Source organism: Apodemus sylvaticus, chromosome 3, assembly GCF_947179515.1.
Source record: "Apodemus sylvaticus chromosome 3, mApoSyl1.1, whole genome shotgun sequence".
Classification (NCBI taxonomy): domain Eukaryota; kingdom Metazoa; phylum Chordata; class Mammalia; order Rodentia; family Muridae; genus Apodemus; species Apodemus sylvaticus.
In genome coordinates this window covers 11,215,744-11,359,616 of record NC_067474.1, presented here as the reverse complement: position 1 = coordinate 11,359,616, position 143,873 = coordinate 11,215,744, and the positions used below count along the sequence as shown (strand labels likewise).

Genomic DNA, 143,873 nt, shown 5'->3' with positions numbered 1-143,873 from the left:
GAGAAGGATGAATGGTTAAAGTGCTTGCTGTTTAAACAAGATGACCAGAGTTAGGGTTCCCAGACGCCACACAAATGCAAATACCTGGTGATCATTCTGCAGTTTCCCAGTAATTCCAGTACTGGAGGGTAGAGACAGAAGATGGTTAAAGTAAGCCCACAGGTAAGACGAGTCATATCGATGAGCTCTGGGTTTGATTGAGAGATCCTGCCTGGGTGAATAAAATGGGAAAAGATCAAGGATGATTACCAACAACAAGCTCAGGCCTTGCAAGCATGTTCGCACATATACATGCACCCACCCATGCACATATCCACACTTATATTCATATACATGCACATATACATGCAAAATGGAAGAAAAACCATTAGTAGTAGCATATAAACTGTAGCTAAGCTCAGGGCCACTCAACTCTAGGCTATTGCTGAACTTCTTTGGTGAGTGATGGAGGATTTTCTGGAGGTTTGTTTTGGTTTGCAATCTCCTAATGTCTCATGGGAGAAAACTTCAAAGGCTTGGTGATGAAGCCCCCAAAGCTTCATCCAGAATTGGTGGCTAGAGCCTAGGACTGATCATTTCATCAAAGGCAGACCAGGATCCCAGCAGGGTAGAGGTGTTGGTGTGCGTGTTTGAGATGGTCTCAGGTCAGGGCTTCTCGGTGTAAATGGTGACCTCAGTGTTGGCCTTAGGTAACACTCCATTTGCAGAGAAATAAGAGATACTGCACAAGTTAGAGAACACTGACCCATCAGTATGATGCTGGTTAATAACTGAGTCAAGACTATGGCTAAGTCCCTGTCCTCGTGAGCTGTCTCTGCAGTAGGGTTAGAAGCCAGTGAATCACTAAGGTCACCAAGGCCTGGGGATATCTGTTGGGTATGACTGCTACTTTGGTACTCAGAATACTCCCTGCTGATCCTCATGCCTGAAGCATTTCACATTCCTTCGTCCTCTCCTTGGGTGACACTAGCCTGTCAGGCTTGTTTTAAGCCATGTGAACTTAGTGGTGACTGAGCTCTGCCGTCGTTAACACCTAGGTTTAGTGGGAGATACGCTTATGAGGCAATTACAGCAACCAGCCAGTTTCACTTGTGTTGTGTGATGCTATGTGAATTTAACACACCTTTACCTGAGTCCACGATCAAAAAACAAAGCAAAACCGCTTCTCTCAGAACTATGAGCCATTTGTGGGCCAGAAGGAGAGGCCACGGGAGAAGCCAGATGTTAGACTGTAGCCTCTAGAGTTGTAAGAAAGTGTCTTCAGCTCTTTAAGCCACCCAATGGGGGGGGGGGGGGGTTCCACATTGCAGCCTCAGCAAACTGACATTGTCAATCAAAAACTTAAAATATGAGTGTTAGAGAGAGAGAGGAGGAAAATATATATGAAGTTAGTGGTTCATACCTGTAATCTCGGTACCCACTAGTCTGAGAGATGAGGGTGAGAAATTATAAATCAGCCTTGGCTACATACATGGTGAGAGTCTTTGTAAAGAAGAAGGAGAAGGAGGAAAGAAAAGAAGGGAGGGCTAGAAAGAAATGTGGCTCAATCAGTGACGTTCTTGATACCCAAGCAGCATTTGGGCCTGAATTTGACACACCCAGGCATGGTAATACACACCTATAGCCCTAGTGCTGAGGAAGCAAAGATGGAGGGGGGAGGAGGGCAGGGTCATCCGAATTCACTGGCTAGCCAGTTTAGTCAGTCAGTGAGCTGGAGGTTAAGTGAGAGACTACATCTCAAAACACGAGGTTGAAAACAATTAGAGAAGAAACTAGATGTCAATCTATAGTTTGTACAGGTGCTCTCTCTCTCTCTCTCTCTCTCTCACACACACACACACACACACACACACACTATATGAAGACTCAGAGGAGAGTTGTAATTGGCTATTAGTATTGTTATAAAGACATAATTTACTTGGAGCACAAGGAATGAAGAGAAGAGTCTAGTGTCCAAAGCTATTCTAAATGACAGATTTCCAAAAGACACACAAAAGACACATGTGGTTTTGATGGCTTGGTTGTTCCTAATGTTTGCATGTGCATGGCTGCTTCTAGGTTTTATATCCTCATGAGAGGATCTTTTCATGTCTTTCCATCCTTGAAAAAGAAATGCATACTTCAGAAGAGCAGAGATTTTAGCCATGTGTTCTTTTATTTTTTCTTTCTTTTTCTTTTTTCTTTTTTCTTGAGCCATGTCTGTGTAGTAGGGTACTGAGGCCTTGAGGTATACAAAGGATCGTGGTTTTAATTTAAACAATGTGCAAGAGTTTGTTCTTCTGTTCTACCATGTGAGTCTCCGGGATGGAACTCAGGTCATAAGGTTTGGTGGCAAGCATCTTTCCTGACCGGTCATTGTTAAAAACAGGATAAGTCCTTTGAGTCTGTGAGAACCACAGATGTGTATAATCAGTAAAAGAAGACATGGCTCATCTGCGCTCAAATGGGTCATGAAATCGTGCATGCACACAATGGAATGTAATTCAGCTGTTAAGAAAAATGAATTATGCCGGGCAGTGGTGGCACACGCCTGTAATCCCAGCATTCTGGGAGGCAGAGGTAGGTGGGTTTCTGAGTTCGAGGCCAGCCTGGTCAACAGAGTGAGTTCCAGGACAGCCAGGGCTATACAGAGAAACCCTTCTTGAAAAAAAACAAATCCAAAAAACCAAAAAAAAAAAAAAAAAAAAAAAGAATTATGAAATTTGTAGGCAAATAGATGGAGCTAGAAATAATCCTCCTACATGAGGTTACACAGACTAATAAAGACAAACCTTGCAGGCTTGTGTGGATGTTAGCAGTTAAACTTTAGACACAGGTGTGTGTCTCTCTGAGAATAGCCACAAAGATTAGCCAGCAAGAGGCTGGAGTGGGGTGGGCAGTCTTTCCAGGAAGGGGAAATAAAATAAAGTTACAGAGAGGGAAGGGGAACTAAGAACTATAAATAGGGAGGGCAGGGGTGGGCGGACTGGTTAGCTAACAGAACATGGGAGGGACAATTTACCTAACGGCCTTTGATAAACATTTTTATGTCTTACTGGTCTTTTGCTTCTTTCTTTTGATTTTCAATTTTTCTGGTGTGTGTGTGTGTGTTGTGTATGTGTTGTTATGTGTTTTCTTTGTTTTAAAGAGAGAATAAAAGAACATAAAATTGGGCGGGTAAGGAGAATCTGGGAGTCATTGAGAGAAAACATGATTAAAATATATTGTCTGCATTTTTGGGATATAAGAAATCTACAAAAAGGAAAACAATGGTTCATAGCTTATTAATATAAACTATATTTTTTTGAAAAATAACTGTGTTACAAAGCTAAAAGAAATTAGTGGGTGCCATTAACATTTACAAATCCCTTAATGTGTGTTTTTAGTTACTACTGAATTCTTCTTGCTTTTGTATTTACAGTACTGCAATATGTTGTTTTGACTGGAGAGTATAAATGCCTCAAGATGTAGAGTTGGTAAAGCAGGACTATTTTTAAAGTCTTTAATAAAATTGTAGGTATTTTCCCAAGACTTTAGTAAATGGTAGGCTTTTGATGTTGTTTTAATTTAGTTTTTTTAAAGATTTATTTTATTTATGTGTAAGTGTCAGTGTTGGAGGAGACCAGAAGAGGAAGTTAGATCCCTGGATATGTGTCCCAGCTGGGGACCACACTCGGGTCCTTTGGAAGAATAGCTAGTGCCTTTAACCACTGCGCTACCTCTTCAGAGCCTCGTTTCTAGATTTTTTTGAAACAGAGTTTGCATGTGGGCAGCTGACTATGTGCCTAAGTTTGTTTTCAGCTTCCTCCCTCTGTCCCCACATGCTAGGGCTACAGGCAGGCACCACCATGCCTAACAAGTAGTAGTTGCTTAAAATTAGAAGCAACATAACCTATCAATCTATGTAAATACTCTCGTACTCATCCACATTAAACCTGACTGCTGTGGTATTTTTGTAGTATTACCATTAACAGATCAGACCAAACTGGGTGACATAAAACAACTGATATTCACTCTCTCACACTGAGTTTATTATATTTTTGCCTTAGTCATTGTTCTGTTGTTGTGAAAAGACACCACGACCAAGGCAGCTTATAAAAGAAAGCATTCATTGGGAGCCTACTTACAGTTTCAGAGTGTTAGTCCATGAATATCCTGTGGGAAGTGTGGTGGCCGGCAGGCAAGCTGGTGGAGCAGTAACAGGAAAGCTAGACATCCTGCTGCACAGGCGGGAGGTAGGGAGAGAGGGGCCTGGCCCAGCTTAGGAAACCTCAGAGCCTACACCCAGGGATACACCTCCTCCAACAGTGCCACACCCCTAATGCTTCCCAAACAGGTCCTCTCATTTCAAACCACCAGCACATGTGTGCACAGAGCTGTTGGATCATGAGGTCCTTTGGGGAGTTCAGAGGGTGCCTGCCTCTGTCTTCACAGGCCTTTTCCTCTGTTTCTCTGTCTTCTCCTTTCCTGTCCCTTGTAAGGACACCTGTCACTAGATTTAGAACTCATTTAGAGAATCTGGGACAGTCTCATGAGTTGATCCTTTGAAGGCCGCTCTCCAACCTATTAAGCCATTGTAGTTTGAGTGGATTTTGATGCCTGTGTGGTCTTACAATTCCATGCATTAGTCATTCAGAAAGTATTGGTTCATTGATTTCTGCAGATCTTTCTAATGTTGATACGTTTCATGAGTGTATCAATCAGCTTCTCTTCATGGGGCGTGAGGTGCAGATAGACAGGTTCACGTGGCAGAGACAGGTTTTCCAAGACACTAAGTTTTACTTGAGAGCTCATTTATTATCTGCCATTGCCAACAAACACATTACATTATTTTCCCTGACATGACAGACTTCATTGGTTCATTTTCAAGAAAATATTTGCCAGATTCTCAAGTTGGCCAATGCTGTCGTCTGCGGTCCTCCTTTCCAGTGACTGTGGGGTTGCGTGCTGGGGTCGCCAGTGCAGCTAGCCCTCGATCACACGAGCGCTTTTCCACAGTTATTAGACTTCGGTGTTTAGCAGAAGTGTTTCATGTATATGCCCTGTCTCTTCACCCAGAAAATTAAGATCCAGATTAAAAATTAATATTTTAACACTTCTCTATGAGCTACATTCTGTTTTTCTTTTTAAGATAGTTCTGCTAAGGATTGAAATCAGGGCCTCATACACATCAGGCAAGTGCTAAGTCACTGAGCTTTAGGCCCACAGTCTACTTTTTAAAAAGACTAATTTTTTCTGTAAGCACACCATAGCATCAGTAATAGTGTCGAGCCTTGGAGCCTCCCCTTGAGCTGGATCCCAAGCTAGGCCAGTCACCGCACAGCCTTTCTCTCAGTCTCTTCTCCATTTTTGTCCCCGTAGTTCTTTTCGATAGGAACAATTATTCTGGGTCAAGAGTTTGGCTTTGAGATGGCAACCCCATCCTTCCACTTGATGTCCTTCTGCTGGAGGTGGATTCTACCAATTCCCTCTTTCCACTGTTGGACGTTTCATCTAAGGTTCCTCCCTTTGAGTTCTGAGAGTCTCTTACCTCCTGCGTACTTTCTAGAGGGTCCCCCCCCCCCGACACCTGACACCTCCCACCCCTCAAAGTTGCATATTTCCACTCATTCTGCTGGTCTTTCAGGCTTCTCTCCTGTCCTCCCTCCCCCCACCACACCTGACCACGTTCCCCCTTTCCCTTCCCCCTCCCTCTGGCTCCTGTGACTGCTTCCTTCTCTCCCCCAAGAGGCACTGAGGCGTCCTTCCTTTGGGCCCTTCGCTGGGTCACCTTCTTCAGTTCTGTGGACTGTATCCTGGGTAGTCTGTACGGGTTTTTCTTTTTTTTCTTTTTTTTTTTTTTAATTTTAGGCTAGTATCCAATTTTTATACCTTGTATGTACATGTGTCACTTGAGTGCATGTGTGCTTGCCTGTGAGTATGTGCACATGAGTTCAGGAGTTCTAGGTGGCTGGAAGAAGAAGGTATGGAACCCTTGGAGATGAAGTCTGTGGCAAGCCACCTAATCCGAGTGCTGGGACCACACATGGACGGCCCCACAAGAGCAGTGTATGCTCTGAACTGCTGAGCAGCTGTCTCCCTGGTCCCACATCTGCCCGTTTCACTGTAGGTGTGCAGCCACAGGAGTGCAGGGACTACTCACACAGTGCTCCTACTGCCTGACTCTTGCCAGAATTCTTTTTTTAAAGATTTATTTATTATTATATGTAGCTGCCTTCAGACAGCCCAGAAGAGGGCATCAGATCGCGTTACGGATGGTTGTGAGCCACCATGTGGGTGCTGGGATTTGAACTCAGGACCTTTTGGAAGAGCAGTCAGTGCTTTTAACCACTGAGCCATCTCGCCAGCCTGGAGCTGGAATTCTATTGTTTTACTGTCAGTGCAAATGTAACACCTTGAAAAAGGCAAATAACATCTTAGAATTACTAAAAAATGGCTTGACGTTACAGATTCTCTGAGAGGTCTTTGGGCCTTCCAAATTATGTGACTATATTCTGAATAATCCAGGTATTACTTGTTTCTCATCTGCATTTATACATCATTTCTACATTCTAGACTCTATTCTAGAAATAGTGCCATGTTCAGAAAATCACTTCTTCCTTAGAAATTCATGACTGATAGATACCCAGTCATGTTCACGGTTCTCCAACTGCCTCGTATTTTTTCCCCATTTTTTTTTTCAGTCTGATCAATATCCAAGTAAAACCAGGCAATACAAGCAGTAGCTCTTTCTAATGATACAAGCAATGGCCTTTTAAAGTCTTTTACCCAATTCACTGCCTTTCTTCATACTTACCATTTACATAATGAAGAGACAAGGTCATTTCACCCAGAGGATTTTCTACCAACTTCTGCTCATGACCCTATGTCTTCTAGCTTTCACTTGTGACCCTGTAAAATGGAAGATAAATCTAGAGACTCAATGAGATTTAGACTCAAATTTTTTGAAGGAGTATTTATAACTGATGTTTTATCTGATTAGGAAGCAAAGATGTTTCCGGTTAGCTGTCCTTTTATGGTATAAGTAGCTGTTGGTGATCACGCTATAACAGTAGCTCACAAATTAATTTATTAGAAAAGGATTTTGTTTGTTTGTTTTGTTGGTGTTTTTGTTTTTGTTTTGTGTTTGGTTTTTTTTGTTTTGTTTTGTTGTTTCCTTTCTGGGTGTCTGTGGGTGGGCCCAGGGCCTCAGGTTTGCTAAGCAAGCGGTGCACACCACTGACTTCCACCCAGCCTGCCTCTCTCTCTTTTATTCGTTCCCTTCATTTCCTTTAGGAAGACAAACTTTCTGATGTTGACACTTCTTCATGTGGCTACTGTGGGGTGAAGACAGGGTAGAGTCTGGATTGTACTCTTTATACCCAATTTTCAAGATATCTGGTTCCTTAGTACCGTCTAAAATTAATTTCTAAGTTATTTCTGAATTTCTTAGCATCTTTATAAGCTTCTGCGTATACCCCTTTGCTTGTCAGAGACAGGCTCTCGTGAGGCCTTGCAGCTGTCCTTGTCCTTAGCTGTTTTCATTGGCTAGAGCTTTGGGGCTCCAGGTCCCCAGCTAAATGCCTGGTTGTAAGACATCAAGGGACCTTTATGTATTTTCTTATCCTGTAGGACGAACAGTTCTCCGTGTGCTAACACATCGCTAATGTTGTGATTACTTAAATAGAACTTAATAAATACACATTATTTTATTTTATTTTTGACAGTCGTACTTTCTTGCCCTGGCTGCAGCTCACTACATAGACCAGTCTGGTCTTTACCTCATGACAATCCTCCTGCCTCTGCCTTCTGAGTTGTAGAGATTGCTGGTATATATTACCACGCACAGCCTATTTTTAAGCCACTTAAAATAATCCCTATATCAAGTATGTCAAAACATGTTCTAAGAATGGATTCCTGTAAGAATTCTGAGTGATTATGAGAAAACTCCAAGAAAACAAGCCAAGAGTCTCATGACCTCAGTTTCTTCAAAAACACAGAATTATTCTTCTGATGTCCTTTTGTGCCTCTCTCAGGTGTAGCTGACGTCATTCATTACAACTCACTATAGCAGTGACTCTCAACCGTCCCACCGTGGCAACCCCTTAATACAGTTAGTTCCTCATGTTGTTAGTGAACCCGATGATCAAAAACTGTTTTCGTTACTACTTCATAACTGTAATTTTGCTACTATTATGAATGGTATTGCAAATATCTGTGACTTCTAATGGTCTTAGGTGACTCCTGTAAAAAGACTGTCGGACTGCAAAGGGGTCACAACCCATGAGAACCACTGTTACTGTAAATGCCTCCATGGAAAAACATGTTTTTGCCACATGCTGCTGTCTGCCACATGCGACTTGTCCTTGAGATTGTACCCTTTATTCACGTGACTCCTCTTAACCCTCAGAATGTAAACTGTCGCATGCTCTGGACTTTCTCATTCACGGGTCCTATTCTCCCAGGTCCCAACAATGAACAATGAACAAAGACCATCTTTAAGATTTTTGAAATGGAATCGTCCTTAACCCTTTCTTCTTTTAGCTCACAGTATATTTTCTGTGTATTGAAACAGTAAATTTATGCATTCATTTCAGTTTTGTACCTTTCTTATTTTTTTTTTATTTATATTTGTCACGTGTGTGCTGGCGCCCTCAGAAGAGGACGTGAGATCTCCTAGAACTGGAGGGCCTGGAGGTTGTGAGCCAGCAATGAGGGTGCTGGGACTGAACTCACATCCTCTGGAGGAGCAGCAAGTGCTCTTTAGCTGCTGAGCCGTCTCTCCAGCTCCTGTAAAAGCTTTAAGCGTAAAATCATAGGCTGGTGAAATGGCTTAGGTTACGGCATTTGCTGCCAAGCCAGATGACCTGAGTCTGATCCCTAGGGCACACACAGTGGAAGGAGAGAACGGATTCCCTAAAGTTGTCCTCTTTGGCCCACATACATGAGTACACACACACACACACACACACACACACATGAAATAAATATAATTTGCTTTAAAAAATATACAGTTATAATCCATGTGGCTTGAGCTTAACTTAAGTGTACCCTTCTCCTTCAATGTCAAAAGGATAACATTTTGATAACTCTGTCATTTTATGTGTCATTTATTTAAAAACACTTATTTCTTATTCTAGATACAATAGATGGTGGGCCTGAATTATTTTTTAATTTCATATACCTACTGTCCCATGCATGGAGTATTACACACATAGTAGGTAATTAATACTTGTTTAGTTAAATTGAAGTGAACCCTATTTGTTTTGCATATCTGAAGGATTGTGTACCTTTATTGTCTGATTTTAGTATCTTTGAAACTGTTACTCCCTGTATATCATCTGGCCTTTTCCCTTTTGGTTCAGGTGGGAGGGGCACCTTGCTCCTTGCTACCTTATGTTAGCTTGAGTCAGAAGCCCCCAAGCTCTGCTCTTAATGGCCGCCTTGCATTTTTGACAAGAGGAAGTTCTAAGAATCCATATCTGATGACCTCTGATATACTCACTTTAAACTGAAGGTGACTGTTGTTAGGTTTGTCTGATTAATACTTCTTAAATCTACGGAACAATGTAACAGTTTGTTGTTCGTAGTGATTTATAAATTATTTGGGCCAGGCTTCTGAGCTCAGGGGACTCCTTGAAAGTGCCAGTGGCATTTTCAAAGCATAAGGGGCGTTGACGGGTTGCAGAAGTTTCCTCTCCTGCTTCGTAGTGTTTCCTGTCTTGTTATCATCTGGGTAAGACTGCAGTTAAATGTACTAACAATCATAATCGCGTCTAGTGCTCTCTTATGCGGGTACTGTGAACTGAATGTCATCTTTGCAATGCGAAAACCTTCCTGGTCAGACTGAGACATGTTATGTGTTTTTTATTTTAGCTTTGAGAATTTATTGGAAATTGGAAGGGGGAGCCGTCACTATCTAACTTAAATGAGGAAATAAAAAAGATCAGAAGTTACATCCAGGGGCAGCAAGGGCTTAAAGAATGTTGAAAATGAACATCGATTGATCAGTGCTTTTTAAGCAATTGTAATTAAAGTAGATAAAGTATTTACCTTTTTTGTTGTGTGTGGTGGCTTGTGCTTTTAATCTTAGAATCTGGGAGGCAGAGTCAAGTGGATCTCTATGAGTTCTAGGCCAGCCTGGTCTACATAGTGAGTTCCAGGACAGCCAGGGCTATTAAAACAAGTTGGATTTAATAACTACTTATTTTCTCAATTTTATATGAATCAGCACATACTTCTGCCACTCTAAGCTTTTAATTAGTGTGGTATTTATAGTTTCAGTCATAATACTTCAGTAATGGAAAATAGGGAATCTTGTTGCCGGTAACTTGAGAAACCAAACTGTAGTTGCGTATGGAATTTTAGCTAGATGTTGAAATATTGAAATAGTGAATCAGATTTTTTACCTGCAATTTCTGGGTTCTGGGGACATTTACTAAGCAGCTACATTTTAGTTTTGGAGATAAATGTTTTGACTAATAGAAACAGTATAAGGTAGCCCAGCTAAGTGCCATGTTGAACACTGCAGTTTATTTCTGTCAGCTAAGCCAGTTGTATCAGGACAAAAGGATACTCTGAGCCCAGGCAGTGGTGGGCCTGTGAGGTTGTCAAGGGTCCAGTCTGTCAGTCCCCATTTGTATGTAAGAGAGAAGCAAGGGATTTGCACGTAAGTAGACTAGAGTCAAAGTGGTGAACCTGAGTTCTAGGAATGTGTGCTTTCTACAAAGATGGCAGTGAAAGTGGAGAAGGTTATGGAAGAGACTGGGAGGGGGCCCCTGAGGATCTAGGGACCCCAGGGTAGATGGGACAAAGGCTTGACCACACACCAGAGTAACCCCCTTATCACCACACACAGGCAGTTTGGGAAACAGCCTGAATGGGGTGACACCACGCCATCATAGATCCCCAGAAGCTGCTTGGTCCTGCTTGTTCTGTTTAAAACCTCACTTATTTTATGAACTCTGATGGGCCAGCCCTTCTAGTCTTCCAGGGTAGACAAACTCTGAAAAGGAATTTAAAGATTATAAGGCCTGTTGTGATCACAAAAAGAGAAATGGGTAAAAGATATGTCCTGTGGGGGGTGTGGTGTGGTGAGGTGTGGGAGAAGGGCTGCCTCAGTGGGCCCACGCCCAGGCATCCCTTCCCCCTAAAGGACCAGCCGAATAATGGTATAGCATAATAGCATAGAATAGAGTTGATTCTGGGCATGGGGAGGGACGTTAGGAGGGTAGTAGAGGCAGAGAAAGGCAAAGAGAAGGAGAGAGTAGAGAAGTAGAGGCCGGCCATGACCATGGGGGGCGGGGGGGAGGAAGGGAATGGGAAAGGGAGGAGAGCCCAAGAGGGCAAGAGAGAGGAGAGTGAGGAGAGAGGGGGAACAAGGGGGCAAGTCAAAGAGTAAGAGGGGCCTAGCATCCCCTTTTATAGTGGGCAGGCCTACCTGGCTATTGCCAGGAAACTGTTGACGCGTGTGCAAATTGAGGACTTTATATTACATGTTGTGACTTCCCTGTGGGACTAGGCGAGAGGCCTAACCTCTCAGCATTGCTTTCTCAAGTTCTTGCAGAAGAGGTCCTTGTGAGTCTGGTTCTGTTTTGGTAAAGCGAGCCCTGAGGTTCCCTGCCTTCATCACTCGCTGTCCATCAAATGGAGATAGATGTTTTCGTAGTTAAGACAACTCAAGAACTCTTGCGTTCTTTTATCCACACACCTCATCACAAACAGCGAAGTAACACTGTGGACATTCATGACGCCGTAAAAAGAAAATCACGTTGTGAGGGAGCGCCCGGGCTGTGGTTTGAGGATGGAGAGCTCAGCTCATGTTGCTTGTGCAAGGTTCAGTCCCCAGTGCTGAAAAGTAAACGCGACTTAGAGATCGGAATGGGCTGTGCTAGAATTAAGCCACTTGCTCCATACATGAAAGGGGGTGTGTTCATCCCAGTGAGCCCAGCAGAAGACACTGGCTTCATAGACAGGGCAGAGTGGAAGAAAGGGAGTCACAGAAAAGGGGGATTCCTTATTTGTGAATTTGCTTTCCTCATGTGGTGGAAAGAGAGAAACCAGACAATAGAAAAGTAACCACTAGCAGATTACTTAAAGTTGTTTTTAAAACAACAGCTAAAGGTTTAAATGATTCAAGGATTATTGGGCTATTCAGGATAGTTCTGTATTTTTTATTCTCCTGTCCAAAAAGTGATATAATTTTAGCCCCACGAGACTTCAGTGAGTACAATTTGATTTTTACTCCAGACTGCTGTTGCCTGGTACAGGACTTTAGTTCCAGAAAGGACTCCGATAGGGTTTTTGTTTGTTTGTTTTTGTTTTTGTTTTTTTAACTGCCAGTTCAAAAAAAAACTGGGTGTGACAGTCCTGCTCTCCTAAAATGTGGCAGAGAGTGGGGAAATGGATATAATTTAAGGTGGGGGTGAGAATTCTTGCCCATAATTCCTTCCCCCCCTCCCTTCCTCCTTCCCCTCCCTTCCTCATTCCCGCCTTTACTTTATCTCCCAAACCCTCTGGCTCTCCTCGGTCTCAAGAAGCCCAGGGTGGCCTTGAACTGGCAATGCTGCAGAGGATGACTTGAATCCAATCCCTTTGCCTGCCCCTCTCGTGCCTACTTTATCCATGCACCAGCATCCATCTATCCATCTGTCTGTCTGCTATTGGCAGGGTCACAGGTCGTCCAGTTTGGCCTTACTGTGTCCCTTGGCCTCTCCAGTGCTGATTGCCAACTAAGTGCGGACATCACGTCCTTCTTATACTTTTTAAAAGGAATCAAGAGGGCCTGAGATGGAGGTTAGTACTGGGATTGTTTTCTTTGCCCATCTGAATATTATTCCCAGAGATCCTTTGCACGTGGAACACTGAATTCCTGTATGACTCCTACCCTGCTAAGGTAGCTAAAGTTCGCCTTAGTTGGACCTGGGACAGAGTGCTTGTCTTTGGCATCCAAAGCCTTTTTCTTCACTTTATTCTTTTCCTTCTTCCTGTGTCCTCCCCCACATTCCTAGGTTCAACCCCCACTCAGGCTTAAATTTATTTAGGACCTCCCGGGATGCGGTCTGCGGAAACCTTTGTCAGGCGCCAGGTGACTGGCAGGGGGCCGGGCATGGATGTGGGCGGGACACCAGTGTGGGTGGGGCGCCCGCCGGCAGGCGCCCTGGGGACAGGTGGGGAGGCCCGCTGGGATCGGGTGGCGCCGCAGAGTGGCGCTTCCAGCTTGCCACGCGCGAGGGCAGGGTCCTCGAAGGTAAGCGAGCACGCCTCGGAGCGCGCGGGGAACCGGGTGGGCCCTCGCGGGACTGGACGCAGATCACTCACGGGTCCCGCTGGAGCTGCGGCGCTGGCCACCGCACTGGCTCCGGAGGGAGGAGCCTTGACCCGCGCACCCTTCACAAGCCTTTGGAAACCTCAGGTAGTGTGTGCAGTCTTTTAATGTTCCTTAAAATACTTGGATGCTGCCGGAACGGAAAGGTGCAACTAATACGGACTGTTAAGAGGGCGCCGGGGTTCCGGGAGGGACTTGGAGATTAGCGGCAGGCTTCTAAATTGGAATGCTTGAGCTCTTGGTGTACTTATTAACCGAAAAACTCAAGCAGTTTGCTCAGCCTGTATGCGCCATGGTTTTCGCGTTTAATGATGGTACTGGTACTTGTAATCTTATGGGATTGTTGTAAAGATTGGGTTAATACCTAGTGCCTGGCAACGAACGTTGGTTATTTTCACTCTGCATTCTGATGAGCATGAATCTCTAAGTTTGTCATTTCTGGGAATCCTAGAGCTGTTGTCTGAAATGCTTGGGAGATTCCTTTCAGACAGTTTGTGAACTGAGTCCTAAAGGCTCTTTTCTCTAGTACTAAGGGTGCTTTGAGCTGACCATCACTTTATTCCAAACCAATTCCTCCCTAAACGTCACAGACATGTCTCTTTTTCTTCTGTTGGTGCTTGGGCTAGAAACACCCACCCACCCCCAGCACATACTCTGCCCATGAATTACACCCCCAAACTCATAAATCTTATTTTTGAAGACTATTCCAAAGGAAGGATGAAAGAAAACACTTTTAGGGTGAGTGTAACCTCATTTTGAGAGTCAGGGTAGATTTCTTTAAAAACATTTCTTTTGATGGAAAGCTTTTGCTGTTTGGGGTGAGTGCTTATTTTGTACTATATACTATTGCAAAAGTGCACCAACCAGCCTTCAAAATAGGTAAGCAGATGTCATCTGAGCAATAGCTTGACACATAGAAACAGATTCGAAAGAGACATGGAAGATGGATGTGGTTATAAGCCCATGCTTTTAACTTTTGCACTCAGGAGCCAGAGGCAGGAGGATTGCAGAAAGTCCAAAGCCAGACTGGGCTTCATAGTTACTTGAAGGCTAGACCTTGTCCCAAAAGTTGGTAAATAATTAAATAAATAAATAAAATCTGAAAAGCCAGTCCTTCTGGTCTTTACAGATGAGGATGTATCTAAAGATCCAGAACCAAAAAATAGGAGAGCTTATAACTCAGCTCCGCTGATCAACAGATTTTAAAAGCAAAGGAATATGGGAGTTACTGTTTTTATTTCTGATGGTTTTATGACGCCGAGAGTGTCTTCACTCAGCAACATACTGCTCGGTAGTTTAATTGCATGATTCATAATCATTCTTCAGCACCTTTGATTTAAATCACAAGTCTGGAAGTTTCTGCATCAATTATTGCTTTGAGAACAAGATGATTGTCTTAAGCTTTGTACAAACATGTTCCAACCGCGCTTTGCTTTTGTTTTTCAAAATGCAGCCCCTTTCTCTGTGTGCAGAAGGTATGAACAACATAAATAAATTGACCTTGTGCAGTTTGTTATCGCTGTGTTGTGGTGAAGTTTTCTTGATTGGGTAGGGTACGGTCAGGAAGCGATGCCCGGAACGCTAGCCCTGAACCGTGAATGGATGGGCTATGTGGCAATGCCGCTGGTGACTTCAAAAGCCCTTTAGAGTAAATGATTGTGAGATACTGGTGTGTCCCTTGCTGACTTCCTGGCGCTGTGTGTTGCACACTCCCTCACCTCTGGGTGTTTGTTCAGATGTTTCCTTCTTATTTAAACTTGCATGCAACCCCATACTTCCTATAATATATACTTAGTTGGTATAATTAGTCATCTGCTTTCTGCCTCTAGAGGTTCCATGTGGCTGAGGGTGCGTCTCTTGTGTTCCCTGCGGAATCCCTAGTGCCTGGAAACAGTGCGTGGCCCAGGAAGATACTGCTGTGTAGCTTCGCACAGCTGTCTGCAGTACAACTAATAATTAATTAAGTTCACCAATACTTTGCCTTACTTGCCTGCTTCCTCTATTTTCAGTTCTTTCTCCTTGTTGCCCAGGAATGAAACCTTGAGACGGAGTTTAATACCCCCCATACTTTGCACTCCACAGGCAAATAGCCAAGTTTTTCCACCAGTTTTTTTCTCCAAACAAGCCACTTCGTCCTTGTTAAGCCCTCTTCGTTGGTCCTTCTAATGCACCTGCAGCCCTTCGGTTCCGCATTGAAGGCTCTCACGTCTTCAGAGAAGCGAGCGTTTATCTTCCTCAAACACCTTTGCAGCCTGTATCTCCTACGGGTAAAAGCAGTGATCCAACTTAGGCTTTCAAATATAAAATAAAGTAGGGTTCCAGTGACTGTGTAAAACCCTTAGACTGGTATTGATCGCTTTGTGACAGTTCTGTTCTTACTAATGACTTGGCTGCTTTCTCCAGTGTGAGCAGGCATCTTTGACCTACCAGCTATTGGCTATTCGGTTTGTGCTGAAGATCTCTGCTTCAGAACAAGAGTGCTTATCCTGCACCTGCACCCCATCCCTCCATGCCCTGCACCCCAGGTGCTGGATGGGTTTAGTTGGGGTTGGCTTGTCCTTTCTCAGAAATTGGTCAGTTCTCCTTGTCTTGTGATTCTACTAATCTGTTGCTGTATCTAAACAGAAGGACATGGACTACACATTCAGAAGGCCCATATTTTACATCTTTGCATTTTTCCAGCTTCCTTTAAGAGAAACACGAGGCCCGTGTATCTGCTTCTTAAGTAAATGTGAACTCAAGTTCTAATAGACCTTCAGATCTTTAAAGATGGAGCTTCACAGCTTCTTTTGAGAGCAGAGACTTAGAAAGACGGTAGGAACATTGAGTAGAAGGTAAACAGATAGAGATGAAAACACTGAGTCTAGGTTTTTAAGGGACTAGGTGTAGATAGAGCAGTATACTTGATGCGTAACAGACAGGCAGTTTATAAAGATATGCGATAGCCTTGCGGGAAGGTGTCAGGACAAGAACTTGCATAGAGCAACATCTGCAGCTCTGGATTTTCTTGTGGAATATTATTCCTAAACTGTTTTGTTTTTTTATCTCCAGGCACACGTAGTCCTGCTTCTCCGCTTTGTTTTCTGGGCTGGAGAGAACTGAACATTCTCTTCTTCTGTTTTGCTCTGACTTCACACAGTGTAATTTTTCTCTGTGTCTGTCTGTCTCCTCCCCACCCTCTGATACAGTCTCTCTGTGTAGTCTGGGCTGGCCTTGACGTTACAGCCCTACTTCAGCCTCAGAGGGCTGAGACTGCTGGCAGGCCCGGCCTGGCCTCATTGGTTTTAATTTTAAAATACGTTCATACCTCTTTTCTTCCTTTGTTTTCTTGTATGTGTGGAAAATACACCTCAGAGTTTTTCATGGGAGGTATTGATGAAGCTCATGCCTTTTGTTTAATACAGCATTTAGTTTAACAAAGTTTTTTACAATTACATTAAAAATGTCTCTGTACATATTCAATTGAGGCATGGTTTTTATTTTACTTGTGATGATTTCAGATATAAATTTGATTGAAGACTTATTCAAGAATCTGAGAAAAGAAAATCTGAAGTTTGAGGCCAGTCTGAGTAAGACCCTATCTCTTTTTTTCTCTTTTTTACAGAACATCAAACATTTCTGCTATTCAGTGTTTATTTTTCTGTTGCATCCCAAACTGAGCTGTTTTGTTTTGTTTTCTGTGTTGGGGTATACATTATCCTAATTTTGTTCTTACGTTCAAATATGTAGCCAGACAGAGCTCTGAATTTCTTCTGTCGTTCCTAGAATGAAGCTTGCACTTACTAATACAGAAAAGAGTTACCAATGAAAACTATATAAAAAGGCCTTGATTTTAGACATTTTACAACTTTTAAGTTAAATTTTTTTTAATTTTCTATATTCTTTGTTTACATTCCTAATGCTTTTTCCCCTTTCCCTGTCCCCCCACCCCCACCCCATCAGTCTCATAAGCCCTCTTCCCTCTGCCCATTTCCCATTAAGTTAAAATTTTATGTGTTGCTTTTGCTAGTGGTATAGTTAGTAGGACTTGAATCATGTACTATAATTTCATTATAATTTAGATATAACTATTATAATTTAGATATGTAATTGATTAGTGTGCTTTAGGGAATATCTTCAAATGCGATAACCAATAAAGCTTACTTTCAGGAGAAATTTTATAAGCAAATACTTGATTTGGGAGTAAAATTTCCTTTATCGTAAACACATAAGCACCTGTGTTTATCCAAATATCCAAATGCTCCTTGTTTTTGAGATGCCTTTGTTAAGAGTGTTGCAAGTAACAGCAGAGGCACAGACCAATGAGACATCCCCAGCACACAGGAAACACCATGCGAGTAAATGTTTCGAGGGAGGGCTTGTTAAGATACCATAGCCTAGTGGTGTGTGTAAGTGGGTTATGGAGTGAGAGGGGGAAGTGATGGTCGGGGAGACTGAGGAAGCAGTTAGGAGGCTTGGTTATGAGATTGGCTGGACCGTCTGAGTGTCTCAGATTTAGCCACTAGTTACGTGGGAGGAGAGCAAGCAGGAGAGGCGGGATTAGTATGGAAGCAGAGGTAGCAGGTTGAAGACTTCGCTGGTAATTGTTGAATTTGTGTGGTTCCTGTAGAGGTGTGTGCGTGCATGCGCGCGTGTGTATGTGTGTGTGTGTGTGTGTGTGTGTGTGTGTGTGTGTTTCAGATAGACTGATCTGAAATCTCCCAGTCTGTACAGTCACAGACCAGCTTTACCTTAAGCCTCCCAGTCTAACAAAGTCGGTGGCTGTCACCCTGGTATGCCCTTGAAGTCCTTCTGTGTGTGTTCACATCAGCCTGCAAGATGTGCCCGGAGTGAGCATCTGAACGGAAAGGCTTAGAAGAACAGTGCAGCCCCAGTGAAATTGGGACCCCAAGACACAGGGACCTTGGGAGGCTGAGAGGGACACCTTGCCACCACTGTGACAGTTATCCTGTGGGTTCTGAATCAAGTGGGGCATGTGTACCATGGAGAACTTTAGACCCTTCCTCCTATCCTTACTCTAGTGAGGAATACAAAGGCCCTGGTGGCTGCTGTGCCCCCTCCCTACCTGTCCTTAGTAAATGGTCAGGGGAGGAGGCGGGCTCCCATGGCTTCCGCTGAGGTTCTTGGACCATTCTCAAATTGATAGGTGCAGACTTCTCATTGCTAGTTCCAACTATTATCACTTTTCTTTATCAAAAACCTGGGTGAATAAAGGTGCTGCTAAGAAAATGGTAACAAGTTTAGGAAAAATTGAGACAGCTCTGTGATTACAGGACAGGGGAAAAAAATCAGAGGGTGGAACGGACATTGGAGGAAGGATTCTGTCAGCAGGGAAAACAGGAAAGGTTGTAACTGATTCATCCTGTGAACTCCGGGAAAAGGGAGAAGGTTACCATGTATCTTTCATCAGGATCCTCTTAGGTTTTAAAATCTGTTTTGCGCCAGCATAATTTTCAGATGAGACAAAGGCTTGCTTTGTTTTTGTAGAAACAATTCAGACTGTTTGGAGGCGGCATCTTGGGGGTGGAGGGAAGTATTATATCTAAGTACACTGTAGCTGTCTTCAGACACACCAGAAGAGGGCATCAGAGCCCATTACAGATGGTTGTGAGCCACCATGTGGTTACTGGGATTTGACTCAGGACCTCTGGAAGAGCAGTCAGTGCTCTTAACCGCTGAACCATCTCTTGTATTTTTTTTAAGTCTCTCACTCTCTCTTGTTAAATAGTCTTCCTAGTAGGTACAGCGATTTCCCATTTGCTCCTATAACCCTTCCATGCACCCTGCATTATTACCATCATAGCGGTCAGTCACTTACCAGTTGATGAACGCGTCCGAATCACCCAAAGTGGATAGTTTACATTCCGGTTTCTCTCTCAGTGTACACTGTATGACTATGGACAGGTTTTAATTCTGCTTCCCCTGTTTGGATCATACGGATTGTACTTTGCCATCTGTACTCCACCGACCTCTTTGCACCTGGCTGCCCTTGCAGCCTCTGACCTTTTACTGTCCGGCAGCTCTGCCTTGACTAATTTCAGTGAGATGAGCTCTCACAGAATAGATGCCTTCAGGCTTGCTTCTCTCTCTCTCTCTCTCTCTCTCTCTCTCTCTCTCTCTCTCTCTCTCTCTCTCTCTCTCTTGTTTTTTGTTGTTGTTGTTGTTTGTTTTGTTTGTTTTGTTTTGTTTTTTTCACAGGGTTTTTCTGTATAGCCCTGGCTGTCCTGGATCTTACTCTGTAGACCAGGCTAACCTCGAACTCAGAAATCTGCCTGCCTCTGCCTCCCAGAGTGCTGGGATTACAGGCGTGCGCCACCACCGCCGGGCTTCTTGTTCTCATCTTGCAGGCAGCTGCTGCCTGCCTGGCGACTCTTTCCCAATCCCTCTGTCCTAAGGGATTAGCTTGTGGCCTCCATCTTGCTCCTGGTCTGCCATTTTCAGCTCCTAGGTGGACCGCACTCCAGGAGCCTCTGCCGGTGTCCTTTCTCTTGGGTGTGGAGCCAGCTCTAGCCTACCCTGCAGGTGTATGTGCTGTGCTGTGGAGGCAGAAGCTCGTGCGCGGAACCAGCGTTCATCATGGGGAGAAAGAAAGCTCTTCATGCTTAGCCAGCTCGACTGCCGCGCATTTGGGGATGTTCAGCTTCCTGGACTTCTGAGAACGGCTGCCAGAGCTGACCAGTGACTGCAGGCTTGTGTCTTTCACAGTACTGTCAGGCATCGTGCAGCCTCTATGCAGCCAGCTAGGGAAAGGGTTTGTCATTCTCATTATTAAGGATTTCTTTCTCTGTGTGCGATGTCTGTGCACATGTGTGTGCAGTGTCTACGGAGGCCAGAAGTGGATTTCAGATCTCCTAGAACTGGAGTTATGGGCAGTTATTAGTAGCCCAGCTTAAGTGCTAGAAACTGAGCTCAGGTCCTCCACAAGAGCAAGTGTTCTAACCTACCGTGTTTTAGAGTATCTTCCAAAGTGACTTCACTGTTTTCCTGTCCCACCCGCAGAGAATGGGAGTTCCTGGTGCTCCTTCCTCAGAGCGGTTGATGGTCTGAGTTTTCTGGATCTTGACAGTTCTAATACACATGTATCTCATACCTCTTCTCTCTCCTCCTTCCCTTCCTCCCCTCCTCTGTAGTAGGGATCGAGTGCAGGGCCTTGAGTGTGGTGGGCAGCATCGTATCTCAGCGCTATCCCTAGAATCTCTTGTTTTAATTTATTTAACTTATTTATTTAATTTAATTTATTTATTTAATTGTTTCTGATGACACATTATGAAGGATGTCCTTTCATGTGCTTATTTGCCACCTGTATGTTTTCTTTAAAATTATCTTTGTCTGTCTCTGTGTTTGGTGGGGAAGCAGTTGTATGCCACACTGTACGTGTGAAGCTCAGACACAGTTTGTATGTGTCCCACCATATGGGTCCCAGAAATGGAATTCAGGTTGTACAGTCATGAGACTCGGTGGCAAGTCTGGTTGGCTGATGTAACTCTTAGGTGATGAGATTGTATGTTAAGGTCTTTGGCCAGTTTTAAAATTGTGTGTGTGTGTGTATGTGTGTGTGTGTGTGTTGTAAAAAAAACTCCTTTATCATCCTGGGTCCTTTAGCTCCTACCTTTGGGTATTATTGTACTCAAATACCAGTTCCCAGTTCTGCCATGCTGCAAACAACTCTTCCAGGCTTAATCTCTAGCCTTACTAGGACTCTCTGTCTCTGTCTCTGCTTTATTAATAATATAGACTGACAGTTCTTGAGTATGTCTGCTTCCAAATATGGTGTGGTTCGCTAGGCAGTACTGAACCTGTCTTAAGATTCGTGACGAGATAGGCTTTAAAGAGCAGTGAGGGTGGGGTGGGGTTGGTTTCCTCTAGCCTCAGTGACCTTGAACTTCTGATCTTCCTACCTCCGCCACTTGAGGGGCTAGAATTACAGGGATGAACCACCAGTTTAGTGGTGGCAGGAACTGAACCCAGGGTTCCACACAGGACTCTTCCAAACACATCCCCCTCCTAACTTCATGCATTTGTTTTGTTTAATAATGCACTAAGTACAATCAGGGCTACCTAATATACACACGAACGTGTGGCTGTCCAGCTCCTCCCACGGCCATGCGGAAGTGTTGATTGGCTCGGTCTTGTTCACAACTCCTCCCATCCATGTGAAGTGTTCCTGTTCTTACCCTCTTAGAGGTAAAAGTAGAACAACCTTTTGATCTTACCTCAAACAAAACAGGGCCAGGACAGTCCTAAGTGTATAGGAGACAAGAAAATGGAGACAGTGCTAAAAAGTGCTCATTGAACCCGACTGTCTAACTAGCCTGGGATCAGATCTCTGTCTCTGGAACACTGGGAATAGTCAGGTCACCACGCCCTCCTTCATTTGAATAGTGCTGGGGACTCACCTCAGGTCCTCACACTTAGGGGCATTATCCACAGATTGTTCCGCCCTAGTTTCGTGACCTCGGCACTGACACTGGATCAGATAATTTTTTGCTGTGGGGCACCCCACCCGCACCCCTGAGTATAGATCACTAGAAACGTCTTCAGCGGTTGCCTAATTGCTCCCAGGTGAGAGCTGCTATGTACTGTTAACTAGCTGCCGTGTTCCGCTGCTGTATCCGCTGTCCCTCTTCAGACCTGGCTGGTCTCTGACAGTTCTCCTTTCCTGACCCATTTCTTTGTGTCTTGTTGGACGCGCCTGTAGTGAAGATGAGTGGATAGTAAGCTTACTTTTTCTGCTGTGAATTAGCATCTAATGACTTAGTCTCAATGGAGCCATGTCTCACATGCCAGGGCAGGTCATCTGTCCCCAAGAACAACTAAGTGCAAGATGCTCTTCAGTCCTGCTTGTAGAGTAAAGACAAATCCCTTTCCTGTTGTTGTTATTATTGTTACTACTATTGTTACTATTATTTGAAAAGCTAATACAATTGAACTTCCCCAAAACGTCCCATTTAGTCCCATTTAGTCCCACGTGACCAGAACAGCTGTTCCTGTTCTCCCTCCAGCCCCCCACCCTCTTTTTTGGACAGTCCTCATTCTACTCTATTTAGTGTGTGATCAGAGAACACTTCTGTTGAATTTTGATTGCTTGACTTTTATGGAATAAATAAAAATTTAATTTCTAATAAAATTAATGTCACTTCCTCCTAATTCTATTTTTGACTACTTAAATGTAAGTCCACGAAAGACAGGCATGGTGGCATGCTCCTGGGGGCCCGACTACTTAGGAGGTCGAAGTAGGTAGGACCATTCGAGCCCAGGAGTTCAATCAGCATAGCAAACCGAAACAGAAAACCAAAACGTCACAAGTCTTCTCCATTATTCCTGAAGACTCTGTAGACTGTATATATGTGTTGACAAGACAGAGTAATACCTGGATAAAAATCTCCAAGTCTGACCATCTTGGTTTAAATCCTGCAACCTAACACTCATCTCTGCACATAAACTTGGGCCATCCAGACCCACCACAAATCAGTTTTTCCTTTGCTATACCAAGTGGAATGCGGTTGTACGTACATAGTGGTTTGGTTTGGTGACTCAAATAGTGCCCTGTTCATTTCCTGTTCCTGTTTTCAGCCTCTTGGATGTACACTGAGAACTGTCCCGTCTCTTCCCAGGCGGAGTACGGAACCGAGAACCAGGGGGCAGTAGCTGTTGGTAACCGCTAAGGGGCTGCGGCTTTCAGTCTTCTCCTGACCTCTAGTCAGAGACAGCTCGAACATCTTATCTCCTGCGTCACTTCTATCTCGGTTGAGTGTGACAAGGCAGAGGCTCGGGGCTAGGGCGGCTTTCATCTTTACAGCACCTTTTTATAGCATAGGTGTCAATAAAACTGGCAGTCCTTCCGGGTTTCTCAGAAAGTGGGTCAGAGCAGCACCTCCAGACTTGAAGTCTGGGTTGTTTTGTTCATGTCTCAGTGGTGGCATCCTGTCTCAGAGCAGCGAAACCCTAGGCTGCATAGCACTTACACAGGCGTCCAGAGTGTTTGCTGTTTCTTGTTCACTGGGGACAGTTAAGCCAGTGTCATCAGTGTGGGGGATCAGTGTGGTAGCCTGTGGAGCCGACATGATCATGGTCCCTCTAGAGCAGTGGTTCTCAACCTTCCTAATGCTGCGACCCTCTTATACAGTTCTTCACGTTGTGGTGACCCTCAACCATAAAATTATTTCCGTTGCTACTTCATAACTGTAAATTTGCTATTATTATGAATTTAGTGTAAATATATAATATGCAGGCTATCTGATACATGACCTCTGTGATGGGGTTGGTCAGTCCCACAGGGGTTGAGACTCACTGGTGAGGCCCTCTGCTCTGGAGTCTAGACCATACTATGACAGCAGTGCACACCTTAGCCCTCTGGTATAACAGTGAACTGTAGGTACTGCTATTTCTGTCACATGATAGCATCTCCTTGTCTTCCAGTGCTGATAGAAGAGACTTTTATCAGGTCACCAGCCTTATACTTGTTATCAGGGATTATCCTAACAGTCACCAACCCAACATACCTCATCTTGAGTTGCATTTGGAATTAGTAACACCACCTGGTTAAAGTTTGGAAATTCATAGTAATGTCCCAAGATGGTTTTGGCTCTCACCCATTTCAGCAGGCAGTTTAAGTGGAGATATGATAGGATTCAACAGTCCTGATTCATCAGCTTTTTTTTTATAGTGATACTGATTTCTGAACTCACAAGCAAGATTGGGCAGAGTATTTTCTGTTAGTGAGAGTAGAGTGGTTGGTTCTAAGGGTTGTACACCAGGAACCAGATGGACAATAGCTATTGACAGACTGACAGACTGAATCAGCAGCCCTCACTCCTCTCTTGATACCTGTCAGAAGTTTCTACAAGGCTCTTTTCTCCTGTAACTTTTTTGACAGGGCGAGGATCCATTGTGGAGATTTGGCAAGTTACTCATGTATAGGTTTCTAGTAAAAGTCTAGGGAAACAGACACAAGATAAATCTGTTTTCACCAAGATTCTAGGGTCAACATTATCTCTTACGCCATCTTTAGGAGCCCCACTGTGACTAGTAGATACATTTTGTATCCCTATAAATTGGTGTCGGTTCACAATTTGTTGTCCAATAACCTTTCGAAGGGTTCCGAAGGGAATATCTACTCTGAGGTGACTGCAGATCACTCTTGGGAAAGACGTTGAAGAACAATCAGCAGTATGTGCTAGTGGCCTTTTAATGGGTCACGGTAATTCTAGGTTGAACTCAGTGTCTTGAACTTCTTCATAAGTCCAGTTGGCTTATGTGATAATAAAGAAAAGCGAGACTGACTTTGGGGAGTTGGTGTCTCCTTGGGAAACAACTTGAAAAGGTCACATGGAGCATGAGGACGGGATGGGAGGCATTGGAAGTCTGGATGTCCCCGATGAGCTGGTCAGTTCAGTAGAGTGGAAGTGGAGGCCATCATTCCAAGCCTCACTCATGCTGCCCCAGTGCTTGCAGCCATCATCCAGGAAGAACAACCTGTGGTCTTGGCAGCAGCCTGAGTTGTTTGGGGATTTCCACGGGACCTATTGGCCAACAACTGAATTGGATGTAACCCTGTACTGGTACAGGAAGCTTTGTTTGGTGACAACGAATGGCCAGTTAGACTGTGTTTCCCTCATTATTTGGAGACTTTTATTAGAATTGCCTTCATATATTTTACGATGTTTCCACTGCATTAGATTTTTATTTCATTCCTCAAATTCCACTCAATGCTAGCTGTCTCTTCCTGTATTCCCTTCCTCAATACCTCTCCCCTCCCCCTCCCAACCTAATCCTCCGGTTCCCATCTGCCCCACTCCCACTCCACTCATAAAATCTATTCCATTTCCCCTAGCCCATTCTTCTACCCTCTCTGAGACTATAGATTGCAGCTTATCAGTTATTTAAAGGCTAATATCTACATATAAGCGAATACATACCAAATTTATCTTTCTGGATCTGGGTTACCTCACTCAGGATGATTTTTTTTTTTTTAGTTCCATCCATTTACCTCCACGTTTCATGTTGGTTTTTTTTTTTTGTTGTTGTTGTTGTTTTTTTTGTTGTTGTTGTTGTTTTTTAAGAGCTTACTAATATTCCACTGTGTAAATATACCACATTTTCTTCATTGGGGCACATCTAAGTTGTTTCCAGTTTCTGGCTGTTATAAAGAGCAGCAATGAACACAGGCGTGTAAGTGCTCTTGTGGCACTTTGGACCGTCCTTTGGGTATATGCCCAAGAGTGGTAGAGCTGGGTCTTGAGGTAGATTGGTTTCTTCTTTCTAAGGAGCTGCCATTTTGATTCTCATCTGGCTGTACAAGTTCACAGTCCCACCAGTGATGGATGAGTGTTCGTTCCTCTTGCTCCACATCCTTGCCAGCATGAGCTGTCAATTGCATTACTGATTCTAGTCATCCTTCCAGGTGTAAGATGGAATCTTAAGGTACCTTTGAGTTGTGTTTCCCTGATAGCTAAGGATGCTGAACACTTTTTAAAAAGTGTCAGTCATTTGAGTTCCTTTTATTGAGAATTTTGTTTAGATCTCTACCCCATTTTTCAAATTAGATTTTGTTTTTATTGGTATCTATTTTCTTAAGTTCTTTATATATTTTGGATATTAGTCCTCTATCAGATGCAGAGTTGATAAGATCTTTTTCCCATTCTGTGGATTGCTGCTTTGTCCAAATGGTGGTATCCTTTGCCTTACAGAAGCTTTTCAGTTTCATGAGGTTTTATTTGTTAATTTTTTATCTTTTAGCCTTTGCTAAAGACAACTCAGGAAGTAGTCTCTGTGCTAATGAGTTCAGAGCTATTCCCCACTTTCTATTCTATCAGGTTCAAGGTATCTGGTTTTAGATTGTGGTCTTCTTGATCCATTTGGTGTTGAGTTCTGTGCATGGTGGGAAACATGGATCTATTTGCATTCCTCTATGTTCAGACATCCTGTTTGACCAGGTCCATTTGTTGAGGATGCTGTTCTCTCCCCCTCCCCCCACAGTGTGTTTCTGGGTTCTTTATCAAAAATTATGTGCTTGGATTTATGTTTGGGTCTTGAGTTTGATTCTAATGATCAACATGCCTTTCATGTCAACACATGCTATTTTTATTACTATAGCTTTGTAGTACAACTTGAAATCTGGAATGGTGAGACTTCCAGCAGTTGTTTTATTGTCTAGGATTGTTTTAGTTATCCAGGGCTTTTTGTGTCCGTATGAAGCTGAGATTGGTTCTTTCAAGATCTGTAGAGAATTGTGTTGGAATTTCAATGGGGATTGCCTCGGATCCGTAGATTGTTTTTGGTAGGATGGCCATTTTTACTATGTTAATTCTATCTGTTCATGAGCACAGGAGATTTTTCCATCTTCTGATATCTTCTTCAATTTCTTTCTTCGAAGATTTGAAGTTTTTATTATACAAGTCTTTGACTTGCTTGGTTAGAGTTACCCTGAGATGTTTTATATTATTCAAGGCTATGATAAAACATGTAGTTGCTCTGATTCCTATTTCAGTCTGTTTATCATTTGTATATAGGAGGACTACTGATTTTAGCAACTGTTTTTGTATCCAGCTATTTTGCTGAAAGTGTTATATGCTGTAGAATTTCCTTGGTACGAATTTTTAGGGTCACATATGTATACTATCATATCAGAGCAAATAAGAAGACAGATCAGACAAGGCATCAGGTACTCTGAAATTGGTTTTCTAATCATGTTTTCTTCCTGTTGTTTAAGGTTCCATGATGGAGTTTGAACATTACCTCAAGAGGTTTCATATTTTGGATTAGTTAATCATATTTACCCTCTGCCGAAAACTTTTTTAAAACTTCAGATTCAATTTCTGTGTCCTTCAAGACATTAAATGCAGAGAGATTGAACCATGGACTCCAAGGAGAGCTGCCCCAGTGTAAGCATTCCGAGCTCTGATGAACACAGAGAGAAAAAGAAGAGGTTCACGGTAAGTGTGTGGCAGGAAGAGAGTAAGGACAGCGGCGCCCCCTTCCCAGCCCCTCTCCTCCCTGCCCCTGTGTTCTTTCATAACCAGGAATCCTGCCCTCCTCCTCACAGGTCCAGGTTTTACTTCTTTTGAAAGAACTCTCCTCACAAAACCTTTAGCCAGGTGGTGGCAGTGCACACCTCTGATCCCAGCACTGTAGAGGAAGGTGGACTTCTTGAGTTCAAGGCCAGCCCGGTCTGCAGAGCGAGCTCCAACAGAGCCAGGGCTACAACAGAGAAACCCTCCCTCAAAAACAAAACAAAACAAAAAAGAAGGAGGGAGGAGGGGAAAGGGGAAAAGAAAAAACAAACAAACAAACAAACCAAAGCTTCCTTTGGCTACTTTAACAGTAATTGTTCTTTTTAGTACATATGTTTTGCCTGTTTGCCTATCTCTTTGGAGAACTGTAGGAAACTCCTAAGGCCTCTTTGAGATTTGTCTATAGACAGTGTGCCTCTGCACAGTGAGGTTTGTACAATCGTCAAATCCCTGAGTTAAAAACTACTGTCCCGAAATTCCCACAGTGCCTTGTAGCATTTATTACTTCCTGCCTCATTTTTAAAAGTGTTTCCTTGTTTTCCCACTTTTTCTACCTTAAAGGCAAAGGCATATCTGATTTTAGTGCCACAGTATTTGCTGGAGGGCTTTATAAGGCACAATGAGTATATGCTAGTAATGACTGTTACTGGAAAAGAAGCACTTTAAGAATATTCGTCTATTTATTTGCATGTGTATGCGCTCTTATAGTCCAAGCTTGAGTGTGGACCCAGAGAGGACAAATGTAGTCAGGTAGGGCTGGAGTGATGGCTCAGTGGTTAAGAGCGCCAACTGCTCTTCCGAAGGTCCTGAGTTCAAATCCCAGCACCTACATGGTGGCTCACAATCATCTGTAGTGAGATCTGCGCCCTCTTCCAGAGTGTCTGAAGACAGCTACAGTGTACTTACATATAATAAATAAACAAATATAAAAAAAAGAAAAAGTAATCAGATATTCCTGGGTGTCCTTGGTCACCTTATGCCATTTCTTTTGAGGCAGGGTCTCTCCTTGAACCTTGGGCTCATGTTGTCTTCGTTACTAAAAACCAAAAGTCAAAGGCCAAAAGCCTTCCCTCAGAGTTTGGATTAGAGATGTGTGCAGAACACACAGCCTGTTCCGTAGTTCTAGGACTCAGACTGTCCTCATGATTGCGCAGGCAGTGTTTCAGCCGGCCTTGCCCTTGCTGGGCTGACCTGAGAATATCTTGTTGGTGTGAGTAGGTTCTAATAGGGCCTACACAGTGCCTTTGTTCTCAGCATTGCACATTAGCCCCCCTTCGGACGGCCACTGATCTGTTATGAGTCGGCCACTGAATCCTTGCCACTTAAGCCTGCGATGCGTGACTCTCAGCTGGAACCCATGCTCACGTGGGAGCTGAGAGGAGCTGAAATGTTATGCTATCCAGCCCAAGCTCTGTATTCTGCCTTACTAACTTGCAAGGTAACAATTGTCCATGGTAGCTGTCTCTCAGGACCTAGATGTGGATCCAGGAAGCAGTTCACTGGCCTATTCTCTGTTCCTAAACAAACGCCTCCCTGCGTTGGTACAGGCAGGCTGGAGTGTGGGTCTGGGGGCTCATCTCTCCCTAGCCTCTTAGGTTGCAGAATTGTGTATGTGTGTACTGTGTGGGCGAATGTGTGTTGTGACAATTTCTTAAATGGTACGTACTTGTTAATACATTTGTATAACCGTATTTTCTAGCAACATTGCCTTGGAGGTTAGCAAGAGCTGTTATAGCTTGGATAAAATAGCGGAGTGTACGCAGCTTTTCTTTTCTCCTTGTTTATACCTTTGGGCTGTTCTGTCTTTGAGGAACTTCACCTCCCACCAAGTTGGGCAGGCATTCCTACAGTGTGGAGAGTGGATTACTGAGGTGTCCTTTGCTCTTTGCAAGAGGAGATACTTTTAGACATTCTGTGAAAGAATAGGGGAGGCCTGACAGGACCCTCACCCTGACATTCCCATGCTATGCCCTGGTGTTTCAGAGACCTGCACAGGCATCTTGTCCATATACTTCCTTCAAGTGCACAAATGTTTTCTGATTCGAAGTGTGTGTGTGTGTGTGTGTGTGTGTGTCTGTCTGTCTGTGTCTGTGTCTGTGTATGCGCACGCACACACTTAAAATAGCACCTTCACACCTCACCTTACCCCTTATATGCTCTGCTCCACTTACCTTACTTGATTTTTTTTTTAATAGCCATTAGCACTACCTAATATATTTTGTCTTTTCATGTGTACCTTGCCTACTAAAATGCAAGGTCGTTTGAGGAAGGGCTTTTCAATATTGTTTCACCGTATCCTTAAATAGAGATACTGTAGGTTTAGTAAGAATCACCTGATTAGAGAGATGGCTCAAAGGTCTCTTAACTTCCTGGTTGCTCTTCCATAGGACCTGGGTTCACTTTCCACCACCAACATGGGTAGCTCACAACCGCCTTCAACTCTAGTTCCAGAAGATCCTGTGCCCTTTCATGGCCTCCAGGGGACTCCACATGGTGCACAGATATTCATATAGATGATCTTACACATAAAATGAAAAATTTAAGAATCTTAGAAAATATTTTTTAATTTAAAAGGCTTTCAGTTTTGCCCATTGATGTTTGTTGCTGTTGTAGTAACTGTGTGTGTGTGTGTGTGTGTGTCTGTGTGTGTGTGTGTGTGTGTGTGTGCCTGCCTGTGTCTATGCGTGTATGTGTGTGTGTGTGTTTGTGTGTGTCTATGTGTCTGTTTGTGTGTATGTATGTCTGTGTGTGTGTGTCTGTATGTGTGTGTCTCTGTGTGTGTGTGTGTGTGTGTGTGTGTGTCTGTGTCTGTGTCTGTGTGTCTGTGTTTGCTCCAGAGGCTCTTATGTCCTGGAGCCTAGACTTGGCTGTTGTCTTGGCTGTAGCTCAGTAGCCCAGAGAGCCAGTCTCTCTGTTCTGTATTCTCAGCAGGCAATTGGTACAAGGGATTCAAGACACCCACAGTCCCACAGACCCGGTTCTGTCCTTCTGTGCCCAGGCTGCTTCCACGGCTCCTGATCAGGAGACTCTAATGTGCAGTCTTAGTCACTTTGATTGCCTGTGACTCAATCTCTTCATTTCTGACACAAATTCAATAGTTTTACACAGTAAGGAATGACTGTGATTATTCTCTGAAATTAAGTTTCATGAACTAACAGTTGACTTAGAACCTGCCCTCTGCCTGTCCAACATCTGCAGCTCAAGGGGCCTTGAGCACTGTTGTGCATCATCTGAGTAACACATCCTTTGCCCGGTGGCTGATACCAGTGGCTTTGCCTCGCCTCCAGTGAGATTTCCTCACTTCTCTCAAAGGATATAGCTTTAACGTAGCTGTATATGCAAGGGCCCTGTCCATTTATACCGTATATCACAAAATATCAGAGCCTTGTCTTCCTCATAGTGTTAACTAGAATGAACTTGTAGATTTGACTTCCCTTCCTTTTGTGAGAAAGGTTGATTTGTACACATGCATGTTCCTATCTGGATGAACTTACTTTTCTTTGACACTAAGAATGTGAACACACATCCCCTAAAGCAATTCTTACCTAGTTATTGTTATTAAAGTTAGATTTATAGCTCAAGCTATAAACCCCTTCTCATCAACCACCCCATCTTCATATACTTCGGTTATTGTTGTTTTCTAGTTAGAAATAATAGCATCTTTGGGTTCTCAAACTTTTTCCTCATATTTCATTATAAAATATTGAGTAGTTGTATTCTAAGGCTGTCTTTGGCTGAATTATGAAAGCTAGTTTAGTACCTGCTGATGATTTAATGCCAGCTGTGATATATAGAGGAAGAGATTTATACAGATCTTTAGCTGAAGCTTAATGGTTTTTTTTTTTTTGATCAAGTAAATCAGCTTTTTGACTGACATAGTAGGAGCTTTAATTCTGCTCATGTCATAGGATCATTGATTATAATTAAATGAAGACATGAGACACAATTGCAAAATGGCATCAGGAAAGTGAAGGGGTGCGATTGCTGGGTGCTGTGTAAAGGAGGGTCTGGGGGAGAAGCGGCCGTAGCCCTGGGGGCCGGGCGTCACTTTGGAAAGCACTCTATTTTATAACTTCAAGGTCACAGCTAGCGGATGAGTAAGAAATGCCGGATGAGTAAGAAATGCCGTCACTCAGTTCTGCCATCCTTTACTCTAGGGAAAGAAAACACGCAGCCAGAATGGCAAAGTGTTACAAGTCAGTAGTCCTGACAGCAAGCACGCGCACGCACACACACCCACATACCCACAAACACACCCGCCATTCTCTGAAAATAACGAAAACTTCAACAACTTAGTGTTGTGTTTTACTGGAGTTACATATTCAATACTTATATTGATTTACTTGTGATGAGCTAATCAGGATAAAAAAAAAACCTTCCATCTTATAGTTGTGTGTGTGTGCGTGTGTGTGTATGTGTTTAAAAAAAAGTTTGTTACAAAGAAGTTGATTATGTAAAACTTAAAATGTAAGTGTTATAATTATCCCAAAGTAAAGAATGGTAAACATTGCTAGAACAAAAAGTTTGTTTCACTTCATATGCATTTTTATCTCGGAGAATTACATAGTTATCAGTTTTTGTGTATGGTTTCTTTGCAGTTGAAGTTCATTAAATTATGTCTTCTTTTTTTCCCCCCCACAGGTTTATAAAGTTCTGGTCTCTGTGGGCAGAAGCGAGTGGTTTGTCTTCAGGAGATATGCAGAGTTCGACAAACTTTACAATTCTGTAAGAGACTAAATTGTTTCCTTCTAAAGTAAAACAGTTGAGAAAAATCCATGAGCTAAGAAGTTTATTTGAATGAGTAAATCAATACATGTTGCCAAGCAGAAAAGGGGTTGACTCTCCAGAGGCATCTTAACTTAGCCTTGTGTGAGGTGTGGAAAGATGGCCAGCTTCAAGTGAACCAGGAGGGTGACAGGCAAGACCCAGAGCTCAAGGGCCCAGTGCCGGAGGACGTTAGACACCAGTCCTTTGTGAAGTGATAATGGTGTTCATGGGGCAGTTCTGGGTGAGCTCCACCTCAGCTGCGACCTGAAGGGTCAGCTGCGGCTCCTCTTCCGGGTCATTCTTACAAGTGCTTAGTTCCAGGTTTCAGATACTGACAGCATCCAAGAGACCATTGGCTGTCTAAATGGCCGAAGCCATTTTATTCCTAGTCCAGCTATTAAGTAGTTCACAGTCTAGTGCCTGTGGTCGCACTTAGTTTTTAGCGTATGCAGTGGGTACCACGATCCTTGAGAGGCATCGGGCCAGGTTCTGCCAGGGGCTGAGATGGGTGGAAGATGCTGTCAATCCAACAGTGCACTGCAGAAGCCTGGATTAGAACAGCTGAGTCCCAAGCTTTGTTTCGGTTATGGAAAACAAAAAAGTAAGCAAAAACAAACAAAAAACCAATTGGGGCCCCAACCCCCGGTGCATTTAATGAGTAGATTACCAAACATCTCTAGAAAATTGTGTTGATATTCAGAAAGGGAGATTTTCATTTCTTAACCCTGTCTCCTGATTTTAAAATTACGTAAATCTTGGGGCTGGGAAGACAGCCCTTGCTGCTCTTGTAAGACATCTTCATAGGGCTGCTCAAAATCATCTCAAGTCCCATTCAGAATCCTCGTGCCTTCAGGGGCACCCGCACACACAGTGCGAATACAGACACGTATCCACATTAACACAATTTAAAGAAATACGTAAATCTGCAAGCTATCAGTCGCAAGAGTTTTCAAAACCATATTAAGGAGCGGTTATCTCAGCTGAGAGATAAACTGTTTCCCAAGTGGAGCGAGTGAGTCATAAGAGCGCATGGGGTTTTAGGTCATAAAGTCAGGCTTCTGTCGTACCTTTGTCACCATTTCTCTGTGTCTGCCCTGAAGAGCACTCAGATGGCACACTGACTGACTGGAAGGGAACTTTTTTTTTTTTTTTGGATTTGGTTTTTTTGAGACTGGGTTTCTCTGTGTAGCCCTGGCTGTCCTGGAACTCAGTTTGTAGACCAGGCTGGCCTCGAACTCAAGAAATCCGCCTGCTTCTGCCTCCTGAGTGCTGGGATTACAGGTGTGCGCCACCACGCCCGGCTGACTGAAAGGGAACTTACAAATAGCAGTGTTCTAGGTTTGAATGGCGATTACTTGTCCCGATGTAAATTATTAACTATTCTAGAAAATCTGGATAGTAGGGGAACCTAAAGTAGATGATGAGATGTAAGCTGCAGTCTGCAGTGTTGCCACTCGAGGGGATGTTTACTGCTTCCCTCTGTTCTTTATGGTTCATCAAAGCCTATGAACTAATTTTCCTATACATTGTTTTTATATACTGCATAACAAAGGATGTCAAGGTAGTGACTGTAAGTGAAATTAGAGGAAAATAGTAACTAGTAATGGTGGGGTTAGCGTTTGTAATCTTTTTAGTAGCTTTGTTGTTGTTGTTGTTGTTGTTGTTGTATTAATTATTTCTTTTGGGAGCTGGTGCAAGTTGACCAGCTGCCCCTCCTGTATTCCTGGGCGCCATCTCTCCCCTCTCACAGCTCTGGATGTCATCTTTCCTTGTTTCTCTTACTTTTTTTATCTTTTTATTTGCTAATTTTGTCTTATAAATGTCTTATATATAAATGTTTCAGATTCTTGTCACCACAAAAACAGTATCAATTGCATTATTTAAAACTATAAAAATCAGTCTGAACCTGGCCTCCATCTCTCTAAGTATGAAAACTCAAATTCCTTTCCTTTGTTTAGAATAAAAATAAGACAAAAACTAAAAATTTCAATTTGTGAATATTTTTATTGTCAGCTTAACTGTGTTGTTAAAGAATATGGTTGGTATATTTTTAACATTTTTTAATATAAATTGTCTAACAGATGTAACTATATTAGTACAAACAAGAAAACAAAAAAATATTGCTGACGCAAATAAAAAAATATTGCTGAAGTGGTGGCGCACACCTTTTATCCCAGCACTCAGAGGCAGAGGCAGGAGGATCTCTTTGAGTTCAAGACCAGCCTGGTCTACAAAACAGATTCCAGGACAGCCAGAACACCCTGCCTGGGGGAAGGGGGGAAGCAAGAAAACAATACAATACCATCACTGTCTTCAGTTACTGCTTACAATGCTGTTTCATGTTATATATGAGCCTGTCCATTGTAATTTTGGCACAAGTTCTGGCATGCCATTTCATCTAAATATTTTAATACAGTTTTATATAAAAGATAACAATTGCCTGGCAGTGGTGGTGCACGCCTTTAATCTGGCACTTGGGAGGCAGAGGCAAGCGGATTTCTGAGCTTGGTCTACAGAGTGAGTTCCTGGACAGCCGGGGCTACACAGGGAAACCCTGTCTGGAAAAACAAAAGTAAAAGCTAGCAATTGTTAAAACACCGTATGCCTTAATACTGAGTCCAGCACTTGTTTATGTGGCAGCTGACAAGTCTCTAAGTGTCCCAGAGTCTGTGTGCTTGTTGAGGTATTATTTGTTTATCCCTCTTTAAGTTTAGGATTTGCTCACTGCTTGCCCACAGTGATTCTTCTTTTATTCTTGTATTTTCTGTTAGTTGCCAGTCAGATCTGTAGTTTCTTTATGCATAGATTTTCTTCTGCCAGCTAGCTTACAACTTGACTGTCCCTTGTTTAACTTCTTTCTACAATATGTGCTCAGGTAGCAAATGGTTCCTCGTTAAAAGTCAGTTTTTCCTCAAACAAATCTAATAGACAAATGCATTAGATGTTAATGAAGAGGAAGCTGGAGGTGAGGGGATTGAGGGCAAAACAAACCAAAAACACTGAGGCACAGAGATGTGAAGTAACTCTCCAAGGTCACGTGCATACCAACAGGGTCCTGGGACAAAGGATGATGAGCAATGAGTCTGTAGCCGTTTATTCATGTGTATTAGTATTGTATGTTGTACCTTCATACTATAGTAAAGCTTTCTTAAGATCATATTGTGTTGTGCAGGCATAAATAGATATAGAAATTAGCTCACAGTATGCTGTTTTTAAAATTCAGTTAAAGAAACAGTTTCCTGCTATGGCTCTGAAGATTCCTGCCAAGAGAATATTTGGTGATAATTTTGATCCAGGTAAGCAAAAGCTTTATAGTATAATTGTTGAGTTCTAGTTGAAGTTTGAAGAAGTAGGTCATGTACTCACTGAAGAATATAATTGTTCAGAACTTTTTTTTTTTTTAGATAGAATCTTGCTGTCTAGCCTAGGCTAGCCTCAAACTTATGATCCTCCTGCCTCAGCATTAGGCATGCACTGCTACTATACCTATTTTGTCCCCAAGTCTATGATACTCAATCTACTTCACTGTTGAGAAGATGCATAAGCTATGCACCATGGAGAGATAGCAAATGGTTCTTCAGTAAGAGGCAGTGTTTAGTGTCAAGATACTTAATTCCTCAAAATGTAAGCACCCTGGGCATTGACTCTATCTTGCTTTTAACAGTGAAGCTGTAGTTTTCTTCTGGAGCGTCTACAAAGCTCTCCCTCCTTCAGTACCAAATACCAGCTAGGGAATCACTTCTGAACCACAGCCTGCTGCCCTGTGCTTGTCCGTTCTCCCATGAATGTCTCATGATAATTGTGTAAGATGACAGAAATATGACTACTGGTGTACACCTGTCTGTCTTTCAGATTTTATTAAACAAAGAAGAGCAGGACTGAATGAGTTCATTCAGAACTTAGTCAGATATCCAGAGCTTTACAACCAGTAAGTACTTTCCTTTTATTCTAAAGGGACAGTGAAACAAAACCCAAGAGTACTGATTAAACCTCAGGAGGAGTTTTGCGAAACTGTGTGAAATCTTCCTGGAACACATTCTCCTAATGTTCTGTATCACTTTCCCTTCAGCTCAGACGTTTCCTTCCCTTTGTGCTTGTGTGATGCCTTTGCTAGGTTTCTGGTGACCAAAGTCCACTTGAAAATGAAAGGGGTTGTTTCATCTGGCAGCTCTCAGATTGTACCTCACTGAGGGAAGCCAGGGCAGAACTGAACCAGAAGCCTTGGTGGAATGCTGCTGCTTGCTGGCCTGCTCCTCACGGCTTACTCAAGCAGCTTGCTTGTGTGCCTTGCAGCACCTCCGGGTGATGGCACCACCCAGTGAGCTGGGCCCTGCCCCATTAGTCATTAGTCAAGAAAATACACTACAGCCTTTCCTATAGGCAAATACAATGGTTGCATTTTTTTTTCCAATTAAGAATCCCTCTTTATAGATCACTGAGGCTTGTTTTAAATTCTCAAACATGCCAACCATGCCGAGGGGTGGTGGTGCACACCTTTAATCCCAGCACTTGGGAGGCAGAGGCAGGCGGATTTCTGAGTCCGAGGCCAGCTTGGTCTACAGAGTGAGTTCTAGGACAGCCAGGGCTACACAGAGAAACCCTGTTTCGAAAAAACATAAACAAAAACCAAAAAAATACGAAAAATACCAACCAAGACATAGAAATGTTATGGATTACTGTTTAAATCAGTTTGCATTATAGTTAAAACATCTTGTTAACCAGCTGGTACTATATTTATCCATCACTTGGAAGGTACCTCGGTATCTGTGACACCATTAGGATCAGACTGCACATCATCCCTATGTTCCAGAAGCTTGGGTAGCTGCACTGGGATCCTCCCCAACCTCAACTCTTAGCCCTTTCTCCTCCCTCTTCTGAGCCTTGCGGGAGTCAGGGTGACACTGTGCTATCCCATTTGTGACTGAGTGCCCCTGGCATGGTCTGCACTTTAGTCACTTGTGGTAACAGATATCTTTACATACATGTGCACTTTACAAGTAAATGTCTTCTGCTCTGGGTAGAAGAAATCCAGGACCCCATGAACAAATAACCAAGAGGTTTTAAGCCGACATTTTCTCTGTAATAAGACAAGATACTTCGTATTGTGTAGATCTTGTCGTTTGTTAACAGAACTTAGTTTTCATTTTAATATAAAATTCTCTTAAAATGCTGCATATAAAAGAGTGAGAAGCCAAACAACACGTGTACCATGAGTGTGTACCGCATGCTTATTGCTGCTGTCAGGGAAACATGCTTTTAAATGGCTTTAGTAACCTTGGTGGAGCATGCTTATAATTCCATACCTGGAGGGGCCGGAGGAGAAGACGGTCTAGGCCAGCCTGGGCTATATTACACCTCGTCACAGCTTCTTGACCCATTTGTTTTAAAGGAAAAGGTATTTTTAAAAATAGGAAAATATGATTTTAAAATTATGTTTTTTAACTGGAATAAAGTCTGTTTCTCTGACCTTTGGATTAAAAGGGGGGATATTTGAATATATTGGCAGTAAATATTGGGTCCCAAAGCTGAACACTGGTACTTTTGACTAAAACCCTAAAATACTAATACCGGGCTGGCCTTGAACTCAGAAATCCGCCTGCCTCTGCTTCCCAAGTGCTGGGATTAAATGCGTGCGCCACCACCGCCCGGCTGTGTCCTTCTTTTCTTCCTTTGTTTATTCAGTGCAATATTTTGAGGTTCATCCCTGTCCTAACAGGCATAAGTACCTTGTTCCATGGTTTACTACATTGTGTTTGTCCATTTATTAGTTGGTAGACATTTGTGGCATTTCTCCTTTTGTGCTGTCACAAATAATGCTACTATAAATACTCGTGTATGAAATTCAGGATAAATATATTCTTATGATTTGTGCATGTAAACCTAGAGTGAATCATTAAGTAATGTTTAACAGTTGTAAATAGCCTTCTTTTTTAAAACAATTTTTTATCTTTCTAATTTTCTACAAGTTTTATTTGTATTAGGTTGTTAAGACCATTCATGGACGGTGTATGTGTGCATCAGGATAGCAATTTGGTCATTAATTGGGATTTTCATTAGTACATGAATAGTCTGCTTTAATTTTACTCCACCCCTCCCATCAGCTTCTGTTTTGTACTCATGTGGAAATCTACTCTAATAAACATTAATAGGATACATATATATCTCTGTATTCAAGGAAAGACTTGCCTCGCATCCGTGGGCATACACGGAGGAGAGGGCACCTGTCTATGTTCATCACAGAGTGCTTCACGCTATAGGTTCATGTCATTGCGGGATGCCAGCTGGTGTTCTCTATAGGCAATTACTATAGCTGGGTTACTCCTCCTGGTGACAGGAGCCCCTTTGCCTTCAGTTTATTATGAGAAAGAGAAGACTGACCTGCAAATGGTCCCCACCCCACCCTCACCCATTGCTTACATTATAATGGAAGTGTCTACATCTGGGAAAATGTGTTCCTGGTTTCTCCAAGCCAGTCTGCTTTTCAGGAGAGGCTCACTCTCCGTCCCACCAGCAGCACGTGAGTGAGGCCCTCCCTGCTCTGGATATCCTTTTAGCGATCTGACTTTTGCTGGTCAAGTGGATGTGAAGTGAATCTCAGTTTCAGTTTCCATTTTGGATTTCCTCTAGTGTGAACTGTCTGTTTATAACTTTGCCTGTTGGGTTCCCTCTTTTTAAAAGCAGAACTTCTTTGTTCCTATTACAACAATGAATAATACAGTTTGTAATTCTCTTGCTGCAAATGCTAATACTGTGGTTTCTGTGTTTCTTTTTAAAGGGACACTAGCTGTTCACATGCTGTGAGAGTAATACGTTAATCTTTGTTTTCAGTCCAGATGTCCGAGCATTCCTTCAAATGGACAGCCCGAGACATCAGTCAGACCCATCTGAAGATGAGGATGAAAGAAGTACTCCGAAGGTAGCAGGGGCACTGTGCTTGACAGAGTAGCCACCACAGATATGTGCTTAACAACCGCAGACTTGTGGGTCTCACCTCAGAGCAGCATTAGGGCAGAACCAAGGGATTGTGTCTGCGCTAGGTTCTAGTGTCTGCACTGTAGAATACCTACAAACAGTCACACCATTTATACACTGTTACCCACCGTTCTGTTTTCTTTTCATGTGTATTATATGTGCTGTTGTGTGGTTCATATGTGTGGACATGCGTGTGGAGGTTGATATTGGGAGTCTTCTAGAGAGCCCTTACATTTTACTCAATGAAGCAGGACCTGGCAGCTTACTCTGGGGAGTCCTGTCTCCTGTAACTCCTTGAGGCTGGAGTTATAGGTAAGCTGCCAGTGTCTACCTGGCATCTGCGTAGCTTCTGTGGCTCCAAACTCTAGTCCTCTTGCTTGTGTGGCTTATCTGCTTTAACCACTGAGCCATCTCCCAGCCCTGAGCACTGTCTCTCACAAAAGACGCACATTGTGCTTTGTAGTAAAAAGCATAATGCAGGTTGTTCATAATATTGAAACTCAGTAGAATAAGCTTATTTTTTGAAATTACTTTTGATATTCACCTTTGCATGCTGTGAAGAAAGAGAAAAATGTAAACCAGGGTTATTAAATGTAATAATTAGAAGTACAAATATGTAATCTTGGAATGTAGTTGATTAGTGTATGCCGTATTTAAAAATTACTTAGGAATTTTTATAGATGAGATAACCTTTCACACACAAATCTCACGGTTTGTGTCTGTACAGTCTGTACGGTCATGCTTGTGCTGATATGCATTTTTAAAGTAAGCTTTGGCATACTACTATGTGAAATCAATGTATAAATTTTTTGTGTATATTCACATTGGAATATAGTTTCTTTAAAAGATACACAAAAGTGAAATGAAGTGTGTGTGTGTGTGTGTGTACATGCATGCTGATGTATGGGCACGGGCGTGGAGGTCAGAGGACTTGAGGTTTCCAGGGGAATCGAACTCAGCTCTTCAGACTTGGTGGCAAGTGCCTTTACCCGCTGCGCTTACCTGCCTTGCCAGCAGTTACTGAGAACTTTTAAATAGCCACACAAAGTTCGTGGCTAGAAGAGCTCTCATAGGGTATCTAGGACAAACCTCCTTATTTTATTTTTAGGAAAGGAGGCTTTAAGGAAATTTTGGGGTGGGACACATGCCGTGGCATGTATAACTTTGAGGACTGGGTTTGCTCCTCTGCCATTTGGGATCGAACTCAGATTCTCAGGCTTGGCAGCAAGGATCTTGACTCCGTGAGTCACCTCAGCAGCCCTAAAAATCTGTATTTTATGTTATTATTCATTTAAAAAGATTTATTTAATTCCATTTCCCCCCTGCATGTATGTCTGCACCACCACATGTATGCAGTGCCTGCAGAGTCTAAAAGAGTGTGTCAGATCCCCTGGAACTGAAGTTAGAGTTGTGAGCCGCCTTGTCAGTGCTGGGAAATAAACCTAGGTCCTCTGGAAGAGCAGCCAGTTCTCCTGATCAGTTCTCTCCAGTGCCCTCTGCCTCCTGATTTTAAAGAGAAAAATATGAGTCAGGGGAAATCAAGAAACTTAGAATCTCAATTAGTCGTCAATAATTTTGACTTTACCATCAATACAGTGATTGAATATCATCTTTTAGCATAGTACATACAGGGAAATACTGTCTAACTTACCTTTGACTAAATTTCACCATTTCAGAGAAATGCTCCACTAAGAAAACCATTACCAAGTAGTAAATATTAGCTATGTATTGATGTAAATTGGAATAAATTGTTCATGTGGTCTAATCCACACTTGTTACATCTATGCAAGAAAAATCCATTTAAAGGAAACTTGCCAGTGAAAAGGTCATAGGCTAAAAGAATCAGTGTATGGTGCTTGCAGACAGGAGCCGGACATGGCTGTCCTCTGAGAGGCTCTGCCAGTACCTGAGTAAGACAGTACTCACTTTGGACTGAATCTGGGGACCCCAAAGGAAGAATTAGGGGAAGAACCGAGGGAGCTGAAGGGAATTGCAACCCCATGGAAAGAACAATATTGGTTAACCAGAGCTCCCAGGGACCAACCAAAGAGTACACATGCTTGACCCATGGCTCCAGCTGCGTATGTAGCAGAAGATGGCATCAGTGGTCCAGTAGAGGCTGGATGCCCCAGAGAAGGGGGGGGGTGCTAGAGAGGTGAGGCAGGAGTGAGTGAGTGGGTGGGTGGGGGAGCAACCTCTTAGAGGCAAAGGGGAAAAGGGTAGGAGGCGGGGGGGGGGGGAGTCATGGAGGGGAGGACTCGGAAATATAAATAAATAAAATAATTATTAAAAAAGTATCAGTGTAGAATTTATAACTTAGAGTTATATTATCAGATTCTGTAAAACACTACATTATTTAATGCTAAAAGCTAATCTGAAGTTAAACCACAGCATAGTATATAGTCTTAACTTATAATACTATGATTCGTGTATCTCTCTCCTCTGGGAAGTGAAATTTATTGCATAAAAGTTTTTATATCAAGATAGAATAAATTAGGGTAATGACTTTAAAGTTGGCTGTAAGATTTTAAAATAACAAACGTTCTTCAGAATATTTGAAGGAGGAGAGTGCTTGTCATTTATTTTTTTATAAAGTTCTTTGTCCCTGGAGATTATAAATCTGAAGTAGATTTCAATAAAAATATGATAATCTTAAATGGAATATTACTATATTCTTGTAAAGGTGTATGTACTAGATATACATAAACGTCATTTAATTTCCTGAATGTATAAATATCTTCAAAGTGGATTTATGGGAAGCTAATTTCACTTGTACTTGGCTTTTGTAAAAGTGTCCACTGCGGGGTGGGACAGAATACCTGCCCAGAGCCCCTGGTTTAAGGCCTTGCACCTCTGGGAACACATGCTGCCTAGGACAGGACCACTGGATTCAACCTAGGGGGGTTTCAGTTGAGTTTTGAAGTGAACTAAAATCTTTTAAAGTTAAATTGCTTTGTGCTGTAACAGGTAAGTAAGGCTTCACTGCTGAATTGATCCTGTGTCTAAAATTTTTAAACCACTAAACTGCTGGAGGCGAGAGATAAATGCTGTTGTGTTTACTTTGGAGATGATTCTGCCAGAGGCTGAGAGAGCAGCCAAACTTCCCATGGGTGAACCTGAGTTTGGTTGGATCCATCCCCTGTGCCAGAGGAAAGCTCAGTGTGGCAGCTTAGCCTGGGACCGCGGGCGGGTCCTGAGGGGGCGGGTCCTGGGGGCGGGTCCAGGCTCAGTGAGATTGTCTGTTAGAGTTGAGGAAGATCCAGGCCACCAGGGCTCCACTCTTCTCAGGGCACATCTGCTGTACAGACTCCTCATGGCTGTCAACCTGGGGTTAAACTTGTTTTTTTTCTTTTTTTAATATTTGAAAACCAGAAAGCATGGTAACTAGCTTCTGAATGTAAAGTGTGTGTTCCTGTTAAGGTGTTAAAGTTAAAGCTTCCTGTTAAGGTGTGTTTTCTGTGCTCATCTCTCCTGCGCAGCTTTGCCTGTTCCTTGTTCACTTAACGCTCAGTGTCATTTCTGACCCGTCTTTCTCCTTGCAACAGCTCTTGAAAGTTATCATAATAAAAGTGACTGCTTATACCGATTATATTTAAGAATTAGGACTTCAGGCTTCTTTAACATATATTGTTATCTGTGGTACAGTTAAATAATTTTATATCAAGGCATCCATTGATTTGTAATCTTTGACACTAATGAGAATACTATTTTCCCCCCTCACTAAATAGCCACATTCTACCTCACGGAACATCAACCTGGGACCAACTGGAAATCCTCAGTAGGTTTAATTTATTTCAACTTTTTTTTTTATTTTGAGAATGGGCATTTTTGTGAAGTTATACCATTTGACCTGGAAGCCCGTGAAGTATGGCAGTAGATGCAGTAGGTGCCTCATGCGTTTCACTGCTCTAGCAGAGTTAGACGTGTGTGTGTGTGTGTGTGTGTGTGTGTGTCTGTGTGTGTGTGTGTGCGCGCGCGCGCGTGTCTGTGTGTGTGTGTCTGTGTGTGTGTGTCTGTGTGTGTGTGTCTGTGTGTGTGTGTCTGTGTGTGTGTGTCTGTGTGTGTCTGTGTGTGTGTCTGTGTGTGTGTCTGTGTGTGTGTCTGTGTGTGTGTCTGTGTGTGTGTTTACATGGTCACATTTGCTTCCTGCTGTTCAAAAAATTATTTCATTAAAGAACAAAATAGCCCAAAGAACAGGTTCTTGTAGAAAAAAATACCTATATTTACATTAATATTTTTAATATATCCTCTTTATTTTTAGTTATTTTTTAGTTAACATATAAAATACTGGCTTCTCATGACATTTTCATGTATGTATTGGTATGCTCTGGTCATACTTGTCCCCTAACACACACATTGACCCCTTCCTCTCTGCCAAATAGTCCCTTTCCAATTTCCTGTTATTCCTGTGTGCACCTGTTGTTAAACCTTGACTCAACGTATGAGAGAAAACGTTTTGTCACTTCCTGTCGTGCTTTGTTCTCCCTTCCTCTTGAGGTCCCCGTCTCCTCCCATCTAGTGTTGCTGCTTTTGCATTCTCTGTGTGTGAGAGAAGATGTGTGCACTTAAACCTAGATTATGCATATGAGAGAAAATGTGTGCCATTTGTCATTCTTGAGTCTGGCTAATTTGCTTAATGCATGCCTGTTAATTTTTACCTTTTTTAATATTTAACCTGGGCCGAATGGTAGGTTAAGTGTGTGAGAGCAGACTTTAGACCTTCTTAGAGTTCATGTAAATTACTGTGTGTGTGGACGTGTGCGCGGAGATCACAGGGCAGCTTTTAGGGGTCAGTTCTTTGCTCGCACCGTGCGGTTCCCAAGCATCAAACTCAAGTCGTCAGGCTTGGGGGGGGGCGAGCTCTTCCGCGGCGAGCTCCTCCGCCTGCCGCTGATCAGATCACCTGGTTTTGGTGGGTTGGTGGGCTGGTTTTGCTAACTACTTGACATTTCAAACCTAAATAAAGATGCTCCTCCTCTGGTACAACCTAGGCATTCTAGGCTTTTTGTAGCAAACACTTGTAGATCCTTAAAGGTCACTGTCCTCCCTGCAGGCACGTGCCTTTGCCCACAGACAGCCAGTGCTGTTTCTCACTGCTAGGCTTGAATAACAAGAAGGCAGTGTTGTTCTCTCTGGAGTTCTCTTCCTGGCTTCTCTTCATCGAATGCATGCATGAGAACAGTCTACTGAAGTGTTTGATTTCAGTGCGCACTGAGGAACTTAGATGTTAAACATTGGAGATTTCTCTCCCTCAGAAAGAGTCCCTGGGGGCCTGGAGAGGTGGTTCAGCAGTTATGAGCACTGACTGCTCTTCCAGAGGTCCAGAGTTCAATTCCCAACAACCACATGGTAGCTCATAACCATTGGTAATGGGATCCGATACCCTCTTCTGGGGTGTCTGAGGAGAGCAACAGTGTACTCACATAGATATAAATAAATCTTTTTTTAAAAAGGAAAGAAGAAAGTACCCTTGGCATTTTTATTGGGTTCTAGCACCTGGTACCTTGTTTTGAAGAACAGGGTTTATATAATTTAATTGGGGAAAAAATGATATTGCTCTTAACAAAGGAAATGTACTAGTATAAAAGCTTGGAAAATCATGCTCAGGGATCCAAAGATTTTGTTCCCCCACATTAATTTATTAAATTAATGAGGTACAAGAAAATGTTTAAAAGTTAATATCTTAATTTCTAGAAGACTCATTTTTTTGCCGTTGTTAATTTCTTTCAGTGCTAAGCCAACTGACTTCGATTTTTTAAAAGTTATTGGAAAAGGCAGCTTTGGCAAGGTAAGTTCTTAGTGTTGCTTTCCATGATCAAGCACTCAGGGAACGTCTGCTTTACATGTGTGAGTCATTGGGCTTTTCTGTTGGCAAGATACGGACTTAATATTCTTTCTTTGCTGAGTCTTAAGGAGACAAGGCATGTGCTGAAATTTTTAGGTGAAGCGCTTAGACTCAACATGTATTTATTGAGAATTTAGTGTGTACCAAGTGCTTGTCAGGGTTCTATTGAAAAACTGACTTAATCCAAAAAAACAAAAAGAAACAAACAAACAAAAAAAAAAAAAAAAACAAGCTGGGAAGTAGTGGCGCACACCTTTAATCCCAGCACCTGGGAGGCAGAGGCAGGTGGATTTCTGAGTTCGAGGCCAGCCTGGTCTATAGAGTGAGTTCCAGGACAGCCAGGGCTACACAGAGAAACCCTGTCTTGAAAAACAAAACAAAACAAACAAACAAACAAGCATGCATTTACAGATGAGCCAGTCTGTATCAGAGAAAGAAGGGTCGGGTGGGTGGGAGTTATCAAAAAGAGGAAACAATTGGGAAGGCAGGGTGTTGCTCAGTCCAGTGCTGTAGAGAGTAAAGGATGCGGAACCTGTCTGTGTTTGGACAGAGGACGTTTATACTAAAGGGGGTTAGACTCCATCTTAATGAATTCCAAATGTTAGTATTACTCGGATTTTATAGCTTTTACGGTCTCCTCATTTCCTACCTAGCTACCACTTTACACGGAGGTTTCGTGTCTGCTTGGGTTCGTCTTGGCTGTCAGTTACCCAGACTTCCCTTGCTTTTGCTGTCCTTGACAGTTTGAAGCCTAGTGAGCATGTGTAATGTAGGAAGCCCCTCTGTTGGCTGCTCTGATATTTTTTTCATGTTTACACTGAGGTTGTGTATTTGGACTAGAGAGACAGAGGCAGTTCTAGAAGTAAGCATGCCGGTGTCAGGAGTTGATGTGCTGGGTTTTGGAATGCCTTGGGACGTGCCCATTAGTTTACACAGCTTAATTTATGGTAGCCTCAAATACCTTGTAGTTCTGCTCATGTATCAGGTAATGGAAATGTATATGAATTGTATTCATAAGCAGTGTCATCACTGAGAACATCACAAAGTGTGCTTACAGACGCTTAAATATTATAGCCTACTACATGTCTAGGCCATGAACTATATGCCATTGTATACATGTCAATCGTTGACCAAAACATTGTTGTGTGTAGCACGACCCTCCTTTTCTAGTACAATATCCTCTGTTTTTTTTAATGTATACATTACATTATACATTATAGCCAGACCATTATAAAAAATACAACAGTCTGTGTTGGCTCTTCCTCTAAGCTCTTGTGAATTCAGAGCCTGTAAGAGAAGCCTGCATAAAATACCGCATGGGCTGGAGAGATGGCTCAGCAGGGTTAAGAGCACTGACTGCTCTTCCGAAGGTCCTGAGTTCAAATCCCAGCAACCACATGGTGACTCACAACCATCCGTAATGAGATCTGATGTCCTTTTCTGGGGTGTCTGAAGACAGTGTACTTACATATAATAATTAAAGAAATCTTTGGTCTGGAGCAAGCGGGGCTGTAGTGAGCAGGCTGGATAGAGAAGAAAAATGTCTGAAGACAGCTACAGTGTGCTTACATATAATAAATGAATAAATCTTTAAAAAAAACAATGCATATCCACTGAAGATAATCAACCCCTTTATGTACCTACCAAGGTTATAGCTTTGGAATTTTATTTACTTATGAGTATCTGTGTGTATCTAAGTCAGAAAGAACCTGTGGGAATCAGGTCTCCGTTACTGTGGGTCCCAGGAATCAAACTTCTCATCAGGCTGAGGAGGAGTCACGTTTATCCACTGAGCCATCTCCACAGCCCCATTTCAGTATTTTCTAAGCAAACTCCTTGAAATGTGACACATACAGAAAGTTCTTGAATAGTGTGCATTTTGGTGGTGAATTTAGTAAAAATCTCATTACCAATATATTAAATAACAAATAAAGGATCTCTAGCTATTCAAATAACTAGAACCCTTTTTGTTCTAGTTGATCTTAAAATATCTACTTGATATTAAAATATCTAAGAGGAAGAATTGCAGAAGTAAATTCTGTAGTGTTTAATCTTCAACAGAAAACACAGGTCCCTTGTGGATGTGCTCTTTAGAAACTTTAATAAGATTGAACTCTCCACTCATTTGCAAATCTTTCCAACAGGTTCTTCTTGCAAAACGGAAACTGGATGGAAAATTTTATGCTGTCAAAGTGTTACAGAAAAAAATAGTTCTCAACAGAAAAGAGGTAAAATAAAATGGCTCCTGTTTCTCTTGAGTCTATTTCTTTATGAGCAGCTGTTTTCTGGTATATAATAACAAATTGATGTTTTGCATTCTTTTTCCAGCAAAAACATATCATGGCCGAGCGCAATGTGCTCTTGAAAAATGTGAAGCACCCGTTTCTGGTTGGACTGCACTATTCTTTCCAAACAGCTGAAAAACTTTATTTTGTTCTGGATTTTGTTAATGGAGGGGAGGTGAGTTTTGAAATTATTGATAGAGACAATGGCTAGGAAAAAAAGTAGCGTGAAGTCCGAAAAGTTCTTACGTAAGGTTGAGCTGATCATGTTTCGTCAACAGCTACCATAGAATGAAAACAGTATTAGATGGGCCATGCAGGACATAGAGGAGTTACAGGCATCGTGTGTGGTTTTGAAAATGCTGTATTGCAAAATTGAAATGTTAGTGTAAAATATGATATGTAATTTAGGTAATTGTTGTTCCAACCATTGCCTAGGTATGATAGCCAGATATGTTATTTTCTTAAATGATCAAACTATCCATCAGTGAGTGACCCCTCCCCAGAGTTAAGCCAGCGCAGGAGTGTTTGATGTTGCATCACCTTCCTGATGGTACATATGCTTTTCAGCATGTTAGAGTCTAGCAAGATCTGCCTCAGAAAAAGGATTTTTTTTCAAAGAAAAAGATAATTGTAATCACAGAGTCCCCTCTTTTGTTTGTACCAGTAAACCATGATCCCCAAAACTTACTCAGAAGACTATTGAAACCCATTCTTAAAACCGCTACTGTTACAGCAGCTGATACTGTGACAGTGTGTGTAGAGTATTACTTACATGCCCAGGACTCTGGCTCCTTGTGTATTACTTTATTGTCACATAGCTACATTGTATAAGACAAAGCCAAGTCATGGAGTTGTAGCTACAGAGTGATGGGGGCAGCCTGGTGACAGGTTTCAGGCAGTGGCCATCCCTGTTCCTTTACTTCCCAAACCCCTTAGATTTCTAATTCAGTTAATCTCTGATCCACAAGTGTCTCTAAAGTTCATTTAAGTAGTACATCTTGTAACATCTTTACAAAGGAGTCCCCCATCCCTCCATATCAGCAGAGGAAAGACTCAATGTTACTGTACTTCAGTTAATATAGAACAAAGGTGACAGAAAAAGAGAATGAAGCTGGGCGTGGTGGTGCACACCTTTGATCCAGCACTTGAAAGGCAGAGACAGGGAGATCTCTGTGAGTTCAAGGCCATCCTGGACTACAAAGTGAGTTCTAGGACAGCCAGGGCTACACAGTGAAACCTTGTGTAATAAAAATGGGGAGGGGGGAGAGGGAGAGGGAAGGAGGAAGGGAGGGAGAGAGAGAGAGAGAATGCAAATATGAAATATAAAATGAGTTGCAAGCAATAAAGAAATTGAGTTCAGAGACAAGTTTGTCAGCATTACTCTGTTCCACTTAAGTTCGAAGGTAGACATCTCAGTCTACCTTATTCAGCCTCCCTTCTCTGCTTCTCAGTCTTTGAAGTGTTCATGGGAGACATCTCAGTGGATGAGGGGCCACTGCAAGTTTCCTCTTTTATCAGTGATTTCATGTTTTGGGGCTGTGCGTTTGGACCCTGTTTACACAGTGGTTGTTCAGACCTCAGCAGCAAAGGCAGAAAGATGCATGGCTGCCCTCCACAGGATGAGCTGTGCTAAGATACTGGGCAGTCAGTCAGTCAGCCGTAGGGGATGGAGTACTGTGGCGTGCACTGGGGGTGTGGGGGTGTTCAGTGTGGCTGGCTGCAGGTAGACTGGAGATAAAGACCAGGAAGAAGGGTTGAGGTGGAGTGTGGTTTCATCCTGTGCTCTGTTATGATTAACTTTTTCTTTTAGGTGTGTTGTCTTGTTTCTGTTGTTTATAGTTCTTTCTGACTCGTCACTCTCTATGTAGACACAGCTGTCTTTAAGCTTGTGACAATCCTTCTGCCTCAGCCTCCTAAGTGCTGGGCTTACAGGCATGTGCCAACATACATGGCTTTTGTTTGGTTGGTTGGTTTTTATGTAGAGTCTCATTAGGTAACCTAGGCTGTAGGCCTCAGTCTCAGCCCTTCCCGTCTCCGAGTGCTGGGTGACACTCCTGTACCAAGGTACCCAGCTCCTCCTGTTCTCCCGTTGTTTTCAAACCTTGATCTGGGACATGGAATTTTTGTGAACTACTTAATCTCTTCATTAGAACCAAGTGGAGTGTCAAAGAACGAGCTCTAGGATGCTGGGCAGATCAGCTTCTCTGAGCTAGGTTCCTCGTCAGTTTCCTACCTCAGGTCTGTTGATTGGGAAGATTAAAGAACATAAGTGTATACAGACCTCTTACAGAGCTCTCGGTTTACCAAGCCAGCCACGAGGCCAGTAGTTCCATAGTATTTACATGGCAACATCAGGGTCGTAGATTCTCTTTCGTCTCTTCTGAAGTGGCTAGCTGCAGTGGTATGGAGACTGTCACACTGAGGACTGAGTGTGGTGCATGGGAGATGGGAGAAGTCAGTAAGAACAACCCAGACTCATGTTTGAAGACAGTGGTACAGTAACTGGATAAGAGACAGAGATACGGACAGCTTTCCTGAGCTTCCCGATCAGTGTATCAGACACGATACTGTTGCGCGATGCTGCACTAGCGATGCTGCACTAGCGATGCTGCACTAGTGACTACACTAGGGAGTGTCCACACTAACAGCTCCCTCCACCCTGCAGCTCTTCTTTCACCTACAAAGAGAGAGGTCTTTCCCGGAACCCAGAGCGAGGTTTTACGCCGCCGAGATCGCCAGTGCCTTGGGTTACCTGCACTCCATCAAAATAGTGTACAGGTGAATCATTGGTTTAAATTACATGGAAAATAAATACCCTGAAATGGTTAAGATTCCTTGAAATGTTTCAGATGATAATCATATTTTTCTTTTAATTTGGTATAGAGACTTGAAGCCAGAAAATATTCTTTTGGATTCAATGGTAAGTATTATTTTATTAAAAATCTTGTAGTCTTCATTTCTTTGTTGTTAGGTGTGGTAGGAGATTGTCTTAAAGGTTCCATACTGTATGATTACATTTCTGTAATATTCTTGATTATGCTTTGATTAGCCTGTTAGTGTTTATAAAGGGACAAGGTTGAAAAAGGAGAGCCCACAAAGATAAAGAATGCGCATGAGGCCTCTAGTGAGGAAGTAGTTCTGTCTTGACTGTGGTGAGAGCTACAACGGTTCACATACAGTGCATAGGACTGCACATGTGCACACAGGATCACACTTGCAAAGTATGACACCAAATAAAGCCAATATTGTAATTAACAGTTTTGTACTACTGTGAATTTCTTGCTTGACATTTGAACAAAATGTTGTCTCTGGGGTAAGCTTGATGAGGTTACAATCTCTACTGTTTTTGAAATTTTATTGGTTATTGGCCGGGCGGTGGTGGTGCACGCCTGTAATCCCAGCACTTGGGAGGCAGAGGCAGTCGGATTTCTGAGTTCAAGGCCAGTCTGGTCTACAGAGTGAGTTCTAGGACAGCCACGGCTACATAGAGAAACCCTGTCTCGAAAACAAACAAAAAACAAAAAAACAAAAAAAAATTATGTTATTATAGTTATTTTAAAATAAAAAAGGGTTTCGGAGTTGTCAGTTCAGCTCCAAGTATATAACTCAGTGGGTAGAGTGATTGCCTAGCATGCAAGAAGCCCTGGATTCACCTTCCTTTATAAAAAGGGTGCAATTGTACATACCTGTAATCCCAGCACTTGGCAGTGGAGTCGGGAGGCTCAAGCTATCCTAGAGCTTAAGGCCAGCCTAGGGCTATATGAGACTCTGTTTCAAAAAAAGCTAAGAATAATGAGCTAGCAAGATTACACAGTACGTTAAGGACACTTGCCACAGAGTCTGATAGCCACCGTTCCATTTCAAGGACCAATGTTGGATGGAGAGAACCGACCTGCACACATGCGTGCACATGCATGTGCAAGCATGTACACACACACACACACACACACACAGTAAATAAATTTTAAAAAGTATAAGGGAGTAGAGGGGTGGATCTGTGGTTAAGAGCTACTGCTAGTCTTACCGAGGACCCAGGTTTGGATCTCAGTGTCCACATCTGGTGGTTCACAACTACCTGTGTCTCTAGTTACAGAGGGTCTGGTGCCTTCTGGTATTCTCAGGCCCCTGCCTTCATGGGGTAGGCATGGACTCACACAGGCACACATACACAGAAAATAAAAAGTTGTTACAATGAAAAGCTAGTTAATTCATGTCTATACATTGTTAGTTCATGTCTACACATTGCTTTATCTTACTGACTTCTATTTGTCAGGGACATGTTGTCTTAACGGATTTCGGGCTTTGCAAAGAAGGAATTGCTATTTCTGATACCACCACAACTTTTTGTGGTACACCAGAGGTAAGAAATATGTCTGATCATTGATACAATTTATAAAATATAAATACAAGTCACACCCTTCATCTACAGAAGAGATGAAATAAAGCCTGTTAGAGTGTATAGTGGGTATTTTTTACTGTGGTTGTGACATGCCACAAGACCCTTTTGAAGGTCAAAATGAGAATGTACAACTCCTTGGAAATCTAGACAGTACATCTTTAGTATGAGTAATAGCACCTAAAAATTGTTCCCTTTTCAGTTCCTAAATTCTGTCTGGTATTCACTGTGTTACTGTCATGTTTCTGTTTTCTCTGTAGTACCTTGCACCTGAAGTGATCAGAAAGCAGCCCTATGACAACACTGTGGACTGGTGGTGCCTGGGAGCTGTTCTGTATGAGATGCTGTATGGGCTGGTACGTGTTTCCATCCTAATTGTTCCACTGCACCATTGATAACACAGTAATTAGTAATCCTGAAGAAGCTTAGGTAGGGCCAGCGATGCAGTACTGGCCTTGTTAAGGGAGTCTGACACCGTGTTAGGAATACTCACATGAAGAAAAGTTTTATTATTTTCAAACACCAATATATATTTTCTGTATTCCTTGAGGCGTCTCTCTTCTTTGGGCAGTTTGAGAAATAGACACCCAATCATAGCATTGAACTTCCTTGTTTCCTTTCATTTTGTTTGCACCAGACGTCACCTGCCTAATTTCAGAAAGATGGAAATAGAGTTTTCATTTATTAACATATTACTGTTATGTCTTAAAAGTGATGCCTTTGGGGTTTGCCTTTCATTCTGTTTTTATGGGGTTGAGTTAATACAGGCATTTTCAGGTTTCCTACCACTGGATACCACCTGTTTCCCTTCTCTGAAAACATCATGGCTTAATTCACTGCAGAAAAACAATGTTTACTGTGCAATTGAATTCTACAGTTTTCAGTTAAGATGCCTAAGGCCAGCCAGAGCTACTGGTTAAAATGGAAATTGTTTTACTATACTAAGATATCACTCCAACCCAGGGCAACCTATTTAGTTAGGCTTTTTAGTTTATATATCTTCTTAACAGTATATTTTTCTTTTGTGCGTGCGTGTGTGTGTGTGTGTGTGTGTGTGTGTGTGTGTGTGTAAGCCAGAAGCCAGTGGTAGGTGTCTTCTTCAATAGCTGTCCACCTTATTTTTGAGGCAGTCTCTCACTGAACTTGTAGCTTACCAATGTGGTTAAATCGGCAGGTTAGCAAGCCCTAAGTAGCTTCGTGGCCCAGCACTAGATTATAGGCATGGCTGGCATTTTGTGTGGGGTACCGAAGATCTGGGTACAGGTCCTCATAGTGGCACAGCAAGTTCTTCAGTCACTGAGCCATCTCCTAGGACAGCACCTAAGTTTTGCTTTTCTCTAGCCCATTTGAAATATTTGGATTGCTTTTTAGATACTTTTTGTGGTCCCTAAGTATTCAGCAGCCCCCATGCACTGACCTCTGAGGTAGCACACAGTGCTGGTGCTGAATGCTCATCAGTGGAGGGGAGAGGCGTGCGTGTGTGTGTGTGTGTGTGTGTGTGTGTGTGTGTGTCCTACATGCTGAAGCTCAATAAAGATCAGCATATTTTAGATTCCATAGAATAACAGACAGATAACACTGTCCTTCCCTCAACTGTGGATGGCTTGTTAAAAGCTACCTTTTAAGTAATGCTAATGACAATGGATGTCAGCTACTTAATACCTTAACTTTATTTAGCCACTGATTGTCATCTAGATATTTCAGAATCCTTTATATTTCTTTGAAGGACTTTGAAAGTATAAAGTAATATTTTAAAAGGCAAAGGGTTTTTTTTTTTTTACTTTCTTACAAAAAAAATCTGAAAATGACAGAGCTATAAAACTCCATTAACTTTAAATATTATTTTTATTTCAAAACTTTTAGCTAGATCATTAACTCTAAGGATTCTCCCCAAACTGTAATTGTCACATGTACTTATGAAGGAACACTGTCTTCAGGTTGCTGTCTACTTTTTTGATGATTTTATTCTCAAATCGTTTGATATTTGTTAGATCTCGAATGCCTATTATCTGTAACTGTCATCCTACCTCTGTGTCTCAGTCATTGTTTGCTGACTGTGAAGAGATTATGAAGAGACACCATGACCAAGGCAGCTCTTACATAAACCATTTAGTGTGGGGTTTGTTGACGGTTTCAGAGGCTTAGCTCAGTATCATCATGGTGAGGACCATGGTCTGGAGCTGAGAGCTCTGTCCTGATTCACAGGTCAATATACACAAAGAGACACTTGACCTGGCATGGGCTTTTAAAACCTCAGAGTCCCACCCCCCACCCCCAGTGATAGATACACTTCCTCCAACAAGTCACATTTCTTCCAACAACTAATCCTTCTTAGTACTATACCCTGGTGACTAAGCTTTCAAGTACAGGAGCCTGTGGGGCAAGGCTGGGAGGTGGAGATTCTTATTCAAACCACACTACAATATGGCTGGCCCATCCTTATTACAAGTGTGTGATTTAAAAGCACTCTACAAAGATCTAGTGAAAATGCTCTTCCACCCAGCAGACACAAATTAAGCTTCAGAGTGCGTTAGGCTTTAAAATCTCTTTGCCATACAGTGTTGACATCTGTACTGGGCCATGAGTCTCTGTGACCCTCAAGACCAGGTCCTCTCTGAAGACCACGGTCAAGTCCAACATCTTTTCTTTTGGAACACAGTGTTTCACTGTATGGTCCTCCTTGGCCTGAAATTCACCATGTAGACCTTTGTGGAACTCACAGAGATCCACCTGCCTCTACCTTCCAAGTTCTGGGATTGATGGTGTGGGCCACCTCACTCAACAGTCCAACATCTTTTAAACCAGTTTCACATATCTCACTAACCTCTTATGTTGTTTTGCTCTTTTAAAAATTTTCCCAGCCTCCTTTTTACTGCCGAGATGTTGCTGAAATGTATGATAATATCCTTCACAAGCCCCTAAACTTGAGACCGGGAGTGAGCCTCACCGCTTGGTCCATTCTGGAAGAACTCCTAGAAAAAAACAGACAGAATCGACTTGGTGCCAAAGAAGACTTTGTACGTATCATGCTTCTGAGTATCGGTTGTTAAACTTACACAAAGTTTGGAGATAAATCCTTATTTTATTTGTTGTCTAGTGAAATATTACAGAATCGGGGCAGATGGGGAGATTCTTGTCCCTGGTTTCCAGTAGTGCTCATATACTTTAATTTAGTTCTGTTTCCCGCTTTTGTGCCTGCTCCTTACTGGCTTTCACTTGCGACAATTGCTCCTTCCCTCTTTTTATAAGGTGTTGTATAGTGCATTTACTACGTTGACTTTTTTTTTGTCTAACTTTATTTTAGAAGAAAGTTTTACTACATAGCTAAAAATTTAATGTTCCTACCTCAGCCTCCTGAGTACTAGGTTTAGAAATGTGTACCATGCCCAGAAATTTTATTTTTTGTATTTTGTTGTTGCTGTTTGTTTTGTTTTGAGAAAAAAGCCTGTGATGTGCAAACTAACATCAAACTAGCTGCCATCCACCTGTCTCTACCTCCTAAATGCTGGGATTACTGGAATGTGCTACCACACCCAACCTAGAAATTCAAATTTTTACTGCTAAATAATACAAACTTACAATACCAATCATCCAACTCATAGGCTTTTGTTGGGGTTTAAGACTATGTAAGTGTTTAAATTATTTTTTTTTTGTTGTTAAGAAAAATTTAAGGGGCCAGAGCAGTAGCTCGGGGTTAAGAGCACTGCTTGCTTTTCCAGAGGACCGTGTTAGATCCACAGCTCCTGAGCAGGTCGCACCATCTGTAACTCCGGTTCCAGGCGGTCCATGCCCTTCCTGCCTTCCAAGCGTACTACATGCATGTGGAGAATAGGCATACATGCAGGCAGAACATCCATACACACAAAATAATAGTGGATTGTTAAGAATGGCTTTTGAGACAGGGTCTTACTATGTGAAGAATTTCCTGGCACCTCCTTAAGATAATTATAGAATCTACCCATTGTTTCAGATCAGCGAACTTAACTTCAAATATTATCAATATCATGCTAATGTTAGCAGATTCACAGACTAATGAGAAACATAAACTTTTCGATCCCTTTGCCAGAAAATTTTGTAGACTGTTTTCAGCCTTCAGCTTGAACTGAGTGGCTGCTTCTGCCGCTGTCTTCCTGCCTGCCCCTCACTGTTCAGTCTTTCTCTTTCTGTCTTTGTCTTTATCAGTCTTGTTAGTGTTCATACCTCCTTCATCCTTCTGTAGTGCCAGTCAGAAATCGCAACCCTAAGCCTGGCAGTGGTGACACACGCCTGTAATCCCAGCACTTGGGAGGCAGAAGCAGGTGGATTTCTGAGTTCCAGGCCAGCCTGGTCTACAGAGTTCCAGGACAGCCAGGGCTATACAGAGAAACCCTGTCTCGGAAAAAAACAAATCCAAAAACCAAAAAAAGAAAGAAAAAAAGAAAAGGAAGGGAGGGAGGGAGGGAGGAGAGAGAGAGAGAGAGAGAGAGAGAGAGAGAGAGAGAGAGAGAGAGAGAGAGAGAGAGAGAGAGAGAGAGAGAGAGAGAGAGAGAAAGAAAGAAAGAAAGAAAGAAAGAAAGAAAGAAAGAAAGAAAGAAAGAAAGAAAGAAAGAAAGAAAGAAAGAAAGAAAAATCGCAACCCTAAATTCAGCTGCTGTGCCCTGGGCTGCTGAGCAGTGCTGAGGAAAACATCAGGTTGGGGCGGGTGCAGCTCAGTCACACGCTTGCACGGTAGTCACAAGTCTGCGCGCACCTCACTGCTGCAGGGCGCCAGACCTTTCGGCCGATGTCCACACTGCCCCTCATTATCCCAAACCCTCTCTCTCGGCTTCGAGCCCTTTGGCCTGTATCTTCTATTATGCGTCTCTGGGATTTAATTAATGCACCAGTGTCCAGTTTTGCCATCACTGGAGCCTGCCTTCTAACCCATCTAAACGACACTTGATGGAAAAAGTTGTTTACTGTACACTTGATCTCAGCTTTACTAAGAACACATACAGGCAGCCAGACCCTCTTGTTAACCAGGGAATGTTGTGTAGAGTGTTGCATGGACTAAATACAGCTCCAACAGAAACAACCTGAGGATGTTGGGTAGTTTACTCTCTCTATAACAGTAAGCTAAGGGTATACATACCTCAGTGAAATAATGTGCTTTGTGTGTAATGGCTTTGATCCCCAACACTATAAAAACAAAAAAGTAACACGCCAAAAAAGTAAATGTTTGTATTTCTTCAAGCTTTGGGGAGTGCTTGTGTTGGGCTGCCCAGCTCTGACAGCAGATGATCTTGCCTTCCGTTTCACCGGGATATAACCGCTATGGGAGTGAGTGGGTCTGGGGCTGACCCAGCTACCTACCTCTCTATGTGATCGTAGCCCGAATGGCATCTGCATCCTCTTCCTGCTGCTGTAGAAAAGGTCTATCTCCCCCTCTGTCCTCGTCTTTGCCTGGACTTGTTCGCACCTTTGCGCAAATACCTACAGCCTTGTGTTTTGCTTACTTCGTTTGGTAATTAAACATTAAGTTTAACATGTGTATCTCTGAGCTTCTCTTATAACCGTTTAGTTTCTAGGCCTTTACTGAAACTCTCAAACTCTGGTACTTGCCCTTTATATTTCTGGGCTCTCCTCTTTCCTCTGCAGTGTAAACTGTCAAGATCTTCTTCCGTCCCATGCTGTATATGTACTACCTTGTGGGTGGCCTCAGACCCTCTTCTTGGTGCAGTGGCTTTAGCTACCTTCATGTCTTCACATCACAGACTCTATCTTCCATCCAGAGCCCACTTGCAAACTCCTCAGACTCACACACTGTCTGCTTTCTTCATACTGCAGCCTGAGTTTCTTGAGCACCTTGGCCAAAGCATGTTATGAAATGAAGTCCTGGCTTGGGAGATGACTCAGCTGGAGAAGTCCTTGCCGAGCGAGCTTGAGGCCTGCTCAGACCCCCAGGAACCCCGTGAGAAGCTGTGCAGAGCACATGCTGCTATAACGCCAGCTGGAGAGGGAGAAGACAAAGGGTGTCCAGGGTCGAGCAACCCATCTAGTTGAGTCAACATTGACAAAGTGTCTTTAAGCATCAACTGGAGGGTGATGGAAAAACCAGGCATTCCCACTGGCTTGTGTTACCACACACATACATCACATACACAAAAATCCTCTAAGACTGGAATTTCACATTAAATCTCATTTAAAAAAAAAAAAAGAAATCTTAGTTGGACAGTGGTGCTGCATACCTTTAATCCCAGCACTTGGGAGGCAGAGACAGGCGGATTTCTGAGTTCAAGGCCAGCCTGGTCTACAGAGTGAGTTCCAGGACAGCCAGGGCTACACAGAGAAACCCTGTCTTGGAAATAACAAATTGAATTTTGCTGATACTCTGTCCTTTTCACACGAAGTGCCTTCATTTCCCATTTGGTTATTCTGGCCACAAGTCTGAGAAACAGGCCTCACTGCTCTTTCTTACCAACTTCTATATTTAACCAACTGTGTGTGTGTGTGAGAGGGAGAAGAGACAAGAGAATATGAACGCGAGTGAGAATGTTCCTCATTCCTGCAGGACTCCTTTCTCAACCAAACTAACCTTTCACAAGTTTCTTGTCTGAGACAATCTCTATTCATCCATTTACTTACTTACTTACTGTCCAGTTAATTCCATTTATTTATTTACTTATTTACTTATTTATTTATTTAGGATTTTTTTCTCTGTGTATCCCTGGCTGTCCTGGAACTCACTCTGTAGACCAGGCTGGCCTCGAACTCAAAAATCCTCCTGTTTCTGCCTCCCAAGTTCTGGGATTAAAGGTGTGCGCCACCACTGCCTGGCGTCTAGTTAATTCTTAATGTAGCTTTCAGAAGTCAATAGTCATGACTATTTTCTTTGTTTTATTTATTTATTTATTTATTTATTTATTTATTTGGTTTTCTTTTTAAGAAATAAAAGGAGCAGAGTTTAGTTTCCAGCACACATACTGAGTGGCTCATAAACGCCTATAACACCAGCTTCAAGGAATCCAATTTCTCTTCTGAACTCTGTGGACACCTGCATGCACACACACACATGCATGCACACACCATATACATACACACATATATGTGCACACATGCAGATACACACAAATAAAATAAATTAAGTCTCTTTTTTACAAAGTGCCCTCATTCAGAAGTTTTTTGTTTTGTTTTGTTTTATTTGTTTTTAACCCACAAGCTTTGTGGGTTGAAAGCTACTTTATAACTGCTGTGGAACCGGACTGTGGCATGCCTTGGGCGTAAGCAGGCACTTCCATGGCTTTTACATCTATCTCCTGTGTAAGACTCTGCTGACCTTTTATAATACTTTCATTTCCACATTTTTATGCTCATCTTTTAAGACTCCATGAAATAGTTAGGACAGAATGTTGAACCTGTGGGAAACTGTGTGAAAGTGACATTACTTATGTACAAGGAGCTGACTCTAAGTACCCGCCTTGCCAAGGCCCTATGACTGACATCAATATCCCATTAAAAACATTGAGTGACAAAAGGAAGTAGTGTCACCTTGTAACATTCTTCAGTGAATACTTAAATTTTTGTCATTACTAAAAAAAATATATTTTTAATATTCTAGCTTGAAATCCAGAATCATCCTTTTTTTGAGTCACTCAGCTGGACTGACCTCGTACAAAAGAAGATCCCACCTCCATTTAACCCTAATGTGGTAAGTATGCATCGTATCTAAAATAGTGAAGGCTAGACCTGCATTCATTATGGTTTTGGAAATGGATTCCCAGTCACGAAAGGAGCCAGTACCTAAGTGTGTGTGCACTCTGTCGCTGAGAGTTGTCCAGCCCAGTGGTGAGGACTTTCCTCGCATTCCACAAAAAAGGAAAAGAAGAAAGCAACAGAAACTTGAAGGTGACCAGTAAGACCACAGTTATAGCCGGGCGGTGGTGGTGCACGCCTGTAATCCCAGCACTTGGGAGGCAGAGGCAGGCAGATTTCTGAGTTCGAGGCCAGCCTGGTCTACAGAGTGAGTTCCAGGTCAGCCAGGGCTACACAGAGAAACCCTGTCTCGAAAAAAACAAATTCAAAAAAAAAAAAAAGACTACAGTTATTAGGTATCCTCCTACATAGTAATTATGAATTTGCAAAGGTCAAAAGGATGGTCTTAGTAGATGGAAGCTAAGGTAGCCATTTAGTAGCCATTATCATTTCTGTGTGTAGTAGACCAACATCCAAGTGCAATTATTTCCAAACAACTGAGTGTGTAGATAGGTGTGGTATTGTATATACATATTTGTGTGTGTGTGTGTGTGTGTGTGTGTGTGTGTGTGTGTGTGTGTGTGTGTACGTGTGTGGACCAGAGGTTAACGTATCCTCCCCAGTCTTACCCACTTTAGTTTCTGAGGCAGGCCCTCTCACTGAACCTGAGCTGACTCATTTCAGCTAGGCTGCTTGCCGGTTAGCTACAGGGATCCACCTGTCTCTGCCTCTCTAGTGCTGGGAGGACACGTGTAAACCATGCTCAGATCATGGCGTAGGCCCTGGAGATCTGAATTCGGGTCCTCATGATTGCTTGCTAAGTACTTTTATCAGTCCAGCTGTATCCTTACCCCTAGGCAAAGTCTTTTCCTGGGAATATAAATTGTCCTATTGCCAAATGGGTTTTCAGCCCCATAAGTGGAACAACAATATGAACCAACCAGTGCCCCCAGGGACTAAACCACCACCAACCAAAGAGTACACACGGAGGGACCCATGGCTCCAGCTACGTATGTAGCAGAGCCTTTTCAGACATCAGTGAGAGGAGAGGCCGTTGGTCCTATGAAGGCTTGATGGCCCAGTGTAAGGGAATGCTAGGTCAGGGAAGCGGGAGTGGGTGGGTTGGTGAACAGGAAGAGGTTGGGTGGGATTGGGGATTTTCAGAGGGAAAATGAGGAAAACATTAACATTTGAAATGTAAATAAAGCAAATATCTAATAAAAAATAGACATTATCTCTTCTAGAAAATAATAAAAGTATTATTAAAATGTTCATATTAACTAGCCTTGTTAGATCCACTGATGGAGGGAGGCAGTGTACTTAAAGGTACATTTTTAAGCAAAAAGCCAATCAGAGATGCATTTGACAGAATTAGCAATGTGTAAAGTTTTAGAAATCAATATATGGTAATAAATAGATTGTTAATAGTCATCAAGAGGTTGGTAATAGTGATAGTGACCACTGATAGCTTCCTTCCTAGACATATATATTTTGTGTTTCACTGTTATATATGACCTGCCCCTCAGATGAGCTACAAACTCACTACTGTTGTGCCCTCATTAGTATATCTGTTTATAAATTAGCAGGTGAACAGTCACAGACAGACAAAAAGTGACAACACCAATATGCAATCTGGGTGTGATTCCAGAGTTGTCGTATGTTGGCATGGGTGTGCATGAAGGGCAGAGCAAATCCTTGGCATCATTCCTTAGGAGTCACTGTGTTTTTTTTGTTTTTGTTTTTTAAAGATTTATTTATTTATTATATGTAAGTACACTGTAGCTGTCTTCAGACACCCCAGAAGAGGGCATCACATCTCATTATGGATGGTTGTGAGCCACCATGTGGTTGCTGGGAATTGAACTCAGGACCTCCAGAAGAGCAGTCAGTGCTCTTAACTGCTGAGCCATCTCTCCAGCCTGTGTTGTTTTGTTTTATGTTGTGAGACAAAGACTCTTACTGGCCTGAGACTGGGCTGGCTGAGCAGTGAGCCCAGGAACCTGAGTGTTTCACCTCCCTGTGTTGGAATGACACAAGTGTGACCAGGCCAGTGTTGTTAAACCTAAACTCCAACTCACACTCTCCTGGCTAGAAAACCAATACTTCAGCAAGTGGCCATCCTCCCAGCCCCAAATCTCTTCATTTGTGGTTGCTGTAAAACTTAGGGGGGATAAGGAAGTTACTTCAGGAAGTAATGTTATTCTGTATACTCTGGCTTGGTTAAAGGTTAGACTCTGCATAATGGCTGTGATATTTTATACCCTCCAACATAGCGATAGTTGTACCCTGACTTATTTTATGTAGTTCAGAATCGAAAGCTGCAGAAATGACTACTCTGTTAAGGTCAGTTTGGGTCCTGATTTTCACGTTCGGGATTAGGGAGTCTCAATACTCATTCTTTACTGAAGAGAAAACAAGAGCATAGAGAAAAGCAATGATATAAAATTGAATTCATTTTGTCTTGGGCATCCACTCCAGGACATGGTGCCTGCCTGGGGGTGGTTAATATTCCCAGAGAGACCACTGGAGGTAACTGATATTTTTCCCTTTGCCAGTAGGTATCACATACGGATAGCTTCCTGGTTAGGGGTGGAAGCCCATGTCCGTTTCCCCCTCGCTGAGCTGGGACCCTGTCTGGCTTGAATTTGTGCTAGCTTTTTGCATGCTGCCATAGTCTGAGTTTATATACGCATCAGTCCTGTTGTGTCTGGAAGACACTGTTTCTGTAGAGTAATCCATGACCTCTGACCCTTAAGATCTGTCTGCCTCCTCTCCCACATACCATCGTCCCTGTGCCTGCACAGGGAGGCTTTGTTGAAGATACCTCATTTAGGACTGACTGTTACAGAGTCCCCCACTCTGTACATTATCCAGTTGTGGGTTTCTTTACTAGTTCCAGTCTACTGCAAGATGAAGCTCCTCTAGTGATGGATAAAATATGGTACTGATCTATGGATGTAGTAGTATGACATTAGGAGTCATTTTATTGCTGTATTCCGTTAGCAGAATAATAGTATTAGATTTTCCCCTATATAGTCTCAAGTTCTTAGATACTATGTAGTCCCAAGTTCTTGGGTACTATATAATCTTGAGTTCTAGACACCTACTTCTTTAACTGGAATCATTTGGTTGCTTGATTGGTTAGTTTAGTTAGTTTGTCAAGACAGAGTTTCTCTGTGTAGCCCTGGCAGTCCTGGAACGCGCTCTGTAGACCAGGTTGTCCTCACACTCAGAGATTTGCCGTCCTGAGTGCTGGGATAAAGGAATGCTCCACCACCTCTCAGCTTGCCACCTCCTTCTTTACGTTGAGGAAATCATCGTCTGTGATTTTGTTAAAAATATTTTCTGTATTTGACCTGGGTCTATTCTGCTCCTCTGGCCATATTATTTGTAGGTTTGGTCTTTTCATAGTGTCCCAGATTTCCTGCATGTTTTCTGGCTGGATTCTTTTAGCTTTCTTTGAGCTAACCCATTTTTGTACTTTATCTTCAACCCCTGAGATTCTTCCATGTTTTGCACTATGTTAATGTGTGGCAGGGCTGTTTGAGGGGAAGGCCAACTCACCCCACATAGGAAGCCCGTGACAGACCAAAGAAGAAATGCCACCAAAGTCCAACTTGGTGAACCAGTGGTGAACTTATTTTATGTAGTTCAGAATTGAAAGCTGCAGAAATGACTACTCTGTTAAGGTCAGTTTGGGCAAGAGATAGTTACAGGAGCAGAAATTACCCACCTAGCTACATCCCCAAAGCCCACCCCAGCACAGGTGAAATCTCACAAAATCTGGAAACCTGGAACATAGTACACTGTACAGCCTGCAGTCACGTCACAGGCTGGAGAGTGTCCCTTCCGGTGACTCAGTTGGTCTAAACCTCTTCCGAGCAGGAGGCTGGTTTCTCCTCCTTCCAGGCAGCTTCTCTGGCCTCACAATCTTTTGCAGCTTGCTTCTTTACTCGGGGTTGGGGATGGGAGCTAGCTAATTTGATTGGTTTCAGGTACTACCTGAAGCTATTTGTTTACCTTTCTGCTCAAGGTTTTCCTGTAGGGTGTTTCAATCTTGGCGTAAACCATTACACAACAGTTGGGGTAGGACTTACCTCTGAGGTAAGTTTTGTTTAAATTCCTGATTTTTTTTTTTTAGCTTTATTTCAGTTTAATCACTTTAGTGATTAAAACTTTCATGTCTTGAGTTGTTTTTATTATTTCATTCAACTGTGTTTTTACAGACTTTATTAAGGGATTTATTGATAATCTCACATACCACTCATGATAATTCATCTTTTTTAAAAATGTTCCTTTTTTTATTACTTTTATTTTTTTAGAGTCCAGTTGTTCCCCCCCTCCCCATCCCAGTCTGCCCTCCAGCAGTTCCTCATCCTGTTCCTCCTTCCCTCTGTCTCCAAGAGGACGTCCCTGACTCCCGCCCCGCCAGGCCTTCCCACTCTCAAGGGTTAAGCTCATCTTTTCCCCCTGTGGCCAGACTAAGCAGTCCTCTGCTGTGTATGTATCAGGGCCTCAGACCAGCTACTGTATGCTGCCTGGTTGGTGGCTCAGTGTCTGAGAGATCTCAGGGGTCTGAGTTAGTGGAGACTGCTCGTCTTCCTATGGGGAAGCCCTCCTCCTCAGCTTCTTCCAGCCTTTCTCTAATTCAACCACAGGGGTCCCGGACTTCAGTCCATTGGTTGAGCGTAAGTATCTGCATCTGTCTCAGTCAGCTGCTTGTTGGGCCTGTCCTCTGAGAGGCATGCTAGTCCCCTGTCCACAAGCACACCATAGTATCAGTAATAGTGTCAGGCCTTGGAGCCTCCCCTTGAGCTGGATCCCAAGTTGGGCCTGTCACTGGACCTCTGTTTCCTCGGTCTCTTTTCCGTCTTTGTCCTTGCAGTTCTTTTAGACAGGATCAATTCTGGGTCAGAATTTTTAACTGTGAGATGGCAACCCCATCCCTCCGCTTGATGCCCTGTCTTTCTCTTGGAGGTGGACTCTACAAGTTCCCTCTCCCCACTGTTAGGTATTTCATCTAAGGTCCCTACCTTTGAATTCTGAGAGTCTGTCACCTTCCAGGTCTCTGGTACATTCTAGAGAGTCCCCCCAGCCTTCCATCCCTCGAAGTTGATAGTTTCCATTCATTCTACAGGTCCTCGGGCTCCCCCCCGCCCCCCGCCCCGCCCCGTCCTCTCAATACCTGGTCATCTTCCTACTTTCCTCTCCCCCTCCCCTCTCACCCAGGTCCCTCCCTCCTCCTGACCCCATGATTGCTTTCTTCTCCCTCTCACTTGGACCCTTTGGCTTGTTAGCCTTCTTGAGTTCTGTGGAAGAGAGTACGTGCCATGCATGTCCTTTTGGGTCTGAGTTTACCTCACTCAAGATGATATTTTCTAGTTCCATCCATTTGCCTGCAAAACTCATGACACCCTTGTTCTTAATAGCTAAATTGTGTATTCCATTGTGAAAATGAACCACATTTTCTGTGTCCATTCTTCTGTTGTACGACTTTTGGGTTATTTCCGGCTTCTGGCTATCATAAATAAGGCTGCTATGAACATAGTGGAGCATGTGCCCCTGTGGCATGGTGGGGCATCTTTTGGGTATATGCCTAAGAGTGGTATAGCTGGGCCTTCAGGTAGCTCTAGTTCCAATTTTCTGAGGAACCTCCAGATTGATTTCCACAGTGGTTGCCTCTGCCTCCCAGTTTGCAATCCCACCAGCAATGGAAGAGGGTTCCTCTTTCTCCACATCCTCACCAACATCTGCTGTCACCTGAGGTTTTGATCTTAGTCATTCTGACTGGTATAAGGAGGAATCTCAGGGTCATTTTGTTTTGCATTTCCCTGATGACTAAGGACTTTGAACATTTCTTTAACTACTTCTCAGTCATTCTTTACAGGCATGGAAAGAACAATTCTTAATTTCATATGGAAGAACAAAAACCAGGATAGCGAAAACAATTCCTTTTTTTTTAAGATTTTATTATTTATTATATAAGTACACTGTAGCTGTCTTCAGACACACCAGAAGAGGGCGTCAGATCTCATTACAAATGGTTGTTCTCATTACATGTGGTTGCTGGGACTTGAACTCAGGACCTCTGGAAGAGCAGTCAGTGCTTTTAACCACTGAGCCATCTCTCCAGCACGAAAACAATTATTTTTGTTTGTTTGGTTGGTTTTGGTTTTTTGGATTTTAGTTTTTTTTGAGACAGGGTTTCTCTGTATAGCCATGGCTGTCCTGGAACTTACTCTGTAGACCAGGCCGGCCTCAAACTCAGAAATCCGCTTGCCTCTGCCTCCCAGAGTGCTGGGATTACAGGCGTGCGCCACTATCGCCCGGCTACAAAAACAATTCTTAACAATAAAAGAACTGAGGGAATCACTATCTCTGACCTCTAGCTGTACTACAGAGTAATAGTGATAAAAACTGCATGGTGTTGGTACATGTTAATCATGGGATGGAGTTGAAGACCCAGAAATAAAACCACACATTTATGGACACTTGATCTTTGACAGAGAAGCCAAAAATATACAATAGAAAAAAGAAAGCATCTTCAATAAATGGTGCTGGTCTAACTGGAAGTCCATATGTTTAAAAAAAAAAAAAAGAAAATAGATCCAAATTCATATCCTCTTTAAGGTCCTTGGACATATCAGTATTTGCTATTTTGGAGTCTGTGTCTGTGCTTCAGCTGCCTTGCATTTCTCGGGCCTGCTGTGATGGGGTCCTGGATCCTGGTAGGCACCTTGTCTTAGCTGTTCATGCTTGTATTTTTGTGTGAGGTGTAGGCATCTGGAGTTCAGTATTTGACGTGTTTCTTGGTGTCATTATCTGTTCTTGTCTTTGTTGGGTAAGAGTTCTGTTCTGTGGTTGCAGTTGCTTCCTCTGGATCCTGAGCAAGTGTGGTTGCCGTGGGGTAGCGTGGCTGCCGTGGGGTAGCATGGCTGCCGTGGGGTAGCGTGGCTGCCGTGGGGTAGTGTGGCTGTCGTGGGGTAGTGTGGCTGCCGTGGAATAGCGTGGCTGCCGTGGGAGTGTGGCTGCCGTGGGGTAGTGTGGTTGCCGTGGGGTAGTGTGGTTGCCGTGGGGTAGTGTGGTTGCCGTGGGGTAGTGTGGTTGCCGTGGGGTAGTGTGGTTGCCGTGGGGTAGTGTGGTTGCTGTGGGATAGTGTGGTTGCTGTGGGATAGTGTGGTTGCCGTGGGGTAGTGTGGTTGTCGTGGGGTAGTGTGGTTGCTGTGGGGTAGTGTGGTTGCCGTGGGGTAGTGTGGTTGCCGTGGGGTAGTGTGGCTGCTGTGGGGTGGTGTGGTTGTCGTGGGGTAGTGTGGCTGCTGTGGGGTGGTGTGGTTGTCGTGGGGTAGTGTGGCTGCCGTGGGGTAGTGTGGCTGTCGTGGGGTAGCGTGGCTGCCGTGGGGTAGTGTGGTTGCTGTGGGGTAGTATGGTTGCTGTGGGGTAGTGTGGCTGCCGTGGGGTAGTGTGGCTGCCGTGGGGTAGTGTGGTTGCTGTGGGGTAGTGTGGTTGCCGTGGGGTAGCGTGGCTGCCATGGGGTAGTGTGGCTGCTGTGGGGTAGTGTGGCTGTCGTGGGGTAGTGTGGCTGCCGTGGAATAGCGTGGCTGCCGTGGGAGTGTGGCTGCCGTGGGGTAGTGTGGTTGCCGTGGGGTAGTGTGGCTGCTGTGGGGTGGTGTGGTTGTCGTGGGGTAGTGTGGCTGCCGTGGGGTGGTGTGGCTGCCGTGGGGTAGTGTGGCTGCTGTGGGGTGGTGTGGCTGCCGTGGGGTAGTGTGGCTGCCGTGGGGTGGTGTGGTTGTCGTGGGGTAGTGTGGCTGCCGTGGGGTAGTGTGGCTGTCGTGGGGTAGCGTGGCTGCCGTGGAGTAGTGTGGTTGCTGTGGGGTAGTATGGTTGCTGTGGGGTAGTGTGGCTGCCGTGGGGTAGTGTGGCTGCCGTGGGGTAGTGTGGTTGCCGTGGGGTAGTGTGGTTGCCGTGGGGTAGCGTGGCTGCCGTGGGGTAGTGTGGCTGCTGTGGGGTAGTGTGGTTGCCGTGGGGTAGTGTGGTTGCCGTGGGGTAGTGTGGCTGCCGTGGGGTAGTGTGGTTGCCGTGGGGTAGTGTGGCTGCCGTGGGGTAGTGTGGCTGCCGTGGGGTAGCGTGGCTGCTGTGGGTTCCGGCAGATGGTGCCTTTGCTAGGCAGAGGGTGGCAGACAGGAATGGAAGAGGGCTTAGAGGAACAGCAGAGAGGGTTACAGGACAGAGCGAAGCGGGGTCTGCACCAAAAGTACAGTCCTCAGGGAATGGGTGTGGCATAGGCGAAGGAATTCGTGCAGGCTGGTACAGAACCAAGAGTAAATATGGAAAGAGCACAGTAGAAGTGAGGAAAGAGTGAAAATCACCCCTGTGACTCCCAGCCCAGTGTGGCCACTGGGATCCTTGTGTTTTTGCTGACCCAGAGGAATGGCCATGGGCTAGAAGGGAAGGCTGAAAGAACTGATGGGAAAGGGCTGGGCTGGGTCCTCCAGCAGCTCTTGACCTCTGAACCATCTCTTCAGCACTTGTAAAATTCATCTTAAATTCCTTTTTATTCTAGAATCTTTATTGTGATGATTCCCAAAGTACTTTGTACTCTGAGGGAGATTTTCTTATATGGAAGAATTAAGCATTTCATGTCCATCCCCTGTTGTCTGATTAATTTGTAGATTTGCAGTGCTCACTGATATCCTGGGGTTATTTTCTCTGCCCTGAGTCTGTGTAATTCAGTTACGCTTCTTGTCCTGGAGTGTAAAGGATTTCGCTTCCCAGGAGAGCCTGGAGGTTTAGCGTGGTGGTGTTTACAGTCAGATCTAGGGCATTTGTTTATCAGTTCCTATCTGTAGGAAAAAAATTTCCTTTCTCACTGGAAGAAAAGGTTCAGTGTCACATTGACTGAGACATTGCCTTGAAGGTAAGCATTTGCTTTACTCCAGCTCTCCCCGGCTGCCCTCAGGCCTTTCAGCCAAGGACGTCCTCAGCCAGTGCTTCATGACCTCCTCTTAGAGCAAAGACCCACCTTTCATGGCTGTACCTAAAACAGCCCTATTGCTCCGTAACAAAGCTTTTCTCATCCAAACTTGAGAAACTGGACAGTCAGGCTCAAAGTAAAATACTATCCTGGAGCGCTCCCTAAGCCTCGTTTCTGTACATAGGGATAGAGGAAAAGGTATGTATGTATGTATGTATGTATGTATGTATGTATGTATGTATGCATGTGTATGTTTGTATGTATGTTTGTATGTATGTGTGTGTTTGTATGTATGTATGTATGCGTATGCATATACAGCTCTGCTAGGTGGTCTTCCTTTCGCTTACCATCACTACTCTTCCTACTTAACAGTAAAAAGACAAATGTCACTGTAATAATAAAGGTGAGACAGGAGGAACAGAATAATAGTGTAGGGAAATCTAAACTTGCCAGGGGAACTATGCAAAGTCATAAAAGACACTTGGATGAACTAGAGTCATGAAAAAAAGTTAATTAATGAAGTGAGTTAATGAAAGAAAAGCTAAGGTGAGTGATTCTATGCTTTTGATGTTTCAGGCTGGACCAGATGATATCAGAAACTTTGACGCCGTCTTCACTGAAGAAACGGTTCCCTATTCTGTGTGCGTGTCTTCTGACTATTCTATAGTAAATGCTAGTGTCCTGGAGGCAGACGATGCATTTGTTGGTTTCTCTTACGCCCCTCCTTCAGAAGACTTATTTTTGTAAACACTTGGACATTCAGAAACCAATGAACAACCTCTAGCCTGCAGAAGAGATGGAAACACCTATTTGTGTGAATATATTCAGCTATGTATAACAGTGCCTCATTTTTATATGTAATAGTGAAAACTATGAAATATGTATTTTCTGCTGTATGCAAGACTTAGGGCATTTCAAAGAGCTAAGTTTTGAACTGAAATTTGTATTCTTGTTAAGCTTATTTTTAAACAAAAAATTGAAGCTATTATTCTTAGCATTAACCTATTTTTAAAGATAACTTTTTGCTATTGACTGTTTTTTTCCTGTTAAGTTTACACTAACACATCCAAGATAGACTGTTTTAATAGTCTGTTACAGTTAAGATAAGATGTATTAATATCTTTATAATTCTATGACTTTTTTTTATCATAGCAGAACTATGCAAATGGTACAGGATGGTTTATGCTGAAACCCTATCTCCCCATGGTAATTCACTATTTGTTTCTTAGTAGGCTTCAAATGCAAAGGCAGAGGGCACACACTGGCTGCCAGTGGGCGTTAGCAGGTACTCACTTGCAGCCCCATAAGAAAAAGCAAAAAGCAGTCATTTGCCTTTGAAGTGTTCAGTTCCCATCCATCCACCATTTTTCCTCTAGAGGAAAAGAAAATATTTAATGGCCAGAAGTTTTTAGAATTCCCAACGAACTGAGAAGTAACAAAATGCTACCAGATGTTTACCATAAATGTCCCTGTCACATATTTATATTACAAATGTTTTCTATTTATGTTCCTTTTGACCCTTTGAAGGTTTAGTGTACTGTTGAGTAGGTCTAAACCTTGGTATATGTTTTTTGCAAAGAATTATTTCAAAACTACCTTCCTAATTGACCGTGTTTTTAAAATGACAGAAAAAAAGTAGCCTTCTATAATGTTTACCTAGTTGTGAATTAAATAATAAAATAGCAAGCCTGGGTCAGTGTGAATGTGTGTCACCTACACATCCTAACCTGGGTCAGTGTGAATGTGTGTCACCTACACATTCTAACCAAAGGTAACAATAATCTAGCAGTAATATATTCAGTATTACTCATTTTGTAGTGCCAGGGATCAGACATGCACTCGTGAATGCTACTAAGAGTATTCCCTATCTCTGAAGTGCACACATGCCCCTTGGTATCTTAGAAATAGTTCAGAAAACTGACTGTAAAATGACAGCATGTCAGCTAACATCTGCATTCATAGTGGTACAGAGAAACTGTTTTAAAAGGGTGCTTCTTGGGACTCCATCCCTGGAAGACAGTTTCCCGGGTCCTTTAGAGGACACCATCGTGAGCTCAGCTGCACTAAGAACAAACTTCCCTTGCGTGTGTTACCTTGACTAATGAGAAATATTTCTCATCCACACCCTTTGGCTTAAGTACGTTCAGCAGAATGGGGATAGACGGTGCTTCAGTTTGACAGGTAGTCTTTGTATGCGTGCAGTACACTGGACCTCCCTCACTGGCGAGATGTTACGTCTACACTGTACATAACTTGATCCTGGGTACTTCTGTCAGCTCTACTTTAATACAGATTTATTTGTTGATTATAAATCTAAGACAAAAATTGTACATACATGATTTTTTACTCTAATATCCCTTAATTAAATTGCCAAAAAATTAAAGTGCAATATTGTATTTTTAAGAACAAATTTTAGATTTTTGATGTTTCTTGGGTCACAAGAAATACAAATCTATGTAGTATAATAAAATTAGCAAAAAATCGACATCTAATTTCTGTTGTTATTTTTAAATTAAAATTAGTAATGTTTATAATAATAGTAACTACTAAAATGAGTTATTTTTTGTGTGAAAAAAAAGTATACGACTTTGTTAGAATATGTTACAGACCGTGGGTCTGCTGTGGGATAACCAGGGTCCTCTGGTCCAGGAACGCACAGGTCCGGCTGAGATGACAGACAGAACAAACCACACACCCACAGAGGCAGGTTTGAACTGAATGTATTTTGGAGCTCTAAGGCAAGGATTTTTATACAGGAAGAGTTGGTATTACCATTTCAAAAGATGTAGCCAGTGAGGCAGGTATAATTTTATCATAGCCATTTGGTACAAGGAAATGCAACATCAATCAGGAACAAAGTTTCTCAAGTAACAGATACAGAAGATCAATTTACAGATGCCATCAAACTTCCTGATTAGAATACAGAGTCACTCATAGTTTACAGCAAACCTTCAAAGAGTTTGAAGTTTCTTATACCACCTAGGTCTTAACAAGTTCTTGTGAGAAATCCTTATCTAACATTTAGCCTTTTACCTTGTAAAACAAAACTTCCTGACTAAATTAATGCTTTCAGTACCAAAGTGCCAGTGCCATCCTCATATACATACGCACAGCCATAAAAACCTGCATGTAGTTGGAAGGTAGTAATTATGTAAACAACTATGAGGCAAGGAGACCCGATTATCAGCCAGGCCTTAGGAATCCTGGTGAAGAGAGAAAAGGAGGCAGTCAGGGCAAACTGCTGCTTGAGAACTAAGGGCCCATCTTAAATAGCCAGAAAGTAAGAGAGTACAGTAAATTGCCAGGTGAGATTATCAGCTTCCACAGCTTCCAGAGAGTTCCGTTATTCTCAGGAGGCATTTTTTTCCACCTCTGTCTGTAAAATATCATTTTTACAGACATCACTGGGCCACCACAGCAAGAATATTTGGGTAGAATGAATTACCAAGTTATTTTATACTGACATATATATGGGTCAGGGAAAAAAATCTAATTTTCAAGTTTAACTTTTCTCCCATACTGTAAGTCATTTATTAAATATATGCCTTTTGAACAGTCAGACTATTTCATGCTAACTACCAAAATAATCTCAAAGGTTATTTAGGAAGTTAGCACTTTGCCTGTTTGTTTCGGTTTTAGAGATGTCTCTCAGTGTAGCCCAGCCTGGCTTCAAACTCCTGATCCTCTTACCTTAGCCTCCTTAACCTAGGATTATGGCTTGTTAATTACAACTTGTTGAAATAATTTTTTTTTAGCCATTGACCTCTAAAGGTAGTTGTTGCTTGCTTGCTTTGTTGCAGACCATTCTCTTCAGGGGAGTGAAGGTTTGTTGTTCAGGGAAGGTTTCGTCTTTGTAGTTGGAGTTTCCCTGCTGGAGCCTGGTGAGGTAGAAGAGGCTTTAGTTTCCTCAGGGGCCATCTCCTTTGCTTTCCCAAAGTCCCTTTGACCAAGCCCGCTCAGTCAGACAACAGTTTCTCTGTTGTATTCCTTAGCTGCCTGCAGCTATTATGAACTGGATTGCTGGAACAGAAGCTGAGGGATGGATGGGGAAGGGGCGAAAAGAAGGAGGGCCAAGACAATATTTCGCTGATCAAGGCCGGAAACTTTAATGGTGGTCGGACATTTTAACAGTTTGGGCAAACCCTTCCCCCCCCCCCCAGACTCCGGGCTGAGTTCCGGTGGAAGTTGTCTAGCTTCTCTTGGAGGTCCTAGTCTTGACTGCTCCAGCAGCTGGGTGGGTCACCTGCTTAATTCAGGAATTCCTAGACCTGGAGGAACAATGAACTTAACCTTCACTGAGCTTCTCCACCCTAGGATAAAAATTCCTGCTTTAACCTACTTCCCTATTACGTCCTAATCCCGAAGCCAGGGATTTGTCCTTGACCAATGTCAAACTCAAGCCATGAGCATGACTGCCCCAATATGGCTCGGTACAGTTCTCCAGTGCAGGAGTGAGGATTGAAAAGAAAGAGACAGACAGAACTGCAGCATGACTCCAGTCAATTCTAAGACTGTAGGCAGGTTTAATAATTTCCAATCCACTTTTATACCAATTTAATTACATGCAGGAATTAAGGTTGTTAGTAATACAATGAGGAACAAGTAAAACAGTAAACACAAAATTGTCAAGGCAATAAGCAAAATCCCAAGTCTCTTCAGTGACCTTGTTTCCCCAGGGTGTGTAAGGATGGCCAAAATACCTGAGCCTACTTCCTTGTCCAAGCCCAGAATCTTGCCTGAAGCCTGCTTCCCTCATTCCACCCTAAGATAAAAATTTCTGCTGTAACCTACTTCCCTATTATGCCTAATGTCAGATTCCTGCTTGAAGCCCTTCTCCTTGACCAATGTCATGTTCCTGCCAGGCAGCTTGGTACGCCAATAAGGCTCTACTTCTGTCTCAAGTATTCTCACCTAAGGCTTAGATGGCACACATGAATTTTGTAGGAACACAAACATTGAAAGCACAGTAATATGAAACCATATTGGGTTTCATATTCAGACCATTTTGATGGTCTGAGTACCTTGATAAAATAAGTCATGTTTGTGTATTAGAGAAATTAACGGCAAAATGAGCAGTAACACCTGGCATATGTGGGATATTAGGAATATTGGGACGGGGCCTAGAGCACTTGCTGTTCACACAGAGGACCTGAGTTTGGTTTCTAGTAGCCACCTGGTGGCACACAGAGCCTGTGGTTCCGGTTCTAGGGATTCCAGCCACCATCTGGTCTCCTCAGGTACCTGGCATGCAGAGGGTGCACATACATGCAGACACCCAGATACACACAAAAGGAAAAGAAGCGAATTTTTTCAAGTATTTGGATTCTTTGCTACTTCATATATATTCAATTGATAGTAGGAAAAATTTTTCTCTTTGTTCAGTTGGATTCTTAATGTACTTTCTGCTGAGCTGGTGTAGTGGACATAGTTCCTTTAGCCTATTTTTACTATAGAAAGTCCTTTTTTGTTTGTTTGTTTTTTGAATTTGTTTTTTTTTTTTTTTCAAGACAGGGTTTCTCTGTGTAGTCCTGGCTGTCCTGGAACTCAGTCTGTAAACCAGACTGGCCTCAAACTCCGAAATCCGCCTGCCTCTGCCTCCCAGAATGCTGGGAGTACAGGCGTGTGCCACCACTGCCTGGCTAAAAATCCTTTTTTTTTTTTTTCCAATTGTGAGAGATAACTTTGCTGAACCAGTTACTTTTCTGCTTCTCTAATAGAATACCGTGACCAAAGGCACCTTATAGAAGAATTTATTTTGTCTTACCATTCCAGAGGGAGTCCATAACAGTGGGGGGGGGGGGGATGTAGAAATGGGAAGATGGCTGGTCGCATTTTCAGCTGCACACAGCGGGGAAGTACCTGCCAGGCGAACAAGGCTGTAGACCTCAGAGCTCACACCCAGAGATGCATTTCCTCCAGCTGGGTGGGGCTATGCTCCCTAAACATTCCAGATCTCACCAGACAGACACTACCAAACGAGTGTCCCAACACCTTGGGCTGCCTAAGTGTGCTGGTCTGTCCAGGCCCTTCTGGTTCCTAAAGTTCCCTTGAGAAATCTGCTGTTCTTCTGATAGGCCCACCTTTATATGTTACAGGCTTGACATTTCTCTTGGTACATTGTATATGCTTATTCTTATTACTTGGAGTTTCAACTTTAAAATAGTGAGGGGAAGCTATTGTTTAATATCATTGTTGAGGAGTCCTAAATGCCTCCTATATTTGGATTGGCATTTTTTTTCTAATGATGAGCTATTTTGTTTCAGTTCTTTTTAAAATGTGTGTGTGTGTGTGCCTTTAGATTGAGGTGATTCTTTTCTATGCTTATAACTACAGATTTGGTGTTTCAGGGTGTCACATATGTCTTGAGATTCTCACTGGAACCTTTTTGTTACTTTACCTCTGTCCTTGTTGGATTGTTACTCCTCCATCTTGTCTTGAAGCTCAGATATACTGTCCTCTCCTTGATCTTTTCTTTTGCGGAGACTTCTTTATGTGTTTTAGTTCCAGTATTTCAGGTAAGTTTCTCTTTGTTTAATTCCCCTTTCTATTATCCATTGCCTCCCTTATTTCATTCAGTGTCTTCGAACATACCTAGAATTGTATTTTGAGGTCTCTGGAATTTCATCTAATTCCTCTCACTAGACGGCATAGGATTTATTGATGTAAATACGCGAGCCTAAGTGAGTGAGTGTCCCACCACATATGTGCAGTAGCTGGCAGAAGGCATCAGCTCTATGGAACTGGAGTTACAGTTAGTTGTGATTCATCATAGATGTGCTACACACCAACCCTGCATTCTCTGCAAGAGCAGGAAGCACTCAACTGCAGCACCATCTTTCTAGCCCCCAGGCTGAGTATTTTGATGACCAGGTAGGAATTAAATATGGTATAATTGAGTTCAGAAAATAATTCCTTGGTCTAGGTGCCCAAAGTACCTGGTATAAGCTCTGTATTATTCCCTGAGTGGGATATTAACTGGGAGAGCAGTCATGGGTGTCTATAGAACATTTCATCCTAAAACAAAAGAATATACCTTTTTCTCAGCACCTTATGGTACCTTCTCCAAAACTGACCACGTAATCAGTCACAAAACAGGCTTTAGCAGATACAAGAAGATTGAAATAATCCCATGCATCCTGTCAGATTACCGTGGACTAAGGCTGGTCTTCAATAACAACGAAAACAATAGAAATCCCACATACACATGGAGGCCAAATACCAGATTGTAACCTCTGTACACTGCAGTGCACCAGATGCTTCACAGCTCCTCCTTCCAACAGCAAGACAGTGACACACCAGGCATTGCTACCCCAGATTAAGTTAAAATGTGAAATACTTGGAATGGTTTCTACTGAATGTTAGTTACATTCTCCCATCATAAAATATGCTGAGGATTCTCAAACTCATAAATCATGAGCAGCCTGTATTGGCTTTTTTTTTTTGTAGATCAGTCTATGTATGTATCTGTTTGGATAGCTGAATGTATATATTGAAATACTTTATGATTTAAAATGTCCATGTATCCTTTTATCCTGAAATATCTTGTAATTTCTTGAAGACATTTGGAAATCACTGAGTTAGCAATTTTTGATATAATATGCACAATGACAATGTTATAACATGTGAACACCATGAATCTGCACACTGGTGATATGACAGAAAAAAAAACAAAATAAATACATAAATAAATTGAAAACAAAAAAGAAAAAGAAAAAAGGTTGAGTATTTTGACTATTAAACTATTTGGGAAAATAATTCAGACAAAATTGCCTGGCAAGGGAAGGTTGGGGTACTGATATGGTCCTCAGATTTTAGATATTTTTAAATTTATGGAAAGTTACAATTAAGGGAATGGGTAACAATGAGAGAAAGAAAACAAGGGACGTATATATGGCTGAAGACTAAAGACTGCCTTAAACTGGGTAGGGAAATGGTAATCTGAAACTGCTACATAAGCACACAGCCACTGTGATCCTCACGTGGAAAAGAGGAAATCAAAATAAAGTAAAAAAAAAAAAAAAAAAACTTACAAAATGAATTGGCCGCTCTGTTATACCCAGTTGAAATGTGACATTTCCAGACCCCTCTGTCTCCAGCAGGTTCCACATGATGCTGGGGTGGGGGTGCAGGTAGAAGCCATTGGCCTCTGCAGCCTTAGTGTCCCTGAGGTTCTGGTGTGTGGGGAAGGAGGGTTAGAAGTCCATTCCTGTAGTCTCCTCAGACCTCCACCGTGGCTCCTTTTGGTCCTTGATGTCCACTGCCTAGATTCTTACCTCACGTCTTACCTTCTTCATCCTCTGATTAACTCTTGTGAATTGAGATGCCTGTGTTGTTCTGAGAAGTTACGTTCAGGTGTGAGAATATCTAACCGAGGTGGGGAAGAGCCTCCAGAGCTGACTTCATTCCCTGAGGTCTGTCTCACAGACCAGAATCACAGCACACATGCATTCCCGGTCAACACTGGTGATGAGAGTTTTCAGTGTATGTTGGATGGGTGATTGGGAAAACCCCAGGCTGCCCTCGACTCTTGTCCATCGTGGGACACATAGCAAACAGAAGCAACTTAAGAGTGACTTTGGATTTGCTCAGTTTGAGGGAACAGTTTGTCCTGGTGGCCTAGGCATGCTATGACTGTACTGGCAGGAGAAGCGCCAAGCCGTTGATTACCTTTGGTCTTCAGTCAGGAATCAAAAGATTAATGCTGATATTTCATGAGCTCCCTCTTGTGGGTCCAAGATATCCATCCACAGGGTCTGCACCACATTTAGGGTGGATCTTCTTCTCTTAATCCTCTCTGGAAAAGTTCTCGAAGATCCACACAGATTCATGTTTCCCTGGTGACGCCAAATCCCATCCACTTAACAGCCAAGATGGATCACTACCCAGGCCCTTCCACAGGGGCCATCAGAATACAAAATAGTGTAAAGACAATGTTTGCCCCTTCGTACTGTGCTGTCGCTCAGTGGCGTGGAAGCAGCAGTGGATGCAAGCCCTGCGTTGCCAGTGTGAGCCTGCTGTAACTGACTGCTGGAGTCATGGCTCTCCTTGCTTTGCTTTTCAGAGTGTCAAAAGACATGTCTGTGTTGTCATGTTGACCAAGTCAGCAAGACAACCAGAAAGTTGACACAGAAATACAAAAAAGAAGATGGGCTAGCACGTGTGACATAAATAAATTACAAAGTGATTTCCTAGCTGAAACCTTTTCCCCTGGAGAGGAAGGAGGTCTACTGTACCAAGAAGTACGCTTGAGCCAGCCCAATTTTTAGTGGTTTTGTTGTTTGGTAAACCTATTGATCTTTAATTCCTTTTTTTAAAGAAGATATTTTCTTCCTTTCTTTTATTTATTTATTTATTTATTTATTTATTTATTTATTTATTATATCTAAGTACACTGTAGCTGTCTTTAGACACACCACAAGAGGGCGTCAGATCTCATTATGGATGGTTGTGAGCCACCATATTGTTGCTGGGATTTGAACTCAGGACCTTCGGAAGAGCAGTCAGTGCTCTTACCAACTGAGTCAACTCACCAGCCTGATCTTTAATTCTTATACTAAAGAATTCATCCATTTAAAAATATGCCATTAGCCTGATATACTGAAGTAAGTGTACCTATAGGCCTTGCACTTAGAAACTGAGGCAAAATTGTGAATTCAAGACTTGCCTATGCTACAAACTGAGTTCAGAGCCAGCCTGGGCTACAAGGTAAATGTAAGGCTATTCGGGGTTATGGTAGAAAGACCCTATCTCAAAATCAACAATTGGCACTTTTCAGAACTTCATTCAACTTTAGGGTATCTCCATTACCTCACGAGCAACCAGTGTGGTCTGGGGCTTCAGTGTCAGTCCCCAGCACCAAGAAAAGAAACAGTGAACAGTGTGCTGTCCATGTAACGGAGTACTACAACTGAAGACCATCCTACAGCATGGATGAACTGTAAGGACATCTTATTAAGTAGAATAAAAGGCACAAGACAACAAATGCTGTGTTTGTTCCATTTGAGTTCTGGAGTAGCTAATTTTAAGAAGGCAGAATGGTTATCACCAGGAACTTGGGAAATCACTAAATGGTACAGAGTTAGGGAAAGATGATTAAGTACTGAAAACAGTGTCTTAGTTCCATGATATTTAGCATCCGCTCTGTATTTTGACACAATTTTAGGGGGGAAACTTCACTGTCTTACCAAGCCCTAAGTAATCACAGATTTGTATTCATGTTTGCCTATCCTGACTACTTCATACATGAATGGCAACATACAACATGCGACTTTTGTGCCTTTCATCATGCACAGTGCACACAAGAACCATCCGTATTGTGCTATCTCTTAATTCTCTTTTTAATTCAAGGGAAATATTGTGTTGTCTTGTGTTGCTATACTACAGCCGTCTGATGCTAGTTGGAAGCCAAGACGTTCACTTCAGGGCAATTTTGAGTATGAGTTTATTATACAAGATTTTCTGTGGATGCATATTTTCAATTCTCTCGGAATTAGTCCTTTGAGAATCTACCTCAGTTTCCGAAGTTTACGACGCTACTTCGCAGCTCCACCAGCAGAATCTGGGATTTTTTCACACAGGTATTGTCTTGGATTAGATAACCGCAGAAGCCTTGCGGAGCGCACTGCGCCGTAGCGCGGAGACTGGTTGCCCTGGTGACGGAGGGCCGCGGTCCCGGCAGACCCCGCGTGCCGCCACGGGTGGGAGAGTGCGCGTGCGCAGGACGCCCTCCGTGGCCACGCGGGGCCTGCGGTGCAGGTGGGTATTCCTCGGAGGTGGCAACACGGCCGGGCCGAGGGCACTGGGGTCTGCAGGGCCCGCGAGCCAGGCGCGTTCGCTCTGGAGGCTGAGTTCCGAGGTGTTTGAGCCGTGGTCTCCACATTTCCTCAGGGTTCCCTCAGCGCCTCAGCGACAGGAGGCGAGACTTGGGTTTATTCCCGGGGCCTGTTCTGTGTCCTTTCCCCTCACAATCCCCTCCTTGCAAATGCGTTCATTCCCACGACTTCCGTCCGTCTGTCTGTCCGTCCGTCCGTCCGCCCTGGAACGCGCTCTGTCGACCAGGCCGACCTCAACCCCAGAGATCCTCCTGCCTCTGCCTCCCGGGTGGCGCGCGCCATCGCGGCCCAGCAAGACTGCAGCAGTCATTTGGGCTCTCGGTCCATCTTTTGAAGGCCCTGACCCCTCGTCTCCTCTCCTACCTGGCTGACGAGAGTCTGCAGCACAGGCCTTTAATCCCAGCACTTGGGAGGCAGAGGCAGGTGGATTTCTGAGTTCAAAGCCAGCCTGGTCTACAGAGTGAGTTCCAGGACAGCCAGGGCTACACAGAGAAAAAAACCTGTCTCAGAAAAAAAAAAAAAAAAAAAAAAAAAAAAAACCACCAAAACAAAAACAAAAAACAAAACAAAAAAATAAACTTTGTAAACTTTTCTTGCACTTCAAAAAAACAGTCTGAATTTATACAACCATTTCACTCACTGTCCTCCAACTTCAGAAACCTGTTTTTGTTCTTAGTGGTGGTGATAGTGGTGGTTTGGTTTGGTTTTGAGACACAGATTCTCTTTGTAGCCCTGGCTGTCCTCGAACTGCAGACCAGTCTAACCTAGACCTGAGGTCCCTGTGTGCCGCTGCTTTCTGATCATTGGGATTAAATGTATCCATGAGCTCACCTGGCCAAAAAACCCTGATATTCTAACCCCGATATAATAACAAAAAGGATAGCCACTTACTTTTCTGTGCAAAGTATCCTGAACTATAGGTACTAGGTGGGTAAAATCAGTGATATAGAACTCATAATGGGGGTGTTAGCCAGTATCTTTGGAAAACTCTCCCATTATAGGGATATTCACCTACTGAAAACAAAATTCATTCATTTGTTTATTTATTATTTATTATTTATTTGGGTGGTGCTGGGCTTGAGCACAGCCTTGAGCATGCTGGGCTAGCAAGCAGGAGCAGTGTTAATGTACGTAGGGCCACACAGAAATAAACTCACTGTCTCCCTTTGAAGTGGAATGCATGGCTTCCTTGTTACCTCCTGTCATCAACCAAGAGTCCAAAGCAGAAGGAGAATCCATGAGGATGAGCCTAACTTTGTGAAGCATTCCACTCGCCATGTTCCGTGGCCACTACCTGTTCATATTCTGATTACGGGTTATCGAACAGTTGTTCCCATGGCTGACTTACTTGTGTGCTCTTTAAAGGATAGACACTGTTTTTCTCATCTTTGTATTACTGGTACCTAGGGAGAGTGAGCTAGCCAATAAATAATAGATAACAAATAGCTGATAATGCTTCAATAATATGTTAGTCATCATTTCTGACTTCTCTAAATTGGATTCCTTAAAGGCAGGTTCCAATCATAATCATATCATTCCTAATAATACCACAGTGACTGCATGACATTTTGTTTCTAATATTTTCTGCTTAAGTGAGCATGTTATATTCCCCTCTCCACCTCTATAGTTTAATGTTCTATGTTTGTCACAAACAAAGATTTAAAATGGAAAGAGGCCTTAATTGTTTAGTACCTTTGTATCTGTCAGCTAAATATACTAAGCCAAGAGAGGCCAGCCAATATCCCCAACAAATGCTGCATCAAGAATCATTTCTCAGGCTTTTCAAGTTAGTGCCACATTTACTATTTAAGTTATTTTTTTATGTGTGTGTGATCAAAGGACAACTTGGTGAAGTTGATTTCTCCTTCCACCATGTGGGTCCCAGGGGTCAAAACTACTCATAAGACTTGACTTCTTTACCTGGTGAGTCATCTTGCTACCCCAGACTGGTTTGATGAAACAGTTTATGTGACCTTCCTTCAGCCTGTGCTTACATTGGGATTATCATCATTTAATCATTTCGGAGAGCCTGCCCTGGAAAGACATTGGATCATCCTGTTAAGTTTGTGGTCTTTTGAAAGATCTCATAACTGAGTGTTGATTAAAGTGTTATATGGGGATGTTGGTGTGAGCCAGTAGCACATGCTTGCATGGGTGCAGTCCTGGGTTCAATCAATGGCTAGGTTTCCTTTCTCTTTCAATTAGAAGGCTTACCTGGTTGCATTCTCAATTTTATGTTTTAGTAATTTGTAAGTTTTCTTAGTGGTCTTCAAAAGTAAGCTTTATTCTGTTCCTCACTCTTCACCTGAGTCTCATCCCTTTGATCTTTACCACCAGCTGTGGTTAACTTGCTAAAAGAGATTACCAACAAGGAGAAGATGGAGAATCTTCAGATGAAAGAGGCAGCCCTTGTCTACCTTGACAGAAGTGGAGGCCTCCAAAAGTTTATGGACGACTGCAAGTACTACAATGGTATGTCAGCGGAGGTGGTCAGCAGTGGTGTGTCGGCCAAGAGTCTGCACATAATCACCTTGATGTTCACATTTATATCTTCACAGATTCAAAACAAAGCTATGCTGTCTATCGGTTCAATATTTTAATAAACCCTTGTGACATTGTTGAATTAGATGCTGAACTTGGAAATCACATTTTACACCATCCCTTAAAAGCTGCTCAAGTTTTTCAATCAGTAAGTGAAAGAAGAAATGATTTCCAAGTCACATGGAAATCTTGGTAACATGTTTGCTTGCTTCAAATCACAGGTCTGCTTTGTTGCTGTTAAGACTCTCTCATTGATTGGACAGTTACAGACTGAAACGCAAGTAAGTTTTAATCAACTCTTAAGTGTTTAAAACTGAAGTACAAATTTTCAAAATAACATACAATACTGTCTTCACAGTAATAAGTTAATAATTAAAGAGTAAAATACATTTTACAAAGTCCAATGTACAATTTTTTATGTCAGATTTTTACTTTTTACACTGCCTTACCACTTGTATCTCAGGGGTGGTCATGTTTACTCCACCAGAGTCTGCAGAGGACGCTGGTGGCCTCTGTGCTCTCCTCGCTCATCATGTGGGCTCAGGGGATGGAGCTCAGGTTAGGTCGTGGTCGTGGTCGTGGTCGAGTCTGACAGAAACTGCTTACAGGAGGAAGGATATGCCTCAGTGCTGTGCACGCTCAGGGCAGGTCTGTGTCCCTCAGCTGCCAGAGTTCAGGGCAGGTGAGCCTCCAGAGGCTGATCACCCCTGAGCATGCCCCCCACAACACATCCAACACATCCACCAGGCCACGCTACAAACTCCAAAGAGCTACTGAATCCAAGTTCACAGCCAGCATTAACACAAATACCTGAATTCCTTTCATTTTTGCCCATATTATCATTCTTAAGAATAAATGCTTTTATAATAACCATTTCAAAACTATCCAAAAATAGATTATGCAATTGACTTCCATATATCTATCATTCAAGCTCAGTGATACAGTGTATATGTGTCATCTGTATTTATCTGAACTATTGTAAAGCAAATGCCAGATCCTCTGTTATCTCACCCCATATATACGTCAGGACCAACTTCAAAAAACTGTTGTGTTATGTCCTTATATAATCACAATGTCATCATTTACAAACCAGTGGCATTTTCTTGATATAATTTAATATCCAGTCCATATTTTAATTTTTCCCAATATTTTTTTTTTTTTTACTTTTTGGGTTTTTTTTCCCTTCAAGCCAGGATCAAGACCTAGATGAGGTAGTGCATGCCCTATAATTCCATCACTTAGGAGTCAGAAACAGGAAGGTTTAAGGTCATCTTCAGCCACACAGGAATTGGAAGCAAGCCTGCGCTACAGTAGAGCATAGCTTTAAGAGAGGGGGCGGGAGAAGGAGGGAGGAAGAGAGGGAGAGAGGGAGAAACCCCACCCCCAAAAGAAAAAAGCCATCATTGAAACAAGGCTCATGCAGTGCATAGTTCTGTGTCACTCTCTGGGGCTTCTTCAGTCGTGCTAGCCCACGCCTTCCTTTTTTATACCATTTACTTTAAAAAAAAACAACTGGTTAATTATCCTGTGAGATAGTGTACATCTGGATCCATCTAATTACTTTCTTATGATAACATAGGATATTTTTCTATATCCTATATGTCTAAAATAAGACTTGACACTGGAGACTTAGGTCTAGATTCAACTCATTTAACAACACATTATATAATGCTACATATTGTACATTCCATACCATAAGGATATAATAGTGCTGTTATGATGTCAGTTGACCAGTGGTTCAGATGCTATTGTTTTTTATATTTTTCTCATTTTGCCACCCTTTCTGATTTATCTGAAATTATTCTTAAAATAAATGGTCACTCCAGGGGATATAGCTGAGTAGAAGAGCATTTGCCTAGCATGGGCAGGGCTCTGATTTTAATCTCTAAATCATTTTATCATTTAATCATTGAAAATAAAAATAAAATTATTGTTTATCATTATTTGGTTACTCTAAAATACAATTTGTTTGGGAAATGCAGGATAAATATTTGATTATTTTCCTTTTAAGATTTTGAAGGATAATGACTTGAAAACAGGTAGTAACCTGTAACAATGCCCAATATTTCTTTTTTTTTTTCTTTTCAACAAGAGAATTGCATGAGCTCTTCCCTTTATCTGCAGGAAAAGGCTTACTTCCATGTCTGACTGCTTCAATTCAATCCCTCGTACCCACATGGTAGAACTGGCCCTCAGAGTTTGTCTTCTGACCTGAAGAAGATATGTTGCATGCTGGCCCAGACTTGGAATCATTACTTTCCCTCTAAAGAGCTCTGATTCCTTTTAATGTCAATTGATAGTTTGAGATCACAATTTGGGCACTGAAGTGTCCAATGCTATTGGGGTTCACATTGTTTTGTAGTGTGATCCAGAAAATGTGTATTTTTTAAGGAGAACTAATCAGTTCATTATGGTGTTTAATTAAGATGTTACAGGATTTATATTTAAATTTTATATGTTTTTCTCTGGCTTAATATTTGGATCATAGCAACAATATCACATTATATGGTATTCTTACTATATAATAAGGCAAGTCAAATTATATCACAACTTTTACTAATGTGCTTTTTGTGTTCTTCTCAGATCAATATTGTGCTGAAGTTAACACATTTACCACCCCTACCAAGCTATAGTCTTGATCTTTGTGAGTTTCCACTTAATTATGCATCTCAGAGATTTTATATGATGCAAGGGATTGTGATTGCAATGACAACTATAACCAAGTACACGCAAGGCGCAAGATTTTTGTGTTCAGATGAAGTATGTCCTTTTTCAAAAGGTCAGTGTTCTAATGGAAAATGAAAAAAATCAAGCCGGTTCATCTCAAACCACATTTACAATTGGTGGCTAATCAAAGTTTGATAAACCAGACATTCTGGTGTCTCCTAATGTTTATTACTGTGCGTATCTTGAAATGGTCCTCCCTGCATTCCACAGCTGAATAAGTGTTGCTATTGTCCTGGAAAAGGACATATCAAATGAGACAGAACAAAATGAGAACAGACAGAACAACTGTCTGCTCACGCCCTTTGCTCTGTGCTTAGATATAAGTAACCTAGTCAGCCCTCTTTCCCACTGGTTCTCAAGACCACTTGAGCTGCTTCCTCTCTCCATTCTGAGCTCTCTGTAAGTGATGCCACAGACACAAATTGTGTATTTAAGTATCCATGTGACCAGTGCCTTAGCACAGTGCCTGGGTGGAAACAGCCATGAGGCGAGCACTTGGGAAGCTGAAGCAGGAGGATGGGGAGGAGGGTTCAAGGCTAGCCTGGGCTGCACAGTGCTAGCCTGGGCTGCACAGTGATACCTTGTCTATACAAACAAGGGGAGCAATGCACACTGATAATATTAAATTATTGAAAATAGCCAAGTCTGAGCTCAACACTGCTTTCTTTCAGGATTTCAGTATATAAGGGTCCATATGCCTGGTGCTACAGAATCTGCAACAGTAAGAAATGACTTTTTATGCAGTCTCTGTTCATCTTCACTTCAAGAAGACAGAAAATTTAGAGTACTTGGTGGTAAAAAATGCACTTACATTTTGTGATAACTTTTAAATAGTTGCTTGTATTTTAATAGGAGACTTAAACTGAATATGGACTCTATTAACAATTTTTTTGTTCTTTACCTTAAGATAAACAGATAGTTGAAATAATCACTACAAAAATGTTTCATGCTTTTCAAGGAGGCTCTAAAAACCAGCCATTTAGGTTTCAATCACTGGGTATTTTCCTAAGAGGTATGTAAAGTTCTGTTTGAATTTGAAACAGATTGCTAACATATTGTAAAGCATGCTTAAGCATGGAAAGCTATTGTTATCTGGAAATGCCAAGTCCCAGGATTATGGCCGCTTTATAGTAATGATATCACATTACTCTTTCTCTCTGTCTCTCTGTCTCTGTATGTATGTGTGTATGTGTATGTGTGTGTGTGTATGTGTGTGCGTGTGTTGTATGTTGTGTTTTGTTAATACTAGCATACAGAGCTGGGTGTGATACTTCATGCTTAATCCCAGCATTCAGAGGCACTCTGTAAGTTAAAGGCCAGCCAGATTTATACAGTGAATCCCAATATCAAAAAGATTATTAGTATATGAATGCGATGAAGAAGAGATTTGGGGCCTTTACTGCACAGAGTAAATATCTGTTAAAGATGAGACTGACAGCTGTGACTTTGTGGAGAACTGAGGGGTGAGTACAGGAGCCGGTGTCTGCCGTGAGGCAGAGCATCGTCGCTCACAGGAGCAGAAGCCTAAGAGAGAGGCTGGAGCTGTGACAGCGTGCATGCTGGCCTTTTCCTGTGGACGGACATCTGAGAAACTACAAGTATTCACTTAGGGGCTGGAGACATGACTCAGCGGTTAAGAGCACTGACTGTTCTTCTAGAGGTCATCAGTTCAAATCTCAGCAACTACATGGCAGCTCACAACCATCTGTAATGAAATCTGACGCCCTCTTCTGGAGTGTCTGAAGACAGCTACAGTGTACTTATATATAATAAATAAATAATTTTTTTTTGAGTATTCACTTAAAGAGATGACTGCTCTAATTCTACAACCTTTAAGTGTTGTGCTGTTTCGTTGTTTGGTTGTCTTAGACTCTCAGTGATTGTGTTCAGGTAAGAGAGGAGAGGCAAGGGAAAGCAAGAGGGTGTGTGTGTGTGTGTGTGTGTGTGTGTGTGTGTGTGTGTGTTATATGTACTTGTTCCTGTGGACATGTACAGAGATCAATGCTGAGTGCCTTATGCTCTCTCTCAGCCCTGGTTTTGAGACAGGTTCTTGCACAGGGTGTGGTGCTTACCCTTTGGGCTAGGCTAGCTGTCCCATGAGCTCCCCCCTACACCACTTAGCACTGAGGTTACAGGTGTGACCTGCCACGCACAGCTTCTCATGTGGGCACGAGGAAATTAGGCAGAACTCAGTAAGGAGCATGGCAAGTACTTTGCTGACTGAGCCTCTTTCTAAGCCCTTAATTGTACTTTAAAAATGAACTTGGAAGGCTGGTAAAATGTGCTGTCAGGTGAAAATGCTTGCTGCCTAGCCTGACAGCCTGAGTTGATCATTGTAACCCACATGGTAAAAGAAGAGAACTGATTCATGAAAGTTGTGCTCTGACTGCCAACATGCATGTCCACACACATACATACAGCACACGTATATACACACATGATGGAGTTTAAAGGCTTAGCCCAGCCTGTGTGTGTGAGAAGAACATGGCCTAGCATAAAATGGTGTCTTGGAAGATGGACTAGATGTGCATTCAGTTTTGCCTCTTACAGTGACTTGTTCTGCAGAGATTGTTTGCTCTCTCAGTTTTCCATGAATAAAGTACAAGTGGGACTATCCAGTGTGCAGTATGTAGGAGAGTACCCAGGCAAGACCTTAGAAATGCTGTAGAGAGTGAGTGGTATCTTTTAAAATTGCTTAATTTTCTAAATAAATAATGTTACATGATGTTTACTAACATCTTTAGCATTTAGTTGAAATACGTTCTATCTTATATAGAATGGTATTTTCCTCTTGACTGCATTATAGGTGAATATTTAATTATCCTAGTTGCTATTTCACATACCTCTTGAAGCTAACTCATATTGCCTATAAATATCAGCATATGTTACCGATACAATGGCCTTGCTTTCCATTATTGGTGCTGTTGCATATGGTTACTGTATTAAACAAAGATAAACATTTCACTACTAACTTGACTACTGAGCTGTCACTTGTTCCAGATCTTTGAACCAGATGATGATATGCGACTTCATTTAGTGAATGCTATTTTCCTTTTTGTTTAATAAACATAGATGAACTAGTGAATAAGATGAAAATAGGAAATGAATATAAAATTATTGGAATTCCAGTCTGTGTCAAAACTTCACAAACTGCTCTCTATGTAGAAGCAAATAGTATCACTCCTTACACAGCAAAAGGTAAGAGAAAAAAAAGCATGTATTTTAACCTATTAAGTCCATCTGTTTAGCAAACAGTATTGTTTACCTTTGTGCGAGGCCCTCTCCTAAGCAGTAGAAACAATAAAATAGAATGCCAGGCTGTCTGCTCTTGGCTCCTACGGTGTGGTGGTGGCCAGTCAGACGGCCACTAAGCCTGGTGTGGTGGTGCACACGTGTAATCCTAGCACCTGGGAGGCTGAGGCAGGAGAGGCACAAGCTTTAGGCCAGCTTGAGCTACCTAACGAGTTGCTGCTCAGCCTGGGTTATGTTAGCAAGGCTCTACCTCCAAATAAAAATCACAAAACTAGCCAATGAAGCAGTCCCTGCTCCTAAGTGTTATTAAGGAAGGAAACAAGGTGTTTAAAGTCTTGGTGTAATTGAAGACCTCATGTGGAACTAAACCTTATGTTGACGTTTTATAAGTTAACAATGAGGGAAATGTGTCTGACATTTTTCTGAGTGTGGTGGTACAAACTTTACAAGCCTAGGGCTCAGTGACAGGCAGGAAGTAATTGAAGACCTCATGTGGAACTAAACCTTATGTTGACGTTTTATAAGTTAACAATGAGGGAAATGTGTCTGACATTTTTCTGAGTGTGGTGGTACAAACTTTACAAGCCTAGGGCTCAGTGACAGGCAGGAAGTCAACCTGGGCACACAGTGAGAAGCCAGAAATCCTTCAGGGTACCAGGAGTTAACAGATTTGTTTTCTGCCTCAGGCAATTCATAGTAACTGCTGTGGTCTGAGGAAGAAATCAGTAAGCAGTACCTTTTTCTTCCTGGGTCCTGAAAAGAGATCAGATAAAGGCAAGGGGATGAGAATACCATCTCTCAGAATGGAGAGATGGCTCAGGGGTTGAGAGCACTGGCTGCTCTTCTGGAGGTCTTGAGTTCAAATCTTGGCAACCACATGGTGGCTCACAACCATCTGTAATGGAATCTGATGCCCTCTTCTGGTGTGTCTGAAGACAGCTACAGTATACTCATATAATAAGTAAATAAATCTTTAAAGAAAAAGAAAAGAAAGAAAATACCACCTTTCCTTCCTCCATGGCCAGCACCATCATAATTTAGCATTTTGTAACTACAAAATGGAGAGCAGCCCTGCTCTTTTCACTTGCTAAATACAAAGGCTGGAAAGCAGGTTAAATTTGAATAGAGTAGAAAGTTTAGAATCTGCATTAACAGAAGCCAAACTTGAATTTACCTGTTTTTTTAATGGTCAAAAGTTTATTGGGCCTGGCTTGCAGGTTCAGAGGTTCAGTCTATTATCATCAAGGTGGGAGCATGGCAGTGTCCCGGCAAGCATGGTGCAGGAGGAGCTGAGAGTTCTAATCTTCATCTGAAGGCTGCTAGCAGAATGCTGCCGTCCAGGCAGCTAGGAACACCAGTGACACACATACTCTAACAAGGCCACACCTCCTATAGTGCCACTTCCTAGTCCAAGCATGTACAAACCATCACATGTTGCATTTTTGTTTCTTTTAAAAAGGTCATTTCTTGCAAAAGCAAAGATGGCATCATGGTTGCTGCCTATACAATATACTGAATTTCTGGCCTCATTGGATAGGAAAAAAAATGTAAATCCAGGCACTCATATTTTAAAAATTATACAGTACCACACTTTTGCTATTGCAGTGTTAGTCAGCAGTGAAAAAACTAGGGTATATTATCACAGGACTGTTCTGACCCACCAGCCCAGAATAATGACATGGAGACCTTTGATTAATGAAAATTAGGCCTTAGCTTATGCTTGTTCCCAAGCTTGTGTAACTTTTATTTATTTTATTTTTTATTAAATTCAACACAATATATTTATTTTATACCAATAATAAAATGATGCACTTGTTATTAAGTGAACATAAAAAGATAAAGTCTTTTTGTTTCTTTGTTTGTTTTGTTTTGTTTTTAGTAGAGCTTAAAATCTTGGCTATTACTGTGATACAAACCCAAAATAAGAACAGTTTTTAGACACTGGAGTTCATTGTAATAAGGCTGTACTTCAATGTCCCTCACATTTTTTTGAAATGTTTTTTTTTGAAAAGCATGTTCTTTTATTGAAAAAGAAAGTAAAAACATTTTATGATATAATTGAAGATTTATATGGAAAATATTTCTGATAAACTAGAAGAGATATATAGAGAAACATTAAATTGACAATTTTCATGGAAAATTAAAGAGTAAAATGGAAGACATAAAAACATTGCTAAATTAATTGAACAAGGAAGTAGAAACATTTTATGATAGAACTGAAGATTTATGTGGAAAATATTTCTGATAAAATTATAAAAAATGTAGAAAAACATGCTAAAATTGAAGATTATCATGGAAAATTTTATATAGATATAATAATGGTAGGCATAAAAGTATTCCTAAGTTGACTGAAAGCAGAATTATAAACATTTTCTGATAAAGTTGAAGATTTACATGGAAAATATTTCTGATAAAAATTGAAGTAATATATAGAAAAACATGTTAAAATTGAAGATTATCATGAAGATTATACAGATAAAATGGTAGGCATAAAAATGATTCTAAGTTGATTGAAAGTGGAATTATAAACATTTTCAGGTAAAACTGAAGATTTACATGGAAAATATTTTTGATAAAATTTAAGAAATATATAGAAAAACACATTAAAATTGACTTTCATGGAAAATTATACAGATAAAATGGTGGACATAAAAAACCTTTCTAAATTAATTAAAGGTAGAATTAAAAACATTTTGTGATAAAATTAGAGATTTACATGGAAAACATTTCTGATAAAATAGGAGAAATATATAGAAAAACATGTTAAAATTGAAGATTATCATGAAAAATAATGCAGATAGAATGGTAGACATAAAAATTACTAAATTAATTGAAAGAGGAATTACAAACATTTTCTGATAAAATCAAAGATTTACATGAAAAATATTTCTATTCGTCTGTGTCTTTTTATTGGGAATTGAGTCTATTGATGTTAAGAGATATTAAGGAATAGTGATTGTTGCTTCCTGGGTTTTTTGTTTTGTTTTATTTGTTTTTGGTTTTGGTTTTTTGGTTTTTGTGGTTTTGTTTTGTTTTGTTTTGCTTTGTTTTGTTTTGAGACAGGGTTTCTCTGTGTAGCCCTGGCTGTCTGGAACTCACTTTGTAGACCAGACTGGCCTTGCACTCAGAAATCTGCCTGCCTCTGCCTCCCACAAGCTGGGATTAAAGGCATGCGCCACCACCATCCGGCTGCTTCCTGTTATTTTTGATGTAGAGACAATGAAAACTAAAAGATCTTGGGTAGATCTCATACAGACCCTAAGACAGCAAAAATGCCAACCCAGACTACTATACCCAGCAAAACTCTCAAATCACTATAGATGGAGAAACCAGGATATTCCATGACAAAACCAAATTTACACAATATCTTTCCACAAACCCAGTCCTACAAAGGATAATAGGGGGAAAACAAGGAGGAAAACTATACCCTGGAAAAAGCAAGATAGTAAACTTTTTTCATCAAACCCAAAAGAAGATAACCACTCAAATATAAAATTAACATCAAAAATGACAGGAAGCAATAATCACTATTCTTTAATATCTCTTAACATCAATGGACTCAATTCCCCAATAAAAAGACATAGACTAACAGACTGGATACGTAAACAGGACCCTACATTTTGCTGCATACAGGTCAAAACAAAACTACCTCAGTGTCAAAAACAAAAACTACCTTAGAGTAAAAGGCTGGAAGACAATTCTACAAGCAAATGGTCTCAGGAACAAGCAGGAGAAGCCATTCTAATATCAGATAAAATTGACTTTCAACCTAAAGTCATCAAAAGAGACATGGAAGGACACTTCTTGCTGGTCAAAGGAAAAATCCACCAAGAAGAACTCTCAATTCTGAACATCTATGCTCCAAATGCAAGGGCACGCTGGGCAGTGGTGGCACACGCCTGTAATCCCAGCACTCTGGGAGGCAGAGGCAGAAGGATTTCTGAGTTCAAGGCCAAGAGTTCCAGGACAGCCTGGGCTACACAGAGAAACCCTGTTTCGAAAAAAACAAAAACAAACAAACAAACAAATACAAGGACATCCTCATTCATAAAAGAAACTTTACTAAAGCTCAAAGCACAAATTGCACCTAAAACAATAATTGTGGGTGACTTCAACACCCCACTCTCCTCAATGGACCAATCAGGAAAACAGAAACTAAACAGGGACACAGTGAAACTAATTGAAGCTTTAGACCAATTGGTTTTACACATATACATATATATATATACACATATACATACACACACACACAAAAAAAACCATTTCATCCCAAAGCAAAAGAATATACCTTTTTCTCAGCACCTCATGGTACCTTCTCCAAAATTGATCATAAAATTGGTCATAAGACAGACCTCAACAATATAAGAAGATCGAAATAATCCCATGACTCCTATCTGATCACTATGGAGTAAAAGTGGTCTTTAATAGAAACAAAAACAACAGAAAGCCCACATACACATGGAAACTGAACAATATCCTACTCAATGATACCTTGGTCAAGGAAGAAATAAAGAAATCAAAGACTTTTTAGAATTTAACGAAAATGAAGGCACAACATACCCAAATCTATGGGACACAATGAAAGCAGCGGTAAGAGGAAAACTCATAGCCCTGAGTGCCTCCAAAAAGAAAATAGAGCATACACTAGAAGCCTAATGGCACAACTGAAAGCCCTGGAACAAAAAGAAGCTAATTCACCCAGGAGGAGAAGAAGACAGGAAATCATCAAACTCAGGGCTGAAATCAATCAACTAGAAACAAAGAGAACCTTACAAAGAATCAACAAAACCAGGAACTGGTTCTTTGAAAAAAATCAACCAGATAGATAAACTCTTAGCCAGACTAACCAAAGGGCACAGAGACAGTATCTAAATTTAAAAATTAGAAATGAAAAGGGAGATATAATAACAGAAACTGAGGAAATTCAAAAAATTATCAGATCCTACTACAAAAGCCTATACTCAACACAACTGAAGAATCTGGAGGAAATGGACAATTTCTTAGATACCAAATACTAAAATTAAATCAGGATCAAATAGATCATCTAAACAGTCCCACAACCCCTCAAGAAATAGAAGGGGGTCATAGAAAGCCTTCCAACCAAAAAAGGCACAGAACCAGATGGTTTTAGTGCAGAATTCTATCAGACCTTTAAAGAAGACTTAACACCAATACTCTTCAAACTATTCCACAAAATAGAAACAGAAGGAACACTACCCAACTCGTTCTATGAAGCGACAGTTACGCTGATACCAAAACCACACAAAGATCCAACAAAGAAAGAGAACTTCAGGCTAATTTCCTTTATGAATATCCATGCAAAAATACTCAATAATATTCTTGCCCACTGAATCCAAGAACACATCAAAACGATCATCCACCATGATCAAGTAGGCTTCATACCAGGGATGCAGGGATGGTTCAATATAAGGAAATCCATCAATGCTATCCACTACATAAACAAACTCAAAGAAAAAAAAAACACATGGTCATTTCATTAGATGCTGAAGAAGCATTTGACAAAATTCAGCATCCTTTCGTGCTAAAAGTCTTGGAAAGAACAGGAATTCAAGGCCCATACCTAAACATAGTAAAAGCAATATACAACAAACAGGTAGCCAACATCAAACTAAATGGAGAGAACCTTGCAGCAATCCCACTAAAATAGGGACTAGAGAAGACTGCCCCCCTCTCCGTATCTTTTCAATATAGTTCTTGAAGTCCTAGCTAGAGCAATTAGACAACATAAGGAGGTCAAAGGGATACAAATTGGAAAGGAAGACAGACCAGAAGGAACCTGTGCCACTGGTCTGGCAGAGTTCCTGTGAGCCTGGGTCCTGCTGGTCCCAGTTACTCCCGGTGTTGGGACAAATATTGTGTCCTTCTCATCTCTGATCCTATGATCCTGGGCGAGTTAGAGCGCCTGGGAGTGGAGCTTCCTCTGGGTGTTGTGGGACTGGCCGGCTTGTGTAACTTAACCTGTTTATAGTGGTTCACATCTGCTGCATGTCCCATTGCTTCCTGTAAATCAGTCACCTAGTTCTTCCTCTGTATCTGGTTGGCAAATCCCCTTTTTTAATGATCTTATGAGACAGGGTTTCTCTGTGTTGTAGCACTGACTGTCCTAGAACTTGCTCTGTAGACCCGTCTGGCCTCCAATTCACAGAGATAGCCTGCCTCTGCCTCTGCCTCTGCCTCTGCCTCATCATGTACCACCACCACCCAGCCCAACTTGAAATTAAATGCAAGTGAATTCTAGATAATTCAGCTTTTCTTGGAAAGACTTCTTAAAAGAAGGAACTGCTGAAGAAAGCAAGCAACAGAACTCATGTTTATGTACTGTGAAGTGCTTCTTGGCTTGCTGGTTTGTTAGCATAGCACAGCTTATATGCAGGTGGAAAGTCTGCTTCTAGTGTTGAGCTCTGGGACTCTAGCGTTAGAGTAAGACAGGCCTTCCTACAGACTGTGCTGTGGGAGCTGCCCACAGAGAGCAGAGCAGTCACACACAGCTTCTCCTCTTGTATCCACCTTTCTTAGGAGCTGGATAGAATCAGGGTGGAGAACATTTAGACGGTTGCAGTGTGGCAGTACAGTGCTGTCAGAGTAGGAAAATGCAAATCCTTCAAACCACAGCACTCTGGGTACTCCTGACGAAGGCGGCGTACACACCTCTTCCCTGCTGCCTCACATGACTTCAGAGGAGAACAAATACTTGGCTTTCAGCTCACAACTCATACATGTGGGTGTGTGAGGTAACTGGGATAAGAAATGATGGACAAGCATGGCCACCAATCATAGTTATCATAAAATTTGAGCTTGGCATATTACAAGAACTATATTTTGAAATTATTTTGAACAAATTGAACCAAATACCTGTCCTTTGTCTTTCCTTTCAGCTCCTTCAGGAGTTAGTGATGGCTTCCAGTGCCTCCTCTCCCTGACCTCCGGCTCGTGCTGGAGGTTCACAGCAATACTGGCCAATGTCTTTGCACCGCACATCGTGCCTCCTGGGACCTACAATTTGCTCAAACTCTGTTTGTTGATGAGTCTAGTACAGACAAGAGACTGCAACAGGGAACGAGAAGACTGCCTGGACATTTTAGTTATAACCAGTGACACTCTGCTTGTAGACAGGTAAGGTATTTACCATGAAGTTTTCAAATTATATATTGCTCAAAAAGTTGTATAAATTCTTCCTCCTGATATCACTATAAGATGATTACATAGACTTCATCTGAGTGCTAAAGTATTTAAATAAATTAGTATTAATAAAGTTGAAAACTCTTGATGCTCTGGCTGTCCTGGAACTTGCTCTGTAGACCAGGCTGGCCTCAAACTCAGAGATCTGCCATCCTCTGCCCCCTGAATGCTGAGACTTAAGGCATGCACTACCACCACTGGCTCAGAATTTGTAACTTTTGGTGTTAGATAAAATTATATCTAGTGAAATAACCAGATCTTATCACTACTATTTTTAAAGTTTGTTTATGTATTTTATGTATATGAGTGCTTTGTCTGCATGTATTCCTGCACACCAGAAAAGGCACTGGACTCCATTACACATAGGTATGAGCATCATATGGTTGCTGGGAATTGAACTCAGAACCTTTGGAAAAGCAACCAATGCTCTTAGTCTCTGGGCCATTTCTCCAGTCCCATGGAGAAAAATATCATTATTACTAAAAAACAAGAAGTTTTGACAAATTTTTCTAATTCGCTTTACATTGCTATGATAAACACCAGGCCCCAAAGCACCTCTTGGGACGAAAGGGTTTATTTTAGCTTACATGTTACACTCCATCACGGAGAAGTAAGGGCAGGAACTCAAGGCAGGGATCCATACCAAGGAACTGAAAACAGAACCAAAGAAGACCGCTGATTTCTGTTGCTCTCTGTGTCCTGCTCAGCTGCCTCCCTTATACGTCCCAGGACACACAGTGTGACACAGGCCACAGTGGCTGGCTGGTCCCTCCCACACCAATCTGTAATCAAGACAATGTCTGCCAAACATGCCACAGACCAGTCTGACAGAAGCCGTTCCCCAGCCAGGGTTCCCTTTCCCAGGAGGCAAATGTCTGTGTGAAAGGACAATACCCAGCACACACAGGTACACTCTTATAGACCACACCCATAAACAGTACCCAGCACACACAGGTACACTCTTATAGACCACACCCATAAACAGTACACAGCACACACAGGTACACTCTTATAGATCACACCCATAAACAGTACCCAGCACACACAGATACACTCTATAAACCACACCCATAAACAATACCCAGCACACACAGGTACACTCTTATAGACCACACCCATAAACAGTACCCAGCACACACAGGTACACTCTTATAGATCACACCCATAAACAGTACCCAGCACATACAGATACACTCTTATAGACCACACCCATAAACAGCACCCAGCACACACAGGTACACTCTTATAGATCACACCCATAAACAGTACCCAGCACACACAGATACACTCTATAAACCACACCCATAAACAGTGCCCAGCACACACAGGTACACTCTTATAGACCACACCCATAAACAGTACCCAGCACACACAGATACACTCTATAAACCACACCCATAAACAATACCCAGCACACACAGATACACTCTTATAGACCACACCCATAAACAATACCCAGCACACACAGGTACACTCTTATAAACCATACCCATAAACAGTACCCAGCATACACAGATATACTCTGTAAACCACACCCATAAACAATACCCCCAGCACACACAGATACACTCTTATAGACCACACCCATAAACAGTACCCAGCACACACAGATACACTCTTATAGACCACACCCATAAACAATACCCAGCACACATAGATACTATTTATTATATGTAAGTACACTGTAGCTGTCTTTAGACACTCCAGAAGAGGGCATCAGATCTCATTGCGGATGGTTGTGAGCCACCATGTGGTTGCTGGGATTTGAACTCAGGACCTTCAGAAGAGCAGTCAGTGCTCTTAACCACTGAGCCATCTCTCCAGCCCTAGATACACTCTTATAAACCATACCCATAAACAGTACCCAGCACACACAGATACACTCTATAAACCACACCCATAAACAATACCCAGCACACACAGGTACACTCTTATAGACCACACCCATAAACAGCACCCAGCACACACAGATACACTCTTATAGACCACACCCATAAACAGCACCCAGCACACACAGATACACTCTTATAGACCACACCCATAAACAATACCCAGCACACATAGATACACTCTTATAAACCATACCCATAAACAGTACCCAGCACACACAGATACACTCTATAAACCACACCCATAAACAATACCCAGCACACACAGGTACACTCTTATAAACCATACCCATAAACAGTACCCAGCATACACAGATATACTCTGTAAACCACACCCATAAACAATACCCCCAGCACACACAGATACACTCTTATAGACCACACCCATAAACAGTACCCAGCACACACAGATACACTCTTATAGACCACACCCATAAACAATACCCAGCATACATAGATACACTCTTATAAACCATACCCATAAACAGTACCCAGCACACACAGATACACTCTATAAACCACACCCATAAACAATACCCAGCACACACAGGTACACTCTTACAAACCATACCCATAATAAAGCAATATTTTAATCACTCTGAAAACTTACCTCTGTCTTTCTTCCACTTATCACTATAACAAACTTTCCTGTTGTCTTCCCTTTCCTGTCCCCTGAGACAGGGTTCTCTGTAACCCTGGCTGTCCTGGAACTCTCACCTTGTAGGCCAGACTGGCCTTGAACTCAGAGATTCGCCTACCTCTGCCTCTTGTGCTGGGTTTAAGGTATACCTATCACCACCCAGCTAATTTCCTGTTCTTGAACTTAATAAAAACAATTGTTCTCTTGAGTATTGCCTGTCCTGCTCAATGTATTTTTAGGATTGGTTCATTTGTGTGACTCAGTAGTTTGTCATTTTTGTTGATAAGTATGCCACAATGTTCTTATTCTTCTCCCGATGATGGATATTCAGGTTTTGCATATTTTGACTATTATAAATAAACCGTTCTATTTTAGCCTTTTCAAGATAGGGATCAAAACTCGGGCTTGGTATGTACTAGACAATGCCTCTGCCACTGAGCTACATGCCCATCTCTGCTGTAAACATTCTTGTATAACATTTGTGGAATATTCACTTTATTGGATAAAGACTGGAGTAGATTGGTGGTGCATGTAGATGCACAGTAGACGCACGTTTAATTCCCTGACAGACTGCTGTCAAGCTGGCGTAAGGGTCTGTTTATCTCTGCCCTTGCCAACACTGGGGGTTCAGGGTCTTCATGCGAGCCCTTGCAGTAGGAGTGAAATGGAGCCCCAGGACACCCACGCATTCCCCAGTCAGCATTCAGCTGCTTTCCTCTTTATCTCCACTTGTATGTCTCCTTACATGCTCCAGATTTCTCGCTTATTAGGGGGTTGCTTAGGTAAGTTCCTGACATATGAGCAGACTGTGAGATTTCTAATCTGAAAGCTTTTATAAGTTTCCTGAAATGTGTCTGTCTGTGATGGGCAGACACTTCGATTTAGAGGATTTTTATTTCCAGTTTGTTATTTTCTCTTATGTTTCATGTTTTCTGGATTCAGTTAAGAAATTTTTGCCTACATGAAAGTTGTGAAAATTCTTTGTTTTCTTTATAGAAATATATTTTGGCTTTTTGTTGAATCCTTTCTCTGTATTCAATTTAACACTTTTCCCCGTGTGTCCATGTTGTGAGGAAGTGCACATGCCACAGAGCACACACGGGTGTGTGTGTGTGTGTCTGTAAGAGGGCAACTTGGTGGTGTTGATTATCATTTTATACCTTTACATGTACTCCAGGGATTGAACCCAAGATGCTAGGCAAGTGTCGTTACCCACTGAGGGAGGGGTTAGCCATCCACCTGGCCCTTGAGTTAGTGTCTGTATGTGGTCTCCTGTAGTGAAAGTTGATGTTTCTCCTATGCAGTCTCCACATCATCTGTTATAAGATTTTTTTAAAATGTTTTTCTTTTTTTTTTTAAGATGTATTATATGTAAGTACACTGTAGCTGTCTTCAGACACACCAGAAGAGAGCGTCAGATCTCTTTACGGATGGTTGTGAGCCACCATGTGGTTGCTGGGATTTGAACTCAGGACCTTCGGAAGAGCAGTCAGTGCTCTTAACCGCTGAGCCATCTCTCCAGCCCCTGTTATAAGATTTTTATTTCCTCATTTCCTTGTACCAAGTTTAAAATTAAACTAGACTGTAAATGTTTTTGAACATTATTTTCTTTTATTTATTTATTTATTTATTTATTTATTTATTTATTTATTTTATTATATATAAGTACACTGTAGCTGTCTTCAGATACTCCAGAAGAGGGCATCAGATCTCCTTATGGATGGTTGTGAGCCACCATGTGGTTGCTGGGATTTGAACTCAGGACCTTCAGAAGAGCAGTCAGTGCTCTTAACCGCTGAGCCATCTCACCAGCCCCTGAACATTATTTTCTGTTGTGAATTTTTTGTCTATACTTAGGCTGATAGTACACAGTCCTGATTATTCAGTCTTGAAATCAGGCAACTCAACCTAGTAAGACCTTGTGTCAAAAATTAAATACTTTAAAAAAAGTTGTATACCACCTCCAAAAATTCTATTTTAAGTAGTCAAGGAGTAGAGATGGGCATTGGAATTTGTTTTGAAACAAAACAAAAACTTTTTTTTTTTTTTTGAGATTTACTATTATATCTAAGTACATTATAGTTGTTTTTAGATACACCAGAAGAGGGCATCAGATTTCATTACAGATGGTGTGAGCCACCATGTGGTTTCTGGGATTTGAACTCAGGTCCTTCGGAAAAGCAGTCAGTGATCTTAACCGATAAGCCCATTTCACCAGCCCAAACAAAAACTCTTTACGTGATTTTTTTTTCCTTTTTGGTTTTTTTGAGACAGGGTTTCTCTGTATAGTCCTGGCTGTCCTGGAGCTCACTCGGTAGACCAGGCTGGTCTCGAACTCAGAAATCCACCTGCCTCTGTCTCCCAGAGTGCTGGGATTACAGTCGTGTGCCACCACCACCTGGCTCTTTACATGATTTTAATATGATCTATAGCTAAGAACCACTGCTTATTTCAGGCTGGAAATGTTCCTTTTGAAGTATCCTCTGTGTTACATACCTCTGGGCTAATTTCAAGTCCTGTGATGATGTGTACACTGACCACACTCTGCATTTTCCTGTCTACATCTCTAAAGGACACCTCCTAGGTCCCTTTTGCATCTGGTCATTATACATGGTTGCATCAGAAAGTTATAATTTCTGTGGTAAGGATTTTAAAGACAGCCATATTAGACAGAATTCTCATTGCTGTCGTAAATATTCAAGAGAAAGCCTTCAAAGGACAAAGCTTTACTTTTGCTCACAGTTGCAGTCTATCATTTACATGCTCCATTGCTGTCGGCCAACACCGAGGCAGAATGCCCTGGCAGAGACAGACAGTTCATCTGTGGTGACAGGAGCCAGAGGGAGATAGACAGGAAGAGGCAGAGGAATGCCCATGGTGACCCACTTACTTAAGAGGTCCTAACTCCTAAATCTCCTGTCCTATTGTGAATCTCTCCATCGATGAGGTAGGAACCACCAGGATCCACGCACTTTGCCCAAGCCCATAATATAACCAACCCCCAAAAATGATTTACTACAACACTCAAGTTATAGTCCCTTGTCATAATTTGAATTTGAGAATTAAAGAAATTGAAGCAGTTAACAATAATATTAAAAGCAAAAAGGAGGGTATAGCAAGAGTTATCATGATATAGGAACAGCAGGAAAAGTCAAATTTGGAATTTATAAAAGAAAGTATAGAAACAATGAATTCATGAAATTCTTAGACAAATGGATGGAGCTGGAGAACATCATACTAAGTGAGGTAACCCAGTCTCAAAAGATCAATCATGGTCTGCACTCACTGATAAGTGGATATTAACCTAGAAACTTGGAATACTCAAGACATAATCCACATATCAAATGATGTCCAAAAAGAACGGAGGAGTGGCCCCTGGTTCTGGAAAGACTCAGTGCAACAGTCTAGGGGAATTCCAGAACAGGGAAGTGGGAAGGAATAGATGGAGGAACAGGGGGAGGGAAGAGGGCTTATGGGACTTGCGGGGAGTGGGGACCCAGAAAAGGGGAAATCATTTGATATGTAAATAAAGAATACATTGAATAAAAAAGAAAAAAAGAAAGTAATCCATAGAAAGACAAGGATCCACTAGGTGGTGGTGGCGCACAGCTTTGACCCCAGCACTCAGGAAGCAGAGGCAGGCAGAAGGTGGAATGTTAGCCTGGTCTACAGAGTGAGTTCCAGGACAGCCAAGGCTGCACAAGCAAACTCTGTCTCAAAAAACAAACAAAATAACAACAACAACAACAACAACAACAACAAAAAGGCAGTATGCAGTTTAAATGTTGCCTTCCTATGACTTTCTCTGATTCCTTTCTAAAAGAAAATAATAATTCCTTTTGTGGTATTCTCAAGAAATTATTTTAGAATTATTCCATTGTAAATTATTTCTCTAACTCTGTCTGTGCTGTAAGTTGTTCCAATAAAATACCATGTTTCATATATATAATGCTTGATAGAAATTGTTCAAATTAAATTTAAACATGTTGTTGACATGTAATGACCTCTGAAATCAATTATTAAATTATTAAATATTGGTGAATAATTTATTTTCCCTAGACTTTTGAATTTTAGCATGAATCTTGTCTCCCGTGGTATACATCATCCTGTCTGTACCGAAATTTTTCCAACTGTGTCCAGAAATAAATACGGAAGTGGAGCAGTGAGCATTCAGGCTGGCAGTGCTTTGCTTGCTAGGGGAGGCATCTGCTTTATAGGAGACCTGACATCACATAAAAAAGATAAACTCGAACAGCTTCAATCAGGTAAGCACTACTTTCTCAGTCATTCCAGCTGTTTAACCTTGTCTCACTAGCACTGAGGAGTCATTTAACAGAGAGATAGAAGTGCACGGGGCTTAAGAATGTTAGTTCTCAGTTCAATTTTAAAAATAAAATAACAATTTAATCTGCAAATGCACTGTTTTAGCCTTTCCGCTGGGCTCTAACACAGAGCTGTATTTTGAGCCACTTTTGTTCCCTTTTGCCTTATTGTGTCATGGAAGCCAGCACCATGAGGAAAGTAGCTGTTCCACGAGTACTGTCTTCAGTTTCTCACCACTGACTGTAATTAATGCTAGCTGTGCAGTTGTTGTTGTTGTTGTTGTTGTTGTTGCTGCTGCTGTTATTTTAATCTTAAAAGAGATTTCCTTCAATTCTCAGTCTGCCAAGAAGTTTTATTATGAACCAGTATAGGATTTTGTCAGATCTTTTTTCTTATATCTATTAATTTGGTTATATGATTTTTTTATAGCTTACATTGATTTTGCTTTGGGTTTTTGCTGTTTTATGAATATCATTGTTTTATTTGTATGCATGTCTATTTACAACTTGGGCCTGGTGCTCCCAGAAGCCAGAAGAGGACATTGGATCCCCTGGAACTGGATTTGAGGATGGTTGTGAGCTGTTACTAGTTCTGGGAATCAGTCCAGGTGTTCTGCAAGAGCAGCCAGGGTCCTTAACCACATGGGCCTCCCTCAGGCTCCACACTGATCAATTCTGAATACTGGACCAGCATAGCATTCCAGGTCTAATTTAATCAATGTGAATAATTGTGCGGATTTTCTGGAAAGGCATGAGAGAGATGCCTAATTACATACTGAACAGTGTCAGCCTACCAATGGCTGACAGATACAAGTCCAGCTTGACAAGGGACTGCACTTAGCAGAAGTCACTGATGGAACATTTGAGAGCCCACAGGCAGCTACACTCACTTGGACCACCTCTCCAACTCCTGTCTTATAGAGTTCTAAGTCCCTCATACAGGGCAGGTGCTAATCAGCTCTAGGGAGATATGTGTCTTGGTCCTTATCCTCATTAGAAACTTTGAAGGTTTTAGTAAATACTGCCAGACCATGGGAAGGGGGGCTTTGTTTAGCTGGAGTCTGACACTTGCTACCAATATACAGAACAGCTAAGTAGCAGACTGCTACAAAATAGTATTACTTTGGCAAGGTATATTGGTTACTTGTCTTGTTGCTGCAACAAAATATTTAACAAAAGCAGTGTACAGAAGGAAAAGTTTATTATGGCTCACAGTTCTAAAGGGAACAGTCCATCCTGTCAGGGAAAGAATGATGGCAGTTCAGGGCAGCAGGTCACATTGCATCCAAAGTCAGAAACCACAGAGAGATGTGTTTGCTCAACAGCTCACACACTGTCTGCCTCCTGCCTGGGGATCAGGAGGTAAGCTTTCAGCTCACTGCTCCAACACCCTACCCACCTGCCCGCCTGCCTGCCCGCCCACCGGCCCATCCGCCTGCCCCATACTCCCAGCCACGATCTTAGACTAGCCGCCTGAAACTGTAAGCAAGACCTCAATTAGATGCTTTCTTCTATGAACTGCCTTGGTTGTGGTGTCCCTTTACAGCAATAGAACAGTAACTGAGACACATGAGGTATATCAGAATATAGAAGTTTCCGTATGTCGGTACTTTAAATGCAGAAGTCTTAGGTTCAGTAGCAGAGTGCCTGCTTGCCATCGGTCATTGCTGAACACCAGCGGTCATGGGGATAAAGGTAAAAACCACAAGGAGACAGCAACAGGCATAAGAGAGGGAGAAGTACCAACTCCAGAAGAGACCAGAAACTGAGTTAAAACCCTGCTGGTACCATCTTTCAATTTTTAATAACTCTAAGCTGGGGATATACCTTAATTGATGGAGTGCTTGCCTTGAATACCCTAGGTTTGGTCCCTAGCACCACACACAAAAGACTTTTTGAAACAGCGTTTCCCTTGAAGTCGCACATTGCAAAGTGCAGCGAGGCTGGAGGAAGCACATCCACGTGTTGTCAACATGGCCTGCCACTTTCTTTGAGCATTTATAGTATCCATGTGGCCTTCAGGACACAAGTGGTTCTAACTTTAATTTTCAGTGACTTCTCATTCATTGTTGATGAATTGAAGTCTAATTCCTTACCATGTCTTACCTTGATTACAATCACTGTCACTGAGAAAGAGGCGCTACTGTCCCTTTGAATCAAATTTGCTTCCTACTTCTATGGAACTGCTATTCAGGGCATAACATATAAACAAATCCTTTAATATGTGGCCATCTGTGACTGACATCTTTCATTTAACTAAAAAAACATAGCATATTTTGTCCAGGAGGACATAAATCTATAAATCTCAGTATCCTGGAATCTAAGGTAGAAGGGTCATGAGTTTAAGGCCAGTCTAGGATACATAGTGAGTCTAAGGCCAGCCTGAGCTACATAGCAAGACTCTTCTAAAAAACACACAAAACAAGAGGTGGGCTAGCTCAGTGGGTAGAGATGCTTGTTGCCAGCCCTATGACCTGCCTTTGATACCCAGGACCCACATGGTATACTGACTTCCTCGAGTGTCCCCCTGACATCCACACACACACTGTGACCTGCACACAAATATGTGCACATACACACACACTTAAAAAAATAAATAAATGTAATCTAAAAAAATACAAAAAATTCCATTCAGAAGTTGCCATTTCAACTTTTGTATAATTTTGTGGCATTAAGTGTGTGGTGGGTTGAACAAAAATGATCCCCATAAACTCATCATACAGGTGGGCGATGGCTCCTCCCTGGGAGCACTGTTGAGAAGGGTCAGGAGGTGTGGCCTTGTTGAAGTAGGTGTGGCCTTGCCAGGGGAGATTGTTACTCAGAGGCTTCAAGATTTCTAAAGCCAGTGTGAGCCCCAGTCTTGTGCTCTCTGCCAGCTGCCGATGGACCCAGCTGCCTGAGGACAGCATGCCTGCCTGTCGGTTGCTATGCTCCATACCATGATGATAGTGACTAACCCTCTTAAATCATAAGCCCCTAATTAAATGCTTCTTTTCATAAGAGTTGCCTTGGTCATGGTTTTTCTTCACAGCAATGGACAGTTACTAAGACAAAGTACATTTATAGTCTTGTACATCTATCACTGTGTACATTTCCAGACTTGTTTGATCACTCCTGTTGTAGAAATTATTTAATCCGGACTTGAGATTTCTACCCCATCTTAAATTGTTCAGTTCCCAGATTTTAAAAAAAAAAACAACACACAAACAGCCTTTATGTTTACAGTAAGCACAAGAGCTAGGCAGATTCCTAGCCTCTGTGCTGTTAGATCCTACTTTCCTGTAGGTAACCCAGAATTATTTCTTGCTATTTACTGTGCTGCACCTGGACTTTTTCTGAACTCCGGTTGGCCAGCCTTCAGGACCATGGGTTTTCTGGCGTCTCCTTCTCCTCCTGGGCCTTCTTCTCCCTCATGGTCGCTCTCCGATCCCCAAGTCCAGGAAACCTAAACTCCACCCATGTCCTTCTGCCCAGCTGCTGGCATCTTTATTCACCCATCAGAGAGAACTTTGGGCCAAGGTGTACTGCAGACTCTCTGTGGGACAGCCAGGTCCTGGGGCGGCACTTAGCATTACAATCGCTAACAAAAGACCAAACTCAACACTCTCCAAATATATCCTTGCAGGGTGAGGTGTGGCTGCCCAATTGGTTCTTGATTTGGTCAACAAGGAAGGCAGAAGCTAATTGATGGGTGGAGCGTAATGGTGGGACTTCCAGGTCCCAGGAGGAAGGAGGGATTGGCAGTAAAAACTGTTCAGATGTACAACATCTAAGGTCTTAGCTAATGTTTGGACCATATTTTGTGATGCAGCTTTGGAGAGCAGAAGCATCACATTGTTCATCCCAGGAAAGAAGTTTGGGGATGATTTCGATCAGCAAATGACTTTTCCCATTCAGTGCAGTTTTTGGTCTTTTGTTGACATGGATTCATCTTCAAGGAGAAATATGCAGAAACCCAGTGCTCTGATTGGTCAGATGGTAAGGGCTGTGACTATTTTTCTGTTAGAATATTGTTTAGGAGGCCATGTTCCTAGTACTTGAAACATGGAAGCAGGATTAGAATTCAAGGTCATCCTCAGCTACATTGTGAGCTCAAGGCCATCCTGGCCTACATAAAACACTGTCTCAAAAGAAATGCTTTGAAATGTTTCTCAGAGAACTGCTAGTCTGTTTTCACACTCTTCTCTGCTTCCAGCCTCTTCCTTCTTATGTCTTCCTCATTTCTTAGGTAAGCTTCACCAAGTAACCATGGTGGTGTCAAACTGGCCGTCATGCTGAGTGCTGAGAGCTGCCGTGCAGATGTGTCCTGTTATATCCAGCAGCGTTTGGATGTTTTGCTCTTGATACATTTAGATATTTTATCAGACATTACAACCAAATAATGATCCAGTTGTTAATGTTTGGGTTTTTTTTTTTTTGTCTGAGCTACATCCCACCCCTAAATTTTTACTCATCCAAATCAGATGTCTAGTCCATAGAATTTTCTGTTTCAAAGTTGAGAAGTGTGTGTGTGTGTGTGTGTGTGTGTGTGTGTGTGTGTCTGTGTTTTCAAGGTTGACGGGGATGTCTTTCTCAACTGCAGTCCACCTTGGTTTTTGAGCAGTTTTTGAAACTCACTAATTTAGCTAGACCGTCTAGCCTGCAAACTCAAAGGGTCTTTCTTTTTTTTTTTTTTTTTTTTTCTGAGACAGGGTTTCTCTGTGTAGTCCTGGCTGTTCTGGAACTCACTCTGTAGTCCAGGCTGGCCTCGAACTCAGAAATCCTCCTGCCTCTGCCTCCCAAGTGCTGGGATTACAGGCGTGGCCACCACACCCAGCTCTCAAGGGATCTTTCTGTGTCCACCTCCCTACCACTTAGATTACAAGCACCTGTTGGGGCGCCAAGCCTTTCTGTCTGGGCTCTGGTGGATAGAATTCAGTACCTCCTCCTCATTCTTTACTGACTGATGCATCTCCTGAGCCCTAGAAGGCTTTAATAAATAATATTTAATAAATACTCAGTAAGAACTTTCTTTAAAAATTGCTTTCCACAAGTTTGACATTTTTCCCAGAAATTACTTTAAACTGTAGTTAATACTTAATCACTAGATAGTTAAATAATATAATGATCAATTTGTATTTAACTCTTTCCAATTAGTTAGCTGTTTGCCCCGCCTTTGTGTTTGCTGTAGGATTGCAGTTTGATTCCAGCCAATCTTGCAGAGGCATTTGGATTGTTGATTAACTGCAATGAGTTGTCTCCTTGCCACCCATGTCTTCCCACTGTGCAACACACTTTAAAGAAAGCGGTGGATCCCAAGGGACTGCTTTATTTCGCCTCTCAACAGTTCACAACCGAAGATTTTGAAAAGGTTAGATAAAATGCTTACTCAGAATGCCTACTTGTTTCTCAATTATTTATTTTTTATCTTTACATTTATTTACTTATTTATTTGTGTGGTGTGTGTGCATGCACGCATGCATGTATGTTGCACTCGTGTGAGCACAAGTGTACCCCAGGACACTTGTCATAGACAAGTCATAGAATAACTTAGTAAAATGCAGTCAGTTCCCTCCTCCTGTGGTTTATGGGGATCAAACCTGGGCTGTTAAGCTTGGCACCAAGGGCCTGCATTTGCTGAGCCACCTCTCCAGCCCATTTCTCAAGTTAATACAGTTTATTTTGGCATTTTTTTCTTCTTCTAAAATTTCATCTAGTTCATTTTTTGTTTGTTTGTTTGTTTGCTTGTTTGTTTGTTTGAGACAAGGTTTCATGTAGCCCAGGCTGCTTGGAACTCACTACAGTAGCCAAGGATAATCTTGATCCTTCTGCTTCTTTGCTACCGTGCTCAGCTGGTATTCTTTTACATAAGCTTGCTTCCAGATTTTTAACATTGTAAGTACATTGTATAAAACAAAAAAAAAACAGCTATGTAAGGAAACGTTCATATCCAAATGTTAAGCTTATTTCTTCTGCTATTATCTAAATATCCATAGCTTTAAAAGATCAATATATTTAAAAAGAATATTTACATAGAAAAATTAAGCTATGCCATGTGAGTATAGTTATTCACATCATGACTTCCATTTTCTTTAGTCTGTTATTTGAGAGGAAAAACAAGACACATAAAACATGTAGGGTGCTGGGCGGTGGTGACGCACGCCAGTAATCCCAGCACTCCCAGCACTCGGAGGCAGAAGCAGGCGGATTTCTGAGTTCAAGGCCAACCTGGTCTATAGAGTGAGTTCCAGGACAGCCAGGGCTATACAGAGAAACCCTGTCTCGAAAAACCAGAAAAAAAAAATCAGATGCCAGCACACTTTGAGATTATAATGAAATGAATCCATCATAAAATTAAATCTCTTATTTTTTATATTTTTAACTTAGCTACTGGCTTTTGCAAAGAATCTGAATGTGGAATTCACCTTGGAGGCAGAAAGAATGATTCATGGCTATTATCTAGCGAGTCGCAGAATAAGAACAGATTCTATACATGGATCAAAGCTGTCAGCATCTGCATTAAAACACTTGTAGGTATTCAACTCAGGATTGTAAGGTCAAAACGATATGAATGTAATTAACTTGCTTTTTATATTTGTTTTTTTTTTATTTATGATTGATTACTTTGTTTCAGTAAAGCTTAAGATGACTCAGTGACTTCCTGTGTTATAGTTTTAAGTCATTCAGACCACTAATAATTCTTTTTCCTAAATTATTTTTTTTTTTAAGTTTTGAGGACTCTTGTCCCTTCAATTGCTAAAGACATACACTGCATTTCATTTTATTTTTATTCTTTAAACATTTTTTAAAAATTCATTTTATGTATGAGTACACTGTTACTGTCTTCAGACACACACCAGAAGCGGATCCCATTACAGTGAGCCGCCGTGTGGTTCGGGAACTGAACTCAGAACCTCTGGAAGAGCAGCCAGTGCTCTTAACCACTGAGCCATCTCTCCTACACCCCCCAAGCTATTTTTAGTGGATCTTCCATAAGAGACATGCCTAAGAAAAGTGCAGAGATTTCAATGCAAATGATTGCTTTTTAATGTGGTTGTTTGTGTTTCAAGTATGTTGTAGATGGGCCTAAAGAAACTATCCTATTAAGTTATTTAATATTCATATGTGCATAGAATGTGTTTAGATCCAATCTACTTCTATTCCCTCCCTTTGAACTCCTCCACTAAATGTTCCTTGAACTTCTTTTCATGTATGTATTTAGTGCAGTGTCAAGAATTGAACACAAGGCCGGGTGTGGTGGCACACTCCTGTAATCCCAGCACTTGGGAGGCAGAGGCAGGCAGATTTCTGAGTTGAAGGCCAGCCTGGTCTACAGAGTGAGTTCCAGGACAGCCAGGGCTACACAGAGAAACCCTGTCTCAAAAAAACAAAAACAAAAACAAAAACAAAAACAAAACAAAACAAAACAAAAAACAAATCCAAAAAAATAGTAATAAATGCATTGTTATTCTTTTAGGAAGTAAATAATGAAAAGTTCATGTTATAAAAGAAATTATGGACTTCACAGAATCTAAAATAAGTAGCGCATTATCCTAACACTGTGTATTCCTGTCCCCAGAGGTACTCACACTGTTAACAGTTTTGCATTGTGAGCTCTCACAACTGCACCCAGCTTTTTTATGTGGGTGCTGGGGACTGAACTTAGGTCCTTATGCTTGTGAACCATCTTTGGGTTTTTTGTTTGTTTGTTTTGTTTTGTTTTGTTTTTTGGATCTGGTTTTTTTCTGAGACAGGGTTTCTCTGTATAGTCCTATCTGTCCTGGAACTCACTCTGTAGACCAGGCTGGCCTCGAACTCAGAAATCTGCCTGCCTCTGCCTCCCAAGTGTTGGGATTAAAGGCATGCGCCACCACTGCTGGTGAAAATGTCTAAGTACTAATCAGAGTACTAATTTATGCAATTAAAGTTATATTTATAATACTCACAAAACTACACTGCATCAGTTTTGAAGTTCTACTATCTCATGTTGCCTTTTGTCTGTGGTTAAAATACTCTGTACTTAAACTTCTTATGTTACATATGACTATATGGCCTCCAAATCAGGCAAAGTTGATTTTAATATAATTCTACCTTTGTATATTGTATGAACAAATACTGAGAGTGGGTATGGGTTTATGTGAGCAAGGTAAAAAAACACTTTTTCCTCTTCTATGGAATATTCATTTCTCTCTCCTTTAATGAAGGTTATATACATATTTTTCAGGATTCTGAATGAGGACACTAGGGTTACCATAATCAAATATGTTATGTTGAGAGATGTTCACAGATTTTAATTATTATCTTAGTCTAGCAAAAGGTTAATAAATGTAAAGTCTCCAACTAGGTTCCCAAGCTTCCTAGTGTAAACGTGGCTGTGTGGGAAGAGGGTGGTGCCACCTAATATGAGAAAAGCGTGAGATTTCATTCTGTTCATGAATAATGTGAACAAACATATAAAGGGATTTTTCATTTTGAGATTTAGGTTGTATTAATAGAACATGTATTAAGAACAAAAAAGTCGGCGGTGGCGCACACCTATAATCCCAGCACTTAGGAGCAGAGGCAGGCGGATTTCTGAGTTCGAGGCCAGCCTGGTCTAGAGTGAGTTCCAGGACAGCCAAGGTCACACAGAGAAACCCTGTCTCCAAAAAGCCAAATCCAAACAAACAAACAAACAAAAACAAAAACAAAAGAACTCTCCTACCTCCACTCTGACAGCTAACTGAAACACGCAGTACTATATTGTAAAGGTTAACCAAATCAGCTCATAAGGAAAATAGCTAGAATATTAAGAAAGGAAAGTTGTGTTTCACCAGATGTGGTAGCACTCACCTTAAATCCCGGCACTCAGAGGGTAGAGGCAGGTGGATGTCTGTGAGTTTATTGCCAACCTGGTCGCAAGTTCCAAGACAGGTGGCGCTGCATATAGACTTTATTTCAAAAAACAAGCCAAATTATGTCTTATGGCATTGTGTGTGCATGCGTGCACAGCTTAGGCTGGGACCCAGGGCCTTGTATCGTTGAGCCACACCACTAGCCCTCCTGCCATTACAGATGCTATATTGGAAAAAATAAACTATGAGCCAAATATGAAAATAACTGAACATTTGAAGAGTTGTCATATTTTGATCTCTAGTTCCAGCAGATAGAATGAGACCAGTGAGTGCAAATTACAGTGACAGGGAGTTCAGGGAGTTCATCTTACTCAGTATCCTATCCTCCCTTTACACACACACACACACTTCATGCCAAAGTCACTCGGTAAAGTCTACAGACTGTTTCAGTTCCCTGAATCGCAAGTGTCCAGCAGTTACTTTAGAGCCTCACACCTGCCTGATGAAAGCTGAAAGCTATTTCAGGTAGAAAGCAGTTTAAATGTTCAAAGAGGTTAAGTTACTAGTACAAGTAGTGAGTGGTAGCAAATGTTCAAAGGGGAGGAGGTAATGAGTTCAGGATGCTGTGGACAGAATTCGCTTATGTATCAAAAACTTTTAGGGGGCTGGAGAGATGGCTCAGCGGGTAAGAACACTGACCGCTCTTCCAAAGGTCCTGAGTTCAAATCCCAACAACCACATGGTTCTCACAACCTTCCCTAATGAGATCTGATGCCCTCTTCTGGTGTGTCTGAACACAGCAACAGTGTACTTATAATAAATAAATCTTTAAAAAAATTTTTTAATTGTAAGATTCCATGAGGACTTTAGATAGACAAGGGGCTGACAAAAGAACCAAGGATCTATATCTACGTATTTTATATATTGGTAAGAGATGTTTAGTCAGACTTGTTCCTTCTGGGTATTTATTGGAGCCGACCTTGGCGCAGCGGACGCTCCCCTTCCCTATGGATAAGTCAGGATATTTGCTTCTTCTGACACAATTTAAGATTCTGGGAAAGAGCTCAAAAGCAAAAAATAGTGTGCAGAACTTTAACACATAGCTCATGTCTTGGTTCATTCCTTTTTAAATATGTATTTTATAATTTGTTTGCTAACCTCGGTTTTCTCCTTTAGAGTTTCTCTGTCTGAAGCTCATGCCCGGCTGAACTTGAGGAATAAAGTGCTCAGAGAAGATGTACTAGTTGCAGCCTTATTGTTTGAAATCTCTCTCACATTGAAATATGGTAATGCACTATTTATATTTTAAATACTTCAAAATAACTAATCTTTATTGTTATTGGATATGTCTTTCTTGAATTTGAACATTTACTGTTTGTTCAAAGCAGAGTTTCACCATGTACTCCAGGCTGTTTTGAACTCAAAATCACACCTCATCTCTAACCCCTGGGATTTCAGCATATGGCACCATGCTGGAGGCAGTGTCCTCTGGTGGTAAACACCTACTTACAAGGCCTGATTGCTCTTTGGGGCATCTGTGAGACTAAGCCTCAGCCGCCCAAGCACTCTTAACTTAGGATCCCAAGGGCTTGTAAATTATCATGTACAGATTTGTATACGTCCTCTCCAAAGGAGACAGACTGTACATTTCATGAAATAGGTAATATAGAGAAATGATTACTAGAAAAGATTTGTCATCCTGATTTAAACACTAGTTCCAACAAATACTAAATTGAAGAGATATTTGACTTAATGCTGTACCTTATCAAATCACAGTTCTATATAACATACATTACCCTCCCTACACCCGAGTCTTCACTCTGCTTCTTCCTCCATAACTGTAAAGAACAGAGTGAGATAAATAATAATAGGAGCAGCTGGGTGGTGGTGGCCACGCCCGTAATCCCAGCACTCCGGAGGCAGAGGCAGGCGGTTTTCTGAGTTTGAGGCCAGCCTGGTCTACAGAGTGAGTTCCAGGACAGCCAGGGTTACACAGAGAAACCCTGTCTCAAAAAAAAAAAAAAAAACAAATCTAAAAAAACAAAAAATATAAAAAATAAAAAAATAAAAAAAATAAAAAAAAGAATAGGAGCAAGCAAGGAAAAACAAAGACAACCAAGAACAAATAAATGTAAGGGAAAGGAAAAATGAAGAATGTTAATAGAGGGGAAATGAAAACAAAGGCTGTTTTAAAAAAGGGAAAAAAAGAGTTCCCAATTGAGAATCAAGTCAAAGCAAACTTTACAAATATAAGAGAAAATAAAGACTAAAAATACTGAGTCTTATTTTAAAAAAGCAGATAAAGTCATAATACAAAATGTGGTAGAAAGGAAATGAGACAAAAAAGTTTTATATATATATATATGTATATATACACACACATGTATACATGTATGTATGAGCTATTTAACCTGAAGGATTATATGTATGTATGTATGTACGTACGTACATATGAGCTATTTAACCTGAAGGATGAAATAGAGGGGCAGGGAGAAGGCCCTGCAGTAAGTACAGGTACTTTCAAGAAAATGAGAGGTCAGGTGACCAAATCATTGCCAAACAAGCTATAGAGTAATAAAAAATCTGATTCTTAGGAATTTTAACCTAGAAGTATTAGAACAAATGGTGGGCTGGAGAGATGGCTCAGTGGTTAGGAGCACCAACTGTTCTCCCAAAGGTCCTGAGTTCAAATCCCAGCAACTACATGGTAGCTCACAGCACAACCATCTGTCAGAGATCTGACGCTCTCTTCTGGAGTGCCTGAAGACAGCAACAGTGTACTTACATATAATAAATAAACAAACAAAAAGCGAGTTACCTAAGATATAGAGAATCCCATAACTGTCTTTGAAGAATTCGTGTTTAGAAATGGGTTGGGGAGAAACGCTTATAAGCAAAAACCACAATATAGGAAGAAAGGTATGCGCCAGGCAGTGGTGGTGCAAGTCTTTAATCCCAAGTGCTGGGAGGCAGAGGCAGGCAGGAATCTGAGTTTGAGATCAGCCTGGTCTACAGAGTGAGTTCCAGGACAGCAAGGGCTACACAGAGAAACCCTGTCTCAAAAAAATGGTGTTTCACAAGCCGAGAAAGGGTTTCCAGAATGAGTGAGCACTGGACACATGCTATGGAGATTACAATTGCATGTGCTAAGGCAGAGTTTTGTAGTGCCCATGATCAGAGCTGTTTGGAGCTAGAGTAGAAATGAGGACTGGACAGGTGTGGCTATGGAAACAGCCCAGAGACAACTGCAAGTTAGTAAGGAAAGAGGGGGCAGTAGGTCAGGATGTGGGATCCAGGAAGGGATTTTCTCAGATGTAAATACTAAAGTGCTTATGATAAATGGTAAACTAATGACAGTACAGTCAACACTCAGGATGGCAATGGCTTGTGGAAGGCAGCCTGGTGGGAGTGTGATCAGAGATGAGGACTCTGTAATACTGAGCATGTAGAGGGGTCAAGAACCTGGTTGGGTAACACATATTGAGGATCACTTTATATTCAAAATATATTTAAATCAGCTACATGATAATCCCCACCTTTAATCACAGAACTCAGAGGCAGAAGCAAACCAGCCCAGACTACTCAAAATAAAGGGCTACCAAAAATAAAGCTTCAGTGATGAAACTCAATATTCAGAATTAACTTTTAAGTCATTTTGTTGAAATGCACCTCCATTTATAGTCTCTATTTTTGTTCAATTAGGGGCCACTGCATTTTGTGTTGCTCCCAATGCATTATTTCCATTTGAACTGTACAATGAAGAATATCTAGAGCAACGAGATCTCTACCTGACTCAGTGCCAACAGCAGCTCCAACAGTTTATTGCCACATATGGACCGGGGACAGCTGTCTTTTCTAGTGATGAATAAGCAGTTTGAAGAATTACCTTTCATGCCTCCATAAGCCTTGGTAAATGTGATTTTGGAGTAATGGTTCAGATAGATGTCATTTCTAGGTTATTTGTTAGAATGCCATGGAGTATGAAATGCGGCCCCTTCATAATTACAAATATTCAAATAATCCAACATCTAAACCAAGAACAGAAATTTTTATTTAAATGCTACCAAGGAGCTTCCTAGTTATCCCTGTAGAGGACTTGTAGTGTTAAAAGGGTTTGTTCCACCCATCAGGCAGCAATGCTTTACCTACCTTTAAGCTGGTTACTTTACCAGTGATGAGCTCAAATCACTGCAACCTAAAGGCCCAAAGTGCCTATTCAAGGCCTTTCTGTAACATGTACATTATGGGTATATTGCTTTATAAAGCTAAATGTAGACTTGAGGAAAGCTGTGGGAACCTACCTCCTGCTGTATACAACCAAAGTGACACTAAAGACAACCATTTATTCCTGGGGCAAGTTGTCTTCCTGCCAGGAGGCAGCACCACAGGGCCATGCCGCACTTGGTAATTTTAGGTTCTTGATCTGAGCAGCTATGATATAGTTCATACAAATTAAGACTTGTTTTGTGCCTTTTCTTATGATGTGATTAAGTCTAGGTCTCTAGGGTATATATATCAGCCAACACACCTGAAAAGCCTAACATTAGGGATTCCTATCATGGGAATCAAATCCAGAGCTTTGTGCCTTGTTAAGCCAGTTAACCACTGCCCAGCCCTTACAAAGGGCCAAGCCATGAGAATGTTGTGGAACTTAGGGATTCTAGTGATTTAAAGATTTAGCCAAGTCTTCACTCAGTTTTAGAGTTGTCCAGTGATGGAGACAGACTACCTAGTCACTTTCCTTCCTACAGCGCACTGCTGGCTACTGTACTAGCCAACAGGATTGGTTGTGCTGACAAGAAGTCTGCAGCTTCTGAAAGATGAGAAGTTTATTTTACTATGAGAATGACATATAAAGTGCATGTTTTAAAGAAATCACTGCCCACAGCAATTAACTGTTTATGTCTTATTTATTAATAACAAATTAAATACTAATTTCACCATTCGCTTCTGTTCATGGTTTCTTGACCAAGTCTTCATTTTACCTTCCAAAATGTAGGCTGCACCTTCCCAAAAGAAAAAAAAAAAAAGTCAGAGAACCAAAATAATCTTTCTTCCATCTCAGAAACTAGGCCCAGGTGTTCACCCTAATAATCTTCAAAAGGAACTGGCTCCAATCCCTTAGTGCTAACAAATATATTCTTTTAAGAGACATGATTGATCAAGTAAACTTACCCCCAAAAATGAAGGGTTTTTAAACATCACAGCTCCCAAAGATGGACAATCACTTCAGCCACCTACATGCTGGGGAGAACAAACAGTAACCCATTTAACAATGGTGTCATAAGTTAGTCATTCTGCACCATCTACATATTGCTGGCATCTCAGTCTTTAAGATTCTCTCTTCAAAGAAACCCTCAGCTGGGTAAACGGCAAAAAATTAAGTCATCATTGTGCCAGCTATTAAGGCCCTGTGTTAATCAAACCACAAAGAAAAAATAACACACAATTTGTACCTTGTTATTGGCAAATGTAGTCCTAGTAGATTGTTCCAATTACGTTTCATGGCAAGTTTTTGGAAAACATTTGTTCAAGTACCTTCAAAGGAGGCAGGTTTTGTTGCACCTAAAAATGAAAATATTTCATTGTGAGCTCTCATTTTACTTCAATATTTTAGTACCTTGTACGAGTCACCCTGACACAAGCCAGTCACTGGCATAGGAAGCTACAATTACGAAAATGCCTGCTTAAGATAGGGCTGTAAGCAACCCTGTAAGCCATTCTCATAATCAGTGACTGGGGAAAGGGGGCAGGCCATTGCGGACACCACCGCTGGGCTGGAGGCCCTGTGTTCTCTGAGAACAAAGAGAAAGCTAATACACATCATTCCTCCATGGCGTCTGTGACCTCCAGGGTCCTACAGTGCTTGAGTTCCTGCGCCATCATCCACCTCAGACAGAAAAGCATTTTAATCAAGCCCTTCACTGGCAGTACTGACTAGAGGATTGAGTACCAAGCCTTTGCTTTTATCAGTCTCAGGGCTTGCAGAGGAAGAGGCATACATACAATTGTGCAGACCAACACCCACACACTGGAGCAGGAATCCGCATGACCAGGGTCACAAATCATGTCCTACAGAACTTCAAGCGAATTTATGATTGAGCCAACTACTTGAGACGACTTATGACTTACAAAATTCGCCGGAGCACCCTTAATGGTCTTCATATTGGAAATGCTGAATTTACAGAAATCCAGAGTACCCAAACTGGTCTTATAAATGACAACAAGAAAGTATAATATGCAGTTCTGAAATGGTATGTTCTTTTGTATCCATATGCTTCAGTCTTTTGTCAGCATCCCCACCCTGTGTGGCCTTCAAGACGTTCGAAAATCTTGCTCCAACTTCCAAGTCTCTTTTAGATTGTACTTACGGGGTTGATCCAGGAATAAAAGCTTTTTAGAGTGCTGCCAATACTTCAGATCAAACAGTCTTTAAAAAAAACAACCCGCCAAACGTTGACGGTCTTAATATCTAAGAAGCAATATTACCCGTGTCTTTAAATTTTCCGATGGAAAAACTGATTACCCACTTAAGAAGCCTGCAACAGGCTGCACGGTGGCTTTTCTTGGGGACACAAAGGGCCTCTCGCCACCGTGCAGGCCCAGATGAAAGCGGCCGCTCCTCCCTGCATTTCGAAGCGTCCAGAAGACAGGCCTTATACTAAGAGCTCTCGTAAGACTTGGGCACTATTTCAAAACCAGGGCGCGCGGGAACGCGCCCCGCCGCTCACCCCGCCACGGGCCACGCCGTACCCGGGACCCACAGAACCCCGCTAGTGACCGGCGCCGCCAACAGGAACCCCTCTCCGCACCCACGGGGTCACGTAGACCGCAGGATTCCCACCTGGAAACGCCCGAGGACACGCCGGGGCCCGCCGCCCCCGGCCTCCGCAGCCCGCCATGGAGCACAAGCCGCTCACGCTCTACAGCGCGGCCGGGAAAGGAAGTGGCTCGGCGTGCGCAGCCCGAAGGCGCTCCGCTCGGCCCCGCCTCTTCCGTCCATCCCCGCTTCTTCCGGCTGCCGCCCCGCCTCTTCCGGCCAAGTCTCGGTTGAGTGCTCGCCTTCACGCCCTCTTCCCGCTCTGTTTCTATTGGGGCGGAGCGAGCAGGTTTTGGGACGTATTGGGAATAAATCCGCTAGAGATATTTAATTAAGTTTTCAAGTAATGAATAATGTCTTAAAATAGGACAGTCTCCCAGTTCTGGTCCTTATGTTTGCTGGGTCTTCTACATCCTCAACTTCAGTGTTTAAAAACCGTTGGTATCAGCAACTCCATTTAATTTTAGGATTTATTTTATTTTATATGTATGGGTGTTTGGCCTGCACGCGAGCCATGTGTGCATCACCTGCGAACCTGGTACCGACAGAGTTCACTAGAGAGTGTCAGATGCCCTGGAACTGGAGTTATATGAGAGACAGTTATGAGCCAGCTTACAATGTGGGTGCTGGGAATCTAAGCCTGGATCCTCTGGATGAACAGTTAGTGTTCTTCTTTTCTTCTTCTTCTTCTTCTTTTTTTTTTTTTTTTTTTTGGATTTGTTTTTTTCGAGACAGGCTTTCTCTGTATAGCCCTGGCTGTCCTGAAACTCACTCTGTAGACCAGGTTGGCCTCGAACTCAGAAATCCGCCTGCCTCTGCCTTCCAGGGTGCTGGAATTACAGGCGTGCGCCACCACTGCCCGGCTCAGTTAGTGTTCTTAACTGCTAAGCCATCTCCAGCCCACAGCAGCTCCATCACAGTCAGTGTTCTGGAATCAGCAAGCACATGGACACACACAGAAAGAGATAAAAATTGGTTGTCAGAAAAAAAAGAAGCTGTTAATTAGTTTGATCTGTAATAGTAATAGAACTTTTCTTAGTCATAGAGTACTCACCCACCGGGTTAGAGTGACTATTGTTGAACCTGATGGTCACGATGAGCACCACAACAAAAGCTAGCTGTGGAGGGAAGGGGCTTGTTTGATTTAGCATTCTAGATCACCGTTCTTCACTGAAGGGAATCAAACCAGGAATTCAAGCAGTGCAGAAATCAGTGCAGGGGATGGAGGGGTGCAGCTTACTGGATTATCTCAACGCCTTCTCAGTTTGCATCCCAGGACCCCGGGCGGGAGCGGGAAGCCTAAGGAGGGTGTGGGACTGGGAAAAGCCCTTAGGCTCCCTCACGACCAAGAACTGTTCTAGAGAGAGAGAGAGAGAGAGAGAGAGAGAGAGAGAGAGAGAGTGAGAGACTGAGGGAAAGGCAGTCCAGTGATTGGCCCAACTTGGGATCCATCTCAAGGGGAGGCACCAAGGCCTGACACTATTGCTGATGCTTACAGACACGAGCCTAGCATGGCTGCCCTCTGAGAGCCCCAGCAGGCAGCTGACTGAGGCAGAAGCACATACTTACACCCAACCACTGGACTGAAGTCGGGGACCCCTATGGTTGAATTAGCGGAAGGATGGAAAAACCAGAAGAGGAGGGCAACCCCATAGGAAGACCCTCGGTCTCAACTACCCAGGACCCCTCTGAGCTCCCAGGCACTGATGCGCCGACCAGGCAGCGTACAGGAGCTGCTCCTAGGGCCCAGCACTTATGCAGCAGAGGACTGCCTGGCCTGGTCCCAGTGCGGGAAGATGAGCCCAATCCTCGAGACACGTGAGGCCCCAGGCAGGGGGAGGTGGTGGGGAAGCATCCTCTCAGGGACGGGAGGAGGGGGGGGGAAATGGGATGAGGAACTGTGGGGGGGGGGACCAGGAGGTGGGCAACTGCTGAATTGTAATAAAAATAAATAAATCTTAAAAAAAATTTAATATAAGATATAAGGTTAAAAAACCATTTAATGCCGTGCGGTGGTGGCGCACGCCTGTAATCCCAGCACTCTGGGAGGCAGAGGTAGGTAGATTTCTGAGTTCGAGGCCAGCCTGGTCTACAGAGTGAGTTCCAGGATAGCCAGGGCTACACAGAGAAACCCTGTCTCGAAAAAAACAAATCCAAAAAACCAAAAAATAAAAAAATAAAATAAATAAAAAATAAACCATTTAATATAAGATAATTAACTATTTCAAAGGATTATTACTAGTATTTTGTGGTTGTCAGAAGGCCAAGGAATGTCACAACATCACACCACACACAGACCTCATGAGAGATTTTTTTTTTTAGATATTTATGTATATGAATACACTGTAGTTGTACAAATGGTTGTGAGCCATCATGTGGTTTCTGGGAATTGAACTCAGCTCTCTTCTGCCCCGCTTGCTCCTGCCTGAAGATTTATTTATTTATTTGTTTATTTATTTGTTTATTTATTTATTTATTTATTGTTATATGTAAGTACACTGTAGCTGTCTTCAGACACACCAGAAGAGGGTGTCAGATCTCTTTAGGCATAGTTGTGAACCACCATGTGGGATTTGAACTCAGGACCTTCAGAATAGCAGTCAGTGCTCTTAACTGCTGAGCCATCTCTCCAGCCCCTGGGGATTAAGCCTCTGAGCTGGGATGGAAAAGGGAGAGAGCAGGCTATAAAGATGAGGCGTTATAAAGGGTGTGGAACACGCTCATAGGGAAATACATGAGCTGTGGCAAGGGTGAATGTATGTTACATTGATGTAGAGACATTTCAGGTACGCTGGAGAATGGGAGCACCTGTTTCTGGAATGTGGGTGGTTTTCAGTTTTCCAGCTTTAGGAGGTACAGCTGAGGGTGTCTTTGAGGAAGTTTCCAGAGAGGAGAGAAGCCCCACCCTGAATATTGGTGTCTGATCCCTGGAGAAAGGTTCTCCCCACCACCACCACCACCACCACCACCACCATCACCACCCTCCCCCCACCCACCCCCGTTGGGTATTTAGACAAAGGCCCCTATTCCCCTCAGGGCTTGAAGAAAGTTCTTGCTTCATAAAAAAAGGAGCCATTCTCCTTATCTCTGGCAAGAGAAACTTGTGGCTATTAACACATGACTGTGGTGGAGCTGGAGACGTGGCTCAGCCCTTCCTTAAGAGCACTGGCTGCTCTTCCAGAGGTCAAGAGTTTGACCATATGCTGGTTCACACACATCCATGCTCTCCTCTGTGTGTCAGTGACAGCGTACTCACATAAATAAAATAAATAAACTTAAAACAAACCTATGCCTGTGGTGCCTACTAACTCAAAGTCAATGTGAGCCTCTGGGCTCCCTCAGTCCCTGCTCACAAGCCCACTTTCTCCTGGGCCCTGAAAATCTTTCCCCTGTCACTTCTTGCTTTCTCGGGAGATAACCTCTGAAGATTTGGAATAATGTTTTCCTTTTTTTCCATCCAAGGAATGGCTATTGTGGTTTCTTTACTGCACCCATTTTCAATAGGTGGTACGGCCCCTTGGGTTGGGTTGCAGCCTGCATAAGAGAGGAGGCCAGCCTTCTCCAGCTAACTGCCAGCAGCTGCAATAGGAGTGGCTGTCTCTAGGTCCCTCTGCCACACCTTCCCATCCTGAAGGACAGTACCCTTTCTTAGGCCATGAGTCCAAATGAAGCCCTTCTTCTCCTAAGTTGCTTCCGTCAAACAATGAGAAAAGGAACTTCTGACACCAACAACTTTGAATTCTGTATCTCACCTATGGATATCCCTGATTTTTCACAAGGCTGCCAAAGACATGCATCAGGAGAAAGGACACACTTTCCAACTAACGGTGCTGTGGAAACAGGATGGTCATACGCACCTCCCACCCGGGAAAAAAAAGAAAAAAACCACAGTTGATGTACTTGTGTACTTAAATTACATCATGGATAAAAATTGACCTAAAGCCGGGTGGTGGCAGCGCATGCCTTTAATCCCAGCACTTGGGAGGCAGAGGCAGTCGGATTTCTGAGTTCGAGGCTAGCCTGGTCTACAGAGTGAGTTCCAGGACAGCCAGGGCTACACAGAGAAACCCTGTCTCGAAAAAACAAACAAACAAAAAAATTGACCTAAAATGCATTAAACATCTTCTTAAAAATTCGTTAGTTTTGTACCCTCAGAGTATGTGGATGGAAAAAGCTGTGTCTGCAGATACAGACTGCTTAGACCCTCAGTGCTGTGGAGAAGCTGGAATGTTGTGAATCCAGAAGCTAGTTCCTCTGAACAGCCATTCCTTGCACAGCTCTCTGTCCGAAAATCTTGCAGTTGGTACTAGATAAAAACCCTTTTGCAATCTATTAGCAGACCATTGGCTTACACCAAAGCTAAAAAATGTCACCAGATAGCATCTGAGGCCTGTAGAAAACTCTCCCATTTTTCTCTACCTTCTGCTAATTCCACTGGGAAATAAGTCCACTGTCACAATTTTTTAGCAAACTTTAAATACTGGCCAGGAAAATAGACACGGACCAGGCTTATACCGAAGATTCCCAGAGAACGGCACAGAAGTTCATTAGTCAGGAGTTTATAAAGGCAAAACCCACAAGACTTTGTACTTCTTTCCTTTGTCCAATTGGGGGCAAGCGTGCACCCTGACAAATATTCGCCTCCACTGAGACGGAGAGAACCAGATCAGAAAACCAGAAGGCCGGGAGGGCGTATAAGTTCTCCAATTCAGTAGAAGTACTGTGTCCTCTCCGACATTCAGACAGGAATCTTCCAGGGTTTCTGGAGTTCCCCCAAAATACCCGGGAACGTCTCCCTGGGTCGCAGCCTGTGGTACAGAGCACGTCTGCTCACCACGGTCCTCTGGTTCTCACGAAAACACGCACCTCCTCAGATACAGAAAACAGAGCTGTACAGACACTCAGGAAACAGACACCAGCTGGCACACACACATTCCAGAGGGGATCCCCTTTACCTCCGAGTTGGTTCTCTCGTGTGAAGGAAAGTCACACTTCCTGGCCAATGCACCAAGAAAATGTAAGACCCCCCAAAACAGAGGGTGCCCCAGCACCCCATGCCTCGGCAGGCGACACGCAAATCACTTGCGAGAAATGGTCTCGATGCAATAGCATGAGGATTTCTTCCAGAATTCTGGGTTCCACAGCCGTATACCGTGCAGGGGTAGTGGACTGAGGACCCCGTGCAACAGAAGTCAGGGGTTTTTAAAGGGGAAAAATCGTAAGACAAGGGTTGGAGGACAAAACATGCACCGAAAGGGGAAGTACAGAATGAGGAAGTAAGGAAGGCTAGAGATTATCTGGAGCAAATGTCCTTGGGGCAGTTGTTTAGTGGTCTAAAAACATTGGGTTGGGGGTCTCTCAGTACTTCCTGCTTTCGTTTCTCCTGCCTAAGTGTGATCAAGCATATCCTGTGCGGTTGGGGCAACCAAACTTGTTTATAGAATTGAAAATGTGAACAACATGAACAACCGCCCAGCATTTCATGAAGTTATTTGTTTTTGGGCAAGTAGGGATACGGGTTAGAGGTGGTTTTGTTTTATAGGTCTCGTAAGAACAGTAACTTAAACCATGAGTTTAAGCCATCATCCCTGGCAACATGGACTGGATCCATCGTTCTCCCACAGTGAGCAGATCTGAGGGAGGTTCTGGCCCCTACACCAATGAATTGAGTCAATGCTGCCATCTGCAAATGCACAAAAAACTTCATAATTTAAATACAATAGAACTAAACAACTACCCACTGATAATAAAACCAGAATTACGTTTAAAAGCTTAGTATTTCGCTGGGTATAGTGCATTTTAAAAAATTAATTAATTTTATGTATATGAGTACACTGTCGCTGTCTTCAGACACACCAGAAGAGGGCATCGGATCCCATTACAGAAGGTTGTGAGCTGCCATGTGGGTGCTGGGAATTGAACTCAGGACCCCTGGAAGAGCAGTCTGTGCTCTTAATTGCTGAGCCATCTCTTCAGCCCCCATGGCAGTACTTGTCTTTAATTCTATCACTCGGGAGGCAGAGGCAGGAGGATCTCTGTGAGTTTGAGAATAGCCTGGTCTACATGATGAGTTACAGGACTAAATACAAAGACCCTGTCTCAAAAAGTTATTATTTTTAGAAATACATGTGGATATTATTTTTCTCCAGGTGGCCGTACTCTGGAATCATTACTTCCACATGTAACTCCCATTAGTAAATTAATCCCTTTGGCCATCAGTCCTTGCTTATAGTAGATTGTGACTTGAAGACCTCCTAGGTATTCTACCAGAACGCTGGTGGGAACTGGTAGGAACTGGTGGTAATAACCACATCCTTGTGCTCCAGAGCTTAGTAGTAAGCACGTCAAAATAAAGTTAACGCAAGAGAAACATAAATGACCCTAGTCAGAAATGCATGACTTTCCTATATAACAGCCTTTCACCCTCTGGCAAGATTATTTTTAAACATAATATTGACATTGAGATAATCATAGCATTTATATATTTTGTCCAATTTAAAATTCCAAATCTGCAGAAAAATACATTAAATTGTCAGAAAATAGGGCATTGATCTGGATGAAATTTGATGCTTAAATACTTAAAGCACATGAACTTTACTGAGATAATTTTGTTGAAAATTACCTAAATTACTTATGATTTCTGTCTGGATCTAAAACAGCCGTGCAGCTTAACTGTCAATGTGAAACACTAGGATTTCCCTTCTCCGTTTATCTTAACTTCGGAGTTAATAAGCTTTGAAAACAACTACTTAAATCCCATCATGAGAAATTCTCAACCTAAGAGGATGTTTTAAAATTGTTCCATCTGTCCAATGGGACTTGAAGAGAAGTCCCGAGGAGACTTTGGGGGGAACATTTACTTTTTGATGAATAGATACTTGTGGGAGGAGGCAGGTCCTCTTCCTCTGTCTGTCCTCATCTGTGTAAGAATGCCTGGAGTTTCTGCCCGGATCTTCTGCAAGGAGGAAAATTGACCTCAGAGAACAAAGCAACCTAGAGACCTTGCTAAGTTGCTAAATGAACTAGGTTTCACCAACAGCGAAGCCACCAGCATCGGCTTCCTGTTATGTGAAATAATACAGCTTTTCTCACTGCTTAAAAAAAAATTATTCAAGAATGACTACATAGTCAAGAATGTAAGTAGCTGAAAATTTTAAACTAAGGTTAAAGTAAGGTTATTTATACCTCAATCATAGTCTAATATAAATTATGTCCTGCAATTAACATCCCATTAATTCTCCAGTGAGTTACAATAAGGAATTAATGGCTCTTTTCTTAAATGTTGCCAGTTTCCTTTTTAAAGGACAATAAGCACGCTGTTCTCAGGAGCCTCTAAGGGAAAACAGAATGATTGACAAGGAGTGAGCTAACTGAACGGAGCAGCTAACTGGAGGGCACAGGACTGCAATCACAGCTACATGGGAAACGAATTTAAATATCCTCGGTGTGTATATTATGCATATGTGTCAGAGACCCCTGTGCCCACCTCCTAGACGGTGTCATGCCTTGTGAGCACGTTCTCCCAAGAACTTGGAAAACTTGATGCACTGGGGAGGAATATGCAGACAGACACGCCCTGCCCTCGGGCTTTCAAATTACAAGCATCCTTTACAAGAAGAGCAGACCATGGGGCTGGTGAGATTGCTCCGGCAGTAAAGGTGGTTGTCTGGTAAAGGTGCTTGCTCTGCAAGCTTGCCAACCTGCGTTTCAACCTGAGTCCACATAAAAGTGGAAAGAGAGAACCATCAACTCCTTCAATACATTTAAAAATGCAAAGAGTCATATGTTTAGAATGATTTACGAATCTTTCTGGCTTTGGTTTAAACAGCATTTCACATGTAGTATGTAGTTCTCTCTCTCTCTCTCTCTCTCTCTCTCTCTCTCTCTCTCTCTCTCTCACCTTAACTATTTCTCTGTCAATTTCTATTCAGCTTTCAAAACTCAACCTGGCCGCCAAATTCCTCTGCTTCTTTTCTTATATTGGGCTTATTAGAGCATGATCTAAGTGGGGCAGTGGTGGCACACGCCTTTAATCCCAGCACTTGGAAGGCAGAGGCAGGCGGATTTCTGAGTTCGAGGCCAGCCTGGTCTACAGAGTGAGTTCCAGGATAGCCAGGGCTACACAGAGAAACCCTGTCTCGAAAAACCAAAAAAAGAAAAAGAAAAAAAAGGAAAGAAAAAAAGAAAAAAGGAAAGAAAAAAAGAAAAAAGAAAAAAAAGGAAAAAAATCCAAAAAAAGAAGAAAAGAAAAAGAGAGAAAGAAAGAAAGAATATGGTCTAAGTTGATTCCCTTCTCCCTGTAATACAAATATTACTAGTAAGTGAGATAAGTTGTAAATTCCAGGACCTGGCAGAATCTTCCTCCCCCTCCTCTCTGCTCCCTTCCCCTCCCCTCCCCATCTTCCTCCTTTTCCTCTCTGGTCTCTTCTCTCTTTTCTCGTTTCTCCACCCCCAACCAGGTAACTCAAAACCTACCTGCCTCTGGTGCTGTAGCCAATTTTATTTAACCAATAATTTCAAATCAAGGAAAAAGGTTTGTATGACCAAAGCCTGTAAACATGAGAATTCACTCTTAAGCCTAGACCTTCCGGTACAGAATCAATCCGTGGTAATAGACCACGATGGGGACTTTTCTTTTTCTTTTCTTTTCTTTTCTTTTCTTTTCTTTTCTTTTCTTTTCTTTCTTTCTTTCTTTCTTTCTTTCTTTCTCTTTCTTTTCTTTTCTTTCTTTTTTTTTTTTTTTAAGATTTAATCATTTATGTATGCAAGTACACTGTAGCTGACTTCAGACACTCACCAGAAGAGGGCATTAGATCTCATTATAGATGGTTGTGAGCTACTTTGAACTCAGGACCTCTGGAAGAGCAGTCAGTGCTCATCCCCACTGAGCCCTCTCTCCAGCCCCCACTGGTGACTTTTCTTACTGTCCCTGGCAGTAGACCTCATCCAAAATGTTTATCCCAGACTCTCTCCTCCTCTAGACATTATCTTTAGGTCCTAGTCAATAGAGCCCGTTCTTAGGACAGTGTCCTCTATCCTGGGCCCTTTAGCTGTAGACCCTACAGCCAAGACTCCGCCTACGGTGTGAAGCCAGCCTTTTGATGGTTCCACCTATGTATTTAAGAAGCATGCTGCTTGATAAATTTATCTATTACTATAAATTTATTTCTATTACTATGAAAACTTCATGAACTGTTGCTTTCTTAAAATACGTTTTTTTGAGGTGACCCACATCTGGTTTCCTAAGCCATGTTTGCCTCCAGAATAAACTGTTGCTCATTCTTTTTGACTCTGTGTGAGCAGTGGCATTTGATTGACTTCCCGTTAGTCTGGACTCCCCCTCTCCTTCCCTCCCTCCCCCCTTCTCCTCCCTCCCTCCCTTCCCCTCCCTCCTCCCCTCCCTCCTTCCTTCCTTTCCCCCCTCCTTCCCTCCCTCTCCCTCCCTCCCCCTTCTCCTTCCCTCCCTCCCCCTCCTTTTCCTTCCTTCCCTCTCTCTTTCTTTCCATGTACATTGCATATGTGCACAGGAATACATTTGTGTTTTTGAGTGCAGGTGTGTATGGGGGTCCCAGAAGACACTCTTGAAGGTCAGGTCTCACCTTCCATATTGTTTGAGAAGGGGTCTCTGTTTTGGTTAGTTTAATGTCACCTTGCCACATAATAGAATTATTTTAGTTTTTAGAATTAATAGCAGGGTGTCTCAACCAAAGACCTGCGGCACAGTGCTTGCTGTCCGTTCTCCTGTCCTTCCCTCTGTCCCCGGAGTTAGTTCACCCTGCTGTTGGTGAGCGGACATCAGGACCTGCATCTTTCATCATGGATTAAGGACAAACAACTCTCTAGGAAACTTCTGGACAGGACTGCTGAGGCCCCTCCTTACAGACTGAGCAGCTACCTATTTCTCAGACTTTCAGGTGTGCGACCACTATTGTTGCAATTTTAATGTTAGCTGACTTAATACATTTTTTTTAGTTTCAATTTTAACTGCATTTTATATGTATGAATGTTTTGCCTGCACGCATGTCTCTGTAACGTGTGTGTGTGTGTGTCTGGTGCCTGCAGAGGAGGGTGACAGGTTCTCTGAAACTCTGGTTCTTCAGAAGAGCAGCCAGCGAGCTTCACTGCTGAGCTCCTGTCCAGTCTCATCAAGTCTTACATATATATTCATCCCAATGGTTCCGCTTCTTTAGAGACTCTACTACAGGATTTCTAAATGCTCATCAGTGTGCATTTCCACGTTCCAGAGGTTCTCCATCTCAGCTTGCCTGCATCATGCTGTAAGTGGATTCCAGGCATGCGCTTCTCTACCTGTTTTTTTTCTTGTTCGTTCGTTTGTTTTTTGTTTTTTTTTCCTTGAGGCAGGGTTTCTCTGTGTCGTCCTGGCTCTCCTGGAACTCACTCTGTAGACCAGGCTGGCCTCGAACTCAGAAATCCGCCTGCGTCTGCCTCCCAGAGTGCTGGGATTACAGGCGAGAGCCACCACCACCCGGCTGATTCGGCAATTTAATGTCAAGAATTTTTATTGTTGCAGGGCGGTGGTGGCGTACATCTTTAATCCCAGCACTTGGGAGGCAGAGGCAGGTGGATTTCTGAGTTCGAGGCCAGCCTGGTCTACAGAGTGAGTTCCAGGACAGCCAGGACTACACAGAGAAACCCTGTCTCAAAAAACAAAACCAAAAAAAAGTTTCTTGTTCCACAAGATATATGTGTTTATCTACATAGAGAATTGAGATGGCTGATAGTAAAATATACTTTAAAAATTAAATCAAACTTCAGTATTTATTTAAAGCTTCTCATGTTTGCAATCAAGTTTCATGGAGTTCTCACTGTTGAAATGTCCATCTACATCTAAGGCAGTAGGCGCGATCCATCCCCCCACACGCTTGGCTCCAGAGAGCGGATGTGGATGTGAGGTTCTCAGTCACATCCATAGGCACAGGAAATGACTACTGACATAATCTTTAAGCATAATATTCAAGACTACTCTCCAGCTTACAATCTAAAAGCTTCTGAGAGTCGAGTGTGACAGCAGAGTTTGTGACGGAGCATTTGAGTGACAGCTGCATTTCAGTGAACTGGTTTCTCTGAGTTGAAACCAAGACTTGTGTAAACAGGAACGGAAATCCTTCTGGGTTTCTGTAGTTAGGAAAGAATATTCCCAACCGTGCTGCCTGCCCACCTGTGTGCCGCTCCAGCCTGTAGGAAGCGAGACTACAGGATTTCAGAATTTTACAGGATTTTCCAGTACAACAGCCACATGTAAGACCAGCAGCTACCACTATCCAAGTCTACAATTGTTTCTCTGAGATACACATCTTATATTTCTCTTGGGTTCTTTCAAAACTTTGGAACCTTAGTTGTTTGGTATTTTTTTTAAGTTACAGGAACAAAGGAAAAAAACAAAAACTCCCAAGTGTGCTGCCTGGAGGGAAGACAGCCACCCCACACCACGATTACCCAGAAGGCTGTCGGAAACCCTCCAGTAATGATTTTAAGAAAACAGGAATTATTACTAAATTAGAACAAAATCTACTTTTTCAAATAAAGTATATAATTGATATGATTTGGGATAACACATAAAAAAGAGCATTTTGATGACACCATCTCCCCAAAAGCTAATATATAGCTTTAGATCAGAGGAATTTGATTTATAGCTTTTGCCAGCAAAGCAGAACAAAATTGTTTTATGTATAGCCAACAAACAACAACTTGGCTTACTGTAATGACAAATAAGATTGGTGAGTGGCTCATATTGCCACTGCAGAGCCATTTTACCTGCAAAGATTTCCTCAGAAAGACACTGAGACACAGCGGCCTGTGGAAAGAAACGATTAACATTAGCTGCCTGTCGGCCCCTAAAGTGAACTTCTAGTGCCTGAATACTGTCTCTTTAAATGAAAATCAGTGGTTCCCTTCACGAATATAAAATGAGGCCCTTTGAGAAAGGGAAATTATTGAATTCAAAATAAGAGAAAATTTCAACCAAAATAATCAGCTGTACATTTCAAAAGGGTCAATCAGAAGTAATTTTTCTTTTGCAGTTTCTCTTTCTTCCTTTTGTTTTTTTCTGAGCGACCCGAGGTCTCACTATATAACTCTGGCTTTCCTGGAATTCTCTGTGTAGATCAGATGGACCTCAACCTTCCAGAGATCCACCCACCTCGGACTCCTCAGTGCTGGGATTAAAGGCATGTGCCACTATGCTTGGCTCTTTTACAGTTTCTTCTAGATTATATATATATATAAAAGTGTCCATGAACTGCTAAGAAAGTCACTATTGGGCTGGAGAGATGGCTCAGCGGTTAAGAGCACCGATTGCTCTTCCAGAGGTCCTGAGTTCAAATCCCAGCAGCCACATGGTGGCTCACAGCCATCTGTGGTGGTATCTGATGCCCTCTTCTGGTGTGTCTGAAGAGAGCAATGGTGTACTCACATACGTATATAAAATAAATAAATAACTCTTTTTTAAAAAAAGAAAGTCACTGTTCCCGTTAACACTAGCCGCCGATCGCTAAGTCTAGTTTTGTTATTGTTTTAATTTCAGTGTTGTAAAAATGCAAAGCTGCTCTTCGTTCCCAAGCACTATGGACCAGAGAGGAGCCCCTTCCTTCTCTCCTCGCCTCCACAACTGGACTTCCCTTTCTACTTCACCCTTCGCCCTTGTCTTTGTAGACAAGTGTCCACAGACACTGTTCTGACTGGAATGTGAAACAGTTATCTGGTCCCCTCCTGTGTTTGAATAGCAGGTCCTCAGCAGGAGGCGCTGTTTCGGGAGGTTGTGGAATCTTTAGGGTGTAGGGCCATTAGGGGTGGGCTTTGAGGGTTATACCCTGGTTGCCTCCAGCCTAAGCTTTTTGTGTGAAGCCTGGTGTGACAAACTGCCTCATGTTCCAGCTTGCATGACCAGGAACCAGGTCAGTTTCACACATTCCCTGAAACCATGCACCAGAAGCCAGCTGGTCACAGCGATGGGAGCGTTGACAGACACTGCTTTTTAGTGCAGCTTTATTGATGAGTAGGTCACAAAACAACAAGCTGTAATGTACATATTTTTATGGTCAGGAAAAAAGACAACCAGTTTTCTTTCTAAAACGGCATTTTTCTGCTCCCCCCCCCCCCATGATCATTATAAGTAAATTTTAAATGGGAAATTCCAGTAGGAGAGCTATGTGAAGTGACAGGGTTAACTGAGGATTTCCTGGGTAGATTATGTGACCTGAGCACACCAGCCTTCGTCTTCCGCACTCTGCCGAGGACATCACGATGAGGGCGCGGACCCCAAGGCAGAGCCTTCCCTCAGCACTATTTCTAGAAAAATCTAGAAAGAATTTTTTGCCTACCATGTTCAAGTTATGCAAAGAGACCTGTGTACATTTAATAGACAAGTTCTCCAATTGGCACTTTATCTTGGCAATATCTTTCAGTCTGCATCATGAATGAGAACAGCCTGCCCAGTTGAACTTGGAGTTGAAAAGATGCAACTTCTTTGGGATTGTTTTCAATCTTCTTAAAGCTGCTAGCATATTTATCAATTTGTAGAGAGTTATAAACTACACTTCTTGGACATGGAAACATTTCTTTTTGTTTCTTTTTGAGACATGTTTTCTCTGTATAGCCCTGGCTGTCCTGGAACTCACTCTGTAGACCAGGCTGGCTTCAAACTCAGAAATCCTCCTGCCTCTGCCTCCCAAGTGCTGGGAGTAAAGGAGTGCACCACCACCGCCCAGCTCATGGAAACATTTCTAAGTGGGTGAATGGAAATGAGTTACAACATCAAAGGCAATGAAAGTAATAATTCAACAAACGTTCTGTCCGTCCCCACCCCACAAATGCTGTAAAATTAGAGACAAACTAATAGGTCAGCAAAATTACCAAAAAAAAAAAATCATTTGATAAAATTTTACCTACAATAGTGTTTGCAGGCCTATTTAAGGTAACTTTAAAGAAAGTTTGACAGTTTCATGTCTGTGCTGATAGAATTCTGGTAGGCATGGTCAACATTCCTAAATCTCTCCAGTCTTTCTTCAAGTAACCTCGCAAGGCCCAGCCAAAGCAGGTACACAGTAAGAGAAGGACAAAGATTCTCTGTACGCCCAGGGTGACAGCCACGGTGAGCAAACTATACCTATTTTCTTCTGCGGAGAGTTAAAATTATGAAGAAGATTGTGCTGAGGGTTTAGTGAATGGGCCAGACTGCAGATCCGAGAGAATACTGACTGGGAGGAGGTTGGAGCGCTGCGAACTGGGAGGCAGTAAGGGAAAGGGACAAATGATCCAGTTAGTCGGAAGCCACTTTTGTTATGAAGGCAATAAGCCATGCGGTTATTATTTACTTCAAACAAAAAAAATTTAATTCCATTCCTTATGATAAAAACTATGGTTCCACCACCTGTACAAATGAAGTTAAGAGTGAACGGCTGAGTCCAAATCATATTCCACCTTTTCTTTAATATTAAATGAGTAGATGAATGTATTCATAGAAATTTAAGTGCACACACAACTGTGTTCTATGGTAACGCAAAGAAAGCGAATGATATGTAGAAAGACTTTATCAGTTACATGTAAAGAAAAATATTCACGCTGGGCAGCTGTGGCACACGCCTTTAATCCCAGCACTTGGGAGGCAGAGGCAGGTGGATTTCTGAGCTGGAGGCCAGCCTGGTCTACAGAGTGAGTCCAGGACAGCCAGAGATACACAGAGAAACCCTGTCTCAAAAAACCAAAAGAGAGAGAGAGAGAGAGAGAGAGAGAGAGAGAGAGAGAGAGAGAGAGAGAAGAAAAGAAATGAATAAACTTTACAGCTAGAAGAGGGAATCAAAAGACTAGAAGAGGTAAAGGGGACATGTTAGCAAATTATTAGGTTAAGATCTCATCTCTGTATATTCCATTTGGGGGGGTTCAGTAATGTTTTCCCCAAAAACCTGTGTACTGATGGCTCTGGCCATATGGGACTTATGAGATTTTCCAACTTCGTAAAATCTGTTAGCATATTCAACTGAATTAAATGTCAGAAAAAAATCTATCTTATTTGTTTTTAGAAGCTTTGTAACAACAAGAAGTTAAAGCCGGTATCATCAAAGTCTGAGCTCTGCTAACACTTTCGCTGGGTGTTCTGTGTTCTTCCTTTATTACATTTGTCTTCTGTGTTGTGGGGTGCGCACACATCAAGTGGGGATCAGAGGACAATATTCAGCAGTCAGTTCTCTCTTTCCACTGTGTAGCCTGTGAGGCTGAACTCATGATGTCGGGCTCGGTGACAAGCACCTGTACCTACTAAGCCAGCCCAAACTGATTTCCCAGTGACTCTTCCTGAACACAAACCATTGGTGTAGTCAGAAGAGAAGGTGAGCTCTGGGCCTGTGGTGGTGTGTGGTGCAGCAAGAGAGGTCAGCTGGTTCATCAAGGGGCAGACTCAAGCCCGAGTTTGTGTGTCTGTAGACTCTCTCATGGTTCAGATCACAGGCAGAATTCCCAAATCAGTGCTGAAAACGTCACTTTCCAGGCTGCCTCACTATCCAGGCTGGGAAAGGAGACAGGATGAATATGGTGCTGCCAGGAGAAAGACTCAGACAGCCCGTGACCCTGAGCCCCTGCTCACACTGGCCTGTATGGTTAGAGCTTAACATCAACTAACCTCTTGAAAGGTGATCATACCATGTTTCATAAAGAAAAACTTTCTAATATTCCATTTACATTTTCTATCTGGAAAAAATAACTACAGAAAAGTTACTGCAACAATTTTCACACTCACACACACACAAGCTGAATCTTATATCTTAACTGAAAGTCAACTTAAAGTACATGCTGGCTTTCACAAAAGTTGAATACTAGTAGAAACAGATTTTATTTTTTGAGACAGGGACTCACTGTGTAGCCCTGGCTGGACCCAAACTCTCTATGTAGAGCAGGCTGGCCTTGAAGTCACAGACATCTGACTGTCTCTGCATCTTGGAATGCTGGGATTAGAGACACACCACCATGCCTGCTCCACATTTTATTTCCTAAAACTAAAAGGGCTAAATTCACATCAGCTTTTTACTTTGTAAGAGATACACTGCAGACAACGTATGCATTGTTTGGATATGTACAACTCTATGCTTGTGGTGAGTGTCTTTCATTTCTTTGAATAGCTTCTCTTTACTATGTAGCACTGACACAATGACTAAATATGCTATATATTTTTATATAGGGCTGATTATTCTATTCCACATTTATTTATACAGATTTTGGTATTCAACTACAGGTTTCAATGTAAACTTTCAGAAACAGTGTTTGTTAGGTCCAATGCAATAAATACAATTTTTTCACAGTCTTTAAATATAATAGCCCCCGCTCTGCCAGATCCCGTCAGATGGCCTACGGCTGAGAGGCCGTAGGAGTGTTGGTATGGCTGGCCTTTTCTCCAGAGACAGAATGCTTCAGAAACTGACCAGTTGCACCGATGTACAGTCTTGATCGCATGGGCCACTTCTGAAAAGAGAGGACTTAAGTAAGAGTCTGGATGTTAGTACCTGGGACAGACAGTGTGTAATATTTAAACTTGAAGACACATTAATGCTAATGAGATTTATTTAGCTAGCAAGGATTAAAATTACAAAGTCTATGGGACAACATGAAGACTGTCTAGCAATACTGGTGATATGAGAGAAGGCTCTGAATTATAACTGTAGAAATAACATACTTGAGTGTTCGACAAGAACCGCGAGAAGTTATGGAGACTGATGATACTGATGATCTGAAATGGAGAAAGTCTACAACTATATCTTAATTCCAAGCTAATCCTAAAATAAAATTAAGTTTAAAACATTAGTTCTGAAGAAGCAGTGCTCAGTCGATTTTATACAAAATAGGCATCCGGCATTAGAACCGAGGACAAAGCAGGCCACTCACAAAGCAGCCTGCCCTTCTGAGTCCAGGTTTTCTGTCTCGTGGTGGGTGACTACAGACAATGATGATGAACTTAACGTTTTCTAATGTGCATGAATAAGTGATTTTGGACATTTATAGCACAATGGCCAATGTCTGCAGGGACAGACAAGATCACTCTGGAGTGTGGCTGCAATTGTTGGGGCAGCATCGCTTGGACATCAGTGGAGCAGGGCCCTGTATCTCACCAATGGGGGGCATTCTCAGATGTCAAACGAAAACTGACGAAATGAGAACACAAGTGTTAGTAAGCGGCTGTGTGGTACCCCCGCCCCCGCCCCGCCCCGCCCCACCCCGCCCCCGGAAAGCCACTGTTTGTGGCAGCTGACAAAAGTCCTATGTTAATGTCTCCAGATGTGATGGGGTTCGCTTCCTCGCCACTAAGGCATGTTTGTGCTCTTCTCGGCCTGTCTTACATCGTGTGTATTATACATTCTTAGGTTTGCAGACACAGCAATAAGCTTTATGGGATCTTCATGTGCACACGTGCATCGTTATGCTTTGTTCTTTCTCTACATGAAGAATTATTTAAAATGATGTTGTTTTGTTTAAATGTATAACAATATAGCAAAACTAACCAGAACTGAGCCCAAATTGAAGAGCTTTAAAAATGTTCTCTTATTCCAATGAACTGACCCCCAAACAAAAAGACCCCACTGTTTTAAAATTCTTTCTCATCATCGCTATGGACAACGACTCTCTGGGGGTTCGCAATTAAGAGAGTCATCTGTGCTATTTCAGTCCCTGGTGCTGACTAAAACTGCCAGTTTCCCCAAGTTAAAAAAAAGATAAATAAAAATGAGTTCAGACCACACTTCAGAAGTTCAATTCTTAAATCCATCTTCCAGTTAAATGAGCAGAAGCCAAGGCCTTGCAAACTCCAACCATGAGCCTCACCCTTGACTATGCCTCCCTTCACATCTGTGAGATTCTGAGTCCCCAATCATTCTAATATACTCATAATATTGGTAAGAAGGCCTGACATTTCAAACTGGACAGAACTAAAATATTTGTTAGTAATTTGTGTAGCACTTAGTAACACTGCTGTACTGTAGGAATAGTAACTTTAAAACCATAAGGGCTATCTATGGAAGTTTATAATGAGGCTTTACTTATCAAAGTAAAAAAATCAGAATATTTTTATTATCATTGTATTAAGGATTAGACTTACTATTTAAACATTTTGACAGTGTTCATAAAATGTAGGCAGGCAATTTCAACAAAGTGTGTAAAGTTTCTGTTTCCTGAAACCCCACAGCTGGTGATTTAGACTGTTTTTCTTAATCAATCGAATATTCTTCTTTACAGCACTCTACTACAATTTATATTCTTATTTTAAGCTCCATATTTTATTCATTTAGGGAAGGGATTAAGTCTTACAGTTGTATTCCCTGTCCTAAAGCAAATATTTCTACATAGTATTAAATCAAATGTTTGATTTTAGACCAGCCATTTGTTAACTATTATTAATTTCATCTTTTATGAGACAATTGTCAGCATTCTATAATTATATCTAGGTTTAGAAATTTGGATATTATGGCTACTGTCTTTTAAAATCAGACAGAAAATTAGATTGATTTTCCTTAAAACAGTCCTGATAAGAACATTTGCCATGCGAGTCAGGTACAGTGCTAGTTTGTGTGCCTGTTTCTTTTTAACCCCGATGTCTCTAGCATTTCACAAGACAGCCTTGTTTGACACTGAGGTGAAAGACTTGACATCCTTCTAAATTTTATCAAATATGAGGGAGGCAGTTAGCTTCTACTTATGGTACTGAAATCTTAATGTTCAAACAGACATTCTTGGAATATATGACAAATAAAATCAAAGATAACTATTAGTGAGCTATCTGGATACCATTAATTTAATGCTCACTGTAATACAAAAAAAATCTTAATTGTAATGAGTGACTTTTCAGCTATTACATTATAAAACTTGGGGATGGAATGAATTCTATTATTATTATAAATAAATTTTCACATTTAACATTTGAACTATTTCAAGTCGACTACCATGTTAACAGTATTTTCAAAGTAAGCTTTCTTAAAATGAGCTCTAAAATTTTAAGCACAAATAAAATGAGAGGATGTGTTTTTATTACATTTCAACAAAATGTAATTCCTAGTTTTGTTAACTCATAATCTATTCAACACTTAGATACTTAAAATTAAGTTCTAATTGTGTGTATTTGTGTTCAAATACTTCAGAACAGTGTGACACAAATATGAACACAAATTTAGAAAATACAGATATTCTTCATTTTGAAGAGAAAGATCAATGGAAGGCTTCAAAAGAAATCTAGAAGATGACGCAGAGACCACTGCGCTACAGGTGAAAATGCATGCCACTCATCACACTCATGACCACTTCACATATGTGTAAGGAAATCGTGCAAAAAGGTTTCTCTTGGCTAATTTGAATACAGACCAATTCACTCAACATACACTCCAATCTAATATGACAGTTAAAGGAAACATTACGGGTTTTTTTTTTTTTTTTCAAGCATTCTTGGTAGCCGTATAGTCCACAGGATTTAACTGTGGTTGAAATTTTACTCTATGAGGATGCAGAAATCTCTCATTTGTTTTTAATGATTTTGGCAGGTTTTTTTGTTTTTGTTTTTTGTTTGTTTGTTTGCTTGTTTTTAAATAATTACTTTAGGGGTCAAGAATTAGTTCCATGATTGCGTTTAATTCATGAAGCCTTTGGAATAGCTCAAGAAAAAGACAGTAGGAATGTAATTACTTGACACTCAAAGGCATGAGTGTAACTTAGTTTTTACCAGGTAGTCAGAAGGTACAACAGCCTCCCGAAAATTTTTACCAAGCTAGAGAAATCCGGGTGCGCGAGCCCACGTAGAATTAAATGCTCCAGCCTCCCGACTGCGAACTGTTAGGAAGCAGCCTCTTGCAGTAGGGACCTTGTCACCATCGCCCGCGGGCACAGGTGGCTGGGAGGACCGCCAGCTCCGTGCGCTCTGCTCAGGCGGTGACAGTGTGGCTCGAGGGCGCCCAGCCCAGAAGTGTCGCCTACCTTAACTGGGTGCAGATAGCCGTCGCCTCGCAGGGCGCCCAGACTGGGGTCTCCCGGCGCGTCGGTGTCGTCCTGCAGGCTGCGGGTGAGGTGGGCGATGTAGGTGGTGGCCAGCAGCAGCACGTCCAGCTTGGACAGCTTGGTGTCCGGCGGCACAGACGGCAGCGTGCGCTGCAGCTCCAGGAAGGCGTGCCGCAGGGTCTGGACGCGGCTGCGCTCCCGCGCGGCGTTCGCGGCGGCGGGACGGCCTCCCCCGGAGCGCGCCGCGACCCCGCTGGAGCCTGTCGGCCCCGCCCCGGTCCGCCCTGGGCTCGGGTCGCGGGCGCTGACGGCGGCGGCCGGCGGGGCGGACTCGGCGCTGCGTGGGCTGCTTGCGGGACGGCCGCGCTCCATGGCGGCTCCGGCTCCGGCTTCCCCGGCGTGCACTGTAAAGGAGCGGGCGGCCGTGAGACGGGGCACCGCGGGCTCGCCCTCGAGTGCCCAGGTGCTGGGCTGCTCAGGAAGGCGCCCAGGGCTCAGCCTCCTCAGGGTGCCCGCAGAGACACCCCGCTCGCCCGCTCGCTCGCCCGCCCGCCCGGGGCAACGGTGCTGTGGGACCCCGCCTCACTTCAGACTTGCAGCACCTCACCTTTCCTCCGCAGCGGCAGCGCGGGGTTGCGCTGAGCAGGGCTAGGCGGCCAGGGGCGTCGAGCGGGTCACTCCATCCTCGTCCTGCCTCTGCGCCGCTTTTTATGTGGGTGTCCGAAGCCAGTAAGTGGGAGCCAGCAAAGCCACGTCTGGACGAGAGGGTCGCCCACGAGCCCTTGGGTTAGGGGCAGCGGCGTCCCGGAGCCGCCCCCTCGGAGGACAGACTCATCAATCAAACAGCTCGGGGGTGGGGCGGACGCCTGGCCCCGCCCCCTCTGGCCGGAAGGTTGAAAATAGAGCGCTGTGGCCGCGCTGGGGCGAGACCCCGCGGTTTAGTTCAGCGGCGTTTTAGGAGCAGAGCCGTCGAGTGTGTGTCCCCGCCCGCCTTTAATTCTACCAGGTGAAGATCCCTTTCGTCAGGACGCCGTGACCTAGAGACTCGCCACCGCCACGGCCGCCTTCCCGCCTCGGCACCCGCTCGCCCACAGGCTGCCGCCCGCGCCGGCCTTCCACGTGGAGGACGCGGTCCTCGCCGCATCCCAGCCGGACTCTCTGAACCGGGCGAGGAATCTGCGCGGTTTCCTCTTTGAAGCCTCGGAGGAGTATCAGATATAAAATGTCACAGAGGACACGGCTCGTTTATAGATTCTCGAACATTTCGCTGCAGATTTCTAATTTTCCACGTCGGGAATACCAAACAGTAAGATAGCGACGCAGGACTTCTTATACCACGATGAACCAGAACGTGGACTTGTTAGTGGATCAGGGTGATTCTAAGACTGTAATGGGCTTTAGGTTTTAGAAAGCACACTCATGTTTCCTTGATTCAAGAAGGACTCAGACTGAATAAGAAACCACATTTTATTTCCTGGTAATTTTTATTTAACAGCTAATAAAGTAAATAGATCCCAGAATTCACACACGTAAAGCAAAGTCTCAGATTCTATAAAGAAACAAATCAAACAACTTACACATCGAGATAAATGAAGTCTACAAACCCTCAAAACATGCTGTTGCCTAGTTCTATGAAGAAATCAAATCACTCGAGGCTGAATTTACTCCTTTTTCTCAGACAAATTTTCCTTTACTTTTGGGTTTTGGAGAAGATGAAGTTCATGGATATCGTTTTTTGTTAGCAAGCTTTCAGATTCCTTCAAGGACAGATTCCTGTATTTACAAACAAAACAAACAAAAACAACACACCAGCACTTAATTGACAAAAATTTTGCAAAAAATGCAAAAAAGACGATAAAGAACCCGGGACCCACTAAAGGCGGAAAGCTTGTAGCTGGCCAGGCTTCCTGGTACACAGACATACATAAGGAGGCTGGGTGGGCCGTGGCCGTGCAGAGGTGGCGGGATGCATCATTCTAGTTCTCTGCTGTCTGTATGTGTCCTGGCTGGTATGTGAGAAGAAGGCGTTCACAGAACAGACCACAGAGCCTCTCCTTTTTTGTCCTATCTCTGCCATTCTAGGTAGACTGGTTCTAAGTCCAAATTCCTGAGAGAGACTTTTATAGTTAAATTTCAGTCACTTCAGATATAGGTAATTCTAAAACTCCTCTATTTCATGATTAACTATTTCATAAGTAACAGGTGCCATGTGGCACTTTTCGTGTGCCGAGAACTGTATGGGTATATTCTCATTTTGCCTTTACAAAAACTGAGGATTGGGTTCCCAGGGACTGGGCGACTTGTCCAGTGTTGCATACCTAGTAAATGGCTAAGGCAGAGTGCAAACCCAGTGGATTGTCTCTAATGTTTATAATCTTCGCCATACTATTGAGTATTTGTATTTTGCAAAAGTTTTTGTGTCTATTATTAAGATGGGTACTTTAGATTGAATGACATATTGTTAGCAGTCCAAAATATCTGTTCATTGTGTATCTTGCTTTGATGTTTTTAGTTCTCTAGTTTTCAAAAAGTATAGCATAGAATGCTGAGATTTTATTCATTGAGTGTGGTGTAAGTAAGAATTATCCTTAAGTCTTTTAAATATGTTGTTATGATGTTAAGATCATCTTTATGGTTAAAGCTAAAAAGCAAATATCACACAGCATAGAATGTTTTAACATTTTATATTAGACATATACTTTGTATACATTTAACAATAAATTGGTTTCGACAATGTGTTGTTTAAATTAAGGAATAACTCATTGCTTAAATTAAGGAATAACTTTTAGCCTGACATGGTCTTTAATACCAGCTCTCTGGAGGCAGAGGCAGGCAGATCTCTGTGAGTTCCGGGACAGCCTAGTCTACATATCAATTTCTAGGAGAGCCGGGGCAAAAAGGAGATCCTGTCTCAAAACAAACAAACAAACAAACAGATAACCAACAGTAACTTTTATACTTAAATGTATCCTTTTGAGTGGCTAGTTCAAGTCTGAGAAGCTGGATATGCAGTACTATAAGTACTCCGAGGATAAGGGGAGTAAAGACACAGAACACCTCTGGTACCTGCCACAGTTCCCGTTTGGAAGTCAGCCCACCTGGTGAGTCCTGGTGAGTCCTGATCTAGTTTCTGTCACTATGGCCCTTTTGCCAAAACATTATACAAATAGAAGCACATAGTAGGTTTCTTTTAAAGTCTAGCAAATTTCACTTGATGCTTTTGAGACCCACTCATGTTTACTATATCAATGGCTCATTGCTTCTCATCGCAGAGTAGCATTCTTAGTATGTATATGTGTGTATATGTATATGTATATAATATATATATGCTACAGGTTGTTTATCCATATCCCAACTGAGATATATGTGGTTGCCTTAAGTATTTAGTGATTACAATTACCAGATTATAAACACCCTGGTAAACTTTCTCCTGGGTGTAGACTTTCATTTGACCTTGGGAATTGTCTGGGCATGGGCTAGACAGTATATTTAACTTTATGATGCGCCAAACTATTGTGCTATGAGGACTCATTTTTCCGTTCCTGTTTTTAGTGTATGAATTCTAGGAACTCCATATCTAATCAGTATTTGGAGACTTATTTTTATTTCTTATTCATTCTAATGTATTGTTTTCCTGTGTGTGTGTGAGGCAGGGTGGGCACATGTGTGCATGTGAGCAGGTACATGTGAAGGCTGGAGATTGATTTTTTGGTGTCCATGTCTGTCAGTTTCTCTACGCCTTTTGTGTTTGTGTTTGTTTTTGCATTGTTTTAGTTTTGATTTGTTTAGAAGTTTTTGAGCCAGGGTTCCTCACTGAGCCTAGATCTCATCAGTTTGTCTACACTGACTGACAGAGAGCTTCAGGGATCCACCCATCCCCGCCCCCTAAGCTGTACTGTGATTGCTCTTCTGGGCTTTATGTAGGTGCTGGAGATTCGAACACAGGACCTCTTGCGCTTTACTGCCTGAGCCATCTCTCCACGTGCTCTAATGTGCTACTGTTAAAGACAAAGACTGAACCAGTGTTGACTTAAATCATCTCACAGCCTGGAGCTCTTGCTTGCCAGTGGCACTGCTCTCTCAAGCCCCCGCATCCCTGTCCGCACAGCGGGGCCTGCGGTGCTCTTGGCTGCACACGGATGTGCGTGTCCTCTCCCCTTAGTGCTTTCCTCACTCGTGTGACCTTCTGTACCTCCTGGACTTGGAATATTCTTAGTGGGGTCATTGAGAGCTTCGCAATTGGAATCAGAATATTCTTTTTTAAAAAAAGAATTCCAGTATTTAAAAATTGTTTGAAAAATAAGATTTATATTTCAAAATATAAGCCTTTTAAAATGGAAAGTAAGATTAATGTTAAATTATTAGGCTTATATTGACGGTATTGAAGCTAGACTTCCTGAACAGTAGCTTAGCCTGTTAGAAGGGAAATGTTCTTTCCACTATTGCTCTTGGGGATGTCTCTTACTCTTAAGAGACTTTGAGAACTGCAAATCAAAATGTTAGCATTCTATCTATTTTGCATGTGAAATTAAGTATACTGAAGGAAGGATTAGCAAAACAAAACTAAAAGCATTTTGATTTTGCATTTAAGTTTATGTAAAAACATCCTAGAGTTTTATGCCTAAACGTATTACCACAGTTCTTAAAATTCGTTTTGAAGCACACAGAACTGTTATCACAACTGTTTAAACACAATGTCACCAGCCGTGAAAGCCAGTTATTCTAACTATTAGAATCCACCGTTAAAAAGATTTACTTATATACGTAGGCGCTTTATCTGCATGGACATGTGCGCAGCAGAAGAGGGTCGTGGACCCATGGGACTGCCCCTAGACAGCTGTGAGCTGCCATGCGGGTGCCGGGAATGGAGCTCAGGACCTCTGGGAGAGCAGCCCAAGTGCTCTCAACTGCCGAGCCATCTCTCTAGCACTAGAATCCACCTTTAATTCAAAGAAACTTCCTCCCACAGCTTAGCAAATCCCTTAACTAGGCATTTCATAGTTAACCAGCATGGAGGGAACGAGTTCCTGTGAATTACAAGTCCCAGGGATACATGTTCCTTAAAGGTATCTAAAACCTAGCATAGCCCAACCCTTTGCAAACATATTTTTAAATAAGCAAAATATGGGTCTATGTTATCAGCATGGCGTGGACTTGGGAAATCGTTAAGTGCCTATATGCTCTCCTCATGGTATAGCGCTGTACAGTCGTGTTTTCGGTGGATCTTATGAGCAGCAGCTATGGAATTAATGTCTGTCTTTTAAATCACTAAGGTTCAACCACCCCCTAGCATATTTGGAGAGAGGAAACGTCTGTCAGAAGGGCTCACTGTGACAAATACAGAGGGAAGCGACAATGTGTGCTGCTTTTGCTTATTTAATACCATACAGAATTTTTAATTGAACAGTGAAGGCATTTGTTCAGAACCAGCCTTTAAATAAAAAATAGTTTAGACCTCATCTTTAATTAAAGCATACTTTGATGGTATCAAGTTCAGTTTGAGGGTCAAAAACGTCAATAAGTCTGACTTTTTCCTCCCTGCAGGGAAAACAGGCTTGTGTAAATATACACATGTAGACTGCATGCATTTATAAAGACAGGGAAAACATTCCCCCGTCTTCAGGCAGCTGTTGCTGTGCGGTGCTCCAGTTTGTGTGCAGGCACAACTCCCAGTGTGCAGGGCCCTCAAGGAAGTGTGCAACAGGTTGTTGCTTTTGGAACAAGCACTGCTTTCAACTCTGCATGTTCCTCACCTTGAATGTTAAATATAGCTTGTAAAAATATATTGTGGCCACCTCATTTTCACGTTCCAAATAGTTAAAGCAAATAGTTGCTTCAATAGATTTTCTTAGAAACTGAAAATAATCTGATCTTTGTGTTTGTATTCAGATGGTGTGTGTATGTGTGTGTGTGTGTGTGTGTGTGTTTGTGTTCAGATGGGGTGTGCTTGTGTTCAGATGGTGTGTATTTGTGTTTAGATGGTGTGTGTGTTTGTGTTCAGATGGGGTGTGTTTGTGTTCAGATGGTGTGTGTTTGTGTTCAGATGGTGTGTGTTTGTGTTTAGATGGTGTGTGTTCGTGTTTAGATGGTGTGTGTGCTTGTGTTTAGATGGTATGTGTTTGTGTTTAGATGGTGTGTGTGTGTTTGTGTTCAGATGGTGTGTGTGTGTGTGTGTGTGTGTGTGTATGTGTGCGCGCGCGCGCGCGTGCATTTTGCATTGGGTCTTGAACACATGATACTAGGTTAATATGCTCTACCACTAATCAACACTCCAGGGCAAAATTTTTCCCCTGGGGGATGTTTTGTAAAAACAAAAAATATATTTCCTTTCCTTCTTTTCTTTTTAGTGATTTACTGACTTTAACTTATTTTATGTGCATTGATGTTTTGCCTGCATGTGTCTGTGCAAGAGTGTTGGATTCCCCAGAACTGGAGCCACAGACAGACAGCTCTTGAGCTGCTGTGTGGGTGCTAGGAATTGAACTCAGGTCTTTTGGAAGGAGACAGTGCTCTTGACTGCGGAGCCATCTCTCCAGCCCCTCTAGAACAAATTATTAATATGTTGTCTTTTGTACCTATCAATATTCCAATTTTAATCTCACTGTCCTTTAGGA

General features: G+C 42.3%; 4 protein-coding genes, 1 long non-coding RNA gene and 1 other non-coding gene across 6 annotated transcripts in view; 2 read left to right on the top strand and 4 right to left on the bottom strand.

Moving 5' to 3' along the window:
- The first annotated feature begins 26,996 nt into the window (after positions 1–26,996).
- On the top strand, positions 26,997–70,632 carry Sgk3 (serum/glucocorticoid regulated kinase family member 3). Its single transcript, XM_052175974.1, has 16 exons — positions 26,997–27,219; positions 31,939–32,022; positions 35,288–35,360; positions 35,917–35,992; positions 38,893–38,980; positions 42,765–42,814; positions 44,767–44,824; positions 47,026–47,109; positions 47,210–47,341; positions 49,832–49,944; positions 50,050–50,086; positions 51,440–51,526; positions 51,823–51,918; positions 54,424–54,579; positions 59,139–59,228; positions 68,820–70,632. Exons 1-16 carry the CDS (start codon positions 27,142–27,144, stop codon positions 68,988–68,990), a joined length of 1,473 nt encoding a protein of 490 aa, XP_052031934.1. The 5' UTR covers positions 26,997–27,141; the 3' UTR covers positions 68,991–70,632.
- A 10,792-nt stretch (positions 70,633–81,424) lies between these two features.
- Positions 81,425–114,504, top strand: Mcmdc2 (minichromosome maintenance domain containing 2). Its single transcript, XM_052175411.1, has 14 exons — positions 81,425–81,547; positions 81,634–81,764; positions 81,838–81,897; positions 84,200–84,395; positions 85,015–85,137; positions 85,251–85,355; positions 87,416–87,541; positions 94,492–94,729; positions 101,384–101,589; positions 105,458–105,624; positions 106,817–106,996; positions 108,013–108,155; positions 111,636–111,745; positions 114,162–114,504. The coding sequence occupies exons 1-14, from the start codon at positions 81,454–81,456 to the stop codon at positions 114,326–114,328; spliced, it is 2,046 nt and encodes a 681-aa protein (XP_052031371.1). The 5' UTR covers positions 81,425–81,453; the 3' UTR covers positions 114,329–114,504.
- An 846-nt stretch (positions 114,505–115,350) lies between these two features.
- Positions 115,351–117,412, bottom strand: LOC127680489 (uncharacterized). The gene is made up of 4 exons (XR_007976956.1): positions 117,304–117,412; positions 115,916–116,024; positions 115,635–115,703; positions 115,351–115,465 (listed from the first exon to the last, which is right to left on the bottom strand). It is a non-coding gene; the product is annotated as an uncharacterized LOC127680489 (long non-coding RNA).
- Positions 115,775–115,860, bottom strand: LOC127681904 (small nucleolar RNA SNORD87). The gene has a single exon (XR_007977246.1). It is a non-coding gene; the product is annotated as a small nucleolar RNA SNORD87 (small nucleolar RNA).
- A 16,223-nt stretch (positions 117,413–133,635) lies between the features above and the next one.
- Tcf24 (transcription factor 24) lies at positions 133,636–137,631 on the bottom strand. Its single transcript, XM_052175410.1, has 2 exons — positions 137,239–137,631; positions 133,636–133,749 (listed from the first exon to the last, which is right to left on the bottom strand). The coding sequence occupies exons 1-2, from the start codon at positions 137,629–137,631 to the stop codon at positions 133,636–133,638; spliced, it is 507 nt and encodes a 168-aa protein (XP_052031370.1).
- Positions 137,632–138,781: 1,150 nt separating this feature from the next.
- The window catches only part of Ppp1r42 (protein phosphatase 1 regulatory subunit 42), a 40,427-nt gene continuing 35,335 nt past the window's right edge, over positions 138,782–143,873 (bottom strand). The window contains exon 9 of the mRNA XM_052175409.1: positions 138,782–139,032. Coding sequence (XP_052031369.1) covers positions 138,921–139,032 — 112 coding nt within the window. The 3' untranslated portion in view covers positions 138,782–138,920. The remainder of the gene's footprint in view (positions 139,033–143,873) is intronic.

Excerpts from the sequence above, each read along its gene's own strand:
- Sgk3 (XM_052175974.1), top strand. The coding sequence starts at position 27,142 with ATGGACTCCAAGGAGAGCTGCCCCAGTGTAAGCATTCCGAGCTCTGAT. Across the intron at positions 27,220-31,938 it reads AGAAAAAGAAGAGGTTCACG|GTTTATAAAGTTCTGGTCTC; the intron begins GTAAGTGTGTGG and ends TCCCCCCCACAG. Across the intron at positions 42,815-44,766 it reads GGACCAACTGGAAATCCTCA|TGCTAAGCCAACTGACTTCG; the intron begins GTAGGTTTAATT and ends AATTTCTTTCAG.
- Mcmdc2 (XM_052175411.1), top strand. The coding sequence starts at position 81,454 with ATGGAGAATCTTCAGATGAAAGAGGCAGCCCTTGTCTACCTTGACAGA. Across the intron at positions 85,138-85,250 it reads AAAATTTAGAGTACTTGGTG|ATAAACAGATAGTTGAAATA; the intron begins GTAAAAAATGCA and ends CTTTACCTTAAG. Across the intron at positions 85,356-87,415 it reads ACTGGGTATTTTCCTAAGAG|ATGAACTAGTGAATAAGATG; the intron begins GTATGTAAAGTT and ends TAATAAACATAG.
- Tcf24 (XM_052175410.1), bottom strand. The coding sequence starts at position 137,631 with ATGGAGCGCGGCCGTCCCGCAAGCAGCCCACGCAGCGCCGAGTCCGCC. Across the intron at positions 133,750-137,238 it reads GCTATCTGCACCCAGTTAAG|AAGTGGCCCATGCGATCAAG; the intron begins GTAGGCGACACT and ends CTCTCTTTTCAG.